Source organism: Cydia splendana, chromosome Z (genome assembly GCF_910591565.1).
Source record: "Cydia splendana chromosome Z, ilCydSple1.2, whole genome shotgun sequence".
Taxonomy (NCBI): Eukaryota; Metazoa; Arthropoda; class Insecta; order Lepidoptera; family Tortricidae; genus Cydia; species Cydia splendana.
In genome coordinates, this window is record NC_085987.1 from 662 (window position 1) to 144,840 (window position 144,179).

The 144,179-nt window shown below is 41.9% G+C and overlaps 5 protein-coding genes across 7 annotated transcripts; 3 read left to right on the top strand and 2 right to left on the bottom strand.

The window, feature by feature from the left end:
* Positions 1–3,887: 3,887 nt before the first annotated feature.
* Positions 3,888–5,183, bottom strand: LOC134805177 (melanoma-associated antigen E1-like; the record flags this gene model as incomplete). Its single annotated transcript, XM_063778485.1, has 1 exon — positions 3,888–5,183. A coding segment is annotated over exon 1 (1,296 nt), but the record flags the coding sequence as incomplete, so codon positions are not given.
* A 649-nt stretch (positions 5,184–5,832) lies between these two features.
* Positions 5,833–8,483, top strand: LOC134805178 (melanoma-associated antigen E1-like). Its single transcript, XM_063778486.1, has 3 exons — positions 5,833–6,894; positions 7,894–8,058; positions 8,379–8,483. The coding sequence occupies exons 1-3, from the start codon at positions 5,833–5,835 to the stop codon at positions 8,481–8,483; spliced, it is 1,332 nt and encodes a 443-aa protein (XP_063634556.1).
* Positions 8,484–8,766: 283 nt separating this feature from the next.
* On the top strand, positions 8,767–28,545 carry LOC134804247 (tropomyosin alpha-3 chain-like). Of its 3 annotated transcripts, none has more exons than XM_063777217.1 (13): positions 8,767–8,850; positions 11,265–11,334; positions 11,430–11,462; positions 12,503–12,559; positions 14,165–14,245; positions 14,439–14,606; positions 14,713–14,826; positions 15,169–15,279; positions 16,419–16,571; positions 17,860–18,011; positions 18,514–18,658; positions 19,354–19,458; positions 28,238–28,545. In XM_063777217.1, the coding sequence occupies exons 2-13, from the start codon at positions 11,284–11,286 to the stop codon at positions 28,415–28,417; spliced, it is 1,350 nt and encodes a 449-aa protein (XP_063633287.1). In that variant the 5' UTR covers positions 8,767–8,850; positions 11,265–11,283; the 3' UTR covers positions 28,418–28,545. The 3 variants fall into 3 exon arrangements, with proteins under 3 accessions (XP_063633287.1, XP_063633289.1, XP_063633288.1); XM_063777219.1 differs by having other exon boundaries at positions 12,506–12,559; XM_063777218.1 differs by having other exon boundaries at positions 8,774–8,859.
* Positions 28,546–41,672: 13,127 nt separating this feature from the next.
* Positions 41,673–64,836, top strand: LOC134804522 (chymotrypsin-1-like). The gene is made up of 6 exons (XM_063777611.1): positions 41,673–42,334; positions 43,294–43,496; positions 44,824–45,028; positions 55,427–55,603; positions 56,470–56,702; positions 64,183–64,836. The coding sequence occupies exons 1-6, from the start codon at positions 42,215–42,217 to the stop codon at positions 64,190–64,192; spliced, it is 948 nt and encodes a 315-aa protein (XP_063633681.1). The 5' UTR covers positions 41,673–42,214; the 3' UTR covers positions 64,193–64,836.
* Positions 64,837–69,994: 5,158 nt separating this feature from the next.
* Positions 69,995–76,929, bottom strand: LOC134805179 (uncharacterized). Its single transcript, XM_063778488.1, has 10 exons — positions 76,813–76,929; positions 76,260–76,462; positions 75,659–75,848; positions 74,836–75,018; positions 73,914–74,085; positions 73,080–73,318; positions 71,730–72,077; positions 71,116–71,307; positions 70,776–70,913; positions 69,995–70,532 (listed from the first exon to the last, which is right to left on the bottom strand). The coding sequence occupies exons 1-10, from the start codon at positions 76,927–76,929 to the stop codon at positions 70,116–70,118; spliced, it is 2,199 nt and encodes a 732-aa protein (XP_063634558.1). The 3' UTR covers positions 69,995–70,115.
* Positions 76,930–144,179: the final 67,250 nt, after the last annotated feature.

Consider the following 144,179-nt stretch of genomic DNA (forward strand, 5'->3'; position numbering starts at 1 on the left):
CATAACAATAACAGTATTTGCTCCATACATTTACGAAAAGGTACCTTATGGAAATAAATCTAATAATACATCACTACAAAATATCAATCATATTACAGTTTATCTTTTATGAATAGAAAATATTAATTTACATTAAACTGCCCCAAATTCAATTAGTTCTTCGTCATACTAATCTTAAAAAGACCAATAATTTGTATGTAATGAAAAGGTACCTTGTGATTAAGTTACATGATGAGGCATGATGATGATGGAACAGTTAGGATAAACTAATAATATTTTGGGGGTTAAGATGGTATAAAATCGTCTATTTCTTATCAATAATATATTTCGGTTGCTATTGAAGATAAGCGGCATTGAGGTTCAATGACCTCGATATTCCATAAGGTAATGCGTCGGGTATTGGCATTTTTCAGCAAACCAATGGCTGATTTACTGCATGCGACCAAACCAAATGAAGATTATTCTAGTTAAGAAAGACTTGATGAGAGTAACTTTGGTATAATAGCAGGCTACTTGGATTTGTGATGTCGGTCTATGTACGGTTATAATATTTGCGAGACGCCCCAACCAGAACTGAAATTATCAAATTAGTTTTGCAGAATGCTAATACAGTTCTCTACCAAACTTCTTTTCCCGTATTGACTAGTTTTTTTGGGAATTTTCAATCTTTTTTTCATAAGGTACCTTTTCTACTAAACTCTGAGACGACATTACTAGGCTTATAACTAACTTATAACAAAAATAAAAACAGGTAAACAAACGTTACGCATTAAGATTTCAGATCACACAATAAAAAAAAATTGAGCATTTTTTCACCTCTTTACAAAACATTTCATATCTCCGAAACTAGAAACCCTCATAAGGTACCTTTTCCCGTGGAACGTCACATATGAACCTAGAAAGTATGAAGTATATACATACTTCTGAAATCAATCACACAAATCTGCGTATTTATTACCCGACTACGGCAACGCAAAAAGAGAGTTATGATTTTGATCGGTATGTTTGTGGGTATGTATGTATGTATGTATGTATGTATGTATGTATGTATGTTCATCTGTTCCCTCATAACTTCTAAAGTACTCATTGAAATTTGACAAACGACGTGTCATTCAAATCGTCTTAATCGTCCGCTGGTTATAGGCTATATGACGTCACAAAAAAATGAACACGGCGCCCTCTAGAGGTCATAAAGTCACGAACCAAAAAAATAAAAATAAGTAATAATGACGTGTTGTATATCATTTGAAAGAGCTCAATTAGCACATTTCAAATATATACATATTGTTAGCTTTTGCACCCGGCTTTGCTTGCATGCACCCGATAAAACATTAATTTATCTGGTAGGTAATTCGAACTACGAATCCACAATCGCTCTGGATTCTATCTATCTGCGTGTTACGCGACTACGGCGATACAAGAAGGATTTTTCAAAAGAAATTTGTTTGGCCGCTATATACATGTTTTTTAATGATCTGCAATATTTTGTAACGTGAATAGGTATAGAAGTCCAGATCAGCAAATTTTTTTACGAGATCGGGTTTGGTCCCATGGTAAAAGTTGCTTAGTAATCTTAGTATATTCACCTCGTTAAAATTCGCAGTGGTCAGGCAAAGCATACTGAAACGTACCTATGTGACGCACCGGACTCGGTCCAAAAGGAGACACTGAAAGGGTCAGGCGTAGCCCGATGTACGTGGCGCGCTGTACGCGGTCCAAAGCCGGGCGCCTTCGGCACCCTCATACTAAAAGAGTCGGGCGTAGCCCAACGTACGAGGCCTGATGTACGCGTTCCAAAGTCGGGCGCCTTCGGCGCCCTCATACTAAACGAGTCGGGCGTAGCCCGACGTACGAGGCTCGCTGTACGCGTTCCAAAGCCGGGCGCCCCCGGCGCCCTCATACTAAAAGAGTCGGGCGTAGCCCGACGTACGAAGCACGATGTCAGCGTTTCAAAGCCGGGCGCCTTCGGCGCCCTCATACTAAAAGAGTCGGGCGTAGCCCGACGTACGAGGCACGATGTACGCGTTTCAAAGCCAGGCGCCTTCGGCGCCCTCATACTAAAAGAGTCGGCCGTAGCCCGACGTACGAAGCACGATGTACGCGTTCCAAAGCCGGGCGCCTTTGGCGCCCTCATACTAAAAGAGTCGGGCGTAGCCCGACGTACGAAGCACGATGTACGCGTTCCAAAGCCGGGCGCCTTCGGCGCCTTCATACTAAAAGAGTCGGGCGTAGCCCGACGTACGAGGCACGATATACGCGTTCCAAAGCCGGGCGCCTTCGGCGCCCTCACACTAAAAGGGTCAGGCGTAGCCCGATGTACGTGGCGCGCTGTATGCGGTACAAAGCCGGGCGCCTTCGGCGCCCTCATACTAAAAGAGTCGGGCGTAGCCCGAGGTACGAAGCACGATGTACGCGTTCCAAATCCGGGCACCTTCGGCGCCCTTATACTAAAAGAGTCGGGCGTAGCCCGACGTACGAAGCACGATGTACGCGTTCAAAAGCCGGGCGCCTTCGGCGCCCTCATACTAAAAGAGTCGGGCGTAGCCCGACGTACGAAGCACGATGTACGCGTTCCAAAGCCGGGCGCCTACGGCGCCCTCATACTAAAAGAGTCGGGCGTAGCCCGACGTACTAGGCTCGCTGTACGCGTTCCAAAGCCGGGCGCCTTCGGCGCCCTCATACTATAAGAGTCGGGCGTAGCCCGACGTACGAGGCACGATGTAAGCCTTCCAAAGCCGGGCGCCGAAGGCGCCCTCATACTAAAAGAGTCGGGCGTAGCCCGACGTACGAGGCTCGCTGTACGCGTTCCAAAGCCAGGCGCCGAAGGCGCCTTCATGCCAAAGGTTGTCGGGCGTAGCCCGATATAAGCGGCGCTCTGCGTGCATTTCTGTACTGAGGACACCCTCGCAAAAGTAATATAAAGTGACTTCAAATATTATTAATAAGTAACGAAATCCTGACCCCAAACTTAATTAAATAAAAAATAAGTTCAAAAACTAAAACCCGACTACTGCAAATCGCGCTCTAAAAAGTATGAAACAAGATAGAATTCTTATCTGAAATTAACATATAGGAAAATTATAAGAGTTTTCATTTTTTTATATATTTACAGAGATTCAGAGGATAGCCGTGGTCGTATGCCACGATTATAAACTTTAAGGTAAAGAGAATTCTATCTTGTTTCATATTTTTTAGAGCGCGATTTGCAGTAGTCGGGTTTTAGTTTTTGAACTTATTTTTTATATATTTACAGTCTGTTATTTTTGGAGCCGGTGCCAGCCTCAAACAAACTTGAGCACCTTAGTGAAGCACCGGCACCGACTCCAAAAATAACAGATTGTAAATATACAAATACGCAGATTTGTGTGATTGATTTCAGAAGTATATAGTTCATACTTTCTAGGTTCATACTTTTTAGATTATAATTGTAATTGTAGGGTAGGTATTCACTTGCGTTATTGAAGACAAAATAATTATTTTTTTCTTTTCAGTATGTCGAATAACGATGGTCTCAAAGGCGGTGGGCGCGTGGGGGTAGTACGATCATGTATTACTTCACAGCTAAACCAGTATGCTACCATTGCTACCAGTGCATGAAATAAACATTAGGACTCGTTAACCATACTAGTGCCTATGTCGTAGCCATACGTACGTGGCTTGCTGCACGCGGTCCAAAGCCGGGCGCCTTACGGCGCCCTCATACTAAAACCGTCGGGCGTAGCCCGACGTACGTTGCTTGCTGCACGCGGTCCAAAGCCGGGCGCCTTCGGCGCCCTCATACTAAAATCGTTGGTCGTAGTCCGACGTACGTGGCTTGCTGCACGCGGTCCAAAGCCGGGCGTCCTCGGCGCCCTCATACTAAAACCGTCGGGCGTAGCCCAACGTACGTTGCTTGCTGCACGCGGTCCAAAGCCGGGTGCCTTCGGCGCCCTCATACTAAAATCGTCGGTCGTAGGCATACGTACGTGGCTTGCTGCACGCGGTCCAAAGCCGGGCGCCTTCGGCGCTCTCATACTAAAACCGTCGGGCGCAGCCCGACGTACGTTGCTTGCTGCACGCGGTCCAAAGCCGGGCGTCCTCGGCGCTCTCATACTAAAACCGTCGGGCGCAGCCGTACGTACGTTGCTTGCTGCACGCGGTCCAAAGCCGGGTGCCATCGGCGCCCTCATACTAAAATCGTCGGTCGTAGCCATACGTACGTGGCTTGCTGCACGCGGTCCAAAGCCGGGCGCCTTCGGCGCCCTCATACTAAAACCGTCGGGCGTAGCCTGACGTACGTGGCTTGCTGCACGCGGTCCAAAGCCGGGCACCTTCGGCGCCCTCATACTAAAACCGTCGGGCGCAGCCCGACGTACGTTGCTTGCTGCACGCGGTCCAAAGCCGGGTGCCTTCGGCGCCCTCATACTAAAATCGTCGGTCGTAGCCATACGTAGGTGGCTTGCTGCATGCGGTCCAAAGCCGGGCGCCTTCGGCGCCCTCATACTAAAACCGTCGGGCGTAGCCCGACGTACGTGGCTTCCTGCACGCGGTCCAAAGCCGGGTGCCTTCGGCGCCCTCATACTAAAATCGTCGGTCGTAGCCATACGTACGTGGCTTGCTGCACGCGGTCCAAAGCCGGGCGCCTTCGGCGCCCTCATACTAAAATCGTCGGTCGTAGCCATACGTAGGTGGCTTGCTGCATGCGGTCCAAAGCCGGGCGCCTTCGGCGCCCTCATACTAAAACCGTCGGGCGTAGCCCGACGTACGTGGCTTCCTGCACGCGGTCCAAAGCCGGGTGCCTTCGGCGCCCTCATACTAAAATCGTCGGTCGTAGCCATACGTACGTGGCTTGCTGCACGCGGTCCAAAGCCGGGCGCCTTCGGCGCCCTCATACTAAAACCGTCGGGCGTAGCCCGATGTACATTGTTTGCTGCACGCGGTCCAAAGCCGGGTGCCTTCGGCGCCCTCATACTAAAATCGTCGGTCATAGCCATACGTACGTGGCTTGCTGCACGCGATCCAAAGCCGGGCGCCTTCGGCGCCTTCATACTAAAACCGTCGGGCGCAGCCCGACGTACGTTGCTTGCTGCACGCGGTCCAAAGCCGGGTGCCTTCGGCGCCCTCATACTAAAATCGTCGGTCGTAGCCATACGTGCGTGGCTTGCTGCACGCAGTCCAAAGCCGGGCGCCTTCGGCGCCCTCATACTAAAACCGTCGGGCGTAGCCCGACGTACGTGGCTTCCTGCACGCGGTCCATAGCCTTCGGCAAGTCCCTCTCTTAAAGCCCTCGTAAAAGTTATAGTGACTTCAAATAGTTATGAGTAATAACGAAATCATGACCCCAAAAGTAATTAAATAAATAACAATTTGTATATTTACAGTCTGTTATTTTTGGAGCCGGTGCCAGCCTCAAACAAACTTGAGCACCTTAGTGAAGCACCGGCACCGACTCCAAAAATAACAGATTGTAAATATACAAATACGCAGATTTGTGTGATTGATTTCAGAAGTATATAGTTCATACTTTCTAGGTTCATACTTTTTAGATTATAATTGTAATTGTAGGGTAGGTATTCACTTGCGTTATTGAAGACAAAATAATTATTTTTTTCTTTTCAGTGCGCTATTGTTTTTGTGTTAGTGCCGGTCTTTTTATTGCCTTTTAGTTTTTTTTTCGGCTGTTAAATTTTTTTGTTATTTATTTAATTACTTTTGGGGTCATGATTTCGTTATTACTCGTAACTATTTGAAGTCACTATAACTTTTACGAGGGCTTTAAGAGAGGGACTTGCCGAAGGCTATGGACCGCGTGCAGGAAGCCACGTACGTCGGGCTACGCCCGACGGTTTTAGTATGAGGGCGCCGAAGGCGCCCGGCTTTGGACTGCGTGCAGCAAGCCACGCACGTATGGCTACGACCGACGATTTTAGTATGAGGGCGCCGAAGGCACCCGGCTTTGGACCGCGTGCAGCAAGCAACGTACGTCGGGCTGCGCCCGACGGTTTTAGTATGAAGGCGCCGAAGGCGCCCGGCTTTGGATCGCGTGCAGCAAGCCACGTACGTATGGCTATGACCGACGATTTTAGTATGAGGGCGCCGAAGGCACCCGGCTTTGGACCGCGTGCAGCAAACAATGTACATCGGGCTGCGCCCGACGGTTTTAGTATGAGGGCGCCGAAGGCGCCCGGCTTTGGACCGCGTGCAGCAAGCCACGTACGTATGGCTACGACCGACGATTTTAGTATGAGGGCGCCGAAGGCACCCGGCTTTGGACCGCGTGCAGGAAGCCACGTACGTCGGGCTACGCCCGACGGTTTTAGTATGAGGGCGCCGAAGGCGCCCGGCTTTGGACCGCATGCAGCAAGCCACCTACGTATGGCTACGACCGACGATTTTAGTATGAGGGCGCCGAAGGCGCCCGGCTTTGGACCGCGTGCAGCAAGCCACGTACGTCTGGCTACGACCGACGATTTTAGTATGAGGGCGCCGAAGGCACCCGGCTTTGGACCGCGTGCAGGAAGCCACGTACGTCGGGCTACGCCCGACGGTTTTAGTATGAGGGCGCCGAAGGCGCCCGGCTTTGGACCGCATGCAGCAAGCCACCTACGTATGGCTACGACCGACGATTTTAGTATGAGGGCGCCGAAGGCACCCGGCTTTGGACCGCGTGCAGCAAGCAACGTACGTCGGGCTGCGCCCGACGGTTTTAGTATGAGAGCGCCGAGGACGCCCGGCTTTGGACCGCGTGCAGCAAGCAACGTACGTCGGGCTGCGCCCGACGGTTTTAGTATGAGAGCGCCGAAGGCGCCCGGCTTTGGACCGCGTGCAGCAAGCCACGTACGTATGCCTACGACCGACGATTTTAGTATGAGGGCGCCGAAGGCACCCGGCTTTGGACCGCGTGCAGCAAGCAACGTACGTTGGGCTACGCCCGACGGTTTTAGTATGAGGGCGCCGAGGACGCCCGGCTTTGGACCGCGTGCAGCAAGCCACGTACGTCGGACTACGACCAACGATTTTAGTATGAGGGCGCCGAAGGCGCCCGGCTTTGGACCGCGTGCAGCAAGCAACGTACGTCGGGCTACGCCCGACGGTTTTAGTATGAGGGCGCCGTAAGGCGCCCGGCTTTGGACCGCGTGCAGCAAGCCACGTACGTATGGCTACGACATAGGCACTAGTATGGTTAACGAGTCCTAATGTTTATTTCATGCACTGGTAGCAATGGTAGCATACTGGTTTAGCTGTGAAGTAATACATGATCGTACTACCCCCACGCGCCCACCGCCTTTGAGACCATCGTTATTCGACATATATATTAGAAATGTGCTAATTAAGCCCTTTAAAATGATATACAATACGTCATCATTACTTTTTTTTTTGGATCGTGACTTTAGGACCTCTAGAGAGCGCTGTGTTCATTTTTTTGTGACGTCATATAGGTCATATAGCCTATAACCAGCGGACGATTAAGACGATTCGAATGACATGTCGTTTGTCAAATTATAATGAGTACTTTAGAAGTTATGAGGGAACAAATGAACATATATACCCACATACATACCGGTCAAAATCATAACCCTCCTTTTGCGTTGCCGAAGTCGGGTAAAAATATGATATTGATGCATCAAGGCGGTTTGTTAACAAGGGCCTACCGGTAAACGCGAAAATCGAAATTTAGTTATCTGCCTCTTTATCGCTCGAATATGCAAGAGTGATAGAGATATTAGATAACGAAATTTCGATTTTCTTGTTTCGCGGTAGGCCATGTGATTGACGTGACGAGTGATGTGTCAATGTGGTTTGTTTACTGTATGTGTCACAAAGGTGCCACCTACGCAGAGCTTTGCCTAATATTCCCTATTTGTGTAAAAATGTCCCTTTAATATTTATTTTTTATTTATTTATCTTTGAAAGTTGTACGAGCTCGGGCGCTCGGGGTGGAAGGAAGGTCTCGGCGTCGTAGGATTAGAGCGGTACGTTACCGAGGCAGTTCCTTGTGGAGTAGCCGACGGGCATGACTGCGCGTGCGCGGGGTGCCGCAGCGGCGCCTGCGCCTGCGCCCCATTGAAAGCCCACCCTGTGAGCCTTGTTCTGGGGATTATTATGCTGCTTTCAAATATAAAGACGATGTTCTTCTTGACAGGTTTATAATTAATATTCGTTTTACAAAGCAAGTTTCTCATTAAGCCACCATACTTCACAAGTTGACAGGCAAAAGCTAAGAGTCACAGATAACATATATCAGCCCTACGCACTGTCATTAGAACTAATATTACAATCATCGTACGTTGGTACACTGTATTAGCCATATTGTTTTATTAAGCCGTTACGTTGTTAAGCTTGGAATAATACTATATAATATAAACTAGTACATAATATAAAATGCTAATACCATGCAGTACGCCGCGCTGCGTTGCGTGTTCAGGAGCACCGCTACGCCCCGCCCCGCCGGCAGCAAGAACCAGAAATCAAACAAAAAGTTGACTTGGAAACCGCCCAACTAGACCTAAGGATGAAAGTTCACAATACGGATGCATATGTAGGTAAATGTGCACGCACACATACATACCTAGTTAGTTTCGGATCCAAATTAAAGATAGCGCTTTGAAATGAGTTCCAATAAAATGCTTCAAGAGGGCTCTCTTTACCTAATATACTCTTTGCTCCGAACTCCACGGTGGAATAGTCGATCCACCATAGTCAGACTATTTGGTAGATCATTTCAAATAGAGAATGTTTCAGGTTTCACCGTCCATGGCCTTCCCGACTCGACAGACCATAGCCACTGACCACTCAATGACAGGTGACATTGGCTGACACACGACCGCTCGGGTGTGGAAATGCAAAACTATTTATAACAACTATTCGGAGGTAAGTAAGGTAAGTATTTAACGCAATATGAAATTATTCAGAATCATATTCATAAGCGTGTGTAATTATCCAACCTCGACATTGGCAGAATCATCAACACCTTGATGGAGCCATTACACGCAAAATTAAATTGAATTCATATATTTATTTAGGAACAACACGGCATAAATCAATCAATAATGTTATTACTAAGGTAACCTAAAATATGATCGTACTAATACAAATACGCAAAACGTGATTAATATAGGTACGTAGGTATATATTTTTATTAGTACGATCATATTTTAGGCTACCTTAGCAATAGCATTATGGATTGATTTCTCTCATCTCCGCCTCAGTGGAAAGGAACCCTTAGACTCACTTACTTTATGCATTTTGGAAATAATCGTTAAGGCTTATTAAGGATTCATGTATTTCTATTATTTGAGCAGCTGAATAACAGAGAAGTCATTTATTAAATCAGGTGTTACTTCCTACTCTACTCGTAGAGAGGCGAAACAATTACCGAGCGTCGAGGGGCTGAACCTAAGTTAATATATATAATAATAATAATAACAAGTCCAGCAAGTACCTAGACTTAGCTCACGAGATAACGCCATGTGGGATGTTGACTCGACGATCATTGTTCCTATAGTCGTGTCAGCGAACGGTCTCATAGCGAAGAGTCTCGACCAACACCTAGAGATACTCTCGCTGGGTGGTTGGATCAAGGGTCAGATGCAGAAGGCGGTAATACTGGACACGGCGCGACGCGCGTATAGTACGTCGGTTCCTCACTCGATCACCGGCAGCTTGGACCCTGCCCCGCTGCCGGCGGCACCCTAGGTTAGGTTTTTAACTGACTTCAATTTCATAGAAGGAGGAGGTTCTGTATTCGGTTGTGGCTATTTTTTTTTCTATGTACGTGCACCGATTACTCCGACATCCTTAGTCCGATTTGAGTAATTCTTTTTTTGTTTGGAAGGAGTTACCTCCAAGGTGTTTCCGTATTATTTTTGGTTCTGGTCTGATGATGGAATCCATGAGGAATTGAGGGAACTCCTCAATTTTTAAAGGCACGTGTAAAGTGATTCCGGTATTTTCTAAAGTAACTCGAGCATTTGCTTCCGAAAACCACCAATTTGATGTAGTGCAACTGTAGCCTTACCACGAGTTTGACATTGATATATTCGCTAGCGTGTGTGTAACTTACTTTCTTTGCATCTCGCTCGGACTCGCATATTAGTGCCACCACCACGAGTTTGACATTGACATATTCGATAACGTCTTCGTAACTTATTTTTATGCATCTCGCTCGCACTAATATGCGAGTCCGAGCGAGATGCAAAGAAAGTAAGTTACACACACGCTAGCGAATATATCAATGTCAAACTCGTGGTAAGCTGGTAAGGCTACTGATCGGGGGTTAGGAGTTAAGAACTTCAAAAAGGATGAAATAAAATATTATCCTTTTTTAAGTCTATGCGTTACCAACTGATATGTTTGAAGTCGGTGCCAAGCCAAGTAGTAACAACACCAGTCAAAAATATTCAGCTTTATGACTATAAATCCCATTAGAACTATACTAATAACTATTATATATATGCCTATGTATATGTCTCATAAATGTGTAAGTAATTCTGTCTGCCTCTTTGTCGCCTTTTCATGGCTAAACAACTGACCGCTTTAGGTGAAATTTGGCAAGAAAGTAAATTCCTTGAATTGTTTTATATTTTGAAATGTATGTATGTTACGGTTTTATATTTTGAAATGTATGTATGTATCATATGTATGTTTGAGTTATTTCCCGTCCGGACGGGAAATAAGTGAAATAACTCAGTCCCAATCCCACACTTGCGAGCTATAGACTGTTCGAGCATTAGTAAGAAATGCTCTTTAAAAAATATGCCGGCAAAAAAATGCATTGGATTTACACTAATGTGTCGACAAACATGGTACGGAATGGGCCAAGAAGGTTTGATCGTGTGTTCTGAGGTGTGTTCTTAGGTACAGTCGACGTCAAAGATATGTTTACACTTTTGCACCTTACTCCTTTTTAATAAGGCGAAAAGTGTAAACATATTTTTAACGTTGACTGTACCTACAGAAAGTACGTTCATTGTCGTCGTGTAAGGCAATCCAACGTACATCCTTATCGAATCGCACCAAAATCATGGTATGCTTCAAAATTTGGCTTGGCACCGACTTCAAACATATCAGTTGGTAACGCATAGACTTAAAAAAGGTTAATATTTTATTTCATCCTTTTTGAAGTCGGTTTTCTTTTTTTTGTAAAATGTTTTTATTTATAATGTGTTTGTATACTTTTTGTAATGTTTTGTAAGTGTTTTTATATTTTACTTTTATACTCACATTGTAAAATCCTAACCTAAGACCCTAATTGAATAAGGGAATTAATAATATTTTATTGGCAGTTTGAATACATAATTCACGATGCAGGCGAAGAAAGATGATCACGCTTGCAGACACGCGTGCACGCGCCAGGTATGCAAGCCAATCCATCCAATATTTATATACCTATTCGATATCGTTGATGTCATTACTAAAATACTTATTCAGGTTATTGCTTGATGTTTCAGCCGGTGGCAGCTATACCAGCAGCTAAAAAGAAGGTAATTGCTACTGGCGTATATTTGTTCGAAAATCACCTAAAAGCGTTTTTATCTCTATGGGTAGAAAGACTTGTAAGTATTTATGACTAAATCACTAATCTATCTGATAGGGACCGACCCGACGGTGCTGACGGGTTTCGGAACCCCGTTACCGTCTTGAGCGCACAACGATTCACGTGTTCTACTGCCACCTACGGCCGCGTTCCCACTACGTCGTAATGACAGTAATCGTACCGTCGTCGTGCGTAATACGTATACTTGAACACCTCCATTTATATAAACAGGCTACGACTATCTGGCGTGGCTACACACGACTATCTGTCTTTACGTACGACAAAGTGGGATCGCGGCCGTCAAACTAGTCTTAATTATGAAGACCGAATCTGACTTAAGTGATAAAACAACGCGACCTCATTAAATTTAATAGGCTTGTTATGTCAGTATCGTCTCAATAAGTGGCCAATCCTGTTGAAAGAAAACTAGTACCTACAGTCAAGTGTAAAAATATGGGTGTAGATAACTTATTCAAAAATATGTCCCATAGTTCCTAATTCGCTGACATAAGAGCTATGGGACATATTTTTGAGATTATTTGTGCAACCATATTTTTACACTTGACTGTACCTAACCTATTTATATGATATCGTAATAATGATTTAGCAGCCGTGCGACGTGTGTCCCCCATGCCAGGCGCCGTGCAACCCCGCCGCGCCGCCGGTGAGTCAAACAATATTAGCAGCCGTGCGACGTGTGTCCGCCATGCCAGGCGCCGTGCAACCCCGCCGCGCCGCCGGTGAGTCAAACAATATTAGCAGCCGTGCGACGTGTGTCCGCCATGCCAGGCGCCGTGCAACCCCGCCGCGCCGCCGGTGAGTCAAACAATATTAGCAGCCGTGCGACGTGTGTCCGCCATGCCAGGCGCCGTGCAACCCCGCCGCGCCGCCGGTGAGTCAAACAATATTAGCAGCCGTGCGACGTGTGTCCGCCATGCCAGGCGCCGTGCAACCCCGCCGCGCCGCCGGTGAGTCAAACAATATTAGCAGCCGTGCGACGTGTGTCCGCCATGCCAGGCGCCGTGCAACCCCGCCGCGCCGCCGGTGAGTCAAACAATATGTAAGTTAATTATAAGTTAGATTAAGGTACTAGTAATAACGTTTGGCAAACCTAGGTGATATAAGCTTGAAAAATATCACCCTTAGCGCCACTTGCACCATCCCAGTAACCCGGGGTTAGCCGGTTAAACAATTAATCCAATGTCAAATTGTACTGGTAACCATGGTAACTCCAGGTTTAACTGGTTAACCTCGGGTTAGTGAATGGTGCAAGTGGCCCTAAGTGTGACTGTGTGCACGTTTCCCCAGCAAAAAATGGCAGAATGGTTTGTACGGTAAGATATCGCTTGGGCTGCCGACATGTCGGAAGCCGGCGCGGCGTGGCTCGAAGGACCCATTGCGTTAAAGTAGGTAGTACAAGTCAAAACAAGTGCGAGTGAGACTCGCCCACCGAGGGTTCCGTACTTTTTAGTATTTGTTGTTATAGCGGCAAGCAGAAATACATCATCTGTGAAAATTTCTACTGCCTAGCTATCACAGTTCATGAGATACAGCCTGGTGACAGACGGACGGACGGACGGACGGACGGACGGACGGACGGACGGACGGACGGACGGACGGACGGACGGACGGACGGACGGACAGCGGAGTCTTAGTAATAGGGTCCCGTTTTTACCCTTGGGTACGGAACCCTAAAAATAGTCAGTCTCGCTAGCAATCGTACTCTACGCGCAAAATGCCCCTTACTTAACGAGGTGTGCGCGTGCAATACAGATAGCAACAGGCGGGTCAATCTTATCTTATATCTATCTATCTATCTATCTATCTATCTATCTATCTATCTATCTATCTATCTATCTTCTATATATATATATAAATACAAGAAAACTAATTTTAGCGTTTTTGAAAATTCATCCCCTAAGGTGGTGAAAAAGGGGTTGAAAGTTTGTATGCCAATCAAACATATTTTCGAACGCGGGACTTGACTTGAATCTTTGTATTTTGGGATATTATTTAACGACAGGAAAAGTAATTTCAGCGTTTTGTAAAATTTATCCTTTAACAGGGTTAAAAAGGGGTTGAAAGTTTGAATCCATTACAAATGCTTTGAAACTTGTTAGAAAGGCATAATAGCCGATTACAAAAAAAAGTAATTGCAACGTTTTTGGAAACTCAACCCCTAAGTGGGTTAAAAAGGGGATGAAAGTTCGTCTTGGGGTGCACATTTCTGAGATTTTATTATAAGCTAGGAACTTGAAACTTTGCAAAAAGGTATTAAATTAAAAAAACATGAAAACTAATTTAGTCAGAAAGGGGTTGAAAGTTTGTATGGAGATCAAATATTTTGTGAGTGCGGAACTTGAATCTTTGTATAAGGGCATAATTATTATTAGAAAACAAGAACAGTAATTTTAGCGTTTTTAAAAATTCACTCCTTAAAAGGGTTAAAAGGGGGTTGAAAATTTATAAAAACTTCATACAACTTGCAAAAAAAAGAAAAGTAATTTCAACATTGCTTGGATTTGAAAATTATAGGTACTAAAGATGTAAAATGTTAAAGATAAGGCGGACGAAGTAGCGGGCAACAGTTAGTATACAATAATCTATGTGGAAATCGGCAACTTGTTTGCCAATAAGCCTATGTTTCAGACTCCCGCCGAGCGCGAGGCAGCTTCGCTGGCGGTGCGCCTGCAGCAGACTGAGGAGAGCTTCAAGTCCAAGATCACTGAGGCAAGAACTGGTCACTTTATAATACAGAGACGTAGATTAGAACGAGGTTGTGATTAATTTATTCTTGATTAGACTCATTTGAGTCTATGCCAGATTATGAAACTAATAGATAGGCAATTTATTTGGAAAATTGAAAACAGCAATTTGAGTCTCTTTCAAAAAGCACAGTTGTTTAAAAAATGTGCCGTTCTAGTGTGCGGTGCTGCGGGCCGACGTGGTGAAGCGAAAGGAGGAGACGGAGCGCGAACGGAACCTGCGGAGCGAGGCGACGGCGCGCCTCAAGGAGCTCGAGGAGAAGTTCTCGCTGCTCGGGGCCCGCGCCCTGCACATGCTGGGGGTCAAGGAGCAGGCGCTCGAGCAGGTCTGATCAACATTATTGCCTTTTTATCGTGAAATTTCATGTAGGCAGGCAGTGATCTTTCTTTAAAAAATCTAGCTTTACTAAATATATTAATATTATGTGACAGGAGGTGGCAGTGAGCACGCTAAAGCAGTGCTACCGCGAAGCGCGAGAAGAGATCGATGAACTGCGCATGCTGCTGGCTGAACAGAACTTGCAGGTCCAGGACTACCGCGCTAAGGTACACCAACACCACCAACATTACTGACTCACCATCGGTGGACCTTATGTCTTGGCAATAAAGTAAAGTTGTCAGTTGACTGTGGGGATGATGTCACTTCGATTGTCTTAGTCGTTTTACTCTTGATACAGTGGCTAGTGCTGGGTAAGCTTCATATTATGCCGCCATTATTTTTTGATGGTTGCCAATGAACAATCGCTTGTCGAGCCAATTATCGCAGCTTTAACTTGACCAATCTAACTCGTGGAAAATTATTCCTGTAGCTTGAAACAAACAGAAACACTATTAGCTTTCCCAAGTGGCAAGGCAAGCTTATCTATCATTTTGTCTGTATGTGTTCAGTACCAACGCGCGCAGCAGACCGTAGAGGAGCAGAAGAGACAACTGACGCTGCAGGATATGGACAACCAGCGCATCGCCGACCAGATCAACCTCGAAATCCAGCGGATCAAGGTACGATTGTAGCTAGCAGATGTACCTCTTGATAAGAGGGAGATGTTTAACCCTTTGAACGCTTTATAAATGTTGCAGTCAAAAGTGTGAGCTGGTCAAAAGAACTTTTAACCGACAAAAACGGGCAAAACTGCCTTTGACTGAGCATGTTGGTCAAAAGTAATTTTACCTGAAAATCATACCTATTGCTGGCAGCAGTTTCGTTTTTAGGGCGTAGCAAAAAAAAATAACCCTAACCTACCTATCTCTGGGAACAGTTTCGTTTTTAGGGCGTAGCAAAAAAAAACCCTAACCTACCTATTTCTGCGAGTACTTTTGACTGATAGTAACAGTCACAATTACTATTAACCAATGATTTTCAGGTAAAACTACTTTTGACCAACATGCTCAGTCAAAAGCAGTTTTGCCTGTTTTTGTCGGTTAAAAGTTCTTTTGACCAGTTCACACTTTTGACTGCGACATAAGCAACAACGTCACTAACACGCCAAGGCACCGGGCACAAGCGAGCTAATGTAAACCTTACTTGAAAGTGTGAAGCTCTGACAGCGTCATACGTCATAACACCTGTTCTGAGCGTTCAAAAAGTTAAAGTATTTAGTATTATTATTTGTCATATATCAAACTCAAAGTACTGTAGCCTCGGGGTCTAATCATAACATGATTACCGCGGGCCATAACCTTTAAGACATTTATGTTATGATGATTGATGATCTCTGAGACGTGCTTGACTACACTATATGGAAACCATGCGGTAAAAAATTTGATTTTAGACCCCGATACAGGTTGAGCTAGAAAAACAGGTATACAAGTTGCTCCAAACCTTGACGTCCAAAATTTTTTTTAGATTCCTCAGGTCGTGGGCTATCAGAATACATATACCTACCCCATGTATGTTAGCCGATTTTTCGTAGTTTTCGAGTTATGATTATTTAAACTTTTAAGTTTTGTTATGAAATTCCGGGGTTCCCATACAGGGTGGCTAAAAAATAACTGCGTTCCCGTTATTATAGATCACCACACACTCTCATCATCAGGCATTGGAAAAAATACTGGCCTACGAGTAGATATATATCCAGCCAGGTGGTGACGCGCTAAGTCACCGTTTTTATTAATGATTACTTATCGTCTCGTGTTTTCAGCTGAAATTCCAAGAGAAGCTGTCGGAGCTGTCCCCGCTGCCCGAGGTGCTGAAGCACACGCAGCGGCGGCTGATGGAGGCGCAGCAGAGCCAGGCCCTCGCCGAGCACAAGGCCGACAACCTCGCCAAGGAGCTTACCACCGCCAGGGAGAAGGTATCACCGCCAGGGTCTAGTTTACACCTAATACAAGAAAAGAAAACGCCAATATAACGTATCAAGGATCACGTGATCGGGTCTATATTAATTCGCATAACGTAATACTCCTAATTCAAATTGGCATAACATATATATTACGCATAACTTTTAAATCGTCTAACATTATTTCGCATAACTGAGTCCGCATAATGTTAATGCGCATAACATATATATTACATTTATCCTAAGTCATCGTTATGACAATATATTATATTGTAATAATATATTATATTGTCATAACGATGACTTAGGATAAATGTAATAAGCATAACATAACTTTGCATAATTATTAAATGGTATAAATATAAAAGGAAGAAAACAGCTGGCTACGTCACCAAAAAGCGATGCATTTAAATTTAAATGTAGTTTGGATGTTTTTTCCATCCTACCGATTTATAGGTATAGGTTCTATTTACCAGTTATAGAGGTACTGACAAATGTAATTTTGATTGATATATTATTTTATTTATTTAAAAGATCTGAGGAGTGAATCAGGATGTGAATATATAAAACCTAACATCCAAACGCTAAGGCCTTCTGAACCTAACCTAACCGAGTTGGTTAAGTTGGTTTTGCCCTGATCCATCTAATACGCTCGCTTTATAAAATTATGGTAATTCATTTTGTGACAGTTCAATTTATAGTTAATAATGTTATGCTTATTTAAATTATGCGGAGTCATTATTATGCGCAATAAGTGTTAAGCTTTATTACTATTATGCAGAATGCTGAGATGAATGTGTGGAGTGACGAGAAAGGATTGTATTAAGAATGAGTACTTATATAAGAGGAAGTCTGAAAGTAGCTCCAGTAACGGAGAAAATGAGGAGTACTAGGTTAGCGTGGTACGGGCATGTAATGAGGAGGGACGTATGCCATATAGGCAAAAGAATGTTAGGGATGAATGTTGATGGACGGAGAGCGTATGGTAGACCCAAAAAACGATAGATGGATTGTGTGAAAGAGGATATGAGAAAGAAAGGACTGAGTGCTGAGGAGACGAAAGACAGAGGAGAATGGAAGGGAAAAACATGTTGTGCCGACCCCACATAACGTCAGATAAGGGCAGGGGAAAGAAGATGCCTGTTCAATGTTATGAACAATTATTTTATGTCAAATCTGTTATGCGAATTCATATTATGACAATTAATGTTAGGCGTATTAAGGGGCACCCTAGTTTATAATATAAGCGATTGTCATTTTGACTTCGACTTCAGCATGCCCATGACCCTAATAAATGTTATAGTTGCACATGCTTCTGCACACAATCACGAAGCCGCCGCCCGAGAAGGGCCCCGAGAAGAACTACGACGAGAAGATGGTCGCCCAGGCGCAGGCGCGTGCAACCCAGCTGGCCGAACTAAATGCTGCGCTCAAGCAGGAGATCGAGCGGCTCAAGTGAGTGAGATAGACAATAGACAGGAACGGAAGATGGTCGCCCAGGCGCAAGCCAGCGCGTGCAACCCAGCTGGCCGAGACAAATGCTGCGCTCAAGCAGGAGATCGAGCGGCTCAAGTGAGTGAGATAGACAATAGACGGGACGGAATATGGTCGCCCAGGCGCAGGCGCGTGCAACCCAGCTGGCCGAGACAAATGCTGCGCTCAAGCAGGAGATCGAGTGGGACAAGTGAGTGAGATAGACATAGACAGGGATGGAAGATGGTCGCCCAGGCGCACGCGTACGCAACCTGGCTCGCAGAGACAAATGCCATGTTCGAGAAAGAGATCGAACGACTCAAGTAAGTTACGCAAAATTTAGACTACCAAGGGATCGGAGCAGAACTACGAAAGAAATTCAAACCGTGTTCAAACCTATTTTGGAATGGGAAAAATTAGGTAGTTAAATATTTATATATAGTCAATAGTTTCTTAGTCAATGACACATGTATTTAATTTGCAGATTGAACGTGATTCGCATGGAGGAGACCGTGTTGCAGACGGACAAGCGGCTGCAGGAGAAGATGCACGAGTGCGCCTCGCTCGGCGGCGAGCTGGAGCGCGCCCGCGACCACGCCACCAGGGAGATCCTGCTGGCCAACCAGCGGGTGAGACATAACGGTCATAACCTCATCATGGTCATCCCTGGCTCGTGGCGTACAGACCGATCGCCGGAGCCGTGTTCTTGCTACTTCGGCTCATTTCTCCGAACTACGTTGCTTCTTGCCTCCCTAACCCCCCTTGTACTGCTGTCCACCTCTTCAAACTCTCTTAAATTCGCTATCATAACGGTTATAAAAATTGTGTATGGGCTGCTAATAGTGCCACATACATCAATTATGTTATGTTGATCGCTTGACATAATGATAATTCAAAATATTGCCGAAAATAAACACTTTTTAATACGAGTTGCTTTGATGGCCGGGTACTGTGCTGTGATTAATGCGTGGAGGAATTTCCTCTCGCGAACGCTTCGGCCTTGAAATAAAAGTGAGATGTTCGCGAGAAACTACAGGTTCTGCAAGAAAGAAAGGGTCGGCATTGCGAATGGCCTGCATGGCCAGCATTATTAGGTACTGACAAGTGTCTTATATACACGCGAATTCTCTAGAAATGTAAAGTACTATATATATGAATTTCTTTCTATAACTACGATAAAAGAATATGCTTTTAAAATGCTTCGAAAATATTGCCATACATTCACGCAGACTAAAATACATGAAAAGGTATGCGCTTATACGGGCCAGATCTGCGGAATGGTTCTTTTAATTTATCTGAAGTTACTAACACTGTGATCTTCCAGGCGGACACGGCGCGCGCCTGCCTGGAGACCACTGTCACGGAGATGGAGCGCAAGCTGGTTGCCGCCAACAAGGCGCTCGCCACCGCCGAGCTGGACCGCGAGGAGGTACCGTCACCAACACTATCCTCTTGCAGGCGGACACAGCGGCTTCCTAGAAACCACGGTCACGGAGATGGAGCGCAAGCTGGTTGCCGCCAACAAAGCGCTCCCCACCGCCGAGCTGGACCGCGAGGAGGTACCGTCACCAACACTATCCTCTTGCAGGCGGACACAGCGCCTGCCTAGAAACCACGGTCACGGAGATGGAGCGCAAGCTGGTTGCCGCCAACAAGGCGCTCGCCACCGCCGAGCTGGACCGCGAGGAGGTACCGTCACCAACACTATCCTCTTGCAGGCGGACACAGCGGCTTCCTAGAAACCACGGTCACGGAGATGGAGCGCAAGCTGGTTGCCGCCAACAAGGCGCTCCCCACCGCCGAGCTGGACCACGAGGAGGTACCGTCACCAACACTATCCTCTTGCAGGCGGACACAGCGCCTGCCTAGAAACCACGGTCACGGAGATGGAGCGCAAGCTGGTTGCCGCCAACAAGGCGCTCGTCACCGCCGAGCTGGACCGCGAGGAGGTACCGTCACCAACACTATCCTCTTGCAGGTGGACACGGCGCCTGCCTAGAGACCACAGTCACGGAGATGGAGCGCAAGCTGGTTGCCGCCAACAAAGCGCTCGCTACCGCCGAGCTGGACCGCGAGGAGGTACCGTCACCAACACTATCCTTTTGCAGGCGGACACGACGCCTGCCTAGAAACCACGGTCACGGAGATGGAGCGCAAGCTGGTTGCCGCCAACAAAGCGCTCGCTACCGCCGAGCTGGACCGCGAGGAGGTACCGTCACCAACACTATCCTCTTGCAGGCGGACACGGCACCTGCCTAGAGACCACGGTCACGGAGATGGAGCGCAAGCTGGTTGCCGCCAACAAAGCGCTCGCTACCGCCGAGCTGGACCGCGAGGAGGTACCGTCACCAACACTATCCATTTGCAGGCGGACACGGCGCCTGCCTAGAGACCACGGTCACGGAGATGGAGCGCAAGCTGGTTGCTGCCAACAAAGCGCTGGCCACCGCCGAGCTGGACCGCGAGAAGGTACCGTCACCAACACTATCCTTTTGCAGGCGGACACGGCGCCTGCCTAGAAACCACGGTCACGGAGAAGGAGCGCAAGCTGGTTGCCGCCAACAAAGCGCTCGCTACCGCCGAGCTGGACCGCGAGGAGGTACCGTCACCAACACTATCCTTTTGCAGGCGGACACGGCGCCAGCCTCAAGACCACGGTCACGGAGATGGAGCGCAAGCTGGTTGCCGCCAACAAGGCGCTCGCCACTGCCGAGCTGGACCGCGAGGAGGTACCGTCACCAACACTATCCTCTTGCAGGCGGACACGGCGCCTGCCTAGAGACCACGGTCACGGAGATGGAGCGCAAGCTGGTTGCCGCCAACAAGGCGCTCGCCACTGCCGAGCTGGACCGCGAGGAGGTACCGTCACCAACACTATCCTCTTGCAGGCGGACACGGCGCCAGCCTCAAGACCACGGTCACGGATATAGAGCGCAAGCTGGCTTTGCAACTAGATCATTAGATGCACCTAGATCTACTTAGATTTAGATTCTAAACTCTGTGAGGTCCACATATTGCTACACTTTCGAATAGACTGAGTTCTGCAGCTTTTGCAGTAAGCAAAATCCGTCAGTTAACTGATGTGAAAACAGCTCGATTAGTATATTTTAGTTACATCCGCATCCATAGCATTATGTTATATGGTATTTTACTGTGGGGCGGTGCTTCAGAGATAAATACCATTTTTGTTCTGCAGAAGCGGGCTATTCGAGCAATATATAAATTGAACCATAAAGACTCGCTTAGAGATAAATTTAGGGAAATTGCCATAATGACAGTGCACTGTCAATACATTTATTTATGAGAATTTTCTATATGTACATAAAGATTTAGGACAAATTGTGGCATACATAATATTAATACTAGAAATAAACATACGCTCGCAGTGCCCTTCACACGGCTTACCTTATCATCATCATATATATAAAATTGAAAAACCAGAACGGGATAAAAAACGAGGGAAGTAGCGAGATGGCGCCTTACAAATTTCTAAAAAAGTGTTTGACACGTTTCTCGAATACGACGCACATATGATTAGAAAAACCTGTTCAAATCAATTATCTACACATGGGAAGAGAACTAGAGCATAAAAACTATCGCTTCCGATGCGTATTTAATTTACAATAAGGAAATAAATTTTCATAACACTCTCCATTTTACGACATCGGCCATTTCTCGGCAACTCTCGGTTGCTTTCGTTTGGCGGTGCTACAGATTAGACCAAATAATCCGTAAGTTAAAGTAAACAAAATTATGTTTGTCATGTTGGTATACAGGTATTTCTGAGTTTTTTTACACGAAGTAAAATAAAAAGTACTGTCAACCTCAACCTTAGTCTATAGAGCCCATAAGAAAAGCGGCTAAATTCAGTGGTGGCTCGGACACTTAGAGAGAATGGGAGAGGATCGTGCCGTGAAGAGAGCGCAGGTACTTGGGACAACAAAATGGGAGACGCCCGAGTGGACGTCCTAGGTACCTACCGCTGAAACGACGTAGTTGCTCAAGACCTGCTCAACCTCGGCCATGGCGACTGGCGAGAGCTATCGCAAGACCGAGAGGACTAGACTACCTATGTTTGTATGAAAAGGCGATTTAAGGGCGGTGGTCGTCCATATTCGTCTTAAGGCGAAAATTAATCTAATGAACGTTTTTGCAACTAGGCTTATAAGAACAAATAATAATTTTATCTTGAAACAAGTTTTAAATAAATACGTGTAGATGAAAAAAAAAACAATCTTGCCTTTTATCAAATCACATCATTTTTTGACAAAATTGCAAATTGAGTTATCCAAATAACGGCTACAAATAAGAAATCCCTATCACAGTTTTAAACCATGGCAGGGTTGAATACATAATAATGTCGGTATTTAACTAAACATAAGACGAACTCTTTATTTCATTTACGCGAGCGGAGCTGCGGGCCCGTTTAGTATTATAATAAACTTCCAAACCATATTACCAAAGATAATAGAGTGTATAGAGAGTTACTGTCGTTTTAAATTATGTAGCCACAGTACATTTACTGCCATCTTTCGACAGAAGATTAAAACTGTTAGAACGCCATTTGACTTTGATCCTTATTCTTCGACTGATATATGTTCATTTGTTAAATATTGAAATTAACGCCGTCTACTCGACAGTAGGCCAAAGGTAATGGCGCCATCGCTCGAAAAGATTGCACCATACTTTTGGTCTTATTACAAAAAGTAAGGCGCAAAAGTGTAAACATATCTTTTACGTCGACTGTACAACTGATAATTTATAAACAAACACCTAGACCGAAAGTAGATTATTTTAAACGACAACATTTTTAATATGATTGGTCATTCTTATATATTTTGACAATAATTTTGACGCTTAATCCAAATAACATATACAGCAACAACTGCCATATAAATATTTTACTTTATTTTTATTTTATTTTATTTTATTTTATTAGAAGACCAACAGCGTTAACAAACAATGTAAACTTATAACTAGGATACAATCTTATAGCCAATAACAGGTCTCCCTAACAGATACAAAAGAAAATATTACGGATTGTGTGTGTGTGTGTGTGTGTGTGTGTGTGTGTGTGTGTGTGTGTGTGTGTGTGTGTGTGTTATTCATTCATCCACTTGATTGTTATTAATTTTTTTCGCAATCGCATTTTTAAATGATTTTTTATTATTGTGCACAAATGGATCGACATCGCTAAACTGATTGTTGTACGCTTTTGAAATCGAAATATATAAACGTGAAAGACCTGACTGACTGACTGACTTAAATCAACGCACAGCCCAAACCGCTGGGACTAGAAAGTCCAAATTTGGCAACTAGATTCCTTATAAGGTCTAGGGGTCCACTAAGAAAGGATTTTTCAAAATTCATCCCCTAAAGGAGTGAAATGGGGGTCCAAAGTTTGTATGGGGAAACAAGATTAGTTAGACTATTTTATTCCAAATTTCACAGGAGTATTCCTAAAGATAAATGAGTAAACACGTGTTTCAGGTTTTTTGAAAATTGAACCCCTAAGAGGGGGAAAAGTCCCCAATAGGGTTGATATCTCAAAATATCAATATGGGTATCGTTTTCATAGTATTTTGAGACGCTAATAACAAAAATGGCATCAAAATTAAAATTAACGTAGCCGAAGTGAACAATCATCCCCCTGGTGGGGGTGCAATGGGGTTGAAATTTAAAAATATCAATATGGGTATCATTTCCATGGTTTTGTGGGACGCTAATTACAAAAATGGGATCAAAATTAAAATATAACGTAGCCGACGTGAACTATGGCCCGTGGTGGGGAATGCTAATTACGAAGATAGCATAGACGGTTGTATCATACACGCTGATTTACAGCCACACGTGATCCAGACTTTTGAGAATGCAATGCCTTAAAGTAATTTTTTTTAGCTATTAGCTCAGGGAAAATTTCACTAATACCTACAATGGCTGTTGAATTGTTGGATATTGATGGGACCATGTTGGCTCACACCGTAGTACCTATCATTGGAGATGGAGCCTGTCAGGCCGCGTAGCCAAGATGCCAATCGCTTACTCTCCGTAGCGATCGAAACGCAACTGTCACTGTCGCGCTAATATGGAAGAGTGATAGAGAGACATAATGCTTTTCGTTGTCGAAGCGATAGCGATTGTAACCTTGGCTAGGCCGGCTGTTTCGCGCCATCTCCTATCTTCTGTATGATACGCAGGTGATGGCCAGGGAGGTGCGCGAGCAAATCGTTTGTCACGTGGTGGCCAACTGGGAGGAGTTTGTTATTATGTCTCATTAACAGTAACGGTGATAATTACTCCAGCTCCGTTGAATACTGCCTTGAAATGTCGCGCCCGTTTACTTACGGTATATAGTCTCTGCGAGTTGGTAGCGGCAGGACAACTGTTTCCGTGGGTTTTCGAAGTTTACCGCAACAATGAGCTATATATGAGAGTTGGTACTGTGGGTAATCCGGTGGGCCGACTAAGATTTTCAAGTGATTTGTCTAGCGGTCATTTTCACGTATATATTCGCAGTGAATTACTCGTAAGACCCACAATATCAGAGCCCCCTTCTTCACTCCTCTCTGTGGTTGCCAAGAAGATTACCACGAGAAGGAATGAGGAGATTACCACCCCATTTAGAATCAGACTCATCATTATCTCTTACCGCTACCAAAACAGTTACTAAAAAACGCCGTGCCAGGTTCACGAATACTACACGGAACAAACAACTAAAAGCTGCCGCAAATAAATATATGCAAAACAAATCATCAGATCACCAAGCTGCCGTAAGCAATTACAAAAAAATGAACCCTGATGTACACAGAGAAGCAGTAGCTAGGTATCAGCATCAGCAAGCCCACCCCGAGGTAAACCGTGACACCTCCGCTAGGTATCAGCAAACCCACCCCGAGGTAAACCGTGACACCTCCGCTATAGGTATCAGCAAATCACACACACTGATACACCATCCATGTAAAACTCCGCACCATTTTGCAATTCTCTCTCAAGTTGCCGTTTAATGTCGTCCGAAAAACTGTCCTTATATATTTCCCAGAGACTTAACGGGTCAGTAAGTTGACAAAAAACTAACATTATTATGAAAAGTTCACGCAGCTTGAAGGGAGAATCGCACAACGCAGCTTCCTCTAAAGTTGAGTCCCAATGTTTATCGTCCTCTAGCAATCCAAGGGAGAACCACTAATGTAGTGTATAAGAAGGTGCTATAGGTACAAAAGGCTACAACTACATAAATAAAAAATATAAATTAAATGGTGTTAGGTACAAAACGTACATTAGATTATATTAAATAAGTCGAGCTCGATTAATCGATATAATTACAATTGGTGTCTACAAGTCAAGAGTGAATACTGTGAATATGCTTTTACTGAAATAGTGAGCTACACCTTCGTAGGGTTGCAAATAGAAAAAAAAACCAAATGTTTTTTTTTTCAAATTTATGAAAAAAAACATGAAAAAACCTGGCACCATGGTTTTTTTTTCTAAATTAGGTTTTTTTTTCAGATGAACAAAAATATGCCACAATAACGGTTTTTCGTGATTTATTTGTATATGTAACTTAAAACTAAGTAATTTTTGGGGAATCCCTGAATTCCCCGATGCGGCGACGAGAGGCGTTGGTGTTGCCAACAGTAAATTGCGATAACTGCCACTACAGATTTCATTTATGTTGTTATTAATCAAAGTTGTTAAATTAAATTGGTTTAATGGTTAACATAAACTGACATAAAGTTAAAACAAGTAAAACAACCGTATAAAAGTATTAACTGCCTTGCAAATTTTGAGTTTTCATACTTTTGAAAAAAAAAACGTCCTCCAGAAAAAAATCGTTTTTTTTTTCACGGTTTTTTTCATGTTTTTTCTCAAGTCAGAAAAAAAACCGTTTTTTACAACCCTACACCTTCGGCCTTCCAGCAGGTGAGACTAAGGTCAGTCACTGTTCAGTCCGTAAAAAAAAAAAAACAAAATTAAAAAAACTCTCCTGCGCGTGCGAAGCCGCGGGCAAAAGCTAGTTCTATATAATACTGAATTCCTGCCATAATTAGTATGATAGTTAGGTAAACTAAGAAGACGTTGGTGCCTAGTATTTACCTTAGGTGTGAAGTATTTGATCTCAGCTATAAGGTTAGGACAATCCACATCACCTTTGACTATATCAAATAGTAAACCCATACCGAGCAATACCCTCTGTGGAGTGTAGACTGTAGCTTTTCGTGATGTGGGGGTTCGTTGGGAGAAGCGTAGAAATCCGCCGCTGGAACGCGCTGGCCGCTGTGCTGTCTCGAAGTCCGCTATACCTCCATTTACCGGTATATGTGTTGTGTGAAATGAAAACACATATATTTGATTTATTTACTTGGAGAGTGTTCAGGCTGGTATGAGTGAAGCTCTCTTGATGTCTCTGATATCTCTGAATAAGCCACGAAACGGCTCTGCCTTATATAGTAAAACACAAGGCCGTTTGGTACCTTCTTCAACTAGTGGGTGTATCATGCAGAGTCAGTAATGTATATTTTTGCCAATCTCGTTAATAAGCACGTATGAAAGGAGCACGAATCCTAGACTTATAAATAGGTACAATATTAAGCACGTATGAAAGGAGCATGAATCCTAGACTTATAACTAGATATAAAACATTCCACGCAATTCATTTGACATAATATACGAGCACAAAGTAAAACATGATATACAAAAGTAAAAATAGTAACCTAAACGTAGAGACTAATTAAACACATACATGAACCCTAATAGCTATTTACGACACCCTCCTATCCTCTAGGCTCATTATATTGTACCGCTTGCAACTAATCTTATAACTTATGGATGGCTGTTTAGTACGGTAATTCAGGTATCGTAAGAACCTCTGTTGCAGTCTTTCAATTCTTGATTTGTAGGTAATGTAATTAGGAGACCATACATTGGATGCGTACTCCAGAACACTACGTACATAGGTAAAATAAACCATTTTTATACAGTCAGGGTCGTTAAATGCCTTACAGACTCTCATCACGAAACCCAGGTTCTTGTAAGCTTTGTTTATTATATTATCAATGTGATCTGACATCAACATTTTATTAAATATTCCAATAGCATTAAATAACACTGTCGTAATAGGGACTGATCTAATCTATGATTGAATTAGAAATTAGTTAGTGTTTGCGATGGCGGTATTAACAAGTCGATACGTCTAGTAAGCAAAAGTTATGGCCCGCAAGTATCAAGGGACGATCTCCTCAGTCAGTGGAGCCAGTTAACAAGAATTTATAACTTCAGTAACTTCGGTAAAAATGGTCGTCGAGGGACAACAGTTCGTTCCGTCAACTTTCCGAATAGCTAACTGTGTCATAACATAAGTTTTTCCCTCGCCGCCGCAGAGGCATGACAGTTGTTATGCGGATAAAATAAATTCAAATAACTTGGTAAACATACTTGAAATGGTGATACCTACTAATATTGATTAAACTTATTTAAAACTAGTGTCGTGTGGAGGAGGCATAAAATCAATTACCATTTTTTGTACAATAAACATTTCTTCCGCTGCGCCCTCTAGGTTACTGTAACATTCTGAATCTACTGACATAGAGTCAGTCCATGAAAAGTCTGCAGCGGATTTGATAGCCCACGCAGTGCACGTGTTATTTTAAACGTCAAACTTCTATGAGATTATGACGCATAAATGACACTTGCACTGCTGCGTGGGCTATCAAATCCGCTGCAGACTTTTCTTGGTCCGACTCTACTCGTATTTAACAATGACTGTAAGTACATACATACGTACTGGTCAATGAATATGATCAAATAATCCTGAACTGTCCTCTTTGCTGAGTTACCGAGGGATTCACTCGATTAAATATTATTATTGACTTGTTAAGAATGCCAACCATTTCTTTATAAAAGCAAAGGTTTTTCTTCGCCTGTTCTTTTTGGAAATCGGTTAAAAACAATAATTAGCTTGTCTTCTGTAGCTACAAAAATACATAATAATATTCGACAGGGTATATTTATAACTACGGTGAAACACACCCAACATAGGCAACATAACGTGGCAGTGACAATGTCGCCATACTTGACATTATACTCGGCATAAAAACTTAACATGGTTCGACACAAGCTATTTAGACAGCTAAATTTGACTTGTTGCCTTTAATTTACATAACAATTTACTCAGATGTGCGTGTATTTGAAACCGGTAATACTGTTCGCAGACCCAGAAGCGCATGCAGTGCCAGCTGGGTCGGTTGGAGGAGAGCCTAGAGCAAGCGGAGCTGCGCGTGCTGGCGCTCGCGGCGCAGGCGGCGACGCTGCGGCGGCGCGCAGTCGGCGACGGCGACGAGGACGACGACCAGCCGCACTGCGAGTGCAAGAACTTCTTCGAAGATGCGTGATACTACAGTTGGGGGTCAGGGAGTGTCGGCGGCGCTGCGGTGCGTGGCCGGTGCGGCGACGACCAGCCGCACTGCGAGTGCGAGAGCTTCTTCCAAGATGCGTGATACTACAGTTGGGGGTCAGGGAGTGTCGGCGGCGCTGCGGTGCGTGGCCGGTGCGGCGACGAGCAGCCGCACTGCGAGTGCGAGAGCTTCTTCCAAGATGCGTGATACTACAGTTGGGGGTCAGGGAGTGTCGGCGGCGCTGCGGCGCGTGGCCGGTGCGGTGACGACCAGCCGCACTGCGAGTGCGAGAGCTTCTTCCAAGATGCGTGATACTACAGTTGGGGGTCAGGGAGTGTCGGCGGCGCTGCGGCGCGTGGCCGGTGCGGCGACGACCAGCCGCACTGCGAGTGCGAGAGCTTCTTCCAAGATGCGTGATACTACAGTTGGGGGTCAGGGAGTGTCGGCGGCGCTGCGGCGCGTGGCCGGTGCGGTGACGACCAGCCGCACTGCGAGTGCGAGAGCTTCTTCCAAGATGCGTGATACTACAGTTGGGGGTCAGGGAGTGTCGGCGGCGCTGCGGTGCGTGGCCGGTGCGGCGACGACCAGCCGCACTGCGAGTGCGAGAGCTTCTTCCAAGATGCGTGATACTACAGTGGGGGGTCAGGGAGTGTCGGCGGCGCTGCGGCGCGTGGCCGGTGCGGCGACGACCAGCCGCACTGCGAGTGCGAGAGCTTCTTCCAAGATGCGTGATACTACAGTTGGGGGTCAGGGAGTGTCGGCGGCGCTGCGGCGCGTGGCCCGTGCGGTGACGACCAGCCGCACTGCGAGTGCGAGAGCTTCTTCCAAGATGCGTGATACTACAGTTGGGGGTCAGGGAGTGTCGGCGGCGCTGCGGCGCGTGGCCGGTGCGGTGACGACCAGCCGCACTGCGAGTGCGAGAGCTTCTTCCAAGATGCGTGATACTACAGTTGGGGGTCAGGGAGTGTCGGCGGCGCTGCGGTGCGTGGCCGGTGCGGCGACGACCAGCCGCTCTGCGAGTGCGAGTGCTTCTTCCAAGATGCGTGATACTACAGTTGGGGGTCAGGGAGTGTCGGCGGCGCTGCGGTGCGTGGCCGGTGCGGCGACGACCAGCCGCACTGCGAGTGCGAGAGCTTCTTCCAAGATGCGTGATACTACAGTTGGGGGTCAGGGAGTGTCGGCGGCGCTGCGGCGCGTGGCCGGTGCGGTGACGACCAGCCGCACTGCGAGTGCGAGAGCTTCTTCCAAGATGCGTGATACTACAGTTGGGGGTCAGGGAGTGTCGGCGGCGCTGCGGTGCGTGGCCAGTGCGGCGACGACCAGCCGCACTGCGAGTGCGAGAGCTTCTTCCAAGATGCGTGATACTACAGTTGGGGGTCAGGGAGTGTCGGCGGCGCTGCGGTGCGTGGCCGGTGCGGCGACGACCAGCCGCACTGCGAGTGCGAGAGCTTCTTCCAAGATGCGTGATACTACAGTTGGGGGTCAGGGAGTGTCGGCGGCGCTGCGGTGCGTGGCCGGTGCGGCGACGACCAGCCGCACTGCGAGTGCGAGAGCTTCTTCCAAGATGCGTGATACTACAGTTGGGGGTCAGGGAGTATCGGCGGCGCTGCGGTGCGTGGCCGGTGCGGCGACGACCAGCCGCACTGCGAGTGCGAGAGCTTCTTCCAAGATGCGTGATACTACAGTTGGGGGTCAGGGAGTGTCGGCGGCGCTGCGGCGCGTGGCCGGTGCGGTGACGACCAGCCGCACTGCGAGTGCGAGAGCTTCTTCCAAGATGCGTGATACTACAGTTGGGGGTCAGGGAGTGTCGGCGGCGCTGCGGCGCGTGGCCGGTGCGGCGACGACCAGCCGCACTGCGAGTGCGAGAGCTTCTTCCAAGATGCGTGATACTACAGTTGGGGGTCAGGGAGTGTCGGCGGCACTGCGGCGCGTGGCCGGTGCGGTGACGACCAGCCGCACTGCGAGTGCGAGAGCTTCTTCCAAGATGCGTGATACTACAGTTGGGGGTCAGGGAGTGTCGGCGGCGCTGCGGTGCGTGGCCGGTGCGGCGACGACCAGCCGCACTGCGAGTGCGAGAGCTTCTTCCAAGATGCGTGATACTACAGTTGGGGGTCAGGGAGTGTCGGCGGCGCTGCGGCGCGTGGCCGGTGCGGCGACGACCAGCCGCACTGCGAGTGCGAGAGCTTCTTCCAAGATGCGTGATACTACAGTTGGGGGTCAGGGAGTGTCGGCGGCGCTGCGGCGCGTGGCCGGTGCGGTGACGACCAGCCGCACTGCGAGTGCGAGAGCTTCTTCCAAGATGCGTGATACTACAGTTGGGGGTCAGGGAGTGTCGGCGGCGCTGCGGCGCGTGGCCGGTGCGGTGACGACCAGCCGCACTGCGAGTGCGAGAGCTTCTTCCAAGATGCGTGATACTACAGTTGGGGGTCAGGGAGTGTCGGCGGCGCTGCGGCGCGTGGCCGGTGCGGCGACGACCAGCCGCACTGCGAGTGCGAGAGCTTCTTCCAAGATGCGTGATACTACAGTTGGGGGTCAGGGAGTGTCGGCGGCGCTGCGGTGCGTGGCCGGTGCGGCGACGACCAGCCGCACTGCGAGTGCGAGAGCTTCTTCCAAGATGCGTGATACTACAGTTGGGGGTCAGGGAGTGTCGGCGGCGCTGCGGCGCGTGGCCGGTGCGGCGACGACCAGCCGCACTGCGAGTGCGAGAGCTTCTTCCAAGATGCGTGATACTACAGTTGGGGGTCAGGGAGTGTCGGCGGCGCTGCGGTGCGTGGCCGGTGCGGCGACGACCAGCCGCACTGCGAGTGCGAGAGCTTCTTCCAAGATGCGTGATACTACAGTTGGGGGTCAGGGAGTGTCGGCGGCGCTGCGGTGCGTGGCCGGTGCGGCGACGACCAGCCGCACTGCGAGTGCGAGAGCTTCTTCCAAGATGCGTGATACTACAGTTGGGGGTCAGGGAGTGTCGGCGGCGCTGCGGCGCGTGGCCGGCGACGGCGACGACCAACCTCATTGCGACTGCTAGAGCTTCTTCTAGGACCCGTGATACTTGTTCACCCGACATTTTAAGACAGAGCTTTTTTCAAAACCATTTAGCCCAATTGATTCACGAAAAGTTAGTTGTTGTAAATACTTTTGCATTTGTTATAAAATAAATGGATAAAAACTGGTATCTCTCATGTTTTTATTTCTTTCTATTGATCAGAAGTGCCAAGAATGATTAAATATGTAGTAGCTGGGGAGCCGACGATGCTAAATGTGTAGTTACTCGAGCGTCGTACAGACCTATTGGAATCGAAATATTAGATGATAAGAAGAAAAAAAAGTTACATAAAGTTTTTTTTCCGGCGAGCAGGAAAGCGTCTACAATTTTTTTTAAATTTCGGGAGGTTGGTGTAGGGTTAAAAAATCGTTAAGCAGTTTGTGGATTTGTCGAAGTTAATGCTATATTTTTTCTGTAACTTAATATAACACTTTTGTAGGCATTTTCTTAATCTGACGAACACAAGTTTGACGCCTATGTTGCTGTGACGTCATAAAGTCGGCATTACAAACATTTTTTTTGACATACCATGACTGTGGGGTACCAAATGAAAGGGGTTTGTGATTAGATCACAGATATATAACATATTTACTGTAACATTTTCACTTGGTCTAACAAATTATTAGAAATCGTTCAAAAATTTCACAAACCACAGTTGACTTTGAACTGCTCTAAATTAGTGGTAGGCATGCAGCCACTGGCCGGATTCCCGTTCTGCAGCAGCGAGCAGCTGCGCACGTGTATTAGGACCATCAGAGCTGGAAAGTAGTACCTCAAAGTTAATTTTGCACAAAGTGTCGTCTCAGCAACGTTGAATATGTAATTTTGAAGGTAAATCTTGACCCGGACAAGCCGTCAGCCAGGCGTCTCTAGCTTCCGTCAAGCACGCTGTCTCGTAGTAAATTTTGCGCGTACCCAGCCCACCGAATCTGATGAGCAGGCACGCCTGGTTCCAAGAATGCTCGCTAAGCTGTATATTTAGAATGGTTGGTTAACCCTTTGACCATTATTTTTTTATAGCAATGAATCGAAAACTTTAACGATACGAACAGCATGAATTATTTATTTTATGATTTATGAGAAAGAGAAATATATACATATATTATTTCGGGGTTTCTGAATTATAAGACGGCAATATGTTTGCCGCTATCAGCCAAGGGCAGTAAGTGACAAGACCGTCATGTCAGTTTGCCGGGGGAACTACGGGTGGCATGATTGGCATGAAGTATCTAAAATGAATAAATCAAAAACCAATAGAATGATAAGAAATAATTAAAAACTTTATTTAACTTAAAAAGATTTGTTTATTCTATTTATAATATTCTTAATATATACTATTATATGTAGGTATTGTATATTATTTCCAAGTAGGTATTGTAATCCCAGCAAAACTGTGGATAGGTTGCTAGCATGTAATAATTTGAAGTATTGAATTAAGCTTGTGCTCCATATATAAATCAATAACAATAGTAGCCTAACCTACCCTTTCCTTTAATAAACACCTGACATTTAACGGATAGTGACAAATATATTGCCGTCTCCATTTTTTTTAATTATCAAATAACAGATTTTTTTCTTTAAACTTTATATCGCCAAACTTGTCTCTGAAAAGTCTGAAACTAGAGAATTGTGACTATCGGATAAATCCAGCAAAGAAAATTTTATTTACAAACATTTTTGTTCAAATGTAGCCAATAGTTAAAAATCTAAGTTCAGGCCTAAGAATCATCATTTAACAAGGGATGGAATAACGTTTATCAGCTCTCCTTTTTTTCGTAGATTGGTACGAGTATATTCTCTTATGCGAACCAAAATTTATATTAACTAACAATACGTTCAGTGAGAAAAAAAAATATCTGAGCGGTATGACGGCAAATATCTTGCCCTTACCCACTAAAGGGTTAAGTTAAGTTGGTTTGGTTCCTCTTGGCCTGGTCTACCTGTCACTGTGACGTGTCACTTATGGGACACCCTGTGTATCTGTGATCTACTCACAAAGCCCTTTCATTTGGTACCCCGGCACATGGTATGTTTAAAAAAAAGTTTGTACTGCCGACTTTATGACGTCACAGCAACTAATATCCCCTACCACTTTTGCGCTTGTCATCTCATATATTTGTGTTCAGGGCATCATATGATGTAACTGAATGCACTGATACTGCAATGATGTGGATTACTTACGGAGCGTTACACTATCATTACTATCAAGTTATCAACCTTCATATTATTTCTGGCACTTAACATTCTAAATTCCTTTTTTAAAATTTAAATCCTTCTTGGAATCCCTTCGCAGACTCAGTTTTCTCACCTCAATCCAAAACTTCTATCGACTAACATCTTTTTATTCTAACATACTGCATCTACTTCCTAGTTCCTACATAGTTTTGTAAGTTTTATTTTATTGTAATTATGATCGAAATATTTAGTTAATGCAATATGAAAAGTGCAGTGAATAGTGTGCAACTGTGCACGATTACCTAATACCCAAGCGCAACTCCTGATTTATACAAACAAACAAACAATTTATTTATTTGCAAAAAAGGGTAATTACAGGTCTTATTGTTATACAGTATTATGTTTCACCTTTTCAGCTGTGTACAAACAGCATGCAAATCCATAAAGGCATCTTAAAAAATATGTAGTTACATTTGAAAACTAACTATAAAACTTTAACATTTTATTAAAATTATCAAATATTTTATAATTACCTACAGCCATTTATATAGTTAGTGGTTTTAACCATAACCAAATCGATTACAGATAACATTTATTTACAAATTTACACAGATCGTTACTTACTCTACGTTATTTAAAACATCTTGTATACTATAGAAACACCGATCAAGAAGCCAATTTCTTAAAGTTTGCTTAAACTCATTGCCTTCGAGAGCTTTTATTTGAACAGGCAACTTGTTAAAGATCACAATACTCATATTAAAAGCATTTTTTTTATAAATGCTGGTCATACATCGTTGAGGAGATTTTTATATTGTGATCGTGGATTAGCACAAAACAAGTCTGAACGCTTTACGAAATAATTTGGAAATTGCTTAACAAAAGTACAAATTTTTAATATATATATGCAAGCCAAAGGCAAGACGTTGAACTGTTTAAACAAAGGTCGACAACTGCTGTCTACAGGAGCATTTGCAATTACACGTATACATCTCTTTTGAAGCTTGAATGCCCTTTCAACATCCACAGAGTTACCCCATAGGATGAGGCCGTAGTTGAGAATGGATGCTACATGACCATGGTAAGCTACAAGTGCAGCTTCACGAGATACAGAATCGCGTAACTTTCTTAAGGCAAATACAAAACGATCGAGCCTTGAACATATTGATGTTATATGTTCTTTCCAATGTAGATAGGAGTCGATATATAAACCCAAAAATTTAATTGTGTCAGTTTTCTGAAGAGCAGCACCGTCAAGGTTGATATTAAGATGAGGAGGGGTTGCCCCATATGAATGAAATTGCATGTATTGAGTTTTGGATAAATTTATGATAAGGTTGTTACTAGTTATCCAATTATTAATGTCAGTCAAGGCTTTATTAACATCTGCCTCATATGAACACGGATCTTGACTCCTTACTATAATAGTTGTATCGTCCGCAAAAAGTATGGATTTGGGCTGTGTGGCTGTGTGGCTGTGTACCTACATCATAGGCACATCAATTGTGCCTTTTTATTCCATCAATAAATACCTATCGTCGTTCTGGTTCCCGCCTTTTAATTTCATCATCCGAAGTGAGGCTCCATCCATCTGTCCCCTTACTCTTACAGATACCAAATATATCCGAGACGACATATCGCATGAGCGAACATCGATTTCTAGAAGACTGCGTGAACAGGCCGGGCCTCTGTATGTTGTGTCCCTCACGGGTGCACGCGTTATGCTCACTATAATATAATATCAGGGAGACCGAGCTTTGCTCGGAAAACATATAAAAACTCAAAAGTGCGCGTTTTCTCAGAGATAAGACCTAGGTAGATCAGTTTGTCGCCCCCGAAAACCACTATATACCAAATTTTAACGAAATCGTTAGAGTCATTTCCGAGATCCCCGCATACCGGATGATTCATGAGACGTGAGCAGGACTAATCCTGCACACTCAGTAACTGGTAATTGATCGATCACCGTCGTATTTAGGAGAAACAACCACACTTTTTCCTATTTTTTAACTTTTTGGTGAGGGCAAATTTAATTCTCAACAATCATGGTCATCCTACAGGACCTAATTAATAAACATAAAACCTCTTTGACCGTAATGGCATTTTGATAACGAAGAAAATAAACTGTCAAACTTGAGTGAGATACGAGTTTTCAAAAGTAACCAGACCGTGATGACAGTGATGACATTCAATTTGACACAGAATATCGGTAGTTTAGTATTCTAATTTTAGGGTGACCATGCATGTCGTAAAAAAATTAATTACTTTCGAATGATCCACGGAACATGGCGGATCGTGTTCCAGACATTTTTATTTATTATTTGCATTCTGCTGTTTAAAGTATAATTTTGATAGGGTATTATGCAGTGAATGGCAAGCGCAATGGGTGCAGTTAATGAAGAATTCTTCTGGAAATGCGAATAACTAATTCTTTGGACATCATTCGGCGGTTTGTGGTCTCGGCCGCCATTATGCTTTGTACTGCTGCTCCAGCTATCCTCCAGTGCATCGTGAAGGCCTCGACGGATGACTGAATATCGACGACTGTTATATAATCTCTAATATATGTACTTGACATTGGCAAAATGCCCTGGTAGGGTGCGCCAAAGTTCATATAAAATTGCAAACTCGATTATTGAAACTCCGAAAATGTATCTCATACAATTTTACATCCTAATTATCATTATACGTTTTAATTTTAAACAATACTCATTGGAACTTCGAATTTATTATATTCATAATGTCATCCTACATAAATATCTCTATTACTAAAATGTATGCATATATTATTACTCGACATATCGATTTCTACATATTTGATTTTATTTATAGCAAGCAGCATGCACCTGCAATAGTAAATTCTAAATAAGAAAAAAAAGACAAAAATAAACAGAAAAGTAGGTCAAGTCAGGTTAAAATCCTGCCAGAAAGGTGGGTTAGGTTAGGTTAGAACTGCGACCCTCACAGAACCGAAATGCCTGCGATCCTCACAGAACCGAAATGCTGCCAGAAAGGTGGGTTAGGTTAGGTTAGAACTGCGACCCTCACAGAACCGAAATGCTGCCAGAAAGGTGGGTTAGGTTAGGTTAGAACTGCGACCCTCACAGAACCGAAATGCTGCCAGAAAGGTGGGTTAGGTTAGGTTAGAACTGCGGCCCTCACAGAACCGAAATGCTGCCAGAAAGGTGGGTTAGGTTAGGTTAGAACTGTGACCCTCACAGAACCGAAATGCTGCCAGACAGGTGGGTTAAGTTAGGTTAGAACTGTGACCCTCACAGAACCGAAATGCTGCCAGACAGGTGGGTTAGGTTAGGTTAGAACTGCGACCCTCACAGAACCGAAATGCTGCCAGAATGGTGGGTTAGGTTAGGTTAAAACTGCGACCCTCACAGAACCGAAATGCTGCCAGAAAGGTGGGTTAGGTTAGGTTAGAACTGCGACCCTCACAGGTGAAAAAGTATTGGTAATTTACGTTTCGCTCTGTAAAAATGATTGTATGAAATAAGTTTATGAATAAAGAAATTCTTACAAATAACATTATGGGCACAGATACATTCTCAGTGACAACATATGAGTAAAAAAAAACGGAATATGTATCGTTATGAGTAATGTAGGTCGTAGCACAAAAATCTATTAAAAAAATATATGAGAAACAATTTTCGGAGAAATGATGATTATGACTACAAAGCGGTATTATTAGAAATATTCGAACAATAAATTGTATATGAGCCAATATGGACCCGCCCTGGGTGAGAGTCAGGATGGCGGGAGTACCTAGATAAAAATAAACAAAAAGCATACCATATTTTAGTACCTAATTTGTACTATTTGGTACCTCCTTTAAAAAAATTAGTACCTCACGGTATTAAAAGTTATCACCAAAAAACATTACACCCGCCATTCTGACAGTCAGAATGGCGGGTGTATTTTATTACGCAATGATCCCGCGATTATTGATAAATTCTATAAAAGCCAAATTTTAGTACCTTTTTAGTACTTTCATATTCATTTATAAATTGAGCCACATTATTTGTGGTTTCCGAGTTTTACTCATTTTACACTTTACATTGCTATTACAATTTTACAGGCGCTTCGATTTTTCACCCTATCGATTTCGTTTTTAAGAAAAAACGCTACGCTACAACTATTGTTATTACGCCAGGATTTAGTACCTCTTACGTTTAATTTGTTACCTTTTCACGTTTAATCTGTTAAGTTCAATTAACTATGAAAATTACCTCTTACAAATGGCCAGGCGCGATGTCAAAGAATTCTTCCTATGAAAAAATTCCGCGTACCGTGTACCTATACCTACTCTTAAGTAAGTATATCGTGATTACTGATTAATCAAATAAAACCCGCAAATGATGTCTGTTTGTCGGTATATTAGTGTGATGAATATACGTCTTTGTGGGATCCCGTTGATTTTGCTAAGAAGACATACGATTGAAATACATACCTTTTAGAAATACAAGCAATTATTTCATTTAACTATTACATGATGTTTTTCTATCGTCTTGGTACAGTTTTTCTTCTGACAAGGTCGCTGTGTCTGAGTATGAATATGGCACGGAAAGCGACCCCACAATATTACGCAAAACTCTGCGTAGAGGGCGTCACTAGCACCAACACAGGGCCTACCGCGAAACACGAAAATCAAAAGTTCGGTTTCTGCCTCTCTATCACTCTTGCATATTCGATCGATAGAGAGGCAGATAACGAAGTTTCGATTTTTGCGTTTCGCGGTTAAGCCACTTGTACACAAACCGCCTTGAGTATCAATGTCTAGCCTAGTTCGGAGTTCGGACTACGTAGTCGAGTGGCGAGTTGCGAGTATTACGTGTCTGAACACCAACAATTTAGTCGAGTAGATTAGTCAGTAAATTAGTCGAATGGATCCATTTTGTTCTAATTTTTCTGGCGAGTGAGCCTCCCCGTGGCCTCACTCCACCACTCTTACTAGTCTTCTCGACTAAATTTTTGGTGTTCAGACACGTTTAGTAACTAAAATACTCACTGTATGTATGTTGGTTTTTCGGGGATACTTAGGGGGGGGGGGGGGGGGGGATTTAAGGTCAATGAGGGCATTTCCGTCATAGTTTAAGTTCACTTTGGCCGGTCATAACTATGATGATATTAACTTTTTAATAAACCTTATCACTGTAATAGATTAAGCATTTATTTAACCTATGAGATATAGACGACCAGTCTGGCCTAGTGGGTAGTGACCCTGCCTGCGAAGCCGATGGTCCTGGGTTCGAATCCCAGTAAGGGCATTTATTTGTGTGATGAACACTAATATTTGTTCCTGAGTCATGGGTGTTTTCTATGTATATAAGTATGTATTTATCTATATAAGTATGTATATCGTCGCCTAGCACCCATAGTACAAGCTTTGCTTAGTTTGGGGCTAGGTTGATCTGTGTAAGATGTCCCCAATATTAATTATTTATATATTTTATTTATTTATATAAAGGTACTCATATTAAACTCCTAGTACTGCTGGTTATTTAAATATGATTTTTTTTAAAGACATGTCAGTTGACGGATTTTCCCTAGGGTTTGGGGCATTTCTGTCAACCAACGATTTTTCTTGTATCGTGACGTATTACAAACATGTCGGTACTTACGTCAAGTGAACATAAATACCACTATACCCTTAATCGAAACTAAACCTTAGTGAACACAATTTAAGGTTAAATTTAGATTTTATTCCCAAATATATTCTTGGGGCAAATCCGTCCTATTTTTAAATTAAACCTTTAAAAAAAGTTTAAAAATAAAATCTACTTTTTAATTTTAAATAATACAGCACAGATATCTTAGATTGATGTACGAAAGCTACCACGAATTTATATGAGAAATTTGACAATTCAGTAAAAATCTCGCATCACTGCATGAGTATGATATGAGTTATAGGTACTTACCTAAGTGAGTCAAATCAAAAAAGGTTGGCAATATATGAAATAGGGAAATTCCGGCACATGACGATTTTTCCCGTTTCGTAATTGACGGATTTGTCCGCTCGATAGTTTTGTAAACACAAATTTTAACCACCCATGGTTTCTCACCAAGAGATTATAATGTAAAATGGATAAAAAGACCGATAAACATGCATATCGAACAATAATAAACATACTAAGGGCTGATTTAGACTGCGCGCGAACTCGCATGCATTTAAGTTACATTGCGGACTGTTGGTTACGTCCAATTCAACCGACCGATCAAAAACCGCAGTGTAATGAAACTCGCATGCGCATGAGTTCTCGCATCGTCTAAAATTCTAAATAAGCCATTATTAAGGCCTAACTTACATCGTCTCATCCCAACTTCACAAAACAGAGCAGCACACTTAGCTCGATATCAAGTTCGGAGCGCACCTGAACTTTAATAGCGTTATTTTTTTTCATTTACTGGCGACTGAGCGCTGTTTCTGACTACTGTTGTGATCTGTTTTTGACTACTGGTATTAAATATGCTCTCTGCTTTAGCGATCGAGTCAGCAAGTGTATACTGTTGTTAGAATAGTCGCAAATGTTGTTGGACGGATTTACTCCTCTGACGGATTTGGCCACATTGACCTTAATAGTTTTGTTTTTCACATTTTTCCTTCAAATATAAATTTATTTTTCAGTGTGAAAAAGAAATGTTTTGTAATGTTCAATTCGAGCGCTTTCAAATGATATCCTACTCGACCTAGTAACTATAGACTTGTAAATTTTGCCCCCTCTTTATATTGGGCATTTTCCATAATTATTAAAAATTCATAAACAAATAATCATTCCAAATTTTAAATCGATAGCTTCCGTAGTTCTCGATATATTTAGCGATGTGACATACGGACGGACAGACGGACAGAGTCGCACCATGAGGGTTCCTTTTGTACTTTTTTGGTACGGAACCCTAAAAAGGACATCAACGGGACGAGAAGTCATATACCGACAAACAGACATAATTTGCGGGTTTTATTTCATTAATCACCATATACTTAAAAGTAGGTATTAGGTACACAATTACAAGCACAATGAAGAGCAGAATTTTTTCATATGAAGAATTCTATGACATGGCGCCTGGCCATTTGTAAGACGTAATTTTCATAGTTAATTGAACTTAACAGATTAATCGTGAAAAGGTAACAAATTAAACGTAAAAGGTACTAAATCCTGGCGTAATAACAATAGTTGTAGCGTAGCGTTTTTTCTTAAAAACGAAATCGATACGGTGGAAAATTACAGCGCCTGCAAAATTGTAATAGCAATGTAAAGTGTAAAATGAGTAAAACTCGGAAACCACAAATAAAATGGCTCAATTTATAATTGAATATGAAAGTACTAAAAAGGTACTAAAATTTGGCTTTTATAGAATTTATCAATAATCGCGGGATCATTGCGTAATAAAATACACCCGCCATTCTGACTGTCAGAATGGCGGGTGTAATGTTTTTTGGTAATAACTTTTAATACCGTGAGGTACTAATTTTTTTAAAGGAGGTACCAAATAGTACAAATTAGGTACTAAAATATGGTATGCTTTTTGTTTATTTTTATTTAGGTACACCCGCGATCCTGACTCTCACCGCCCTGGTAGCAGAGAAGCCATTATTACGAATAAAAAAAAAACCAGACCGTGATGACGGTAATGACATTCAATTTGACACAGAATATCGGTAGTTTAGTATTCTAATTTTAGGGTGACCATGCATGTCGTAAAAAAAATAATAACTTTTTTTTTCAACACGACTAGAAAATTAACGTTAACCTCACTAATACTGATACGAAATACTGATAGTGTTAGTCCTGCTCACGTCTCCTGAATCACCCTGTATATAGGTATGTTATGGACCAATTGATTAATGAGGGCATTAGGTATAATGCCCGGGTATTATGAATAATGAGAAGCTATATCAGGACAAGTGGTTAATTAATAGGGATATTAGACAAAGCTCTGCGTAGGTGGCACCTTTGTGGCACATACAGTAAACTATCATACAGTAAACAAACCACATTGACACATCACACGTCACGTCAATCACATGGCCTACCGCGAAACAAGAAAATCAAAATTTCGTTAGGTATCTAATCTCTCTATCACTCTTGCAGATTCGAGCAATAAAGAGGCAGATAACTAAATTTCTATTTTCGCGTTTACCGGTAGGCCCTTGTTAACAAACCGCCTTGATGCATCATGCAATGTCATATTTTATTGTCTGTGAAAACTTGTCAAAAAACAGTTTAAGGAACAGTATGTATAAGTTAGTCTATGAATTTACTGAGTCGGTAGTGCTGCACTCTGGCGGCAGAACATTGCAGTAATATCCCCTATTTTTTTCATAATGCCCGAATATGTGATGTAATGTAAATACTCTTAAATAATTCAAATACTCTTTGCCCCTGAACCACAGCAGAGCTCAGAACAACTATAAAACTTCACAACTGTCACAAGTTGTCATTTAGGTACACGTCCAGTCTTCTATCGTAAATTTACCGTAAATGTTCGATGTAATCTATTATGTGTATCTAAATGGTCGATCTGGATCGATCCGTTTCATGCATCAATCCATCTAAAGTGTAATATAAGCCATGCCGAGGGCGTTGGTGCTGGTTGTGTTGTGTGCGTTGTGTGAAGTGCACGCGCGATATGCATTCTTCCGCTCGTTAGGACGCGACGCCTCTGCACGGCGCATCTTTGGCGGCATGGAGGTATTACCTATCATATTACTATTATTAGAGGCATATTACATTTTTGGTTCGTTGGGAAGACCATTATAGGGCAGTAACTCTCGTATTTGTAGGTATACGTACTTTGCTCAGACACAGTCAGAAACGAAGAGCTATACGCTCATTCCGACCTTTTGTAACTGGAGTATGTCTACAAACACAAGAGCAACGAAAGATCTTGTAGACGTTCTTACTTGATACAGATGTAAAATTAAATATACCTTGTTTTTTTAGCATTCAGAAATGGTAAACAATCTTGACATGTCTTCTTATTGAAATACGCTCTAAAAAATTGTAACTGTTACTTACTTCACTACATCTGTATTAGACGGTCTTCCCCGCAATGACCTTAAGGGCCGACACAGACGGACTGCAACCCGACTGCAACATGTATTATTTTTATTTAGGTACATATTAAAATTTGCCAACATGTGTTAAACATAATTGAAACTTATTAAAAACGTGACAATAAAAACAAATTGCTCGAGTATTCACCCCATAACAGACAAACCCAACATGCATACGAAAGTCATTGATTGCATTGTATGGGAACTGCACGCCGACGTTGCAGTTCCCATACAAATTGCAGTCGGGTTGCAGTCCGTCTGTATCGGCCCTAACTCAGCAACATAACTGTAGGCTGCCATAAGGTCAGGAAAGCTAGCGCTATGGATAATGGTCGCGCTGCGCATTTGCGCCAACGTTGTGTCGAGCTGCAGCTCATAGTGTTGACTAAACGCCGACGCTCGAGAGTCGCTAGTATGGTGGGGTCTCTCTGTGTGATGATTACTCGTATAACGTTGTATTGTGCAGCCCCCCCCCCCCCCCTCTCTCCGCCGGGCCCAGGCCGCTCACTGTACCCCTGTAACGTTGTGTGTATTGTATACAGGCCCCCCCGGGCGCTCACTGTACCCCTGTAACGTTGTGTGTGTTGTGTGCAGGCCCCGGCGGGCGCGTACCCGGGCGCCTGCGCGCTGCTGGACTCGTCGCTGGCGCCGCGCTGCTCCTGCGCCGTGCTGGCGGCGCGCTGGGCACTCACGGCGGCGCACTGCGCGAAGCCTGAGGTCGCCTACGTGCAGTTTAATGGACGGGATCGCTCCGACTCCAATCTGGCGGCTGTAAAGCTCATCTACGCACATCCCGGGTAAGTCGACATCATCCTTTTTTTAAAGCTTTTACTTATTTGACTCAAATGCATACCTACATTGTAAGTGTACAATAATCTAACATACTAATAGGGCAAATTAAGGCCCCGTAGGTTCGTGTACTTCTGTTACTCTCACTGAGCGTAAGCGTGAGAGAGACGGATGTGCGTGCTTGGGATCGCGGATATCATGTTCTTGAATTTTAATTTATTGTTATTTTTAAAAAAGAAAAAGAAATCGCTGAGGTCCCTCAAAACTAAATTTGCGCTTTTTTAGAAACAATTTTCATATTTTTAGACTATATGCATTTTTTTTTTTAATTTGAGGTCTAAATCGCGACCTATGTTCGTCGAGCGAAAGTCAACAAATCAGGATTCGAATCACTGAATTTTCTGGAGAAAATCCTCAAGTTTTCTAATTATTTTTTTGGCAAACGCATTGTTAATTAAAAAAAACGTAATAATTTTTCAAAAACTCCGCTCTCTGAACCTACGGCACCCGGCACCTTAAGTAAAAGTTTGTAAAAAGAAAAATTTGAAAATATGAAATATGTAATTACATAATTCAAATGAAACTAGCCAGAACTTATGACGGAATCCTGAAGACATCAAGGGAACTGCTAACTACAAGCACACCTGGCCCCAATTTCACATCGGTGACAGGTGCGACGAATTGTAAAATCACTGTTGCTGACGTCACAGGCATCCATGGGCTACGATTACCACTTACCATCGGGCGGGCCGTACTCCTGTTTGCCACCATCATTGTATTATTTAAAAAAACTTTATTATATCGGATAAAAACAGATATTTCTCCTGCGAAGTTTCTGACAATTGTCAAAGATTTAGAAGAATTGTAGGTAATTCTTGACAGGTAATGAGTTATATGTCGGAATTTCGTGACAATTGTAGTGTTTCTTGTGACAATTGTCATAAACTTAGCAAGAGAAATATCTGTTTTTTTCCGATATCATAAAGTTTTTTTTAATAATACAATGATGGTGGCAAACAGGAATACGGCCCGCCCGATGGTAAGCGGTAACCGTAGCCCATGGATGCCTGTGACGTCAGCAACAGTGATTTTACAATTCGTCGCACCTGTCACGTTGGTGAAACAGGGGCCTGCTGTGATTTGGTATTTAAGTTGGTATTGTGAAACAGGTTCTTTAAGATTATTGACTTATAGTAGGTACCTATCTACCGCAGAGCATCACGTGGTGAAGTGGAACTGCTCATGGAAACCATAAAGTAATAGCGGACTGTCTTTGTTGTGAATTAGGTTCCTTTTATGGTAAAGGTTATTTTGACTGGACTTTTATCTGTTTAGGTTCGAGGCCGTGGTGAGAGACATGGGCGAGGGCCCGGACGTGGTGACGCTGGAGCACGACCTGGGCCTGGTGCGCACGCGCGGCGACATGTTGCTCTCCTCATACTCGTACTTCCCCGTCCCCCGCGCCCCGCGCGCCAATGGAGACATCGTGGGCGGCATGATGGTGTACCAAGTCGAGGATCTGCTAGATAAGGATATTGATGTGAGATGTGTGTTTAAGTAGGTGTAAGTGGTTGGTGCAATGAACCTTTATCAGACACACGGTTATTGTAGCAGGTTCAGCGGAAGAATTTGCCCGCAATAATTACTCCAATTACCCACGCCACTCCAATTACTCCCGGTTACAGGGAACGTATGATTTAGTGCCCGTCGCAGCCGAAACCGCCGGACCGTTATGCAGCGAGGCATGCCAATTGTTCAGATAACTGGAATCTGAGGCCAACATTGATGTAAACGGCCGCCATCTTGAATTTCTGCATTTCTGCTCTGATCGAGATGAAAATCGATATCTGAGGATCCAAGAGGCCCTTTATTATGAATCTGGGGCCACCATTGGAATAAATGGCATTAAAATTATCTGCTTCTATTAGTCTTGCATTGAGATTTTTGTGTTTCGCGGTAGACCCTCTGTATTTTACATCTTATAAATAGTGAAGTGCCACAACCGGTCCGGAAACATCAAACATTTATTGAGCAAACAATATACCTACAATTTTACATATATCTTGGAAACTTTGCGTCTTAGCAACATGACTACTTAGACAAGCCGAAAGCTGATTAAATTTCCTACAGTAATTTAGTCAAGTTTTTCGATATGCCGTGTTTATTATCGTCTTCGTATAAATCAGGGGTGCTTATTGCGGCCAGTACGAGAGTTAACCCAATTTCCTGCTAGATGGCGCTGCTCGGCACACATCGCGCGTCACGAGGTTCCTGCAACCTATATAAAACAGCGGCCTGTCAAGCTTTTCATTTTTGCAATATTCTTTACTGAATGAACATGTATACTTGTTAACCTATCTATATATATAAAACAAAGTCGTGTTTGTTCCAGCATCCATAACTCGAGAACGGCTGGACCGATTTTCATGGTTTTTGTTTTGTTGGATTAGTCTCGGCTTAGAATAGCAGAATAACCATTAAAAACATTGAAAAAATTTACGAAAACAAAATAATGAAAGAATGATCATTCCCATACAAAATGTTCCTAGGTATCTTACCTGTCAAACATTTGATCTTCATCCCGTCGATAAGGTAAACTCTCACCTCAAATGAAAGAACGTATTTTAAAAAGGGTTTCGAATCGACAAGATATATCCACAATATTAGGATTACCCCGTATTTGAGATTTTGAAATTGTAAAATAGTGACGCAGCCATGCGGTAGAATGAGATAGCAATATCACTTGCTCCCTCTAACGCATAAATGCGTCCCTTGGAGTGGCCGGCGATGGCCCATTGTGTACTGGGGCCTTTACTCTTTGGTACTACCGTAAGTACATAATGGACACTTCCTACAAAACCGAAGTTTGACAGCGATTCAGGGATGAATCTTGCTATCCCTTTTTAATGTATGGTACTATCCCTTTCGGCTATTTAGGGTGGTCGTGCATGCAAAAGGACGTCAAATGGTAGCAACCCTAATAACTGCTCGCAGCAATGCTGAGCCGAACGGAGCCGAGTTTGCCCGAAGCACAGAATAAATAATAGTACTACCGTACAGAAAGGAAACTTCCTACAAAACCGAAGTCAGGGTCGAATCATGCTATCCCTTTCTAATATATGGCACTATCCCTTTCGGCTATTTAGGGTTGTCAAAATTCAAGTGATTATCTTATCTGTGTTCGTGCACGCCAAAGGAAGTCAAGTGGTGCCAACCCTAATAATTGCTCGGAGCAATGCTGAGCCGCGCGGAGCCGAGTTTGGCCGAAGTCAGGAGTTTCGCACCCCTGCCCGAAGTCAGGAGTGTCTCGCCACTGTCTGAGGTGCCAACAGGATTAAAAAAACCGGCCAAGTGCGAGTCGGACTCGCGCACGAAGGGTTCCGTTCCATTACGCAAAAATCATCAAAAAATCACGTTTGTTGTATAGGACCTTACTTACATATTTATGTTGTTCTGTTTGTTGTCATAGCGGCAACAGAAAAACATCATCTGTGAAAATTTCAGCTGTCTAGCTATCACGGTTCATGAGATACAGCCAGGTGACAGACAGACAGACGGACAGCGAAGTCTTAGTAATAGGGTCCCGTTTTTACCCTTCGGGTACGGAGTCCTAAAAAACAGCGTTAAATTTACGTGTCCTGGATGACTGACTGACTGACTCATCATCATCACGCAGAACCGAAACTACAATTAATGTTAGAAAGTTAACATCTGCACACCATTAGAGGTTACATTTGTAATGTGTACAAGAAATAAGAACAGATTTTGAAGTTAGCACCTCTATTTTATCGGTCATAATCTTAAGGCCCCAGTACACAATGGGCCATCGCCGGCCACTCCATGGGACGCATTTATGCGTTAGAGGGAGCAAGTGATATTGCTATCTCATTCTACCGCATGGCTGCGTCCCTTGGAGTGGCCGGCGATGGCCCATTGTGTACTGGGGCCTTTACAATCGAATAAAAGGGAATCGGCAAGCAAAATGGAGTTTGTAACCACACCACACCACCTGATTTGATCAAACAATTTAATCTGATTGGAGCAAGACTGTTCCCGTCTGGACTGGCATTAAGTTAAGCGGTTTAGTTTTAAGTACCCTGATCCAATCTATGGTAAATAATAAGCGAATTCATTTAAATTTAATCATTTATTAATATACGTAATCTAGCTACCGAATGTAACACACAACAAGACCTACGTTTCAACACTTTCAATAAGTAGATAAGTGTGTTCTGGACACATAAATCTGATTCTTATGAATACTCTTGAGATTATTTAGTCTGCCAAGAATAAATTCATTGGTTTCACAGAATTGAACACCTCAATTATCTTTTGGCGAAGTTCATCGAGGGTATTTAATTCCCGTGCGAAGATCGGGATTCGAGGCGGCTATGCGACTGGGCCGTTGCGTCCAATCCATCTGCCAGGGAACTCTTGGTCTAAATGATATCGCACACTAATTAGAGTTAACTGTGCTGGCGCACAATCTTGCTGGAAATGGAGGTTCTCCAAATTTTGCTCCTGCACCTTTTGTAGCAAACACGTTTCTCAGGTATTGTTTTATTTAAAAATTTATTGTAAAATCAAAATTTGCGGAAAATCTAATTTTCAATTGACAAGTGACAATTACTAATCAAAACACATTTACTTCATAAATACTCTGACAGGTGATTGATAACCAAAAAGGAAAGTGTTCATTTGAAATTATTTAACCTTCTTTGTTAATTATTATGTTAGGATAATGTGAAGCCTAAAAAAAATGGATGAATAAAAAAATAGTAGTTTGTGTTACAAGGGATCAAAATGATATATTTCCGTCAAGGGCGTACATTGAATCCTGAATGAAGCGATGGATTCTAAAGTAGAATTCTGAGAGTAATGAGGGATTCAAGTGGTAACGCCTAAGACGAAATAATTTTGATACCGTGTGACACATACTGCTTTTCACATCAACTATGAGGAAAATAAAAAAATCTTAGTATTGACACAATCTGATGCTTAAACAGATTATTTAAGCTAAAAAAATAATGTGCAAAAAAATTTAAAAATAGTGTGCTAGAACAGAGAAGTGTTACTTTGATCCCTCCTAGCAGGGAAGAAAAAAGCCACTTTGATCCCTCCTAGCAGGGAAGAAAAAGCTCTTTTCCGAATAGGTGGTGTGAAAAAATACTTTTAATTATTTTAAAAGCATGAGACTTAATTGAGGGGCTTAATGAAGGGAAGATATATGTAAAACATTCATTTTGTATTACCAATTTAAAGTCACCCTATATAGTAGAGGGACTAATCGATAACAATTTTTTTCAGGCCTGGCTGCAGGCGTTCGGAATGTTCATTATGTTTCCGTACGGAATGACAGGTGGGATCGGGACGTCGCTCTACAAATGCATGGTGCTGTCTCGCTTACACATCATGTCAATCAGTACCTACATAAAATTCTGAGCGTGTGCGGCCAGGCTAATCCGTGACGTGCCAAAAGGAGACATAATATAGATAGGTGATACGAAGTTCACCGGGTCAGCTAGTAACATTATATAATTTTATTGCAAATGGGCGTCTCAGTTCTTATCTTACATAATATGAGTTACTAGTCCAAACAAAGTGGCCCATTAGAACCGGATATATTGAATTAGTGGTGAAAAACGAACACTCGCAGTGAAATAAGAACATTTTTTGAAGGATATAGACGTCAAGCATCGAACATTTGAGAACAAAATAAAAGAAGAACGGACAAAAGTGATCAAACAAAAAACGAACTATGGTGAAAAAATAAGTGGTGAATGAACAATATTTACGAGGTTTCAGTGCATAAATACAATAAATAAACGTATCGAGTACCGCGAGAACAATAATTTACCTAGTGATTTTCGTAAAAAATAACCGGCGCTTCGGTGTAAACATCGGTGTAAGAATGGACTCAAAACAGTGAAAATACATAGCGATTCGTAATAATTCAGAAGAAAACGTGTAAAAACGAGCATATCTACGAACATTTAATGTTTTTCAAGCAAGTGAAGATTCAAAATATTTCGTCGTAAGATTTTACTACATAACCTACAAAGTGGATGTACATACGTGTCGGAGCATGAAACTACTTACTATTTAATAAGAAAGATCGGAATAAACTTCAAGAAGCAAGGAAAAACACGCATTACGAAAGGCTACGTACAAGCGAGAATTGATACATTGAACGAATATTGGCAGCAATTCCAAACAAATCATTTCCAAATCTTGACCTATGCTACGACGGCGCAGAAGAAGGAGCATAACTACTTCACAACCGACTTGTATTCCGTGGGAGAAGAAGAGTATTTTGTGATTAAAGGAAACTTATCGGATACTATCGAGCTTTTCAACAAATCCGAAACTATGAAAGAGCAACCGCAACCGCACCCGCAAAACAACTCAACGTCAGAAGTAAACAAGCATTCTACGCAAGATGTGAAAGCTTCCTAAAGTGACCCTGCCCCAATTCTCGGGAGATTATCAAGAATGGACCTGGGAATGGATCATTTAGAGGCCTGTTCATATCACTCGTTCATAATAAAACATCGCTGAGCAAGGTACAAAAACTTCATTACCTGAAAACAAGTGTCACCGGTGAAGCCGAACAATTATTGAATCATCTACAAATAACCGAGAAAAACTACGATGTCGCATGGGAAACTTTAGACAATAGGTACAACAACAAACGCATGATAGTGAATACAATCTTGAATAGATTCATGAATCAGAAGAAAATGTACAACGGCACATCTAGATCTATCAGAGAACTACTCGATACAATTCAAGAATGCCTGAACAGCCTTAAAAATAACGACGTGAATATTACCGTGAATATACTATCGTGATTCACATTATACTCAACAAATTGGACGACGAGACGCGCAAACAGTGGGAAGAGGAGATACGAGCGCTACCTGTACAAGAGTTTCCGAAACTAGAGAAGTTCAACCTTCTTAGAGACACGTTTCAGAGTGTTAGAAATGGTTCCATCTACAACCTATTCGAAGGACAAAGAGAGAGCTATCGTGAGACAAAGATCCTTTCTAACAAGCCCCGCTACAACTACAGTACAGTGTTCCTACTGCAAACAAAACCATTTGACTTATCTATGCAAATAATTTGCAAACCTAGATGTCAACAACCGAGTTCAACACGTCCAAAGAGAAAGACTTTGTTTCAACTGCATGTCACCGAAACATAATGTGAAAAATTGCAAATCAAAAGTATCTTGTCATCATTACCAAAGAAGGCATCACTCACTACTACAGTATGAAAACCAGCCAACTGAGAAGACAGATGATCCAGTACAATCTACTTCGAGAGAAACCGCTTCAAATTCAAGAAAGAAAGAGAGAAAAGAGTCTACCGCTAAACCTTCAGATACACCTAAAATGAGAAATTACCTTGTCACTCAGAGTCATACTGCACTCATGGCTACCGCACTAGTAAACATTAAGACTGGCCATGGTATTTAAGTTCTACGAGCACTCATCGATCGCTGTTCCCAAGAATTATTTATAAGTGAGGCAACTGTCAAAAAACTACAACTGCGAAGAAAACCAGCTGATGGATTAGTTACCGGAGTGGGTCATATGTCAACAAGAATCAAGTTCGCTACAGATATAGAAGTTTTCTCAAGATTCAACAACAACTTCAAAGTCGAGCCGATATTATGCCTGAAGTTCCAATCAATCCACAGCAATGGAGTCATCTGCAATACCTATCACTGGCAGATCCAACTTACCATACACCGAGCAACATTGATCTACTACTAGGAGTTCACATCTACACAGACATTTTGATGAGCGGAGTGATTAAAGGAGAACCAGGTACTCCCATAGCACAACAAACTCGCTTGGGATACATCCTGTCAGGAGGTCAGTTAAGCAACAACCGTACGAGAGAGTTCAAGAGCATGCATCTGAACATAACTTTAGAGAAGATGGTAGAAATATTTTGGGAGACAGAGAGATTAGAGTCAGAGGAAAACGACACTCCACAAGAACTTCGAGCTGAGAAAGTTTATCAAGAGACAGTAGCAAGAGATACAAATGGAAGATACATCGTGGCACTTCCATTCAAGTGTGACAAACCTACTTTACCAGAGGGTTCAAGAGAAATCGCATTGAGAAGATTCAGGAGCACTGAGAGAAGATTAGAAGCAAACGCAAAATTGAGAGAAACCTACAACGAAGTCATGAGAGAGTACATAACATTACAACACACATTACAACACATTACAACATTATTAGATGTGTCCCGCCGAGTTTGTTGCCGGTCCCATATTGGGATACCCTCCTCCAATTGAGGGGGGATTTAAATCTTCTCGGGGCAGAGGTGTACGGTTGGAGCCGGTAAAGGTTTATGACGTTCATAAGCGCATTGTAATATGCCTACTTGAATAAACTATTTTTTATCTTTTATCTTATCTTATCAACATATGCAACTAGTCGAACGAGATGAACCTGTTAGAGAGCCAGACAGAAGAGTATACCTGTCACATCATCCTGTGATCCCTGAAGACAGAGAAACTACAAAGGTCCGGATAGTCTATGACGCTTCATGCAGAGGAGCCAACGGAGTAAGCCTCAACTCAGAACTGCTAATTGGTCCGTCGCTTCTGGGAGATCGTCGAGATATTCTTATGAGATGGAGAACCCATGAAGTCTGCTTTGTCGCCGATGTCATTAAAATGTACCGTCAGATCCTTGTAAGAAGAGAAGACACAGACTTTCAGAGAATACTTTGGAGATTCAGCCCTAAGGAAGACATAAGAGAATATCGAATGCTAACTGTAACCATCGGAAGAGCATATGCACCATTCTTAGCAATTAAAACTCTGAGACAAATAGCCATAGATGAGGCAAACACAGAAGAGTACGCACAAGCACAAGAGATCATCAACCATTCTTTCTACATGGATGATGTACTGTCAGGGGGAGATACAGAACAAACTGCAGTAGAAGCTAAACGTCAACTGACAGAAGTACTAAGAAGAGGAGGCTTCGAGTTACAAAAGTGGTCTTCAAACAGCAAAGAATTCATGAACACAGTAGAACCAGAGAAGAGAGCGAAGAATTCTGAGATAGATATATCAACAAAAAAGAGACAATCAAAACATTAGGAGTCACTTGGAACTCAAACGAAGATACCCTCTTAGTAACAAACAAAATCAACACTTTATCTGAGCAACCAGTAACGAAGAGAAACGTCTTAACAGTCATCGCTTCCCTGTTCAATCCAATAGGTTGGCTAGCACCATCTGTAGTCATGGCGAAGATATTCCTACAGAAGACCTGGTCATGAGGATTATCATGGGACACCGAGTTACCAGAAGACTTGAAGACAGAGTGGAAGACTTTCTGCAGAGGTATAGAGCACCTATCAGACGTCAAACTTGAGAGATGGATCGGAACGACCAACAACAGCGAGTTAGTTGAACTGCATGGCTTTGCTGGTGCATTAATGTCAGCCTACGCAGCAGTAGTCTACAGCAGAGTAATCCAACCAGACGGAGAAGTCAAAGTATCACTTTTCATGGCAAAGACGAAAATCTCACCGATGAAGAAACAACTCACTTTGCCCTGACTTGAACTGAGCGCAGCACTGCTACTGAGCCAACTACTGAAACACGTCGCTACAGCTATGAGAATCGAGCACAAACATACATAGTATAAGCTTATTCAGATTTAGATTCCAAGGTAACCTTAGCCTGGATTCTCGGAGACCCGCTGAAGTGGACAACATTTGTGAAGAACCGAGTTCTTGCAATCAACAACAACATAGATACTACCTGGTCATACGTGAACACTAAAGAAAACCCCGCAGATCCAGCATCGAGAGGAGTCACACCTGAGAAATTAAAAGAACATACACTATGGTTTCAAGGCCCATTTTTACATCAACGAGAATGGAGAAGAGGGTCCTGTGAAGTAGAAGATACAGATCTGGACACGAGAAAATTTATCAAATGCGCAACTACTACAGTATCAGAGAAAACAGAAGATTTCATACATACAATTTCAAAGAAATATTCGTCATTGAGAAAACTCATCTCAGTCATAGCGTACTGTAGAAGATGGCTCATCTTAAAAAAACAAAGATGTAAAAGAAAACTTACCTCAATATGTATCTCATGAGCGAGAAGAAGCACTTACAACATGTATCAAGCTTTCACAACAACTAGAATTTCCAGAAGAAATCGAAGCTCTAAGAAATCACACATCGTTAAAAAAAAAGTCGTTTACTGTCACTTACTCCCTTTTTAGATGACAAAACGTACTGAGAGTTGGAGGAAGATTGAAATATGCAGATGTAGAGTTCCTGAGCAAACATCCAATCATCCTGTCCAAGAACAACGTACTGGTACCACTTTTACTTAACGACGCACACAAGAAGACGTTGCATGGAGGCCCTCAACTGATGACTACATACCTTAGAGGAAGATACTGGCTGATCGACGCAGGAAACACTATCAAAACATACGTGAGAAATTGCTTTCCTTGCGCTAAACAAAAAGCGAAGACAGTAACTCAACTGATGACCGACCTACCTGAGATACGAGTGAAGCCATCAAGAGCATTCCTGACAACTGTGGGCGCAGCACGGTTCCATTTTTATCGTCTATCACTATGCGCGTCCCTTTCGCACTTCCGTACTTGTTAGAACGTGACAGGCATGGTGACAAGGGCTAAAAACGCGACCGTGCTAAGCCGCCTGGTGTAGATTTCGCAGGTCCAGTAAACGTGCGCATGAACCCTGGACGAGGAACCAAGACCTTCAAAGCATATATAAGCATTTTCATCAGCATGGTAACTAAAGCTATACATACATATAGAATGCGTGAGCAACATGACTATGGAAGCATTCATGGCAGCATTTAGAAGATTTACATCACGAAGAGGATTCGTCAAGGAGATGTGGAGTGACCACGGGACTAACTTCATTTCCTCGAGCAAAGAGATACTAGAGACTTGGAGACTTGCCAAGTTGCCAACAATCCCTGTTGAACTAGCAGCCCTACTAGACACAGAAGGCACCAAGTAGAAGTTCATCCCTCCTGGATCACTGAACCATGGCGGATTGTGGGAGGCCGGAGTCAAGAGTATCAAGTTTCATCTGAAGAGAACTCTCGGAGAAGCTACACCTACCTTTGAAGAATTTACAACTCTTTTAAACCAGATCGAGGCTTGTCTGAACTCAAGACCCTTATCACCGCTGAGCGATCATCCTGATGACCTAGAGCCGCTGACACCAGCACATTTTCTTATCGGAGAACCCTTAGTTACTATCCCGGAGAGAGATTTGACACAACATAAGACACATTCATTATCAAGATGGCAAAACATTCAAAAAATGCTAACAACCTAACAAGATTACAAGAGAGACCGCAATGGAAAATCAGAAAACAAGAGTTTGTCGGAGATCTAGTACTAATTAAGGATCACAGATTACCTCCTAGTAGATGGCTACTAGGTAGAGTTTTACAGAAGCACCCTGGGCAAGACAACGTGACCAGAGTATACGACGTCCGCACAGCCACCGGAACGCTGACACAATCGTATTCGAAGCTCTGCCCACTACCTGTTACGCGCGGTTATTGATTCCCTATACATTTTTCACACCCTCAAAAGATGATTTTGGTTATAAAAACTATGCTAAAAATGAATATATGAGGAGTATATATTTTTTTTAAATCTTGTTTTTAGTTCGGAATGGCGTCAATGTGATACTATAAATTAATTCAGCACCCCCGATTATACGAACACGATACCAAACACGGCCTAGTACTAGTATCTTCGCTGTGAACAAATTTATGTGTAATTTGATGCAATAATTAAACATTTATTGAACAAATAATTTGCACAATTTGAGGTCTAAATCAAAAAATTCTGATACCGGCCCCTTAAGTGTTTACCGCTTAACTTTCTAGATTCTGGGCTATGGTATGACGGAGGCGAAACCGGCGGGCGAGCGACTGCGGGAGGTGCGGCTGAAGCTGGCCATGTGCGGGCGCGAGGGCTGGCGGCATTGCGCCTGCGCGGTCGGCGCGGTCAGCGGCGTGTGCTCCGGCGACTCGGGCGGGCCCGTGCTCTACAACGGCACGCAGGTACGTGCTGCTGCCCGCGCGCCGGCTGGCGGCATTGCGTCTGCGAGGTCGGCGCGGTCAGCGGCGTGTACTCCGGCGACTCGGGCGGGCCCGTGCTCTACGAGGCACGCAGGTACGTGCTGCTGCCCGCGCGCCAGCTGGCGGCATTGCGCCTGCGAGGTCGGCGCGGTCAGCGGCGTGTACTCCGGCGACTCGGGCGGGCCCGTGCTCTACAACGGCACGCAGGTACGTGCTGCTGCCCACGCACCGGCTGGCGGCATTGCACCTGCGAGGTCGGCGCGGTCAGTGGCGTGTGCTCCGGCGACTCGGGCGGGCTCGTGCTCTACGACGGCACGCAGGTACGTGCTGCAGCCCGCGTGGCGGCCCCGTCGAGCCGCGTGCGGGTGCGAGGGCTGGCGCCACAGCGCTTGCTCTGTCGTACACGATGTGAAATTTATTCTTCACTTCACATCAATCCCGGAAACAGCTGTTGTGCATAATGAAAAGGGTCAAAGATTCATGGGGGCCCACAATAAACAACAAACGAAAAGAAAAAATGTATCGGGATGACAGATGTTAAGAAAAGTCACGTGACTACTTCCATACATTATGTCGTGCTGCTATCGGGCTATACTTTACTACACTTCGTTTTTATTTGCATTAAGCGAGGTTTATACTAGCAAGAACTTGCATATTTCATTATATCGCGGTATCTGATCAGAAATCAGAAATATTTATTGTCATCAAACATTTGAATGTAGTTCTTGCTTGTCTACGCCTCGCTTATGAATAAGGGTAAACAATCTTAACGAGTCTTTTTATTGAATAACCATATTGAAAATAAGCCACAGCAAATATGTAACAATTTGTATATGTCTGTGTTGTAGATCGGCGTGATGTCGATGGGCCCGGTGGAGTGCGGCGCGCCGTCGCCGCTCGGCGGGAAGGCCTCGGCGGCGGCCGTCTCCGTGTTCACGATGCTCCGGCCGTACGCCGAGCTCATCAACTCCACCATCTACGACGTGGACACAGCGCTGCGCATGCGCGAAGTGGCGCGCTCGGCGGCCATGAGACGCAGGGCCGTGGAAGTGGTGTATGCGGCGTCGCTGCTACTCTGCAGGTACCTGCGACGCTGGTGTCCCTGTTGACGCCCCGCCCTCATCGACTCCACCATCTACGACTTCCACTCTGCTCTGCACTACTACTCGAGTATCGTGCTAACTACATATATGTATACCTACTTGATGCTGCCTCTACGTATCACATAACACATAACCCAACCGTCCGGGTATAACTTATTGTGCCTGTAGATGCCATTATTTTTGGGTTTATAACAAAGAAGCATCTAGATATTTTATGAATGAGTAGTATCAACTGATTTTTTCATCGAACGGAGGTACATAATTTTTAGAAGTCAAGTCATAATATACTTGACTACCCTACATATTATGTGATAAGTGGCAAACACGTTTCGTTGATTGTTTATTTACTTAAATGAGTTAAATGACGTCCATGCATTCTTGTTCCTAGGCTATGATTCCCGTTATGATTATAATTTCTCGGGTCAAACTGTTCGAATTCATCAACACATCAAATCTTCGAGTAATACCGGGAAGGGAGAAGGCAGGCGTACTATTTCCCCTCTGCTGTACCTATGGCGGTGCGTGTTGTGACTCGCCCGTACACAGAAAAGAGATCGACGTGTGCAAGATTGTGGGAGTGAGTGAGAAGTGCGACTGTGTGCACGTTTCCCCCGCAATAAATGGCAGATGATTTGTACGGGAAGATATCGCTTAGGCTCCTCCCTTCCGACATGTCGGAAGCCGGCGTTTCTCGAAGCATCAAATCAAAATGAGAAGCGGACTCTAATAGTTATTTGTTTTACAAGGGGGCAAAGTTGTTGTTTAACCGCTCGTGCTAATATTGATACCCGAGCAAGCGAAAGATTCCAAAACTGAAACACGAGCGTAGCGAGTCGTTCGGCAAATGGAATCTTGAGCGTTGCGTGGGTTTCAAAGCACGAGGGTTAAACAAAACTTGCCCCCGAGTTAAACACAAAATTTTTCACCACACCAACCCGAAACAACAGTTGTCGTTGACCTGCCACCGAGACCGGTCGTTATCTCCCAAGTAACACACAAGCAGGATAATAGAGTAAAATTATCATCTTATTCAAATTAAGATTGCATAAATTTTGTGTATAAGCGGTGGAAATTACTAAATTCGGAATAAGAAAATATGTGGGCCTAGTGGGGCCTATATACCAATAAATGCTGAATAAATTTTGCATAGTATCGGTTTTGCATATTAAAGCTGAATAATACTTATTTCTTACACAGTTAGTCAGACATTATTCAGCTTAAAGCATTTGTGGTTACTAAAAGCTGCATAATAGCAGCATTAGCAGCAATTAGCTGTATATATTTTGTGTCGTGAGATATTAAGCAGACAATATTAAGAAAAATGTGATAGTGGCTACTAAATGCTGAAAAGAAGCGTCGGTGAAGACTTTCAACTGTATAAAAGCGGTTGCAGTTTCTGTTTTAATGCTAGTTTTTACACACATCTTATTTTTTTATACACATCTTCGTACTCACTTCGTACATCTTTGCGTATACCTTTACCTACTACATATTTGTCGGAACTGATAACGGAAAAAATAACTGTGTAGTCTGCCGTGCCCCCAGATTTATCATATAACTTAAATATTATATCGCGTTTATAATATTAGTAGGAAGTAGGATTGAATATTGCCCGTGTTACATACCTATAATGTTTCTCATCAAACTAGTGAGGATCTATGTGGTTTTTACCATTTGTGTATAGAACCCTAATATGCTTTAAGATTGCGAAAACAATTACTATTATACTGATGTTATTCAAAACTTGTTGTTCTAAAACCTTCGAGCAACACCGGCTTCCGACACATCGGAAGGGAGGGGCCCAAGCGATATCTCACCGTACAAATCATTCTGCCATTTTTCGCGGGGGGAAAGGTGCACACAGTCGCACTTCTCACACACTTACATACAAAATCCAATCTGTAATGACGACACAAATACATAGAAATTGACACACGTCAAAGACAAATCTTGCAAACCTCGATCTCTTTTTGTGTACGGACGAGTGACAAGTGTCACAACACGCACACTAACACATTTTCGTTGAAGCATGTTATTGTATTCTGAGAGATGAGAAGTCGGATTTGTCGCTCGACTGATCAGCAATTTGTACTGAGCGAGCAAAATCGATAAATCCAACAATTACATAAGACTAAAATATAATAATTGTGTTTGAATATAATTAAACGTATGATATGTAAAAAAAAATATTACATGTGAAATGTAACACTTTCTTTTTGTAAATTTGATGTCCCCGACCTCTTTTTATAACAAAAAACCGAGCAAACAGGCATTTTTGTGCAGCAGTGTTCACGCGCGGGTCTGGACTCGGTCTAGTGAAAAATCCAAGTGCAACTAGTTTTATTACCCGCGCTAGATTAGATTGACACGCTAATCTTGTACCTCGGCAGAGGGGAAATAGTGCGAATGCCGCCTCCCTTCCGTGTTGCTCGAAGTCTAAAACCATTATTATCTAACATGTAGCTTAGTAACGCGAATAATGTGAATGCCTATTCAGAAATTTAGTACATAATAGCTGTGGCAGCAGCTTATATTCAGCACAGTCGGACGCCATTACGGTTGCTCATATTCTAACCTCTAAAATTAAATAGGAATTTAAAATGAACTGAAAAACCCATTTATATTCATTTATAAAACTAGTATATCTAGCAACGAAAACACTGATGAGGATTTCGACAACTTGTCCCAGTCCAGCTCAGACGAAGTATACAAATCCAAGAGTGGAAAGAAACTCAAGAAAACACCTCACAGTGATCTGGAATCAATTAATTGGGACCACTTGGAGAACTTCATAACCAATTTCTGTAAAACGTACCCACTATCTGGAAAACAAGTTAAACAATATCTCACAGACACATATGGAGTTAAGGACATCTCAGAAATCACTTCCAGTTACACAGAAGATATCGATGCCCTGAATGAAATGTATACTGACTTGATACCTAACATCTCACGTCGTAGTGTTAAGAACAGACTCACACGTATTGTAAGTAAACTAAAGCTCTTATCTCGCAAGGGAAATCCCGCAACAAATAAGTAAGTTACTTTCAAGTGCCAATTATTCTTTATTTTTTTTAATTTAATTGAATTTTATTTTTTTATTACTTAATGCACTTAAGTACACGTTTCAAGCTTAATATTATTCAATGGAACTGTCAAAGTCTAATACCAAAATTAAGTGAATTGGATTCATATCTAAATAACGAAAAAGTACACATATGCATTCTCTCTGAAACTTGGCTGGATTGTGATAGCCAAATTAAATTAACACGTTACTCTGTCTTTAGAAAGGATCGACCAGATGGATATGGAGGTCTAGCTATCATGGTCCACCAATCTATAAACTGCATTCTCAAAACTCTTCCAAGAAATTATGATAATATTGACCTTTTGTGCCTTGAAGTCCTTAATAGCAATAAACTTCAACATATCATAGGTGTCTATTCTCCCTCAAATGTCACAGTGGGCGTTGGGGATTACCAGGAGCTATTCAGCCACTTCTCCGAGAAAACTCTAATAGTCGGTGACTTAAATGCTCATCACACGGCTTGGTCATACACAACTGACACACGGGGTAGGCTTTTATCAGACACTAGCTTAGAACAGAACTACGTATTTCTTAACAATGGAGACTTTACCCGTTGCGCCAAGCTTAATGATAGTATAGTATGCACATCACCTGATATCTCTTTTTGTAGTGCTGATCTCTCACTCGACTTTGATTGGAACGTCACTAACGAATCGTTTGGGAGTGATCACCTTATTATCTCTACCTATTAAAACGTTAGACAGTACTCAAATTAGCCGCGAATTGAAAAGAAACATCAAAAAGGCCAACTGGGTAGAATATACACAACACATCAAATCTGCATGTGAGGGATTAGATTTCGGAGACAATGTACAAAGTAATTACGATAAACTCATAGACATAATTGAAGAAAGTGCCAACAAAAACATTTGAAAATTACTTAATTTACAAAGAAAAGGTAATTATTGCTCGAAAACTGATTAAGCTTGCAAAAAGGAACTCCTGGCAAGAGTTTTGTGATAGCATAGACTGCAATACGCCTAGCAGTGTGGTTTGGAGGAAACTCAGATGGCTTAAAGGTCATCGAAGTCCTAAAGACTACTTACCAGAGAGTACCGCAGTTTCGTTTGTAACAGATCTCACTCCTGATGGTGTTTCCTTTCAGCCCCTAGGTTCCAATCCACTTTTATTACATTTTCAGATCTAGATTTGATTCTTAAAAGAGTAGATACTTCGGCTGGTTTAGATCCCATTACTTATTCTATGATTAGTCATTTACCGGATAATGCGAAAGAATATCTTCTACACATTATAAAAATCGGGCAAGTGCGAGTCGGACTCGCGCACGAAGGGTTCCGTACCATATATAAAAAAAACAATAAAAAAGCAAAAAAAAAAAACGGTCACCCATCCAAGTACTGACCACTCCCGACGTTGCTTAACTTTGGTCAAAAATCACGTTTGTTGTATGGGAGCCCCATTTAAATCTTTATTTTATTCTGTTTTTAGTATTTGTTGTTATAGCGGCAACAGAAATACATCATCTTTGAAAATTTCAACTGTCTAGCTATCACGGTTCGTGAGATACAGCCTGGTGACAGACGGACGGACGGACGGACGGACGGACGGACAGCGAAGTCTTAGTAATAGGGTCCCGTTTTACCCTTTGGGTACGGAACCCTAAAAAACGTGAGATACCAGATCAGTGGCGTAGGGTCAAACTTATAGCCATACCAAAGAGAAATACTGATACTACTAAGTATCGTCCTATCTCACTTATTAACTGCCTTTGTAAGACCTTTAATTTAATGATAACTCGTCGCCTTGAATATCATTTCGAAAGCAACAAATTATTTAATGATAGTACTTTGGGTTTCCGTCGTGGACTTTCATGTTAAGACAATCTTAGTAGGTTTATTGTAGATACAGAAACTGCGTTTATAAACAAAAATTACGTTTTATGCGCGTACGGAGACATAAGTAACGCTTATAATAATGTGGCAATTGAACCTCTTATAACCGCTTTAGTTGAATTTGATGTGGATCCGCTCCTGTGGAGATATATTAGAGAATTTTTAAACGAAAGATTTTTGATATATAGGCTACGGGATGGTAGGGAAATAACACGAATAAGCAGACAGGGTTTAGCTCAAGGTGACCTTATGTCACCTATTTTATTTAATATAGTCACAATTAAGTTATGCAACACACTCGTTAAGACAGTTAAGGTATCACAATATGCCGACGATTTCGCTCTGTATTGTATTAATCAAAACATTGATCTTTGTGCTAGTACCATTCAATCAAGTCTTAACATCTTTACATAAATGTTAGAGAAAATTGGATTAGAATTATCTATCACAAAGACTAAACTCTGCATTTTTACTAGAAAATACAAAGTACCTGCTATTAGTATACGTATAAATAACACTGAAATTGAGGTTATTAATTGTACAAAGTTTTTGGGTGTTTGGGTAGACAGTCGCCTTAATTGGACTCGACATGTTTTAGAAACTGCACAAAAGTGTACTGCGTACGTTAACATTCTTAGTTCCATAAGTAACTCAAAGTGGGGTGTACACCCAACTCACTTAAGAAGACTGTATTTAGCACTGGTGCGATCTCGAATTGATTACGGATGTATAATTTACGGTAACGCCAGCTCTAAACTTCTCCAGAGATTGGACGTAATCCAAAACCAATGTCTTCGCCTTTGTGGAAGCTTTATTCGGGACACCCCAATTTTTGCAATGGAAAGCGAACTTTGTATTCCACCCATAAATTTCAGAAGAACTTATTTAAGTGACAAATACTTCCTGAAACTCTCTTCTAGAACATACGACTATTTGAGAATACAATTAGAAATATTAAACAACACATTAGATTCGGGCGTAAGATATTGGCGCAAAAACCAACTTCCACTGTTGATTGAGAGTTTCAGAAAGTACTCCAACCTACCCATGTCAAAATTTGAAGTTTTGCCCCATTTTTTTCTTTCCTATGATCTTAAAACACTCCCTTGGGATAAAATCGTAATGCATAAAGTGAACACTATTAATGAACCTAAAGCTCAAGTACTCATTCACGATCTTAAGCAACGTACCGAAGATATGATAGACGTACAGTTCTCAGATCACATTCAAATTTACACTGATGGGTCCAAAACTAGATACGGTTCTAGTTGCGCGTTTTACGATGAAGCTGCGAATTTTGGGGCCAAATTTCTTATTGAAAATCCAAGTATACCCATAATGGGAGTCGAACTGACAGCAATTAATGAAGCAGTACATTACATAGAGTCGACAACATACCGTAATATTGTAATCTTTACAGACTCGAAGAGCGGTCTACAACATTTGTTGGGAAGTGCTAAGGGCGGCAGTGTCGGTAGATACGAAGCTTACCTCATTATTAAATGTATCCATAGATTGATACGTAACGGGGTTGAAGTTCGTTTGCAATGGATTCCTTCACACGTGGGCATTAGGGGTAACGAGGTAGCAGACTCACTTGCATCCGAGGCTCTACAGAACGGAATACCTCTCGATACGGTACCGCACTATACTGATCATCTTCCAAAAGTTAAAACCGACAATTACATTAAATTTAAATCCTATTTCAATGAGTGCTCAAAAAACAAAGGTATCTGGTATAGGACCATTGTAGACGAACCACCACGCATACCTTGGTTTGCCTCTCGAAACCTCAACAGAAAAGAAATAGTTATCTGTTTTCGAACCCGAACTTACCACGTCCCACTCAACAAATTTAACTTCATAATGAAAAAAAGAGACGATCCAAACTGTACACTATGCGAGAGAGAGGAGGACCTCCTTCACTTAGTTCTCGAGTGTAAAATCAACGAACAATCTAGGTTGGATCTTTTAAAAGAAACTCGGTGCTCTGCGGGGGATGTCCTCTTCTTCTTCCATCAAATCTTAAGCTCAGGGTCTACTACCGAATATAGTGGTAGATTTTTAAGTTTCATTATACAGTCATTGGGCCTTAGATCTGAATATTATAAAAATACTCCTTAAGTAGTAACCCCAATTGTTTTAAGTAACACCTAAAGTTTAAGTTACAATGTTATTATTTTTAAGCCGACTTAATCATAAGATGTATGGCTTATAAAATAAATAAGATTAAAATAAAAACAAAAAAAACCCGAAAAACTATTAAATGTAAAATATCAAACAAAATCAAACAAATCTAATCCAAATGAATGTTATTAAATATTTAACATCCAATATCATCATTTAACAGTCAATTCTAGCAGCAAACATAAGAAAACAACTCAAAATTTGCATTTGATTACTTTGCCTCACATGTGAATAAAATGCAATTTTCCTATCAGTTTTTGAAGTGCAAAGTAAACCTTTCCGAGCTGGTGTAGTGAAAATATAATTATTACCTACTTTACTTACCCACAGGAGCTTATAACCGCCAGCCCCGACTCTCCGCGCACTCACGCAGTCTCCAGTCATCCTGTCCTGTCCTGTCCTGATGTCTCCTGTCCTAAGTCTACTTTTGTTTCCTCAAGTCTTATTGCTTCCAACAGTGCTGGTTGCTGTTTCTCAGCGCCGCGCCGCGCCGCGCCGCGCCCGTATATAATAGCGGTTTGCTTGTCTTTGTGACATTCGTTCCCAAAGTACCTACCAGATACCCAGTAATTTAATTACTGGCAGGACGATTCATATCTAAAGCCAAATGTAAAATTTGATGAACATTTATAATGGCTCTCCGATGTAGTATTTTAACTGGATATCTATATTTAATAAAAGGACGCTTGGTACGAGGAATTTCGTACACTGACCCGCCGCCTGTTCCTATCTCTATCGCACTCGCGTAATTATATTGCCGGCCCGCCCATGATAGCCCACCGGCTGTCGATGTCAATGTGCAAGCAGGACAGCAATATCATTATGCGCATGCAATAAAGATAGCAAAACGCGGGTCAATGTACGATATTCCTTGTCGTTAGCGTCTTTTCTTTAGATTTTGGAACGAGTGACTAGTTTTGTCGTGTCTTTACTGTTTGTGTCTGTACTAAAGTGAATCGGTTGTATTAAACCAGTGCATTGCTATTATTGCTAAGCATTGTGTTTTATTTATGATGGTGTTCACAAGAAAATCTATGTAAATACCTTAACCTATCATACTTGTATGCGTGCATGTGCATGGTGGTCAAAAATCGTGATTCAAACCTTGGTTGTGCTGTATGTAATGTAATTCATATATACATACATAATATACATACTATGTATATTGAACAAAAAACCATTCTAAAAAAATGTAAAACGATTACTAAAATTCGGTCAAGGTTCATCTTATCAAGTTATCATACATAGACAAGAGGTTAGCACACAAAAATACTCGTAATTGGCCAAACACGAGTCAAGACGAAGACATGTTCAGAGCTCCGTACCTACCACCACCTACCACGCATCCCTAATAGGTGGTCTTAACTTTGGATACCTACTCATACTATTATTAAAGGCCTCTAGGCTATTATAGGTAATGTAGAAGTTATAAAGCTTCTACCTTATATATACGGAGATCCGACCGCGACGGATTTTATTTGCCACCTAGTCAGTTGATTGATTTATATGTATATCCATACCAAATTACAGTTTTCTAGCACTAACGATCACCCTCATTATCAGTAACAGTCCCACTTTGGCCAACCGAAGAACGTTTATAGGAGTATATAGGTCTACCTCGCATCTAAAACGTTTGGTAAACGCACGGTACATTTCTAGTAGAAACAAATTATTCTGAATTTCTCTGTAAGTATACTTAATTGTAAGTTGTACCAAAGAGAATAGATTGTATAAAGGGGTCCTACTGCTATAGTAATTTTTGTAGTCACAGTAAATTTACTGCCATCTATCGACACACGATTAAAACTCAAAATGAAAATGTATACAGCTATCAAAAAAATTGATAAATGATTTCATTATTTTTATATCATTTCGACCCATGTTCTTTCACTGATACCTATCTGTTACAATTGTTAAATATGAAATGGTGTCCTCAACGCCATCTAGCCGAGCATAGGCCAAAAGGTGTGTGCGCCATCTATCCGAGAATGACTTTTTCTTGATTTCCGAGGCACGTTTTTTCCTTAGACTTTATTCATCTTATAGTTACGGAGTTACATAATTATGTCTTTGGTTGCACAAACCATATTGTAAAATGTAATTCCGCTAAACTGTTGTTTTTACAGTATGATATGATGATAGCAAGAGATCATCCATAACATACTGATTCAATAACATGAAGAAATTATTGAATAACAGAGTGCTAAGATATTTATGGCGTTACAGTAGTTATGATATAATTGGTATTTGCAGTGTCCATAATTTATTGAAATGTAGTCCTGCTCGCTGCCTGCCTGCAATTAACACCTTGGCCGCTTGGCTACGATATATCTGATGGCGACTGTACTACATCATTATCACTATATACCTTATAAAAAAAAGTCCCCCGCCGCGTCTGTCTGTTTGTGTGTAGGTATGTATCAGGGATGTTACGGAGCTCCGGTTCCGTTTCCGTTAAGGCGGAACTTCCGTTTGGTATTACACATCCGTTTCTGTTCTGGTTCCGTTATGTTTGAAACGGAAGTTATAACGGATGTCAATGCTTCGCGCGGCGGCGGCGTACATCAAAAACAAACAGGTTCATACCAGTCATTCGCTCATCGCCCCGCTTGCCACGTGCTACGCTAATTTGTTGTTTGTTTTATTCGTGTTATTAAAATTAAAATCGTGTGTGTGCTGTTGTGTACTGACTACTGACTGTGTGTAGTGTATAGGGCTTGCAATCCGGATATCCGGATATTCGTTTTATCCGGATATCCGTCTAATTTATTATCCGGATTTAGATGAGGTTAAAACGAATAATTCGAATACCGTACGTAAACTATGTCGATTGATTTATTTATTTATTTGGATACAATTTTACGGTATAAAAACTGTTTATTTAAGTATTTCTCCTTGATTGTCGACTACTCTTTAAATATTTGGGAACAATCTTATGCAGATCGACCTAGCTCCGTAAAACGTACAAAGAAACTTTGAATGTACTTGTACCGTGTTCCTGTCAAACGCGCTGCGCTGCATTATTGTTAGCGTCTGAAATATGCATTATTAATTATTAATAACGTGCGAACAGAACTAAAATGGGTCCAACGGAGGAGAACTTTGGTTGATATTGAACTGCCGAACGAGATGCAGTAGCTGTTTAGCAGATATGATAACAAAGTTTTAGCATTCTGCATTTGAATAAATCTGTAATGGAAATAGGGTTGCCAGATCGAGAGGCGCTATTTTCGGGAAAAAATATAAATTTTTCGGGATTTTGGGGCTTAAGTCGGGAAAAAAAAACATTCAAATTAAAGTAATTGTATTAAAAACAACGATATTTTACATTATTGGCTCTACGTCAGCTGCTCAGTACGGTTACCATCAGTTTGTCACTGACATAAACGCCGTCGAGAACGTAATTTACTTTCTATACATCCCGTTTGCACTAATATGCGAGTGCGAGCGAGATGTATAGAAAGTAAATTACGTTCTCGACGGCGTTTATGTCAGTGACAAACTGATGGTAACCGTACAGGTCTCTCGCCACGCGCGCGCTCGTGCTCGACGCGAGTCGCTCGCTCGCTCGACGACAGTTCGGAACTTGAAATTATTGCTTTATAACGAGAAGCTGTTTTTCGGGACACTTAACACTTTGTCGGGAATCGGGAACACTTGCTAAAAATCGGGAGAATCCCGCCAAATCCCGACCATCTGGCAACCCTAAATGGAAACCTTGATTGACCTTCAATTCAATGTAATATCTCAGCAAGAAGAGACTGTCTCAACAGTGAGAATAGAAGACGTATTTGATTTTCTAACTATCATCAAAACCAGTGCCAGTACCATATGTCAATAAGACGCCAATTTCGTAACTGAAGAAGAGTTTGACTAGAATTATAATTCATGGTTGTAAAATTTACATGAAATAACGCCAAATATCTTGGGATCATCTTGAAGTCACTTAAGAAATGAATTTCGCAGCGCAGGCTGCCAATATTAAGCGGAGGGTTGAAGTATCTCCATAAACTATAAATTGTTACAAACATAGTTTGAGTCAGGTGTTTGCGTTTGCATAATTGAAGCAAATAATACCGTTCTCATTAATAAAATTTGCCAAAGGTAGTTTGTCACAGTAAAAAGCTTCAGCGAAAAATTTCTCCAAGTGAAATTCGGACATTAAATTTCGGCGAAAAGGTAAAACTAGGGCATGCAGTACCGGTCCCGGTACCAAGAATTTCATTTCCCGGTTCTGGGTATGGCCGGAACCGGGATTCCCGGTTCTTCCCGGTTCTCAAGGCATCTTATGATATTTTTTAAGAAATTGTTTGTGTTAGCGTACAATCTTTATGAATGATTTATTTTCATATACATAGATAGATATAGATAATTGCATAAGTATTAATAAATGACTTATTTTATTTTAAAAAAAGCACTTTTTTGGCGTTCCAACCTATTTTACGAAATTAATCGGCACACTTTGCCTCCGCCTGGGCCGAGTGACACGGCCGTAGCGTAGTCGATGCACTCAACACTATGACGGCACGGCATACAGAAGTTAAAAATTCGACCCGAGAACGGTTTTTTTTCATATAAATAAAACCAACTTCCTAGAAGAAGAATATTCGAATATAATATCCTACTTAAGATTTAAAGGTTGTTTAAAGATATAGCTTAAGGCGTTACTTTAATTTCCGGCCAATTCATATTCATTTTTCCTAATGCATTTTTGCATGCAACCCGGGTGGGTTAAAATGATAGACACCTAATCATCTAAATAGGTGTAGTTACTAATTTAGTAGCTTTAATGCTCCATAGGGACAATACGACACAAACATACATAGATTGCTAATAACAGTCCTTTATGTAACCGGCATAAAAGTAAGTAGGTACTGAGCGATGTTTCAGATAAAAACAAAATTGAAATATAAAACTGGGTGATTTTTTACAATTTACCATTATCCACCATAATATCGACTGGAAATATTGGAATACCTACTTTACTAGGTTAGTTTGTCAGGTTATTTGGGTCCCCCGTTTCATAGCACCATTATTAAATGTTATTTAGTGTCCCGAGCTAAAGTACTAACACATTACTACTATTGAAATGGGAATAAATAGTCATGTGATGAGAACCGGGAAGTCCCGGTACCGGGTCTTCAGTACCGGTTCTTTTGACAATATAAAATTCCCGAGAATTCCCGGGAATTGGAGAACCGGGAATTCCCGGGAGCATGCCCTAGGTAAAACTCCTAAAAATACTTTAACACTTACTGTTACGCAACCTTTTATACGTAAAATTTCACTTTTATACGTAAAATTACACTTTTTATAAAGTTCATGTGAGTTTTGTTAAATAAAAAGCAAGTATTCGAATTATCCGTTTTATTCGGATATCCGGATGGTAAAACAATAAATATTCGAAATATCCGGATACAAAAATGGGCGGATATTGCAAGCCCTAGTAGTGTATGTGGTGAATGTTAGTGTGTAAAAAAACGCACAATGAAGCCGAAATCAAGTTCGATTTGGAAGTATTTAGATAAAGTGTAAACTTTGTCTGAAGGTTTATTCTAGAAAGGGGAAAACGACTACATCGTTAAAAAGTCAGGCTCCGATTCTGGTTCCGGTTCTGTTTTCGGTTCCGTTTCCGTTTTCGGTTCCGTTTCCGTTTTCGGTTCCGTTAAACTAAATTGAAAACATCAGGTTTTCGAGTTTATCGCGAACATACATACCAGGGATGTAACGGATGTGGTTTTATCGGAACTGAAAACGGACAGTTCCGATAAAACCACATCCGTTACATCCCTGGTATGTATGTTCGCGATAAACTCGAAAACCTATGAGCGGATTTTAGCGCGTAGTCGCTACGAACAGTGTACCCGACTGTCGGGTTCTTGGTCCTGAATGTGTTAAGGTTTTGTGTAACCCGTGCGAAGCTGGGGCGGGTCGCTAGTGCAACAAAAATCTTGACTCTAAAGAAAAAATTAGCACGATAATTCGTATATACCGGATTCAAATTGGAGGGGACTTGTCGGAACCAGATATTCAGTCGGTATTGCATGTCACCTGCGGGTGAACTACCTATCAAATTAAAACATTTTATGACAAAGAACTCTGTAGTATTTAGATGGGATGGGAATTAAATGATACATACAAATACATCGATGAACCTTTATTTAACCGAGACACTCTCGTTCTAAAACGCGTACAGCGAATCACAGATAACATTACTAAAGAGTCCCAGCGTCAAAGCGCCGTCTCTAACACTTGAGCACAGTCTAGAAGTGGTCGCGCGCGTGACCGTTATGCGGCAAGTCGTTGGGGAGGGTCGTTATCGAGGAGGAGGGCGTAGCCGGGTAGTACACGGTCGGGGCCGGCTCCAAGCGCCGCGGGCGCTGTCGGCGCGGCATGGACCGTCGCAGGGTCGTGTCCCTGGCCAGAGACACCCGGAGACTTAGCCTCTCGGGGCCTGACGCGCAGGAATCGTCTCTAGTGTGCTCGGGCGACTCCTCGCGCCGCCGAATGCACGGCAGCCAGGCCAACGCTGGCCGACAGAACGTGGCGAGGAACACGCGCTTGAACTTGTCGCCGAAGAGCACGTAGATGAGGAAGTTGGCCGAGGAGTTGATGGTCACGAGCAGGTTCGAGGTCTTCACCAGCGCGTCCAGCCGCTCCAGTTCCGAGCCCAGGAACACCTGCATGATAAGCGACGTGTATCAGTTTATATCTTTAATGTAAGCAAAATTAAAGGAGAGAGATCATTAATTGAGGAGCTTTGCACCAGATTAGAAATCTCCTTAATAAATGAGTTCTCCCATGGGCCATATATGTGTGTTGCCTTTCATCCAAATGGTTCTTTGCGATTTTACCATAGAGCAGTGGTTTATTGTGAGAGAAGCACAGGTAGGTCTGCTACAGACTAGTGCGATGGTACTTGCCTCGAAAGAGTTGGTGACGAGCGGCAGCAGGTTGCAGAGGAAGAAGACCAGCACGACGACCAGCAGCATGGTGGCGAGCGACAGCTCGCGCCGCTGCGAGCGGGACAGCCGCGCTCGCTCCGCTTGCGCGCGACGCACCTGCGGAAAGGAAGCGTTTATTATTTCAACCATTTCAACACTTTGCTTTGTAAATCTTTGTAATGTATAAAAGCGTCCGCTAGCTGGCGCGGGTGCACGGAGCGGGCGCACGCGCGTGGGTGGAATTGTAGATAAAATCCGCCGCACGCGGCGCAGAGTCAGTCGCGGTAGGTGTGACGTAGTGTCTCTAGTGTTCATGCACCTGCCGCACGATGGCCGCGTTGAGCACGGCGAGCGCGGTGAAGGGCACGGCGTACATGACGAGCAGGTACAGCCAGTGCACGTAGACCGCCACGTAGAGCTCGCTGCGGAACTCGGCCGCGGCCACGCAGTAGATGGCGTCCTCCTCGTTGTCCGCGCCCTCGCCCAGCGCCGGGATACGGACTACTTCCACCTGCCGAACGTAGAGTTGACGAATGTGTAAACTGACGAATATTTTTGTTTATGTGAAGATTGACGAATTTACCATAATAATCACTTACCTAATACATCTCATGAATATGAGAGAAATTTAGTTAATATATAGAACAAGTTTTAAAAAAAGTAGAAAATTGACTGACTGAAAATTGACGTCACTGATTTGAGACATTCAGTAATATTTCACATTTACATAAACTGTAAAGTGACGCTGTTACGCATGTTACAGCATTATCACGGACACCGCGTTGATCATCGCCACTCTAGCGTACACTCAGTTTTCATTCAGAATAGCTCTCACCTCAAGAAACTTTTAGTAAAAATCTTGTGGAGGCGCGTGTATTTTAAGAATGATTCACTCTTAAAAATAAGTAGTAACTGCAGTACAACAGAACTAACCTCAAGAAACTTGGGCGCGTTATACGCAAACGCGAATATAGCGACACCGACGACAGCGAAGCGGGCGCGACGCGGCGTGCACAGCGCGCGCGCGCGCAGCGGCCGGCACACCGCCACCCAGCGCTCCGCTGTCACCACCAGCGTCAGGTACACCGACATGGTCTGCGCCACGAGCGCCAGCGGGTACGCCAGCGGCGCCAGGCGCGGGCAGATATGGTAGTAGTAGTAGCGCAGGCGGCCCGTGTACGGGAACACGGCCGACAGCCCGAACAGCAGCACGCTGGCCACCAAGAGCGCTGCGTCGGCGGCCGCGAGCCCGGCCAGCAGGCAGTTTATCGATGAGCGCATCTGGAAAGTTCAATAGAAATTAGAAGGATATATTATATATGACGAAGCAGAATTACATTAAATCCGTTTAATCCAGCTCTTCACTTACTTTGAAAGAAAGTGTGACAATGTCATATTCATAAAATACATTTATTTTCGCAATTCCACATTTCAACTAAAGTCTGTACTGAGTTAAAATTGTAATTAGAGATGCACCGGATATTCGGTTACCATCCGGTATCCTGCCTATCCGGCCATTATTTTAACATCCGGCCGGATACCGGATAGTGGCCTACTATCCGGCGGGATACTGGATAGTAACATTGCTTGATTTCGGAGTAAACAAAATTGGCATAAGAAACAGTCACGGTCATAATCGTACTCGTTTATTATTTTATAACAATTTAAACACTCCACTCACTTGCACGCGCACTCATTTCGAACCTAAAAATGAGTCCGCGCGAACGTTCACTATGAAACAGGTCAAAACTGCACAATGCGCACCTGAAAAACCGAAATGTATATAGGTATGGTTCCGCCGGCCGAATATTCGGCGGCCGGATAACTGATAATCGGCCGATGGTCAGGCCGAATATCCGGTATCCGGTATCCGGCCAAACAACTATCCGTTGCATCTCTAATTGTAATTATAAAAAAAAACTTCGAGGGAGGAATTTAATCTGGAGTGAAGCGAAATGAAATGACAGACGGAGGATTCTAGCATGAAATTTTGGGAACCGTATGCAGCCGGCTTCAGCTGGTCAAGTTGGTAATGTGTGAAACGTCGAATGTGACTGTAAACAAATGAGTAAGGGCTTACCTGCGTTTGGCTGATCACGACCACGCACAGAGTGTTCCCCAGCAGTTCGCAACACCCCTCACACGCAGAAGCAGCAGCAGCAGCAGACTATTTACGACAAATCGGAACAAATTGTCCGACTCGGACACTCCACATCCGAGTTATTAGTAGCATTCGAGAGTGCCTATAGCCGCTATAGCGTAACAAATAGCTACATATCTCACCTGCGGCCGGCTGAGCACGGCCACGCACAGCGCATTGCCCAGCAGCCCCCCACAGCCCACCACATTCAGCAGCACGCCGTGCACGACGAATCGGAACAGTTTGTCGGACTCGGACACGTCGGCGTCCGAGTCGCACTCGAGCGTGCCGTTGGTGCCGTTGCGGCCGTCGCCGCTCATCGCGGCATGGCACGCTCCCGCTCCCGCTGCCGCGCCCGCTCCCGCCGCGCTACAAGAGCGCTCTGCGAACAAATACAAAGATACTGTTAAGCTCGGCGTGTAAGTGTAGGTAAGGAAGGAAAATCTGCGGGACGCAGTTAGATATATAGCCGTATAACTGCGTGGCGTTGAATCAGGGGCGTAGCGAGAAGAAATGGCGCCAGGTGCCCCTGGCAGCATCAAATTTAGATAAATTAAACAATATAGGTCAGTATGAAATTGTGTACTTTATTAATAATATTTTCATATATTAAACATAGTATAAAAATATAATATTAATTACTTACATTACAAATAATATAAATATAAGAAAGGTACAAACGAGGATTTCAAAATATCACGTTTTCTAGTATTAAACTATAGGTTGTTTTCTATTACAAACCGCCGCCGGCATTTTCTCAGAGCTTAAGCTATTTCTAATTCAGCTATTTCTTAGAGCCAAACTAATCACTAATGCACAGGAGCACCTCACCGAGCACTGCAAAGGCCTAACTAGTACCTAAGTAGAAGCCTAATATACCCTCTGTCTACTCTACTGGTATTAGTCAAATAACTACTCATTGAAGTTCACATACGAAGCAACCCTTGCACACAATAGCACCACGCTGAGGCCCACACGCCTGGCCTCTGACCGCAACACTTCGCGCATGCGCAGCACGCCCGGCGTGGCTTCTAGCGTGGCGTTGATGACGTCAATGTATGGTTGGAGGACGGTGAACACGGAGCGGAACTGTGGGTGGTTGGCCGTGAGGCCGCCGCAGGATGTGGGGCCGAGGGAGGTCACGCCGATCTGTTGGGGAGACGGAAATTAGAAGAGGATAGTGGTGATCGTTCAAATTTGATTGATTTCTTCCCTTTTCCTAATATGCAACAATTAACAAACTAATACAATGGAATGTGTGTGCAGTTGAAGCAACTACGACTACTCCAAAATACAAGTACAGTACCGCAATTATTTCTTTCTTTTATCAGAGCGATTACGGTCTTTAAGCACGCATTAGGTATCCCTAACTACATTTGGCAATAAAAAAACTCGCTGTTGAGTCGGCTGGTCCTTGGTGTTCCGAGGCGAAGGTTTTTGTGAGGGATCTGGGAAAACGCTTGCGGGATAGGGGTTGCGATCCTAGGTCTGGTTCGTACCTGGTCCAGCGTATATCGTTGGCTATTCAGCGCGGGAACGCCGCTGGTATTTTGGGGACGTTTGTGCCGGGTACTTACCGGATTAGGATATAGGTTTATGGCTTGTTATTGTGTTGTGTACTAATTTTCTTTTAAATTTGACGATGCGTGTTGCGGATGACATATGTGAAAGTATACATTTTATTTTGACGAAACCTGAGGTGGATGAGCTATCTGTATGGTGACGAAGCCTGCGCTGTGGATCTGAAGGTACTGTTATTATTATGTTTTTTTTTGTGGGGGAAATAAAATGGATTCATTGCATAAAAAAACTGTAGATCATTTAATAGGCGCTCGGCAGTTGTTTTGCTCTCAAATGTCTGTCCAAACTTATTATAATGGTTAGGTTAGTGGTCTGAACCTGCGTGCCGTTATACAGCACGGGCCCGCCGGAATCCCCAGCGCACACGCCGCGCTCCGCGCCGGTCACGCACGCGCAGTACAGCCAGCCCTCGCGGTTGCAGTCTTGCAGCACCAGCTGCGCCCGTTGCAGGTGCCGCGCTATCGGCTTCTCGTCCGTCGTGCCCAATCCGAATCCGAGCACCTGAATTACAATCACTGGTTGATGAGGCATTTTATAAAAGTGGACCGGTGATTTGGCATTGAAAATGTTGGATTATTATGAAGCGTACATTATACCACCAATAGCTGTAGAAATACTTGATATTTTTAGATAAGTTTGGTACGCCGGGACATGTACGACGAACATTTAGGGCTTTGTGCCGGTCGCAGAACTATAGTTAAATCAGGGGGGTGTCACTACGCAGTTTAGGTACATTTGCCCGGCGGGCCTCCCGGGCAGGGCAGGCGTATGGCAGTGGGCTGCCGCTCCACCGCACGATAGTCGTGTCACGTGGCGCTCGCGCAAAGAAGATTCACCGTTCGTGCGGGGTTATAAGTTTCAATTTTGTTGCAGGCGGCGAGTATAGGTATAATTTTATACCTAAATCTGACTTTTGTGAAGGAGTGAATTTTCTGTACGGTAGTACTATTAGTTATTCTGTGGTTAAATACATCTGTGTCTTTTGTAACCTATCCATCTCTCTATGCTACTTTTTCTACACTTTATAAACTGGAACTATTAGTGTAACCCTACTGTGATGCAAAATGGGTTAACACGTTATCAGAAATCTTTATGCAGTTTATTTTTTATATCACAGATGACAAGTAAATGGTCTTCTCACTTCAACTTCCCGTCCTTTGAGCTCACCGACGTCATATCGGGCGATGGCGGCGAAGGGAGTGGGCGCGGATCGCAGCCAGTACTCGCCGACGCGCAGGCGCATGTCGATGCTGGTCCGCGCCAGGCCCACGTCGTGTCGGAGCATGACCACGTCCATGGCGTCATCGATGGGCTTCATCACCACCTGGTACCTGTAGGTTTTATTATCTGTGAAACATCATTCACACTGTAAAGTTGTAAACCTTATGGCGAAGGTAGAAGGTCCACCGATCGATGGTCAGTTAAGAATGTTCCTATTAGTTTTCCGTAGTCTTTTAGAAACGGGTTTCCTACGAGATTCCTGTGATATGCAGCGGTCAGGCTTATAGTGTAGCATGATTGACGGCAGTCAAATGAATGTTTACTGTAAGCATGCCACTACTGCTGACGCTCCTTAGTCTGTAGCCAAAAAACCACCGCAGCCCCTGCCCCCCATGACAGCCTCAGGTAGTGGCATGATCAGGTAGGCGCTTAGTCGATATCCTTACTCAATGTGGCAAAGAAAACGACGAATACGAGTTACTTATAGGAATTTAATAGACGAAGTAGTTAATATCGCTCACTCTGGGTGCTGGTACAGCATGTCAACTCTCGCCAAATCGGACTCGGATAACTCCAAGCCGTTGTACTGCACGTAGACAATAAAAGGGCGCGCGCAGTGTGCGGCAGTGATCGCCCAGCGCGGCGTCAGCACTGCGCAGGAGCAGCGCGACCACTGTGCATAGTCCAGCAGCGCGCATGCACGGGGCCAGGCGCCTGAGCGGACCTACACGCAACACACACGTTTTAGCCCACGCAGTGCGCCGCCGTGAGCGCTTAGCCCGCCGCCAAATCAGCGCAGAAGCACCGCGATGCCTGCGCATAGTCAGCCAGCATTGGGTAGTGGCCTAGTGGCCAGGCGCATGACCGCACCTATGCACATACACATGTTTACCGCTGAGCAGACAACGCGCACGTTTCTCTCAATAGCTAGTCACAAGATAGCAACAGGTGAGCTGAAGTCACGCACGAACTGGTTACAGCCCTCAGTACCAGTTGGGTACATAAGATTAATACAACAACTGTCATACACTGCCACTCATGTACTTAGGTATTAGAATAGTGCTGGGTATTTACCTCAGTGCCGCCGACCATCCGTCGAGTTGCCGCGGTCTTCATGGAACGGAAGAACATGTAGCCCCCGTTCGCAACGCACACGCATACCACGCATAACATCAACACTATCCTCAGCATTCGGGTTTGTTGTGGGTCTCTTCTCTTTTCTAGTCTTTAATGTGTTTGGTTTATGTCAGTTTTGGCCAAATAGTGAGCCAAAATCATCGAGAGAAAGAAATTATTTAAATATTTAGATTTGTACGACCGAAGAAGGATGCTGACATTTGTGACAGTGTTTCATCTTGAAATTACGGCTTTCTTCCTTCATTATGGAAGGTAGAGGTACCTCCAAAGAGTATAGTATCTACCCTCCATATTCCTTCATATTAACACATTCACTGCCCCCGACGCACATGACTTTGACTTTGACCACCGTCATAAATACAAGTTTGTTCCTAGGACACGCCCCCTGGCAGTGAATGCGTTAATATGAATATGAGGAAAACACTATAGGAGATTTCTTTGGTTAGTTTTACCATCGACCTTTTTACGAGTTGTGTGTCAGCCTGATTCTCATGTTGCAGTGAACGGAATCATCTGTCAATAAGATTTTCTTTGGTTAGTAGGTATTTGGTTGAATATCGCGCCGCGTCCATAGTTCAAAAATAGGACAGATTTATATTTTTATTAATGTTTTCATGGTGTGGTGGTCTAGATGGTGATATTTAATTTCTAAGTGCCTTTTATTTATTTAGCATACATTACATTCTATAACGATGCAATACCTATTATAAAAATAGTCTATAAGTAAATAAACTTAAAATTAATAATAATTATAAGCTTAAAATAAAAGTTTATAAATAGGATATGTATGGGATATGTCCTCCAAATCGCTGCCGAGTGTGCCGAAAAGGCTGACCGCATTGCCACGTTGAATGGCAATGTTTAATACGCTGAAAACAATAAAAAAAAAATGTTAATATAAATAAACATAGTGTACTGTACGGTCCGGCTTCTAAACCACGGTGACATCAAATAAACAAGAATACGGTAAGTGGTAATTGTAGCCTACATGTAGACATACGCTTGAAACTATTAAGGATTCATCAGGATTGGTTCAAGTCACTATCATCGCAGGTTATAGTAATTAACCTCATCTATCATCAATGTCACTACTGCCCTTAGACAAGCCGAAGACAGGGTGAAATGGAAGCAGCTCGTCGAGGCCTCGGTGAAGGCATTTCAAGACAGGCACGACCTTCAGTAATGAAGAATACGAAGAAGAAGAAGATCATCAATGTCATCGAATTATGATCCTCAACAGCTCCCATGACCTCTCGACTCTTACCACCAGGAAAACGGTTGTAGGGTATAAACACGAGGTCCTTGTTTCTTACCTGAAAGAAATCATAATTATAACTGGTGGTGGTGGTAACTGAGGTTACCGTAGTAACTGGTGGTAAGACTTACCTTTGTAAGGCAACTGTCTCACTACTGACAGGAAGCAACGTTTATCGCAAACCACACGACACTGACAAACCTTGAAGAAACTGGAATTATAATAATCAATATAATCAATATATATAATAAAAGAAAGTGTACAATGTGCGTGCCGCTAAAACTCAGAAATGAGGCCCGATACGATCAAGGAAGCTACATGGGGTGGTAGCACTCTATCTGCCGTCCATGAAGAAGTTTTCCGTTTTTACCTGAAGGGTGTGCTTTTGAAGATATAAGGGCTGAAAGTTTCGCCCTCTGAGACCAAGAAGCAGTTGTTTTTGTTTTTGAATTTTGAACCTTAACTTAATGAAAGAAAGTTCAGAATAGATCGTGAAATATATATACCTACAAAAATATGTACCTGGTGAGGTGTCTCGGGTCTCGGAGGCTAGATATTTCTAGAACAGTCCAGAACATTCGAGAGTATTCGAGAGCATTCCACAGCATATCAGAACATTCTGGAATGTTGGCGAATATTCAAGAACATTCTAGATTATTGTGAACATTCCAGAACGCTTTCGAATGTTGTGGAATATTCTGGAACATTCGATGCCGTCTCGGAGGCTAGACATTTCTGGAATAGTCCAGACCATTTGAGAGTATTCGAGAGCATTTCACAGCATATCAGAATATTCTGGAATGTTGGCGAATATTCGAGAACATTCTAGAGCAATGTTAACATTCCAGAACACTTTCGAATGTTGTGGAATATTCTGGAACATTCGAAGCCGCCTCGGAGGCTAGACATTTCTGGAACAGTCCAGACCACTTGAGAGTATTCGAGAGTATTACTCAGCATTTCAGAACATTCTGAAATGTTGTCGAATATTCGATGACATTCTAGATCATCGTGGAACATTCCAGAACACTTTCGATTGTTGTGAAATATTCTGGAATATTCGAAGCCGTCTCGGGTCTCGGAGGCTAGACATTTCTAAAACAGTCCAGACTATTCGAGAGTATTCCACAGTCTTTCAGAACATTTTGGAAAGTTGTCGAATATTCGAGAACATCCTGATCATTGTGGAATATTCCAGAACACTTTGGAATGTTGTGGAATATCTGAACCATATGAAGGTTTTTTGTAGGATCATAGCTACCTATATTTTGGTAACGTCGTGAAGTTCGAATGTTCAAGAACATTCCGGAATGATGTCGAATATTCAGAAATAGCCTAGAATCCAGGATACCAGATCATTGTGGAACGTTCCAGAACACACTCAAATGTTGTGGAATGTTCTAGAACATTGTGGACTTTTTGAAGCCTTTTTTGTCTTTCTATACAGAAGATTACCGTTTTTACCTGAGGGGCGTCCTTTTGATGATAATTACACCCTCTAGACATTTCTAGAACAGTCAAGAGCATTTGAGAGGATTCGAAATCATTCTACAACATATAAGAACTTTCTGGAATGTTGTCGAATGTTTGAGAACATCTCAGGTCATTGTAGAATATTCCAGAACACTCTCGAATGTTGTGGAATATTCTGGAACATTGTGGCCCATTCAAAGCCTTTTTTGTATGGGTGGAGCTACCGAACATTCTGGAATGTGGTCGAATATTCGAGAACATTCTAGATCATTGTGGAACATTCCGGAACACTTTCAAATGTTTTGGAGTATTCTAGAACATTGCGGACTATTCGAAGCCTTCATACTCTCAAGAGATTTTCGACAAACACTTCCAGTTATCCCTATTCCCTATGCTTTTCTCACGGTCAACTATACGAGTCGTAGGTTGTTCTCGAGTTGGAAGTAGAAGAAGAAGTAGGTACAGGTATTGTAGTTAAAAAAAACCTAAATATATTTTAAAGTTGTTCCTTTTATTACAACCACCACACAATTCTCATGTCAGCTCCCTGAGCGAAGCCGGGTACCTCAGCTAGTTATATAATAAAAGAAAGTGTACAATGTGCGTGCCGCTAAAACTTAGAAATGAGTCCCGATATGATCAAGGAAGCTATAAGGGATGGTAGCCCTCTATCTCCCGTCCATGAAGAAGTTTTCCGTTTTTACCTGAAGGGTGTGCTTTTAAAGATATAAGGGCTGAAAGTTTCGCCCTCTGAGACCCAGAAGCAGTAGTTTTTGTTCTTGAATTTTGAACCATAACTTAATAACGGAAAGTTCAGAATAGATCGTGAAATATATACCTATTCTGAAATGTTGTCGAAAATTCGAGAACATTCCAGATCATTGTAGAATATTCCAGAACACTTTCGAATGTTGTGGAAAATTCTGGACCATTCGAAGGTTTTTTGTGGGATCATAGCTGCCTATTGTGGTGACGTCGTGAGGTTCGAATATTCAAGAACATTCCGGAATATTCTGGAATGATGTCGGATATTCGGAAAGAGCCTAGAATCCAGGATACCAGAATATTGTGGAACGTTCCAGAACACAATCAAATGTTGTGGAATGTTCTAGAACATTGTGGACTATTTGAAGCCTTTTTTGTCTTTCCATGAAGAAGATTCCCGTTTTTACCTGAAGTGCGTACTTTTGAAAATAATTTCACCCTCTAGACATTTCTAGAACAGTCCAGAGCATTCGAGAGTATTCGAAATCATTCCACAACATTTAAGAACTTTCTGGAATGTTGTCGAATGTTCGAGAACATCCCAGACCATTGTGGAATATTCCAGAACACTCTCGAATGTTGTGGAATATTCTGGAACATTGTGGCCCATTCGTAGCCTTTTTTGTATGGGAGGAGCTACAGAACATTCTGGAATGTTGTCAAATATTCGAGAACATTCTAGATAATTGTGGAACATTCCGGAACACTTTCAAATGTGGAATATTCTGGACACTTCGAAGCCTTTTTATAGGGTTGGAGCTACCTATTGGTAGGGGTATATATTTAGGGGTATTATTTTTATTGGTAGGGGTATTTTATTTATTTATATATTTAAGCAAGACAGTTGTGAGGTTCGAATGTTCGAGAACATTCCGGAATATTCTGGAATGTTATCAAATATTTGTAATTAGCCTAGAATCCAGGATCCTAGATCATTGAGGAGTGTTCCAGAACACACTCAAATGTTGTGGAATATTCTAGAACATTGTGGACTATTCGAAGCCTTCATACTCTCAGGAGATTTTCGACAAACACTTCCAGTTATCCCTATTCCCTAAGCTTTTCTCACAGTCAACTATACGTAGGTTGCTCTCGAGTTGGAAATAAAAAAAAATACATAGAAGTAGGTATAGGTATTAGAAAAATAATATTGGAATATATTTTAAAGTTTATACTTTTATTACAACCACCACACAATTCTCATGTCAGCTCCCTGAGCGAAGCCGGGTACCTCAGCTAGTATATCAATAAAATTATATTATTCGAACATTTTCATCAGTGTTCTAGTTGCATATGTAACTCTATAAGGATCTTTTATGCATTACCTATGCACCTTGAACATGTAGAGTTGCCATATAAAAACTTTGAATATTTTACAAGTCCGGACTTTCTCTAAAAATTCTTGACATTTCCTGGACGGGCACTTCTCCCAAAAATATGTCATGGGCCACTAGCCCTTTAACTCGCCACCATAATATATGCTGTACTACAGAATAACCTTCCCTTTCCTTTCCCCATACTTCACTATCTTCTAATGGTTAGTTGAGGTTTCTAAACAATCTTGACACTCGCCATGTCCCCCCCCCCCCCGCAATCTTTAAAACCCTGGTGCGATCCTGACGTATGGCAACTCTATGTGCATGCAGTGCCATTAAATGTTTAAATTGAAGCCTTTTAACGTAGCGCATCCTGGAATCTTAGGAGTATGGTGTTGGAGTGTGGCGTGATGGAGCGAGTCGGGTCGGAGAGAAGTCGGCCAGCTTCAACCCGATGCCGTCTCGGTTCCACTCGACAGGTAAGCGGACTCTACGAGTAGATTTAGGTAGGCAAATTACAAATTGAGCCTCGCAATGCACATAATTATATTAAAATTATGTGTGGGGTAGGTATCAACGTAACGTCATAATCGTTTTAATAAAAAGGAAATAAAATGCATCTAGTTTAAGAGGTTCCAAAGGCCTTACAGCTCCTAGCTCTCGCTGCTCCATAGTGATAGCGGTACAGCCTGAAATTCGGGAATTAGCTGCAATTGCTGTTAAAGGTATGAAAATCAGCACGATTAATTTTTAGGCCATTTGAATCAATTTGACCCGTAGCACCAAAGAATAAAAAAAACGGAAAGGAGTTATGACGTCATCTTTTTTTTTTGTATGGAAAAAAAAATTTTTTTATCAGAAACTAACCGTGTGTGGTATTAAATGAAAAGGCATTCAGAGCCGGCTCTAAAAATATATCACATTATTACATATCAGTCACTTGTATTTATTCAATTAAAATTAAAATAATTTTCAAAACATACCAACTTTGGGCTCCTCCAGATACGATATCGTTGAATTCTTTTTTGTAAAATATTCCTCAAATAATACCCAATATCCTCATATCTAACCCAAAGAAATCAATTTGGAAAATATTTAGTTTTAGTATTTTTGTTTATTTTTTTTATTCAATTAGGGTCTTAGGTTAGGATTTTACAATGTGAGTATAAAAGTAAAATATAAAAACACTTACAAAACATAACAAAAATATATAAACACATTATAAAAAACCTAACCTAGGGTGCCGCCGGCAGCGGGGCTTGGCCCAAGCTGCCGGTGGTCAGGGCCGCAGAGTGAGGAACCGACGTACTATACGCGCCGTGTCCAAAATTACCGCCTTCTGCATCTGACCCTTGATCCAACCACCCAGCGAGAGTCTCTCTAGGTGTTGGTCGAGACTCTTCGCTATGAGACCGTTCGCCGACACAACTATCGGAACAATGATCGTCGAGTCAACATCCCACATGGCGGTAATCTCGTGAGCTAAGTCTAGGTACTTGCTGGACTTGTCCTTCTCGGCCTTCACGAGATTCTCATCATGGGGGATGGTGACGTCGGCGAGCACGGCCCGGCGCTGCGATCGGTCTATCAGCACGATGTCAGGCTTATTGGCGACAATAGTCCTGTCAGTGATGATAGATCGATCCCAATAGAGCGTGGCACGACCATTCTCGAGAACAGGCGCAGGTAAGTACTTGTAGTACGGTACTTCGCGGTCCACAAGGCCGTATAGAAGAGCAAGTTGTTGGTGAATAATCCTGGCTACGAGATTATGTCTGTGCAAGTACTCACCGTTAGCAAGATGAGAACAACCGGAAATTATATGCCTGAGTGACTCTCCGGGACGGCGGCATGCCCGACAGATGTCGACCGTACCGTCCTTCAGGATATATTTCCGATAGTTGTTCGTCATCATCACTTCGTCCGCAATTGCACAGGCAAAACCCTCGGTTTCTCCGAAGAGGTCCCCGAATCGTAACCAATTCACCGACGCGAGCAGGTCCACATCGGGTCCCGTGAGGGCCTTGTAGAACCGCCCATGTAGCACCTTACTCTCCCATGCCGCCTTGCGATCCGCAGTACTTAGTACCACAGGTTTGCGCCAGTTCTCGTTTGCCAAGGAGAGCGGCGTGAGGTTCCTGTCTACTGCCACCACATCACGATGCATCCCACACTCGTTGTTAAGGAAATAATTCCTGAGATTGTACACCTCGCGGTTGTGGAGATCCTTGGCGTTTAGAAAGCCTCGACCTCCACACTTCCGTGGGATGTACAATCTCATAACTGACGAGCGTGGGTGTAGCATGCGATGTGTGGTGAGCAGTGATCGGACCCTCCGATCCAGGGCGTCCAGCTCAGTCTGAGTCCACCTTAGTATGCCAAAGGAGTATGTGAGGAGGGGCATTACCCAGGCGTTGAAGGCGCGCACTTTGTTGCCTCCTGACAAAAGACTGTTAAGGACTTTTGTGAGCCGACTGAAAAAGCGCTCCTTCACTGACCGTCTAATACCCTCGTCCTCAATACCCAACGACTGTGACATACCAAGGTATTTATAGGTTTCTGATTCAGAGATAGATCTGAAAGACATTGTCTCAGAAAGTTGTAAATTTGTTGAATTTACAACCCTCCCCCGCTGTACATGCATAACCGCACATTTATCGACACCAAACTCCATGTTGATGGCACTACTGAAGTCTTCGGTGGTTTTCAGTAGCTCCAACAAGCCTTGGGTATTTGGTGCAAATAATTTGAGGTCATCCATGTACAGAAGGTGAGAAATAACTTCACCCTCTCTCCGAAGCCGGCAACCTAGTCCCAAATCCTTCAGCAGGGTGCTGAGGGGATTCAGAGCTAGGCAGAACCATAGCGGACTCAGACTGTCGCCCTGAAAGATTCCTCGCTCAATCCTTATAAAATCCTGTGGGCCAGGTCGGTCATCCCCGTCTCCTGGTTGACGAAGGACTGTGGTCCACTGCCCCATACACGCGCTTAGGAAGGCTCTCAAAGCTGCATCAACTTTGTACAGCTCTAAGACCCTCCCCAACCATGAATGAGGCACCGAATCATAGGCCTTCTTGTAGTCAATCCAAGCGGCTGAGAGGGCCCCCTTGGTCCGCCGGATTTGTTGGCAGATGGTCATGTCTATGAGGAGGAGCTCTTTAGTACCACGGGACCCAACCCTACATCCATTTTGAGCAGAGGCCAAAATATTGTTTGCGACAATGTGCGCGTTGATTTTTGCTCTCAAAATGGATGTAAGGAGCTTGTAGAGTGTAGGCAAGCATGTGATGGGTCTGTAGTTCTTCGCTTCCGTGGTACTACCGGACTTATAGAGCAGGAAGGTGACACCAGTTGTTAAGGAAGGTGGGAGAGAACCAAGCTCGAGGGCTTGTTGAAATTGTGCTGCCAAGCAGGAGTGCGAGCATCGGAACCATTTTAGCCAGAAGTTGTGCAATCCATCCGGCCCAGGACTTTTCCAGTTCTGGGCCGTGCGGATGGCACAACTTACGTCATCGGGGCTGATGGTGACTGCTCCCATAGGTTCAATGGACTCGCACTCACGCTCCACAACACTCATCCAACTCCCCTCGGTGTGCCCGACAGGCACCGACCAGATGCTACGCCAGAAGTCATTCATGACAGTAGCATCCGGTGGCTGCGAGTCGGACGCACGAAGGTTGGTTTCCTCCCACTTTCGGTACATCTTCCTTTGGTCACTCTGGAAAAGACGGTTCTGCTGGAATCGGTCCACACGCTCTCTGTAGCGGCGAATACGGTTTGCCCATGCATAGACTTTCTGCTTTAGAAAGTCGATGCGCTCCGTAACGTTGGCCATGTAGTCGCGGGGCCTGGTATCCGTCCCCGCGAATGCCTGGTTTACGAAGCGCATTACTCGGGGGCGATTGTTGCCCCCCCTGAAGCAGATCAGCTTAGCGATAAGAGTCCTAAAAGAGCTGATACGTCGCTCGATCCGTACTTGCCATGCGGGGGCACCTCCGGCGGTCCTAGGTGCACGTTCAGAGTCCGGAAACTTGACTCGTGCAACACGGCACGCCGCGGTGGCTCCGCAATACATGATCGCGTGCGTATCATCTAAATCTTTACTAGTCCGCAAATATGGCTCTAGTAAAGCGTTTAGGGCTCCCATTAGCGCTAGATTGTGTCTATTCATAGGCAAACGTGGTAATCGTGGCCTAGTATTGGGTGTGGAGCGGTACTGCGTAATCGCCTCGTCCAGAGTCCTCCTCAGTTGCTCATTGGCTGTACTACTCACACTCTGCGCGAACTCCTCCTCGTCGGCACTGAGATCTACCCGCGGTGCCCCCGGTGCCTGGTCGGGTGCCGGCACCGGATCCGGCGACGTGGCGGGCGGGTCCCGCGCCGAGGTAGAAGCTGCGCGAGCAGAGAGAGCCTCCATGCGAAGCCGATCAAGTGTCGAGTCATCCAACCGCTTTTGCCGCTGGATGACTCGCACCTGATCCGATAGTCGTTGCGCAGTCACGTCGATGGTCGGTTCGAGGGCCTGAAACAGTGGAAGCATTCGGACACGGTACGCGCATAAGTTGGTTCCCCCCTCTGTAGCCCCATAGTAGGAGCGCATGACGTTCTCATTCATGGTTTGAGACCATTGCATGCGACGCACTACTATTTATTAGTATTTTTGTTTATTTTTTATTATTACAAATTGTGATCTATCAATCTATAAATGAAACGGCCGATAGTGACCCTGCCTATGAAGCAGGAGGTCCCAGGTTCGAATTCTGTAAAGGGCATTTATTTGTGTATATTATACATATCGTCGTCTAGTACCCACAACACAAGCCTTATTGAGCTGTAGGACTAGGCCGATCTGTGAAAACTTGTACTTTAATATTTATTATTTTATAATTTCTACCTCCATTTTGGATTTCACGGGCCTTTAAATCCCGGTCTTTTGATAGGCTTGCGTGGGGATATAGAACCAACAGGTAGAGGCCCTTTGGAGAGCTTTAATTTATTATCAATTAGTATCAGTTTAAATATTAGGATTAATAAAATTTTCAACACACACACTCGTTGAGAGACCCCGAGACAGGCCGAGAACGAGTGTGTAAATACATGCAGTCTCTTGCACCGAGACTCTCGGCGAGAGGCTCTCGACGAGTGTGTACAGCTGACATTAAATTTGCCGCTTTTTTCTACAGGCGGAAATCGCTTGACAGACTATATTTCTTTGAGCAGCATAGACAGCCTCATTGACCGTCGTAGTCCACACCAAAGAGTCTGAATGAGTCGGGGGTGTCCCATCCGCTATCGCACTATATCGCGACGACCTCGCGACGACAGATTGCAGACCATATTTTTATTTTTTATTTTCATATTTAAAAAAAAATATTGGACCACACAAGAAACGTACTGGAAAGTGTGTACAGAGTTGACGCGATGTGGTTGTGGATGTGGAATAGACTGCCAAAGGAGATCGTGCATATGCAGACGGAATAAACTCCCTTGTGCGTCCATCTGCAAAAAATGCAAGGGCAACTGCTCTAATAAAAAGTCGTAACATTTCCTCATCCTTTTTCATAGCGTCTTACCAAAGAAACGTGTAAACCAAATTTCAATACTCCGGGAATTATTTTACTCGAATGACATTATACTCGTATTGAGTAATTCGACATCACACTTTGTAATAATGAAAAGTAAAAAAAAAAACTAAATCTAAATATTTTCGAAATTGATTTCTTTGGGTTAGATATGAGGATATTGGGTATTATTTACGGTATATTTTACAAAAAATAATTCAAAGGTATCGTATCTGGAGGAGCCCAAACTTGGTATGTTTTGAAAATTATTTCAATTTTAATTGAATGCAAGTGACTGATATGTAATAATGTGATATATTTTTAAGAACCGACTCCTAATGCCCTTTCATTTAAAATCACACACGATTGGTTTCTGAACAAAAGATATATTTTTTCCATACAAAAAAAGATGACGTCATAACTCCTTTCCGTTTTTTTTTATTTTTTGGTGCTACGGGTCAAATTGATTCAAATGGCCTAAAGATTAATCGTGCCGATTTTCATACCTTTAACATAATTTCCAGCTGATTTAGGCCAACCGGGCCGCTAGTACAAAATACGGCAATAACGTAACCCACACGTTGAAGAACGATACAAATTACTTACATTTTGTTTAGGAGTCCCCGAGGACGGGGCCGATGTCACAGGGCGGCAAGCAATCCATTATTCATCTTTGAGAGTGCGTCACTTTATAAGCATTTTATATACTTAGGCCCACTTGCACCATTCCACTAACCCGGGGATAATCGGTTAAACCTGGAGTTGCCATGGTTACCAGTACAATTTGACACTAGGTTAATGGTTTAACCGCTTAACCCCGGGTTAGTGGGATGGTGTAAGTGGGCCTTAGGGGTTACAAATGTCGCCTCTATCGATATCGCATCAGTTTTACGGGTACAGCTATTAAAATACGTCAATATTTGGGTTGCAGTGTTCACGCCTACGGATATCACATATAAATATAATTATATATATAAATTTAATTATAAAGAACGGCCGAGGTGCTCAAAAATATCCGAGTACGCACTCTAACGCGTTGACAATACAGGCGTGGCCAGATAGTTGTGAGCGCCTTGGCCTCTCCGATATACCTATCTTATAGCGACTGTACATATACTTAACTTTTTCGCCGCCAATGACTTGATATAAAGTCAGTATATTTCGCGCCCCACATGCCACGACTTAATATGTTATACCTACGGGTTATCTTTAAAAATAAGTAGTTAGAGTTAGACCAAGAAAGCGCTGGTGGCCTAACGGCAAGAGCGTGCGACTTTCAATCCGGAAGTTGCGGGTTCAAACTCTGGCTCGTACTAATGAGTTTTTCGGAACTTATATACGAAATATCATTTGATATTTACCAGTCGCTTTTCGGTGAAGGAAAACATCGTGAGAAAGCTGGACTAATCCTAATAAGGCCTAGTTTCCCCTCTGGGTTGGAAGGTCAGATCGCAGTCACTTTCGTAAAAACTAGTGCCTACGTCAATTCTTGGGATTACTTGTCATGCGGACCCCACAAGCTCCCATGAGCTGTGGCAAAATGCCGGGATAACGCGAAGATGATGATGAGAGTTAGACCAAGAAAAGTCTGCAACGATTTTGATAGCATACGCAGTGCAAGTGTTATTCAGACTTACGTCATAATTTTTATAAAAGTTTGACATTTAAAACGACACATGCAATGCGTAATTGCGTATGCTACAATCCTCCTAATGCATAACCAAAGAGACAAATATCACACAACACGGAGAAGTTTTGTCAAAAGATCAGCCAGCCGACTGTTCGGTTCAGAGCCGAGGCGAGGCGAGGTACCTACAGTCCTACAGTTGTAATACACTAATGGATGAGATGCCACTTCGGTGATTAAAGACACATTACCAACTTCTTTGTAGTTGTACTCCTTTTTGTACAATTTGATAAGCCAAATCACATGCAGTTTTTCCTTTTGCAAAAATTAGTCAAAAAAACAGAATCTATACTATTAGGCTGCTTAAATGTAAGCATACGAGTAGGTACATACCTAAAGTACATACTTTGAAGATGTAGAAGTAAACAGTTTATCTCAAAGGCCGTTACGGTCGGTAAAGCGCCATCTCCATCACCATCCAGTCGGGGGTGTCCCATCCGCTATCGCACGATATCGCGACGACAGATTGCAGACCATATTTTAGGGAAACAGTTATACTTATAGGAGTTGCGAAGGGGAAAATATCACGCATATTGTACCTACCCAAATGTCGAATTTCATGCAAATTTAGCAAGCCCGCTTCAGGGCGAGTTCAGGGACATCCGCAAAGAGGTTCAGATTAATATGGTACCTACTTATATTAGGTTTGTTTTTAACTTGGCTTACCTACCTAATTGTAAGTTTAAGGTAATTTCCAATATACTTACATACTGGAATCAACAGTTTAGGTTCGCTAAAGCTCGGTCGATTAATTCGAATTCAGTGACTACTGTGATGCATACGAGAGTTTGATCATTTGCCATTTTTAAAGGCAGTCTTTACCTGAAGGTTTACTTTGTTAAATATCTTTATAAGTAAAATGAATTCAGTTAGCTCTTTCATTTATTAGGTTTATCAGATTAATACAGTAGTAAATACACAGACAAGACATCCCATCCTCCAGACATATAGCATTGCCTATACCTAGTCGCGCTACCCCCTCTGCCACAAATACGGTAGTTTTACTCCGTTTGTCTTTGAATGGACCAATCACGGCACGGGACTCGATGCCCCCGTCCCCCGCTCCCCTATATTTTTGGCAGCATCGGTTTCATGAAAAAATTGCTTTAGATATACTACTTCTTTTGAAACTAGGTATTCTGTGAGTAAATAACATAAGAATTAAAGAAGTTCGCAGAGCCGTTGCCGAGGAATAAAACAGAATCAGTAATTATTTTAGATATTCAAAAGTTACAAAATTCACAGAGAACAGCTAAAATGTAATTCGCAAATGCAAGGCGATGGTTGTAATAAGTTTTGAAGTTAGTAAATCTTAATTAAACTTGGCCAAAGATGTAAAACGAAATAAAGGGTGCAGCGAGAAAACCCCGCGACAGTGCATGACAGCTAGTCCTCCGGCCGCGGAGGATTATTCTGATTGCAATAACAGGTTGATTCATTTGATCTGGATTTATTGTGGACATGATCTGTCATTGTCAAAAGTAACGTTAGGAATGGTAAAGTTGTAGAACTGTCACTTTAGAAACTGGCACAACAAATGCAGAATAATTCTTAAAACCTGTTATCATAAAGCCTCTAGTCTAGTGCATACAGAGCCATACCTATGGCAGTTATAATATTCAACAAATATATTTGTATGACATGCAAAAAAGGGCCTCCTATAAGCCTCCAAAAGTCTAGAGCATTCTAGATGAATTACCAAACAGTTGTTGAATTTAATTATATTGTGATACTTCGCATAGCCAGGGGGCCTATTTGACTTGTCAGAGTGACAGATAGTCACGTGGCTATCATATTGTCTATCATCATCATATATATAAAATTGAAAAACCAGAACGGGATAAAAACGAGGGAAGAAGCGAGATGGCGCCTTACAAATTTCTAAAAAAAGTTTTTGACACGTTTCTCGAATACCACGCACGTATGATAAGAAAAACCTGTTCAAATCAATTATCTACATATGGGAATAGAACTAGAGCATAAAAACTATCGCTTCCGATGCGTATTTAATTTACAATAAGGAAAAGAAATTTTCATAACAATCTTCATTTTACGACATCGGCCATTTCTCGGCAACTCTCGGTTGCTTTCGTTTGGCGGTGCTACAGATTAGACCAAATAATCCGTAAGTTAAAGTAAACTAAATTATGTTTGTCATGTTGGTATACAGGTATTTCTGAGTTTTTTTTACACGAAGTAAAATAAAAAGTGCTGTCAACCTCAACCTTAGTCTATAGAGCCCATACGAGTGATTTATGTAACGGTGCGTGTAACGAAGCGTTACACTATCAACCTTCATACTATTTCTGGCACCATACAAATTCTAAATTCCCTTTTGAAATTCAAATCCTATTCCAAATTCCATTCAATGATTTTTATTTTCAGTTCGATCACATACTCTGATCGATAAACATCATTTAATCTAACAGACTGTACTTCCCAAGTTCCTAAACACGACCGTTTAAGTGTGATTTTTATTAGTTAAACGTAAACGTAATAATTCATAAGTGCGTGTAGTTCAGTATAGTGCTCGTTTTGTGGCCCTGCACACCTTCCAGATATATATCTACATCATCACGAAGGCACATATTGTAAGTTATTTGATTTCTAACCTTCTGAATTACGAAAGTGTTTTTATACATACCTATCTGTTAACACGTAACCTGTATTGTTACAGGTGCCTTTTTATTTAAATAATAAATACCCCTCATCGCTCTGGATCCTGCCTTTTCATTCCCATCATCCCCGTGAGGCTCCTCTACCTGCCCCCTCACAATTTATGTCATATATGACTTATCATTCTTATCAATCAAAGTAAATCAAAGTAATTATGGTAATTACTATATTATTATTATCAATTTGTATTTTGTTGTTTTAAATTTAGTTTTGAGTTATATTATTCAGATTGACTTTCACGGCTTCGGCAAACATTGCTATTCGTCCGGGGAACGGGCTAAGAATGCTGAGATGGGCCAAAAATACAAAGTTGATAGTAAGTTATGTAGGTAGATTAAAGTGCATGTTCAGATATTATTGAGCGACCTGATAAAAATAAGCAAATGTACAGTCAGCAGTCAGCCAAATATCGTAATATAATTTTGTTGCCATAGAAATAAGGATGTGGTCCGATATAGTGGCGAAATATTGAGAGACAAAAGCGGCTAAATTCAGTGGTGGCTCGGACACTTAGAGAGAATGGGAGAGGATCGTGCCGTGAAGAGAGCGCAGGTACTTGGGACAACAAAATGGGAGACGCCCGAGTGGACGTCCTAGGTACCTACCGCTGAAACGACGTAGTTGCTCAAGACCTGCTCAACCTCGGCCATGGCGACTGGCGAGAGCTATCGCAAGACCGAGAGGACTAGACTACCTATGTTTGTATGAAAAGGCGATTTAAGGGCGGTGGTCGTCCATATTCGTCTTAAGGCGATGAATGATGAATTAATCTAATGAACGTTTTTGCAACTAGGCTTATAAGAACAAATAATAATTTTATCTTGAAACACGTTTTAAATAAATACGTGTAGATGAAAAAATACAATCTTGCCTTTTATCAAATCACATCATTTTGTGACAAATTTGCGAATTGAGTTATCCAAACAACGGCTACAAATAAGAAATCCCTATCACAGTTTTAAACCATGGCAGGGTTGAATACATAATAATGTCGGTATTTAACTAAATATAAGACGAACTCTTTATTTCATTTACGCGAGCGGAGCTGCGGGCCCGTCTAGTATGCTTATAAAACTCAAAACGGGCCACCCGTGTTAACCTTTAGCCCCTGAAAATAAATCAGCTTCCTGAAAGCAATCAGTAAAAATCATCAAGAGCCCCTTCCGGTCAGTATATTTCAATAGAGATGATAATACCGCCGCCGCTCATTTCCCGAGAGGGATGTTTATCTGACCCCAACACTGTTTCACCGGATTAAAACTCCTTTACTATTTCTCAGTTAAGTTTGGAGGTGGTTAGTTTGATCACTTTGGTAACATTAACTATTAACTGGAAGAGATCCCTTTAAGTTGTGTTAGTATACCTATTATGCACATATGTAGGGGGTAAACACATAGCTGGTTTGTTACTGCACGCCGTTGTATGGGGACCTTGCACTTTGAGACTATGCGTTGAAACTTGGCACAGTTGATTGTTAGCTGGTCTTGAGCAGATACAGACCGGGAGCCGTCGTAAGCCACCTCTCATTTAGTGGGGGGGAGGGGTGAAGTTCGACGCTGCGGCGCTTCACTTGGAGCAACATTTCTCTAAAACTATACCTATTAGGGCATGTAATATAACATTTTCGGATAAATTAAGGATGAGTAATCTATTTTTAGAACAAAAACAATGCACTTTCTAACAAAAAAAAAAAAAAAAGTAGAAAAGACTTAAAAACGTATTTTTGATTATTTTTATTATCACCATTTTTTTAAAGGTTTAGCAGGAATCTAAAAACAAAAAGCGATCCTAGCGAAAAAGTTTAAATAACCTTTTTTGTAGGAAATTGTATGTAGATTATTCATGTAATAAAATATTTTGTGATATAGGCCATCGTTTATGAGTTATTTACGAATGACTAAAAAGGGGACCTTAGAATTTATTTTCTCCCTTCAATATCTTTTTTTAATATTGATCCTAGTGAAAAAAAGTACCACTTATTTTATAAGAAATCTGCAACAGATTATTTACCTAAAACAGATTTTTTTGCTATGGGCTACCGAAAAACTAAAAAAAATAAACGATTGTAGAACAAATTCTAAGTAACTTTCCCACCTTAATATGAGATCACTCTGACCCGCGCTTAATATTATTTTTTATCTCCCATTGTTCGCAAGAAAATGGAATAGAACCTCCGCAGAGACTGGCAGCTTATAATTTTACCTATAAAAAAGTTAGCGTATGTCTTTTGTTTTTTTGCTTGTCAAATTTTATACTCATTTTTCCACAATAGAAGATTAAACATCTTATTTTATAAACTGGAGTTTTTCACTACTATAAACCCGTTAGACCCGTAAACATGGTCCACACGAACCGGGTGTAAATAAAGGAACCAAAATCTATTGAAGGACCGAAGGGAAATCCCTATAAATTACCAATTTGTCACTGAGGATGTTATGACTGCCGAGGCTGTGATGAAGAAATTCACTGGGACATCGGAATCCGCCAGTGTTGAGTGTGTTAGGATTTATTATTAGGACCAGCACTCGTTATTAAGGTAGTGTAAATAGGTAGGATTTATAGTGTACTTCAGGTTAGTGAATATTTTATTATAAAGTGTACCTATTTGGTAGTTATATGAGTCAGATTCATTTGTAATTTAGTTCGTTGTAATTATTTAAAATGTGATATTGTCAACGCAACTTCTGACCGTTAATTTGCCGTTATTCGTGTACTCCTAATCTATTCACTTGAGACTATTGTCATTTATATTTAATTTCATGTGTATTGTGGACTAATTTTATCTGTATTATTTTTAAACAGGAATTATTTTACTAGGGATTATTTTTTATTAATTGCATTATAAATTGTTTACATTCAAGGTGTACGTACACCAGCTTCCCAAAAATGGTTGACGAAAAGGATTTAGTTCGCAAAAGAGGCAGTTATAAAGGTCAACTCACCTTATTTACTACATATCTAGGCAAAGTGAAGGAGTCGTCATTAACTCAAGCTGAAGCTAGTCAATTGCAGTTGCGTATAGGTAAGATTGAGGCATTGTATGCACTTTATGATGATGTACAGACACAGTTAGAGTGCAACAGTGAAAGTTTAGATGCACATATGACAGAGCGAGATGAGTTCCAAAATAACTACTTCTCTGTACTCTCGCGGGCCCAGGATATGCTCAACAATTTTAATAAAAAACGTGACGAGTTTGAGTCATGTAGTAATCGTGGGTCGCGAAGTGGTGCGAATCGTAAACTGGTTAAGCTGCCAACTATTCAGTTACCGAAATTTCAAGGTTCATACGAGAATTGGCTAGGCTTCAGAGATACTTTCACAAGTCTGATCCATTCTAACGATGATATCGATAACATTAATAAATTCCATTATTTAAGAGCATCGTTGGATGGATCTGCGGCGTTGGTTATTAATTCTATTGAGTTTTCTGGGAGCAATTATGAGGTGGCGTGGACACTCTTGTGTGAGCGGTACGATAACAAGAGGTTGTTATTACAAAACCATGTATCTGCTTTATTTAACATCGAGCCGATCATCAAGGAGTCGTCCGTGCATTTAAAACGTATTATTGACCACGTAAACAAAAATCTGAGATGCTTAGAATCCCTAGGTGAGCCTGTCAAACATTGGGACACGCTCCTTATTCACATTATTAGCAACAAATTAGACGCTACGACATTTCGTGAGTGGGAGGAACATAAAGGAAGCTTTGATAAGACTGTGCCTATTTCATTTGATAATTTTAACACTTTTATGCGTAATCGTGCAGACTTGATTGAAACCTTAGAGTTATCGAGCGCATCAGGCGCCGGTCAATCTAGTCAGCCGGCTAAAATCGCATCTAAACATAGGGTTTTGCTTTCTACTCAACCCACTGAACACTGTGTCACTTCTCAGTCTCAGTTATGTCCGAAATGTAATGGTGAGCATAGCTTAAATAACTGCTCTCAGTTTCTCGCGTTAAGCAATATCGAGCGGCTTAACTTGCTGCCGAATTATAAAGTTTGTTTTAATTGCTTCCGACGAGATCACTATGCAAACCATTGCAAGAAGGCAGGTTGTGGAATATGCAAGCGCAAGCATAATTCACTCGTTCATGTCACAGAGCATACGCAAACAACGGAATCAAGCTCGTGCGAGCGGCCTGCGTCGCCGGCATCAACGGCGTCGGCGCCGGCTGCCGCCTCCGTTCCTGCATTATCGGCTCGCATGCGAGTCACAACTCCACATTCGAATGCATCTGAACCAGACGTCGGACTACTAACAACTGCATTGATTAAAGTATATGGGCATGACAATCGCGAGATCATAGCCAGAGCAGTTTTAGATAATGGTAGTGCGTCTTGTTTTGTGACTGAGAAGATGAGTCGGCAGTTAAATTTACATACTAATCGTGTAAATAAATCGGTTACAGGCATAAACAAATTAAAGTCTCACGTAGGTAAAATGTGCCAGGTGCCAATTAAATCGTTGGATGACACCTACTCGACTTATTTAAATTGTTCTGTTTTGCCATCAATATCTGACGAAATGCCTTATCAAAAGATGGAGATATCACGAATGAATATTCCGTCTAGCATCCGTTTAGCTGACCCTAACTTTTATAAGCCATCCGAGGTTGATATCTTGATTGGGGCTGACCATTTTTGGAACTTGTTAGGGTCGCATAAAATTGAATTAAGCGATGGACAGACGATACTATTTGAGACTAAATTAGGGTATATAGTCGCAGGCCCAACAAACAGCGGTCAAGTATCGGCTCCTTCGCGAATTAATTGCTATTTTACGAATGTCACCTCATGCGCTAGTAATAGATTGCTTGACGATGAGACTCGAACCCAACTCACGCGGTTCCAGCAGCCTGCCAAGGCCTGCACCAAACAATCTCATCATTCCTCGAACAGGAAATTAGTTAGAAAGCATTTAACTACTAGGATTTTCACTAGACAAGAAGACTAAATATTCTCTTAAATGTAAATTTAAAGTTAAAGAAAAACCCTAGTGTTCTGAGATTTTACTTATTACAATAGCAACTAATTAGCACAACTATTATTACTTACGTTTTTAAATATGTAAACTCGTTTGTGTACCTACTTTGGCTCTTAGTAGACTAAGACTTAAAAAAGTGCTATATAGGCATTTTTCGTATGTGTTCGTACTATGTATATAGGTACTATCTACTGCTAGCAGGTGACTTAACCAGTATTATTTAGTATTTACTTGCTAGCATTAATTACTCATTATTTAAGTTATATACTGTACATCATTTATGGATGGATGCACTGAGTCTTAAACTTATTTATCAAAGCGCAGCTGTGATTCGCAAGCTAATGCTGCAGCAATGATGACATTATTATTTTCTAATGTTAGTTCTGCGTGTCCTCCTTTACATTGGAGTTTCATGGGGAGCTGGGGTAAAGTCAACCACATTTTATTTAAGGAGTGCTGGGTATTGTAACATAATGTTTATCGTCGATGACCTCAACACTGGTTTGGTTGCCACTTCCCACTGATTTGAATTTCGTCCCACCCAGAAGAATTGCTGCCATTTATTTCAAGAATGCTGCAAGGCTGCTGCTACCACTCCATCGGTGACCGCCCTCTTTCGTCAGTGTCGGTTCATGACCTCGAGGAGTACGCTACATTGGCCAGTCTATTAGCGTTGAACAATTGTGACAGCAGTCAAATCAAGCAGGAAGCATTGGAATCTTCCACCAGAGCCTGAGTGATACACACTCAAGCGTTGCAACTTGACGCCGTTATGCTCTTAGAAGAGAAGATACCTCTTCAGTAACTCGGCGATCTGCTGTTATGATGTACTTGCATCCTGGGTTGAGCAGTTTGGGTTGAAAGGCAAGCTTTCAACGCCCGGGGGCATGTTCGCAAGAAAATGGAATAGAACCTCCGCAGAGACTGGCAGCTTATAATTTTACCTATAAAAAAGTTAGAGTATGTCTTTTGTTTTTTTGCTTGTCAAATTTTATACTCATTTTTCCACAATAGAAGATTAAACATCTTATTTTATAAACTGGAGTTTTTCACTACTATAAACCCGTTAGACCCGTAAACACCCATTTATCAACAGATTTGTATAATAAACTATATATTTTTGTAAACGTAATAAGTGTAGCATTACGACTATATTTTTTGATTTCAGATTCCTGCTACACTTTAAAAAAAAATAGTTATTATAAAAAAACAAAAATACGACGTTTTAGTCTTTTCTACTTTATTCTTTTTTTTTTGTAACAAAGTGCATTGTTTTTGTTCTAAAAATAGATTCCTCGTTTTTAATTTATCCGAAAATGATATATCACATACCCCAATAGGTATAGTTTTAGAGAAATGTAGCTGAAGTGAAGCTCCCCCTCCTCCCACTAAATGAGAGGTGGCTCTCAACGGCTCCCGGTCTGTATCTGCTCATGACCAGCTAAGAATCAACTGTGCCAAGTTTCAGCGCATAGTCTCAAAATGCAAGGTGTCGTGCACTAACAAACCAGCTAACAATACAATAGGTACAATCAAACTTAATTGGGATTAGATAAAAGCTAGTTGAGCAGGAGTATTAGCAGGTGATTAATTCATGTTATGATGTTGACCTGGTTTTGATACGAGCGTGACGATCGTGTTGGTGGTAGCGCGCGCGCAGCTCACGCACGCACGAAACTAACGTCACATCAAATAAGATCAAAACCGTTGGTAACATATTGTTCAATCTGACTTGGGTGCCTGTTATTATAGTAGTTTGATAGTCTAAGTATTATTATGACATTTTTGTCCGTGTCAAACCTGCTTAGGTAACAATACCTATAACAAAACATGAACACGTGAAAAGTAAAATGAAGTTGTGTACGTATGTACGAGTATCTCGAGAAAGTTCCAACTGCCTTCGCCCCGTGAACTATAGTACCGTTATACAAAGAATGAATTATTTCTGCCATTCAATGGTAGAATCCTGTTTTACTATGACCAAATAAGCTATTTCAAGTTGTTAAGGATTCTTTCTTAACAGTGTCAGTTTAATAGTCTGTTAGAAGTGAATCATTTAATAATCCATGACACGAAAAGAGAAAAAGTGTGGCTATTAACTACTCTACTCACTATGTGTGCATATTTTTGTTTGTATTAATGAAAAATTTGTATTGCTATTGAGAAATAAATAAATCTGAATCTGAATATGAATCTGATAGGTATTTCTATGTACTTACTTCATTTTGTTCTATGGGCACCAAGCGGAATTCCATTGCAGAACTGAGATATTGGTATTTTAGCCAAAATGTCGTCATCCTTATTACGTAGGCAATAGAGTCCAAGTAAGTAAATTCATTGCTGCAGGGTAGATGTTCGCGCACTGTCGGGCGAGCACACCGAATGATTTGCCGCGCTCGCCCGGCGGTGGACTCTATTGCCTAGGTAATAAGGGTGACGACATTTTGACTAAAATATCAATATCTAAGTTCAGCAATGGAATTCCGCTTGGTGCCCATAAAACGAAATGAAGTAAGTACAGAGAAATACCTATCTAATGACCTAACTCTCAACTCTGTTAGTTTTGGGGCCATTTTGACGCATAGTCATAGGTAATTAAGGAAACTTTCATTTTGGAATCGGAAAATTTCGATCCCCATGCTAAAATATGAGATGACTCCGAAATTTTGCTATTTTGGAAACTTTCTGACGTCGGACGTCTTTCAGTCGTTCGCAAAAATATGTGACACGCTCATATGACTCTACAAATACATAAGATCGTGTCAGATATTTTTGCGGCCTTCGATGTGTAACATATTATTGCAGGTGAGTGTACATAATAATGTGACATCACTAGTGCGCGTCCCGCGAGTATAATGTCCGAAGTTGCCGTAAGTTGTTGTCGACTGCCGAGTGCCGGGCACAGCTGGGGGGGGGGGGGGTCTGATACATATATATTATGTTGTTGTGTATCCGTGTGTTGACTATACAGGGTGTCGCATTCAGTATGCCTATAATGGCTATAATAGGTACCTACCTTAAAGATTTGGCCCCCATGTATATTCAGCGATAATTAATGGTTTCGGCGAAATCATTAATTTTCGCTTCATGTATTATAAATCCCCAATGCTCCCGAATAATGTTGTGATGGTTGTCGCGCAGGGCGAACCATACATATCCTTGTTAGTGAAGGTTTCCATACTAACTCAGGGTATGGAGGATAGGGTGATAGAAAACACAAGTTTACTTTAAGTACTCTGGGTCTTTTATGCCCTTTATTTATAGATCAAGAATCTTACACCTAATTAAGCTAGTTCTGATATGCTCCTGAAGGGAGCGAGCGATACACGTAAACGGAGTCAAACCGGTGTCACGCGCTAATCCGGCAACGAGCCCTGGATATATCGGGATGACGGAGTGTTCCCCCGGGAACAGGGTTCAGGACTAAACCTCCGGCTGTCTACGCGGGTACACGCGCGGCCTATACAGGTTTAGAGGGTTTAGGTGCACTGGGGATAACCTGCCGGCTAACTACGCGGGAACACGCGCGGCCAGGCAAGGTTATACTACGGGGGGAGAGGGAAGGAAGAGTCCTGCGGCTATCTACGCGGGAACACGCGCGGCCTATTCAGGACTCGGCCCTACGGGAAGCCCGGGGCGAACGCGAGGACGCACGCCGCCACGCCGGGCTGAGCAGCTCGGGCTCGAAACATCGACTGCCTCTCGCTCGTCGTGGGTTTCCTTCGACACCCTTTTGAGGGGGTGTGAGCGGCCTCTTCCGCCTTCCGGCTGCGGAGGCTGTATCCAGTCGCGCCCCACCTTGTGGGGCGGTCGATCGCACGTCGTTTTGTGGACGGCTGTGTGTCTATTGCGGGCCAGCTTTTTCGCCACCGGCCGTTACCTATACAGGTGCGCGGCGTCGGTGTCCGCGGGGTGGGGATGCGGCCTCTGCTCTGCCCATCGCGTATCATGCTTCACCGCTCCGGTCGCCGTTGCGTTGTGACGTAGCCGTGACGTCACAATGTTAGGGGAAACGGGGCGATTGGTTTTGGTTTAGAACAAGAGCATAACTTCGATTGTATGGGAGCGTTTTTTGGCAGCGGGTTCGTGTGACTTAAGAAGTTTACATACATCTGAGCATCTTGACTGCGATATATCTGATGGCGACTGTGACTGTACATAATCATGATAATGACAACCTGTAGGTACCTATCTGTTCCATGCGTTGCTGAAAATATTACTTTCAGACCGTAGGTCTCAAGGCTCAAATTAAATGACGAGCGTCATGACCGAACTCTCCTCTCTATTAATTATACCAAGTGTCTTATTATTCTATGAGCTGATTCATCACTGCAATGCTTATATCACAACCTTAGCACGAAGTGATAAGATTCGTTTTTGTCCAGCGAACGTTGGCTGATGTTTGGGAGTACACTTGACTTTTCGGTTAAAGTAAAGGAATTGGCGCCAATGTTGATTAATTAATTATTATTTTTTAGGAATCGAACTTTATTAAAACCGTAACATAAGTGGAAATATTGTCATTACGTTCGTTATAATAGGCTGCGAAATACCGTGTTGCTCGCGCTAAAGCGCGTCACAACCAAATCAACTTTCTGCAGTTATTTAATCTTTGGCCACAATAACTCCAATTTTATTGCACTTGGGCTCAGCACAAACATGCAGAATACAAGGAAGGCACGGAGCGACGAGCGACACAGCCTCCTCGTCTCAAAGCTAGCACACGACTGCCGGCCACGCCTTTTTCGAGCTACATACGCACGAAATGTTGAAAAATATTTGATTTCTTAAAAAAAATTGATTGATTAACATTATTCTACGTTGCATTTGTAGTGTCGGTTAAAACATTTATTTTAGTTTAAAAATAACTTTAATCGAATAAACCGTTTAGTAGAAATAGGCAAAGTTAGTCGCAAAACGGCCTATCGTAACGTTCCTTTATTGGAAAAATTATAAGTCACAGGAAAAAAATCAAACGTTACAAATGCTGTACATAAAACGTAGATTCATATATTTTTTTTTCATAATTTTTTGTTGAACCGTTAAGAAGATATATACTCTAGAAAGTAGGAGAATACGGCCAAAAACAGCGCGTAGCGCCTTAAGCTATCGTAGTCAGAAAAAACTTTTAGCAGAGGGAATAAAGTATGTCCCAAAAAGCGCTAGCCGCCTAGCGGTAAGAGCGTGCGAATTTCAATCCGAAGGTCGCGGGTTTAAACCCCGGCTCGTATCAATGAGTTCTTCGGAACTTATGTGAAGGAAATATAATTCGATACATATATTTACCATTCGCTTTTCGGTGAAGGAAAACATCGCGATTAAACCAGACTAATCCCGATAAGACCTAGTTTACCCTGTGGGTTCGAAGACTTGGAATGTCAGATGGCAATCGCTTTCTTAAAATCTAGTGCCTACGCCAATTCTTGGAATTAGTTGCCAAGCGGACCCCAGGCTCCCATGAGCCGTGGCTAAAATGCCGGGATAACGCGAAGAAAATGTGTGTGAATACAGTATGTATGTCCCAACCTTTTTTGAGGTTCCACAGTTTATAACAAAAATCTTTTAGTTTTGCTATGTCAGTTATTACAGTCACATAATAAGCATAATAAGCATTTCATACAAAATTATCACAATCCACCGCGCCACGAATGTAATTATATACCCTCATCTCGCAACTTGTATCCCACAAAAAATGTGAATACGTATGTACTCATGTATTTCCGTAAATAACAGCTTTTTCCTGTATCGCGTTGTCATGGTTACGCTTGTATATTTTGAACAGGTTGCCCTAAGGTATATACACATACGAATACACTGATGCGAATGACATTTATATATGCACACATCAGTGGCGTGCACTTCATAAAGGCAAAAAGGCACTGCCTACCCTACTATAATTCCAATGTCTATCCTCTTAATCTACTTAATTTATTTTATACTTGATCGTACTATCAGTAATCGATATAACTTAAAACATTCTAAAAATTAATAAGCGCTCCATCTACCGGTTAAGCTTTGTCATCAAGTCATCATCTATAATAATTCTACGCGACGAAGTTTACACCACGCGGCACTAGCGCCGCTTCGTGCCTTGCACGGCAAAGACAGAAAACATTTCCGTCTAAATCTTTCTATGTGTGCCTCTCCGTGAGTCGTCGTTACACGGTTACAGTGTAGTGGGCCTTCCTATAAGTACGAGCACACAATTATACAAGTAACGCACACATTTAGACGCAATAGGCAGTGTCTTTCGTACCAAACCTAAACGAATGACGCCCGAAAGTTTCCGAATAGTTCCGATGTTTACGTGACTATTTTAAAAAGTAGCATTTGCTATGGTAATTTAGTGCAAATACGAGACTATTTTTTTATTCGTTTACAGTATTTGGTTAAGTTTATTTACATTTTTTATTCGGTCGCCATTGTTTGTTTGTTTTGGTGAGTTTATGAGATAACAGTTAACAGTTGCCGGAAAAAGTGCGATTAGTGAAAAAATGGATAATTTTAACTGTGAAAGTTGTGGTGGGTGTGTGTGTGTGCAAACTATTAAAAATGATGTGTTTTCGAAGCTTTCGTTTAGCCAAAAAAAGAAGTAATTGAAAAGACTTGACAACAAAATGAAAACCATCACGCAATTTTTTTGGTGAGTTAGTAGCTCTCATTTTTTAAGGTTCCGTACCCAAAGGGTAAAACGGGACTCTATTACTAAGACTCTGCTGTCCTTCCGTCCGTCCGTCTGTCATCAGGCTGTATCTCACGAACCGTTGAAATTTTCACAGATGTATTTCTGTTGCCGCTATAACAACAAACACTAAAAACAGAATAAAATAAAGATTTAATTGGGGCTCCCATAGGGCGGGGTCAGTACTTGGATGGGTGACCGTTTTTTTTTTGCCTTTTTTTGCATTATGGTACGGAACCCTTCGTGCGCGAGTCCGACTCGCACTTGCCCGGTTTTCTGATATAATTTTGCCTACCCAGTCCCAAATCTCTGTGCACGCCACTGGCACACATAATAAGACTCTAAAACAAATTCAGTAGTATGGCGTGTCCGCCCTGTGCCTGTGACGATAATTAATATGTATGTACATAAACTACGGAACACTACTCTGAACAAGGTCCTACTGTACAGACCTACATGACCTTACATAGCTATAGTTTACCCAAGTTTCAATATTATTATACTCCGTCTTGTCGTACCCCTTGGCCCGACGGACTAGATGCCCTTCCATCATTCTGTCTCTTCAGAAATGGCTTTATACTTGCATACGAGCCCCAATTTATCAGTTTCACTGTGAGACCCTGTAATATACAGAGTGGGCCCTGTAAGACGGGGACTGTTTTAAAACTATAGGACAAAAAACAAAAGTGAACCATATTCTCGAGTCGACTTCGCCATTTTGAAGTTCAACCGGAAATCCAAGTGAAGGTCGAAAATGTATGCATGCTTGCATGATGTACGAACCAGATGAAATGAAGACATCACTTGTGAGTTGGAATCGTTCTGGTGGGTGTAGAAAAGAGCCGAGGTAGCTTTGTGGATACTCGAAGGGACGATGCTGCGGACATGCAGTCCAAAGGATGCCGCAATATATCCGGCTACAGATAGTGCATAATATTTACAAACGTGTCTTGATAATTAAGTTAGTCTCGGTACAAAAAATACTGAGGCTGACTGAAGCAGCATGACAAATAAAATACGAACGTTTCGAGAAAATACGATAGAAAACAGTTCCCAACAAACAATTTGGTCGTATATTAAGTAGCTATACGACTTGAAGTATTATATAAGTAGCATAACAGTCGTCATTTTGACTAATGGTGCATTATGCAACTAAATAGTCGGATAAACTTATTGTCGTGTAGCAAGATCGAATAAACGTTTATTCTACCATTTTATACAACTAAATAGTCGGTAAACTTATTGTCGTATAGCAAGATCGAATAAACGTTTATTCTACCATTTTATACGACTAAATAGTCGGTAAACTTATTGTCGTATAGCAAGGTCGAATAAACGTTTATTCTACCATTTTATACGACAGTCGTATAATAGGTATCACGACGACTCCTATAGAACATTCTTCCACGACAGTTGGTCGCATAGAGGTCCTCATTATTATGGTCGTAATAATGTCGTAGTCACGACAACTTTGTGGTATCCATTATGCGACTTTTAAACTACTAATAGTTGCTTACACGTCCCTTATAGAACAGTCGACTAACTGTTACTATGGCGACCGCTATTCGTATTTAAGTAGCAAAAGTGCTATTATACTACCGCTATTTAACCAACAGTCGAATAGATGTGATAAAATAAACTTTTATACAACTTTTGAAAAGGTATGGCGACCATTCCAAATCAAACGTATAAATTATACAACCTCAAGTTGTATAACTGTCCCATAAGGCATCTGCTTAACAATTTTGTTAATCAAAATAATTAAATTAGTAAGAATTTTAAAAGCGCATCAACAATTAGTTATAAACTTATATAGCAAACATCAGTAAATTTAACTGCGCAGTAGTTTACAGATATAATACACACTTTTGTCTCCTATATCATAAACCACCAACTTAAAAAAAATTACTACTTATACCTTCTTTCAAAGATACAATTTCACACCACTTGCTGTTAATGTTGATGTCATTTTTGACACAAGCCTACGCGGAACTTGCGTTGAAGAAATAAGCTATTCATATGACCTTTAAGCGGCGATAACTCAACTTAAAGTCGTATAGATATCATATTTCTCACCACTACTCTTCCTTAAGTCGAATAAGCGTCGTAGTAGTTACTAATTTATACAACGAAGTGTCGAAGCGGCGACGCATATACGGTGATTTTGCAACTAAATAGGTATTAAAACAACCATTACTCAACTTTTTTACGACTTTAAGTTCAATAAGCTGCGCCCAAATCGCGTCGTATAAACGTATATACGACGTTTATACGACCATAAAATTTGGTCGTATAAAACTAAATTTTGCCTCAAATTGTTAGTTGGGTTATGCAGTACATCTGTACAGCGTGATCTGTTTATGGGCGATATAATTACGTAACAAGCCAAAACTCGTTTATTTCGAAGGGACGTAATTACAGTACATTAGAAGGACACAAAAGATAAGTATGGCGGGCTACGCGAAACATGCGACGGCAGATTTGGCCGTAGCGCGGGTTTTGACCTTTTATCTCAATTACCTACTCTGATAATACTTCTGTTTAAAATATTGCTCATCGACTAAGTATATAGGTACTTACCTACTTATATCATTAGATATATTTCATACTAACATTATACTGCTATGGTACCTATGCAGGGTTACAACATACAACGGAAAATAAATGAAGAACATGTTTTCGTGTTTTTTTTTATAAAGCCTACTTTAACATTTTAAGCTAATATTATTGAGACGGTAAGTAACTAATACTTTAGATATTTTATTTAATAACTATTTTTACGCCGCTCTGATTATTTTTACTTCAATGGATAACTATTTATGGGTAAAATGATTATTTTGATATTTTACTTGTGCTAAATTGGGCACCAACGCTATAATAGCGTAGCCAACGCTATAATATACGCTACGGTAGCATTTCAAACATTCGTCCGCCAATTTGAATTTGTTTGGCAGTGTAGGCATCGAAGGCACAGACCCATCGACATTCAGCCACAATTGAAAATTGTGTACACATAATTTTAACGGCTATTAAATTAATCAAATTAAATATTTTTAAGCATAAACAAAAATATATTTAAAAAATTGTAGGTATTTTAAAAGTCATCATCATCATATCAGCCGTAAGACGTCCACTGCTGAACATAGGCCTCGCCCTTGGACCTCCATACGTGCCGGTTGGAAGCGGTCTTCCGGCGAGCTTAACAAGGTCGTCTGTCCATCTTGTGGGTGGACGTCCTACGCTGCGCTTGCTAGTCCGTGGTCTCCACTCGAGCACTTTTCGACCCCATCGGCCATCTTCTCTGCGTGCAATGTGGCCTGCCCATTGCCACTTCAGCATGCTAATCCGGTGGGCTATGTCGGTGACTTTAGTTCGTCTACGGATCTCCTCATTTCTGATTCGATCACGTAGAGAAACTCCGAGCATAGCCCTCTCCATAGCTCGCTGAGCGACTTTGAGTTTTAAGATGAGGCCGATAGTGAAATACCACGTTTCGGAGCCGTAAGTCATCACTGGTAACACACATTGATTAAAGACTTTCGTCTTGAGGCACTGAGGTATGTCGGACGAAAAGACATTACGTAGTTTCCCGAACGCTGCCCAACCGAGTTGGATTCGGCGGTTGACCACTTTCTCGAAGTTGGACCTATCTAATTGGACTACTTGTCCTAGGTAGATGTACGAGTCAACAACTTCGAGTACCGAGTTCCCAACAGAGACTGGGATGGGCACAACATTGGCATTTGACATAAGTTTCGTCTTGTCCATGTTCATTTTCAAGCCCACCCGTTGTGAAACTCGGTTGAGGTCATCGAGCATCATGCTGAGTTCCTCCATCGACTTTGCCATGACTTCGATATCGTCGGCAAACCGAAGGTGATTGATGTATTCGCCGTTGATGATGATGCCAAGTCCTTCCCATTCCAGGAGCTTCAAGGCGTCTTCCATTACGACAGTAAACAGTTTCGGAGAGATAACGTCTCCCTGCCTTACGCCTCTTTGCAATGGAATCGCCTTCGTGCTCTGCTCTTGTACTCGGACCGACATGGTGGCGTTACTATACAAACACTTCAACACTTCGATGTACGATGACTATCGAGTCAATATGGCATCGCTGAAGAGACTCAAGCACCGCCCATGTTTCCACCGAATCGAAGACTTTCTCATAGTCCACAAACACTAAGCATAATGGCAAGTTATACTCTTCGGTCTTCTGTATAACTTGCCGCAGCGTATGGATGTGGTCTATGGTACTATAGCCTTTTCGGAAACCGGCTTGTTCGGGAGGCTGGAAGTCATCAAGTCTGTGTTCGAGACGGTTCATGATGACCCTTGAAAACAGCTTATAGACATGGCTCAGAAGCGTGATGGGTCTGTAGTTCTTCAATAGGTTGTTATCACCTTTTTTGAAGAACAGCACCACCTCGCCTCTAATCCATGTTTCAGGCGTTATGCCCTCGGACAAGACGGAATTAAAGAGCTTCTGGAGGACTTTAAAAGTACTGGTGTTCCACCCGCTCTCAGAAGCTCTGAAGTGATTCCCTCTTTGCCCGGCGCCTTGTTGTTCTTAAGCTGCTTCAGGGCCATCCTAATCTCGTACAGACTGATGTCCGGGATATCTTCGGTATAATGTCGGGACAGCTCGGCTCTTGGATCTCCTACCAAGCTGTCAACGGGCTTTGCGATCAAAGTGTATAACTGTCCATAGAACCTCTCGATCTCGACTAAAACCTCCGCTTTGCTCGACGCTATGCTGCCATCTTCCCGTTTCAGCTTTGTCGGCTGGCTTTGCCCAATAGACTTGTCCTTTGCGAACACTTTGGAGCCTTGGTTTCGCTCAATAGTCTCTTTAATACGGTTAGTATTAAAGAGACGCAGATAATGTCGCAAGGACTTAGATATACGTCTATTGAGCTGCCTATATGACTCCGCGTCATCGGGAGACTGCAACTGTAGCGAGCGTCGTTCAGCCATGAGGTTTAAGGTTTGCTCGGTTAATTTCTGAGGTCTATCTTTACGGCGGGGTCTAAAAAATTTAGACCCTACTGTGTGGACAGTCTCCACTAGCCCGTCGTTGATTTCGTCCACTGAAGCCAAGTTCTCTAGGCAAGCAAAGCGGTTAGAGAGCTCGAGCTGAAAGCTTTCGGGGTTTTGAACATGGGCTCGAGTAGGTCGGAGCGTAGACTTCATCAGGCTGGACCTTTCAAGTTTAATATTGGTATTCAGTGTGCCTCTTACGATTCGGTGATCGCTACCGGTCTTTACCCTGTTGATCACAGAGACATCACTGAATATCCGTCAAAGGAGGGGAGGGAGGGAGGGCGTTGGGAGGGTATTCACTGAAATTTTAAAAGTAAAACTCCTTTATATCTTGACTTTAAACAAAGTATTTTACTTATAACCAACATGGTTCGTATGAAATAGTGATATAAAAAAAGCTATAACTCCCTAGGGAGTTATAGCTAATCCATAACTCCCGCGGGAAGAATATAGGTTGTCCTTTGTCATCCAATACATCTGCATGAAATAAAGTATTTTTCAAGCAAGTGTCACAGAATAACTAATAGTACTACCGTACAGAAAATTCACTCCTTCACAAAAGTAAGATTTAGGTATAAAATTATACCTATACTCGCCGCCTGCAACAAAATTGAAACTTATAACCGCACACGAACCGTGAATCTTCTTTGCGCGAGCGCCACGTGACACGACTATCGTGCGGTCGAGCGGCAGCCCACTGCCATACCCCGGGAGGCCCGGGAGGTCCGCCGGCCAAATGTACCTAAACTGCGTAATGACTAGTGACACCCCCTGCAAGTGTGATGAAAAAGGAGTTTGTTGGTGTGGTACCGTCGCCGTCGCAATGCTCATGCTCAAACTAATCTCAATTACTTTACTTACGCACTTCTAGCGCCTTGACAATAACTAGAGGCGTGTTCAGATATTTGTTCAAGCACTTTGGCCGCTCTAGACTGTCTGTCTATCACGGTTCATGACATACACCCTGGTGACAGACAGACGGACAGACGGACAGTGGAGTCTTAGTAATAGGGTCCCGTTTTTACCCTTTGGGTACGGAACCCTAAAAATGATAGAGCGACCTACATACTACATAATGCACTGTACTGGCACATCTGTACTGGCACATGTACTGGTGACCTCGTGTGTCCGTGTCGGCACAGGAGCGGTCCCTGCGGATATCATGTACCCGGCGTTGGGAGCATATATTCCGTTACTTGATCTGCACAGTGGCTGAAATAATAGAAAGCCTTCTACGCAATATAAAAATTATATGTAATTAAATTATTTTCATAATCCGGTTTTTCGGGGGAAAAACGTACCAGAGCCAGTGATTAACTGCCTTATTCGAACTTTAAGATGATATGAATTAGATATGTCAGTGTCAAAAGTGACGATTTTGTTTGAAGAAACTTCACATTTGACACTGACATATCTAATCCATATCTTTTCTAGATCTATTAACTGGTATCGACTCAAAAGATATCGATAACAAGCAATCTCTAAATCATTCCTAAATAGAGAAAATATAGATATTGCTCACTTCGCTACGAAAAAAATTGCAATAAAATAATAGGGAATTTGATTTCGAATATTTTTTTTTTAATTTCAAATAAACATCTATAATTAAAAAATATCTTAAATCATATACAGGGTGGAAAGATAAGTCGGGCCCTGGAGGGAAACTACCTTAAATCCTTAAGTTGGCTCATTTTACTTAAAGGAGACATTCCTTTATTTTTAAAAAGAAACAAATAGCATTCAAAGTATTTTTCTTTTTTTCTTCAATTTGGCTTGTCTAAAAAAATCATGTGTACTAAATATTAGATTTTTTGGATATTTTGTACGACAGACGAGTGTAAGACCTAATGTTTCTTGGAGAAATGTTATCATTAACATTAACTGTATCGACTAGTAGAATAAAATGGCTGCTATTTAACTGATCACCAGATTTAATAAAATTTAATACCAAAAAAATCTACTTTACCACCCTAAAATAATAAACGATCACCAAAATTATAACACCATTTTAATGTGAAATGATTACCAATTTTATTACATTTTACTATCCTATTAAAGGAAATGACACCAAACTAATCATTATTAACCCAAAAATTGGAAATGATTACCAAATTTCAAACCCCATTTTAATGTGAAATGATAACCAAATTTTTACATCTTGCTATCTTATTAAATAAAATGACACCAAAATAATCATTGTAAACCCAAAAATAGTAAATGACCACCAAAATTAGAACTCCATTTTAATGTAAAATTCTAACCAAATTTTTAAATCTTGCTATCCTATTAAAGCAAATGACTCCAAAATAATCATTGTAAACCCAAAAATAGTAAATGACCACCAAAATTGTAACCACATTTTAATTAAAAATGTGCAAATATTTAATATATCGTTATCCTATTAAAGTAATTAATCCACTTCGTCATCTTTTTCTAACCTAACCCACTTTTCTAGTAGCATTTCGTTTCTGTATGGGTTGCAGTTCAAACCTAACCTAACCCACTTTTCTAGTAGCATTTCGTTTCTGTAAGGGTCGCAGTTCAAACCTAACCTAACCCACTTTTCTAGAAGCATTTCGTTTCTGTATGGGTCGCAGTTCAAACCTAACCTAACCCACTTTTCTAGTAGAATTTCGTTTCTGTATGGGTCGCAGTTCAAACCTAACCTAACCCACTTTTCTAGTAGCATTTCGTTTCTGTAAGGGTCGCAGTTTAAACCTGACCTAACCCACTTTTCTAGTAGCATTTCTTTTCTGTAAGGGTCGCAGTTCAAACCTAACCTAACCCACTTTTCTAGTAGTATTTCTTTTCTGCAAGGGTCGCAGTTCAAACCTAACCTAACCCACTTTTCTAGTAGCATTTCTATTCTGTAAGGGTCGCAGTTCAAACCTAACCTAACCCACTATTCTAGTAGCATTTCAGTATGCTACTAGAAGAGTAGGTTAGGTTAGGTAGCTATGCGGTGCGAGTACGGGGGGTTGAGCGGGAGGGGCTAGTAATTTTGGCATCATTTTACTTTATTTGGTAATATGTATACATTTTTTGGTAATCATAGTGGTTTATTTAGGTGAAAATATCGCATTCATTTGGTCTTCAAGATTTGGTGATCATTAATGATTTTTGGTGATCATTCAATATATTTGGTATTCGAATACAATTTGAAGTGCAGTCGTAATTAAAACGGTGGTACTTTTGTAATTTTAGGCCTTATTTTTTTGGTGTTCAGTAATTTTTTTTGGTAAGCATGATTTTTTTATTTAGGGTACCAAAGTATTTTTTGGTGGTCATTATATTTGTAGCCGAATAAAATAGCGAGTTTTTATTTTTTGGAAATTTTTTAGTCGGTTCAAGTCCCGGGCGAGGCAAGCGAGTTTTAGAAAATCTTTGAATGCAGTTTTGTTTCTTTTAAAAAATAAAGGAATGTCTCCTTGAAGTAAAATGAGTAGTATCCGACCGAAACATGTTTTTTTGTCGAAACCGAAACCGAAACCGAATGTTCGGCTTTGGCTCTAGTTTCGGCCGAAACCGAAACCGAAACCGAACCTTTTGTAGACTTGTTAAAATCGTTGAAAAAATGTTATAAAACCGCTTTTACAGACATATTATGGGGCTGTCAATACCCAATGTCCTTGAAATTGATGTTACTTAAGCAGTTTTTTAAGAAAGTTACTAGAGTTAGACCAAGATAATTCTGCAACGATTTGATAACACACGCAGTGCATGTGTTATTTTAAACGTCAAAACTTCTATGAAATTATGACGTATAAATAACATGTGCACTAGTTGCACTGCGTATGCTATCAAAATAATAGCAGTAATTTCTTGGTCTAACTCTATTCATTCACTAGTCAAGCCAACACGTAGATACAGGGTCAACCAAAAACGCGAGCGCAGCGAGCGCGAATTTTATTGTTGACAATATCGCAAGGCCGGGTACCGATTTTCACGTGGGCCTAAACGTCCGAAGTGCCCCAGTGAGGCGAACTTTCATGCGAAGTCAAAGCCGTGCTTCAGGCTTCAGGATAAGTAGTTGAGCACAGAGACTCCAACCAATGTCCATTGTATTAAAAAGCGAGATATTTCCTTGAGCGCTGGTGGCCTAGCGGTAAGAGCGTGCGACTTTCAATCCGTAGGTCGCAAGGTACAAACCCCGGCTCGTAGGAATGACTTTTTCGGAATTTACTTATATACGAAATATCATTTGATATTTACTATTTGCTTTTCGGTGAAGGAAAAACATAGTGAGGAAGCCGGACTAGTCCCGATAAGGCCTAGTTTACTCTCTGGCTTCGAAGGTCAGTCTGATGGCAGTCGCTTTCGTAAAAACTAGTACCTACGCCAATTCATGGGATTAGTTGTCAATTGGACCCCAGGCTCCCATGAGCCGTGGCAAATATTCCGGGAGTACGCGAGGAAGATGATGAGTTTTCTTATTTCTTTGCCCAGGCCTAGTACCATATATGCGACAGTGCTATCTCATTTACTCCGATACAATTAGACAGTGTGCGCGTTATAGGTATTAACAGCCTCTTAAGACTGCGTCGACCGTCTAGTAGCGCCCTCATTAGTGGAATTGTGTTTTATAATAAACCAATTAATTTCTGTACCTATACATTAATCAGTATAATTATGTATAGAGGTACATATTAATATTGTTGTCCTACTTATTCCCCAACTTTTGGTCTTTGTCTCATAGTTTAGTTTCATAGTACGAAGTACCATTTCGTAAGTTTCGGCCCGGCCGAAAGGTTCGGCCGTTTTTTGGCCGAAACCGAAACTACAGCCGAAACATGATTTTTTGGCCGAAACTGGCCGAAACCGAAACCGAAACCGAACCTTCGGTCGGACACTAAAAATGAGCCAGCTTAAGGATTTAAGGTAGTTTCCCTCCAGGGCCCGACTTATCTTTCCACACCTAGTTTGTATACCTAAAATTCAATCGCTCGGAACTTCCGCGGCTGCCACAAATAGTTTACAGAAATAAAAATAGGTATGCATAGCGTTTATTGCTCCTACCTATGCTTTCAAATATAAAAAAATTTAAAAAAGGCTGTACCTATGTCTTAATTTTAGAGAAAAAAAATTGGAGATATTTCTCTATACTTACAGTCTAGTTTTCATTAGTGTTTACAGCTTATACGCATTTTTTTAAAGTTGCGAAGAATAATATTTTTTAATTAAAATCCAATTGAATACCATTGTTTTGTTACTATTTTTGATACAGTTTTCGATTAGCGAATCACAATACTAATACATAATTGTCATTATTCTGCCGCAGCTTGTTTACAAAAATAAAACTACGACTTGGTGCAAGCTGGAGCAAGCTACGCCGTAGGCCGTAGCACCTGCGTACTTGCGTAGCACCTGCGTACTTGCGTAGCACCTGCGCACTTGCGTAGCACCCATCGCGTCGTAGAGGCTTGAACTTGTCACAGTTTAGACGAAACCTGTAACTGATACTACACTCGCTATATAGAAGCGTGCAAAATATTGCATTGATTTGATATTCCCTAGAGTTTGTAGTAATAACCTACATGACATATACATTGTATATTCGTTGTTCGTATAATAATGGTTTGTAAGTGTTAGCGCGTAGTGCAGTAAGCATCAGAAGGCAGCTAAGCGGCCCGGCCGAGGTATTCAAAACGATCTACTAACGATTTTTCTCTTAAACGATAAAGGCGTGTTTTGAACACCTTTCCCGCTTTCAAACTTTTATTGACTACCGTAATGTTCTCCGTAGCTCAGAATAGTCCGAATAGATTAATAGTACCTACAGGCCTATTCGGATTTCGAGATAATCACAAAATCTTGAGACGATTTAGAGATCAACTAGATCTACATTAGATATCGACTAGATGTGACTTGGATATCTAAGTCATAACTTGTCGAAATCGTTCAAGAGGACCTCCAGAATCGCGGAAACGTCAAATTTGACATATGTATCTTACAAATATCTTTAAATTATCCGTATCGTAACTTGTTGAAGTCTAGTAGAAATCTAATTCATTTTCGGAATCGAGCCGCTATAATATTTATAATACGATTAAACGACAAAGAGAGTAGCTGTAGGTTTAATTTACTCACTCGCACAAACTTCCGACTAGTTGTGAAACGTTTGAAGTGAAGTCGCTTCATTCATCATTGCTGGGAGACCGCCCGCGCCCGCCGTCTCAGCACCTGTAACAACAACACATGTTTAACTTACTACTTATAATAATTTAAATTAGGTACGCTAAGGATAAGGCAAGGGCATAGAAAAATACTATTAGTAAACTTCCAGGCCAATTCGACAGACAAAATAGATAACTGATGTCATTCAGTTATCGTGCATTTCGCTCGCACGTGTCCTTAAATGTATTAGCGCGGGCGAGACGCACGATCACTAAATGTATTGGCGCAGGCGAGACGCACGATCACTAAATGTATTGACGCGGGCGAGACGCATGATCACTAAATGTATTGGCGCGGGCGAGACGCACGATCACTAAATGTATTGACGCGGGCGAGACGCATGATCACTAAATGTATTGGCGCGGGCGAGACGCACGATCACTAAATGTATTGGCGCGGGCGAGACGCACGATCACTAAACCCCCCCCTGTAACTTCTAAAATAAGAGAATGATAAAACTAAAAACTTATATGATGTACATTATCATGCAAACTTCCACTGAAAATTGGATTGAACGAGATCTAGTAAGTAGTTTTTTTAAGGCTGCTATTTAACTGATCACCAGATTTAGTAAAATTTAATACCAAAAAAATCTATTTTACCACCCTAAAATCATGAATGATCACCAAAATTATAACACCATTTTAATGTGAAATGATTACCAATTTTATTACATTTTACTATCCTTTTAAAGGAAATGACACCAAACTAATCATTATTAACCCAAAAATAGTCAATGATTACCAAATTTCAAACCCCATTTTAATGTGAAATGATAACCAAATTTTTACATCTTGCTATCCTATTAAAGAAAATGACAACAAAATAATCATTGTAAACCCAAAAATAGTAACTGACCACCAAAAATAGAACTCCATTTTAATGTAAAATGATAACCAAATTTTTAAATCTTGCTATCCTACTAAAGCAAATGACTCCAAAATAATCATTGTAAACGCAAAAATAGTAAATGATCACAAAAATTGTAACCACATTTTAATTAAAAATGTGCAAATATGTAATATATCGTTATCCTATTAAATTAATTAATCCACTTCGTCACCTTTTTCTAGTAGCATTTTATTTCTGTAACAGTCGCAGTTCTAACCTAACCTAACCCACTTTTCTAGTAGCATTTTGTTTCTGTAAGGGTCGCAGTTCAAACCTAACCTAACCCACTTTTCTAGTAGCATTTCTTTTCTGCACACCGAAAAAAATAATTTTCTACAATACTACCAGAACGTATAGTAATTAAAAATATAGTTATACCTACTAAAATCCGGTAGTAATAACAAAAAATGTTGTATCGTGTAAAACTTGTTTTTTAAACATCACTGTTTAATTCTAGTTAAATGCAATTTAGTACTGCTTACAATTTCGTTGTATATGTAAAGATGCAAGTGTTGTAAATATTAAACGTTTGTCTCGTTTAATATATGCATCGTAACACTAACTATTGATATGTAAAAATAAAGATACGAGTGTACACGTTACAAGTTATTATGTTGTGGTTACTATAATGCATTGTAGTCTGAACGAATCAAACAGTTGTGCCAACACCACGGTGTATGCGCGGGTGGCGGGGGGCGGAGAAAGGAATTGCGCAATTCACAGAACGGCAGCCATTACGCCAGCGTCTTACGTTCCGGCCGGTCGATGTTTTATTTACGTATATCCTGTCCATAATTTTATTGTAAACTAGTACAAGTGTATAGTATAAGTACGTGTTGTTTGCGTGTTACTGACACAGTGAAATGTGCGGGCTCCGATTAAGGAAAAGTCCTCCCGCACCGATGTGGATAAGGAGGGATTCAAACTGGTGGAAAGGAAACGCAAGGCGCGCAGGGCGCCTCGTAAAACTCTGTGTGGCACTGCGGAGCCGGTTAATTCTGGCCTACGAGTTGCGACAAATGGCGCTCTATGTGTCTCGCCTGCATTACTCCGCCGGGGCCGACGAGGTGGTGGAGTACGTCCGCCGGAAGACTGGCTACACGCTGAGGGTGCACCAGCTACAGTCGCGTCACTATGTGCACTTCAGTTCATTTGTAGTGCGCGTGCCGCGGCCTCTGCAGGACACCATCGCAAGCGCGGACTTCTGGCCGAAGAGTGTGGTGTTTCGGCGGTTCCGGGGCAACCTGCCGAATCCTACGCCGAGTCAGACGACGCTACGGAGCCACGCTGTTACGTCGTCGCCCAAATGCAATGTTTAATTTGTATGTCATTTTTGTGTCTATTGTTTTCTTTGTGGAGACAAAATGTTTTTTTCTTTTGTAGTGTCACAGTGCCTTGGTTTTACTGTAATGCTGTGTTACTTATGTTATTATTTGATTATTTGATCAATAAAATAAAAAAAAATAAGTGTGTAAAACTTGTCTGTATTTACTAGAAGAACAGTGTACTCATGTACTGGTTATATATTGTTCACGTAACCAGAACCCACTGTGCTGAAGGGACTTCTAAACGGGCCATATGTTCACTGCAATATGTGGCCGGCAACTATTAGTGTCCCTCTCTAACATGTGAGTAAGAGGACACCAATAGTTGCCGGCCACATATTGCAGTGAACATATGGCTCGCTTAGAAGCCCCATTAGCACAGTGCGTTCTGGTAACGTGAACAATATAAAACCAGTACACCGCACAAATCGTTCAGTTACATATACTGAATACCTTGTTATAACAACAGGACAGGAACGTATATGTTACTGTATTATTTAGTAACCATTAACAGACCGGCTAGTTGGGTTTACTAAAAGTCTTATACCCACTACTATACACTTCATAGAATTAACAAATTTAATTTAACAAGAATGGTCTGGTTATGTTTACAAAGTGTCCTGTCGTCACATATACAACAAGACAATATAGTACAGCTAACCAGATTCTGGTTACCAGTACCAGGTTTTTTTTTCAGTGCAAGGGTCGCAGTTTAAACCTAACCTAACCCACTTTACTAGTAGCATTTCGTTTCTGTATGGGTCGCAGTTCAAACCTAACCTAACCCACTTTTCTAGTAGCATTTCTTTTCTGTAAGGGTCGCAGTTCAAACCTAACCTAACCCACTTTTCTAGTAGCGTTTCGTATCTGTATGGGTAGCAGTTGAAACTTAATCTAACCTACTTTTCTAGTACCATTTCGTTTCTGTAAGGGTCGCAGTGCTAACCTAACCCACTTAACTGATAGCAGTTTAACTTACTTTTCTAGTAGTATAACGAAATGATACTAGAAAAGTAGATTAGGTTAGGTAGATATGCGATGCGGGCAAACGGGGGGTTGAGCGGGAGGGGCTAGTAATTTTGGCATCAGTTTACTTTATTTGGTAATATGTATAAATTTTTTGGTAATCATAGTGGTTTATTTAGGTGAAAATATCGCATTAATTTGGTCTTCAAGATTTGGTGATCATTAATGATTTTTGGTGATCATTCAATATATTTGGTATTTGAATACAATTTGAAGTGCAGTCGTAATTAAAATGGTGGTACTTTTGTATTTTTAGGCCTTAGTTTTTTGGTGTTCAGTAATTTTTTTTGGTAAACATGATTTTTTTATTTAGGGTACCAAAGTATTTTTTGGTGGTCATTATATTTGTAGCCTTTTTTTAATGCGTCATTAATCGTAAACCGCAATTTTTAAGTGAAAACTCTTTAGCGGCGCTGAGCACTTTTTGAGGTGGGGAAAAAATGATAAACTCGATTCAGACGCGTAACGTAACGGTGACGTCATGTGTCACAGACAATGTTATTCACCAAAGAACTTTAGTCATAACGTATCATAATCAGGTCAATTATTTAAAACTGGACTTTTATATTAAGCAATAAAGCTCAATGTTCTAATCTTGTACGGGCTGAAATATTACAAGGATCTCACAGTTACATAACTTTATATCACTCCAATATAATTCAATAAAGCTACATCTTGATGAAATCGCTAATAAAAGTGAACTCTAGTACTGGTGAATAAAACTCAAAATATCATGACCAAATATATTTAGATGCGAGGTCTGCAAGGTAACTTTACAATTTCTATTCGAATTTTAAACAATTAACGCTACAATTTTAAGCTCACTGGCCAGCAATTTCGGAACTAAAGTTTTTCAATAGAAAGGAGGATGGGTCAATTATACATAGTGCTGCAGTCATTTTGGACTAGTCATTGAGTTTTCACTTCTGTCGGCACTCCCGGAGTGCAACCCTTTGTTTTTTTTATGTTACTTGCTGCTACGGAACCCTTCATGGGCGAGTCCGACTCGCAATTGGCCGCTTTTTTTTAAAGTGACAATCATGTGTTTATTTGTTTTCGTAAATTTAACTTGAAATTTCAAATACCCATTCTACCTTCACATGTCTCTGAAGTAACTACCTTACCTACCTTAAATATATAAAAAAGTGTCAAAATGTATTATTTTCCGTGATTTGAACTTGAAATTTCCACGCCTAATTTTACCTTTATGTGCCTCTGAAAATAATAATAATATTCTTTATTGTGCACAATGAAAACATGATTAAATACAGCAAATTAACATAAATAAAAACTAAGCAACAACAGGCGGTCTTATCGCTAAAGAGCGATCTCTTCCAGACAACCTTCGGGTAGTAGAAATTATCGAAGGGAAGAAATAAGTATAAGGGTAGCAAAAATAAATGAAGTGCAAGAACAGGAAAAAAAAACAGCACAACTAAATATATAACAATATGAATACATACCACACTTGGATTAAAGAGATATATAAATAAATAAATAAATACATATATACATACATATATCACAGAACACAGAATCAGACAGACAGACAGAATCTAATTATTAACGAGTTTGAGGAAGTGACAGATAGTGAATTTTGAGTTGAGCCTTAAAAATGGGAAGCGATTTAGCATGTCTTACCTCAGACGGCAGAGCATTCCACAACCGAATCGCTTGGAAGGTAAAAGAACCGTTATAGAATTTAGAAGAAGAAGAAATTTGGGCAAGCAGATAGTTCTGGGAGCATCTTAAAGAAGAGAGGTATTTGAAACGCTCCTTCAGGTAGATAGGGGTAGAGGGGTTGAAGAGAATACCGTACAGGTGAGCAAGAATGTGAGAATTGCGTCGCAAACGTATGGGGAGCCACTTGAGCTCCGAACGGTAATACGAGACGTGGTCATATTTTCGCAAGCCATAAATGAACCGGATGCATAGATTTTGAAGACGTTCGTGTTTATTTAGTTGCTCTACAGAAAGATCGGGATGGCTGATATCCGCATAATCTAAAATGGGGAGAAGCAGAGCATGAGCAGGCGCAATTTTGGTAGCGAGCGGTAGAAAGTTACGAAGCCGCCGTAGGGATCCTACAGCAGCAAACATTTTCCTACTAACCTCATTGATCTGGAGAATCCAAGATAGAGTACGGTCCATAATTATGCCTAAATTTTTAACTTGAAACGAATAAGGAATCTGTGTGCCGTTAAATAAAATCGTAGGTAAATTAGAAAAATCTATTCGGGAGATTAATTTTGAACTACCTATAATTATTGCTTGCGTTTTAGATGGATTGACAATGAGACCATAGCGATGACTCCAGTCTAAAATGTTTTCTAAATCAATATTTGTAGTATTAATAACGGATGGAAGATCGTCAAGCACACCCTGAGAATAAATTTGTAAATCATCAGCATACAAGTGATAAGAAGAGACGATGTTACTGGTGATGGAATTAATAAATATCGAGAAGAGTAGTGGGGATAGAACGCCACCCTGCGGAACGCCGGCCAGAGTGTTGGACCAAGAGGAATGAGAACCTTCTACTTTAATTCTCTGCCGACGACCGACAAGATAACTTCTAAACCATTGAATAACTGGAGGTGATATATTAAGGGAACGTAATACTGAAATGAGAATGTCAAAATCGACGGTATTAAACGCGTTACTAAAATCCAACAACGTTAATACCGTCACCATCCTTTTATCCATTCCCTCTCTAATGTCATCAGTGATTTTAATAAGCGATGTGACCGTGCTATGACCGGAACGGAAACCGGATTGGAAAGGGTTCATGAGGCTATATCTATTTAAATAAGAAGTTAGTTGTTGATGGACTAAGCGCTCAAGAACCTTGGAAAGAAAAGGAAGAATGGATATGGGACGGTAGTCAGAAAAGGAAGAAGGTTTAGACTTTTTAGGTAAAGGGATTATGTGAGCTTCTTTCCAAAGCGTTGGGAAAATACTAGAAGAAATAGAACTATTAAGGATGTGGGTAATGATAGGAACAAGGAGATCAAGGAGTGGGAGGATCATATTACGGCTCACATTGTCTACTCCAACAGCATTGGAGGATACTGATAGTATGTTCTTCTTAACATCACATTCGGAAAATTTTGAGAAAGTAAATTGAGAGGAGACAGAAGTTGTGAAATTAGACAGATCGTTGAGAGTCTTAGTCTTGACCGGTCCACTGAAAGTAGCAGAAGCGGAGAAATGCTGGTTGAGCAAATCAAGATCTACATCCTTATTCACAGGGGATTGCTGAGATTTACCTACTCCTAATGTTTTAAGGAATTTCCAGGTCTTAGTAGGATCGCCATTTTCAATGGAACCGTGGATGTGACGTCTCTGGGCATCACGGCAGACAGTGCTGCATCTGTTACGCAACGTATGGTACTTTTCCTTATTTCTGTCAGATGGATTTATCCTGTATTTTGCTTTAGCTACGTTTTTCTTAGCAATCAAAGATCGTATGTTATCGGACAGCCATGGAGCCGGAAGATGCTTAATTTTAACGGGACGGATTGGGGCATGGGTATCATAAAGCTGTGATAGAAGAGAGTTAAATAAGAGAAGTTTGTCATTGACATCACTAGCCTTAGAAATCACGCTCCAATCAATCTGAAGAGCATCATCGCACAAGTGCTCAACGCTCATTCTACCAAAACTACGCTGTAATAGGATTCTGGGTTTAGATTTAGGCGGTCGAATTTTATAAGATAAGAGAAGCAAATCGTGGTAAGAGAATTCTACTGCCGGGTATTGCTCGTATTTAGCAACATGACTTGAAGAGGAAACAAGAGTCAGATCCAGTAAAGATGGAGAACAATTGGGAAAGTGGTGAGTAGGACCAGAAGGGAGTATGGCTAAGTCGCAAGCGCTAGCTAAGGAATTTAATGATTTGGATCGGAAATCATTTTTTAATAAACATGTATTGAAATCACCCATAATAATATGATGATTGAATGAAGGCTTAAGGTCTTCGAGAATCTTAATATAGACGATTCCTTTTGGAAGCGGTTTGATTTGACTCGCTTGAACACTCATTGAATTGCAGAGGCGGCCCGTTCTTTGTTCTGTGTATGACACCCGCCGATGGAACCACACGAGTGACGTTGCTGCAGCGCAACGAACGCGGGAGCGGCGCGGCGCGGCGGCTAGTGTATGTAGAGAGGCCTTTGTGCCAAAGCAAGTATATGAGTGCGCTGGTGAGGGCCAGACCACTATGCGACGATATTATACACACGTTTTAACATTTCTGACAATATACCAAAACAACCTACGTCATTTAGTTAGTAGGCCCATTATTGTCTGCCAAGCTTTGTTGGGCTTTGTTACTCCTACTGAAAGTCCTTAAGACCATCTCGTTCGGGGATCTGTTCTTTGATTTGTCCATAGAGAAGAAGAGGACATTTATGGACTTTCGTACATTCTTTTAACACCCAAATGGAAAATATTGTAACGAACCTCGAGGTGTTGACACGAGGTGTTGGTTCGATCTAGTAAGTATATTTCACCGGCGCTCCAGCAATGTGAACACTCGGCTTGTCCTGAACAAACATACCTACTTACCGCACGTGGGACGCAACTCGGCCACACAAATCCCCCACGAGGACTCATTGCAAACATATCATTGCTGGTTTCATTGTGGCAAACAAGCGTACGAGCTGTGGTAATGGGTCACAGTAGCTTAGAACCAAAGATTGTGCAAAATTGTGTAAAATACGATTACTGTTCTGGGATACAGTTTGGCTAAATAAAATGAAGATAATATTTTGCAATTTTTATTTGTAGTGGATACATAGTCCTATAAGACAGTTCTTCAAACTACGTTCTGTCAATTTGACCCGCGAAAAGATCAAAATTCCATAAAGGAAAAAAGTGTTGACGACTCTTCTTTAATAGCATCTTAGTCTGATTTTTATGATTTAATTATGAATTCGATAAGTGACTTTTCTTGTTGAAGAAATGTCACTTGAACATATCAAATTTGTAACCTGTTATTATATTTAGAATACGCCTCCTGTTCGTTATAGTTAACACTAATGTTAACACTACCCTTTACACCAATAAAACGGTTGCAGTTTTCAAAACTCTACTAACAGGCCTCGCGATTCCAAAGAACAATTTGATCCAATTTAGTTTATAATTTTCTCTCATTGATTTCTCTCTCTTCTCATTAATTGAGATGCACCATCCTGTATGATGTATGTCGCTAGCACACAACTACTTTGTAAAAGACAGTTGTTATCCTACGCCACGTCGGAACCACAAGTTTGCGACAGTTCCGTACCTACTATCTCATTTGTTGCGAAACATATAACTCCCCACCACACAAGCCGTAAACAGTTATAATAATGATTATACATATATACACGGAGATATATCTATGTACAGCAAAGACTGTTTGCTATACTATTACTAGTAGTTCGCCCCGAACTGAGAACTCGCGGTTTGCTAAAAATTATATAGAGCGATTTTGTTGCACCTACTTACTCGTATAGTGCGACATAAAATAGTAGAAAATGATTTTTAAGAAAAACAAACTGGCTTCTAAGGAGGTAAAACCACCCACTTTTCTAGTAGGTAGCATTTCGTTTCTGTAAGGGTCGCAGTTTTAGCCTAACAAACCCACATCTGTGATAGCAGTCGGTTCGGTGAGGATTGCAGTTCGAACCTAACCAAACCCACTTTTCTAGTAGTATTTCGTTTCTGTAAGGCTCGCAGTTCTACCCTAACCTAACCCACTTTTGTTCGGTTCAGTGAGGATCGCAGTTCAAACCTAACCTAACCTACTTAACGGCGCGTGCGGTGCGGTGTACGGGGGTTTTGAGCGGGAGGGGCTAGTAAGTTTGGGATCATTATACTTTATAAGTACCTACATTTTATGGTAGGTAATCATAGTGGTTTATTTAGTTTAGGTATCAGTGGTTTTCCGGGTCAAGGTCCGAGTCCGGGTCCGAGTCCGGGTCCGGGTCCAGTTCCGGGTCCAGGGCCAGGTCCGGTTCGAGGTCCAGGTCTATGCTTGGTCCAGGTCCAAGTCCAGGTCCAGGTCCGGTTTCAGGTCCAGATAAGAGCCCGGATCCAGGTCCAGGTCTGGGTCCAGGGCCAGCTCCGTCAATATCGCCAAACGTGTACTAAGCGTCGCTGAAGAGTTCCGTTCTGATCATCATCAGCAGTTCCACTTCAACAAATGGGACAGTTTTTAAAGAAAATGTTTGATTTTCTGATGAAAATACAAAAATATCTATACGCATGCCTTTAAGATTTGAGGAGTTTCCTCGATTCCTCAGGGATCCCATCATCAGAACTCGAGCTTGACAAGATTGAGGCTTAAAAACTTAACTTGCTTAACAAACATAACGAAGAGGACAAATCGCCAAACGTGAACTATGCGTCGTTGAAAGGTTCCGTTCTGATCATCATCAGCAGTTCCACTTCATCAGATGTCACTTTTTTGAATGTATGTGCTTGATTTGTTGATAAAAACACATAAATCACTATATGTATGCCTTTAAGATTTGAGGAGTTCCCTCGATTCCTCATCCATCATCAGAACTGGGTTTTGACAAAAACGGAACCAATCTGTATGTACATACATACAATCAAAAAAAGAAATTTCAAAATCGGTCCAGTAATGACGGAGATATGGAGTAACAAACATTAAAAAAAAACCGTTCAAGTGCGAGTCGGACTCGCGTTCCAAGGGTTCCGTACATTACCCAATTTTTAACAATTAATTTTTTATATGTGAAACGCGAGTGAATTGCCTTTAAAAAACCCGTAGGGGTCAGATCAAAAACTAAGTAATTAGTCCGACTCACGCTTGACTGCACATTTCTAATAGGTTTTCCTGTCATCTATAGGTAAAGTAAAAGGTTCGTAGCAATGAGCGCCAGACTGTATAATAAAATCAACAAACGGCTAGACTTCTATAGATTAAACCGTTACGATTGCAAATCTAAGTTATTAACCTGGCTCCAAACACAAACTTACCAGGAGACTGAACACTTTTAAGCTGCCTAAAATAATTGTACCTTAGACACCCCTATACACACATGTAACGTCTCAATATAAATTGTATTAAAGTTAATTAAAACAAAGTAGATTGAACTTCTCTTATTGTTACATATTACAACTGAAATATTGTATTCTTTTTTTTTTTTCTTATAAATATTGTAGATTGTATCGTGCAACTTTTGTTGAAATAGCTTTTATTTTTGCTACCACTACTATGTAACCTTTAGCGGAGGAATCGCTGACTCCCGAGTCACAGGCTCTGACCTAGTTCGGGAGACAGAGGCTCGACCTTGGTGAAACTGTCACAAACCTAATTATAAGCTTTCTGTATCTAGCATAATATTGATACTCTGTACTATGTTAGGTTTTAAGTGAATAAAGATTATTATTATTATTATTATTCTCTTTATTCATTTCTCATCTCAAGTTAGGCTATTTATAATATGAATATAAAAGTAAAATATAAAAACACTTACAAAACAATAAAAATGAATATAAACACATTATAAAAAACCTAACCTAGGGTGCCGCCAGCAGCGGGGCAAGGCCCAAGCTACCGGTGGTCAGGGCTGCAGAGAGAGGAACCGGCGGACTATCCGCGCCGTGTCCAAGATCACCGCCTTCTGCATCTGACCCTTGATCCAACCACCTAGCGAGAGTCTCTCAAGATGTTGGTCGAGACTCTTCGCTATTAGACCGTTCACTGAAACGACTATCGGGACAATGATCGTCGAATCAACATCCCACATGGCGGTTATCTCGTGAGCCAAGTCTAGGTACTTACTGGACTTGTCCTTCTCGGCCTTCACGAGATTCTCATCATGGGGGATGGTGATGTCAACGAGCACGGCCCGACGTTGCGATCGATCTATTATCACAATGTCAGGCTTATTGGCTACCATAGTCCTGTCTGTGATGATAGATCGATCCCAATAGAGCGTGGCATGACCATTCTCGAGAACAGGCGCAGGTAAGTACTTGTAGTACGGTACTTCGCGGTCCACAAGGCCATATAGAAGAGCAAGTTGCTGGTGAATAATTCTGGCTACGAGATTATGTCTGTGCAAGTACTCGCCGTTAGCAAGATGAGAACAACCGGAAATGATATGCCTGAGTGACTCTCCGGGACGGCGGCATGCCCGACAAATGTCGACCGTACCGTCCTTCAGGATATATTTCCGATAGTTGTTCGTCATCATCACTTCGTCCGCAATTGCACAGGCAAAACCCTCGGTTTCTCCGAAGAGGTCCCCGAATCGTAACCAGTTCACCGACGCGAGCAGGTCCACATCGGGTCCCGTGAGGGCCTTGTAGAACCGCCCGTGTAGCACCTTACTCTCCCATGCCGCCTTGCGATCCGCAGTACTTAGTACCACAGGTTTGCGCCAGTTCTCGTTTGCCAAGGAGAGCGGCGTGAGGTTCCTGTCTACTGCCACCACATCACGATGCATCCCACACTCGTTGTTAAGGAAATAATTCCTGAGATTGTACACCTCGCGGTTGTGGAGATCCTTGGCGTTTAGGAAGCCTCGGCCTCCACACTTCCGTGGGATGTACAATCTCATAACTGACGAGCGTGGGTGTAGCATGCGATGTGTGGTGAGCAGTGACCGGACCCTCCGATCCAGGGCGTCCAGCTCGGTCTGAGTCCACCTTAGTATGCCAAAGGAGTATGTGAGTAGGGGCATTACCCAGGCGTTGAAGGCGCGCACTTTGTTGCCTCCTGACAAAAGACTGTTAAGGACTTTTGTGAGCCGACTGAAAAAGCGCTCCTTCACCGACCGTCTAATACCCTCGTCCTCAATACCCAACGACTGTGACATGCCAAGGTATTTATAGGTTTCTGATTCAGAGATAGATCTGAAAGACATTGTCTCAGAGAGTTGTAAATTTGTTGAATTTACAACCCTCCCCCGCTGTACATGCATAACCGCACATTTATCGACACCAAACTCCATGTTGATGGCACTACTGAAACCTTCGGTGGTTTTCAGTAGCTCCGACAAGTCTTGGCTATTTGGTGCAAATAATTTGAGGTCATCCATGTACAGAAGGTGAGAAATGATTTCACCCTCTCTCCGAAGCCGGCAACCTAGTCCCAAATCCTTCAGCAGGGTACTGAGGGGATTGAGAGCTAGGCAGAACCATAGGGGACTCAGACTGTCACCCTGAAATATTCCTCGCTCAATCCTTATAAAATCCTGCGGGTCAGGGGGGTCATCCCCGCCTCCTGGTTGACGAAGGACTGTGGTCCACTGCCTCATACACGCGCTTAGGAAGGTTCTCAAAGCTGCATCAACTTTATACAACTCTAAGACCCTCCCCAACCATGAATGAGGCACCGAATCATAGGCCTTCTTGTAGTCAATCCAAGCGGCTGAGAGGGCCCCCCTGTTCCGCCGGATTTGTTGGCAGATGGTCATGTCTATGAGGAGGAGCTCTTTAGTACCACGGGACCCAACCCTACATCCATTTTGAGCGGAAGCCAGAATATTGTTTGCGATAATGTGCGCGTTGATTTTTGCTCTCAAAATGGATGTAAGGAGCTTGTAGAGTGTAGGCAAGCATGTGATGGGTCTGTAGTTTTTCGCTTCCGTGGTACAACCGGACTTATAGAGCAGGTAGGTGACACCAGTTGTTAAGGAAGGTGGGAGAGAACCAAGCTCGAGGGCTTGTTGGAATTGTGCTGCCAAGCGCGAGTGCGAGCATCGGAACCACTTTAGCCAGAAGTTGTGCAATCCATCCGGTCCAGGACTTTTCCAATTCTGGGCCGTGCGGATGGCACAACTGACGTCATCCGGGCTGATGGTGACTGCCCCCATAGGTTCGATGAACTCGCACTCACGCTCGACAACACTCATCCAACCCCCCTCGGTATGTCCAACAGGCATCGACCAGATGCTACGCCAGAAGTCAGTCATGGCAGTAGCATCCGGCGGCTGCGTGTCGGGCGTACGAAGGTTGGTTTCCTCCCACTTTCGGTACACCTTCCTTTGGTCACTTTGAAAAAGGCGATTCTGCTGGAATCGATCCACACGCTCTCTGTAACGGCGAATACGGTTTGCCCATGCATAGACTTTCTGCTTTAGAAAGTCGATGCGCTCTGTGACATTGGCCATGTAGTCGCGGGGCCTGATATCCGTCCCCGCGAACGCCTGGTTCACAAAGCGCATTACTCGGGGGCGATTGTTGCCCCCCCTGAAGCAGATTAGCTTTGCGATGAGAGTCCTAAACGAGCTGATACGTCGCTCGATCCGCGCTTGCCATGCAGGGACACCTCCGACGGTCCTAGGTGCACGTTCAGCGTCCGGGAACTTGACGCGAGCAACACGGCACGCCGCGATGGCTCCGCAGTACAAGATCGAGTGCGTATCATCTAAATCTTTACTAGTCCGTAAATGTGGCTCTAGTAAAGCGTTTAGGGCTCCCATTAGCGCTAGATTGCGTCTATTCATAGGCAGACGTGGTAATCGTGGCCTAGAGTTAGTTGTGGCGCGATATTGCGTAATCACCTCTTCCAAAGTCCTCCTCAGTTGCTCATTAGCAGTTGTACTCACATTCTGACTCACGAAGTCCCCCTCGTCGGTACAGAAACCAACCCGTGGCGCCCCCGGTGCCAGGTCGGGTGCGGGCACCGGATCCGGCGGCGTGGCGGGCAGATCCCGCACCGAGATGGAGTCCGCGCGAGCAGAGAGAGCCTCCTGGCGAAGCCGATCAAGTGTCGCGTCATCCAAGCGCTTTAGCCGCTGAATAACGCGCACCTGATCCGATAATCGCTGCTCCGACACGGTGATGGTGGGTTCAAGAGTCTGAAACAGAGGCAGTATTCTCGAACGGTAGGCGGACAGCTGTGTTCCCCCCTCTGTAGCCCCATAATAGGCGCGCATGACATTCTCGTTCATGTCTCGAGTCCATCTCATGCGTCGCACTATACCACCGGTAGCGGGAGCCGTGGGCGGGGCAGGATGTCCCGCAGGCCCCAAGCGTGCCGGCAGCGGTGGCCGCCCTCGTCGCGCAGGTGGTCGTGGCGGCGGCGGCGGCGGCCCGCTCTCGTCACTGGACCCGTCTGTGTCAGGCGCCGTTGCGAACTCGTCGCCTGACGACGATGTGGACGAGGAAGTGGACGAGGCGGGCGGGGGTGGTGGGCGTGCGCTTGTCGTTACCGCTTTAGCTCGACTCCTTGTAATCATTTCTAATTTCGTTCGTGGTTTTGCCGGTGGTGTATGACAAATGTCAACATGGTATTAATGCGACTGCAACCCATGGTCGCGGTATTTATAGTCAATTATATCAATTGTCCGCATGATTCACTACTAACTGGGTTCGCACATGATTAAATTATCAGTCTTTTAGGGCAAAAACCACATGTAAAAATATATTATATGAAAAGAAATGTAAAAGGACGTCTGTCAGTGTCAGCGGTTTTTTTTTTTTTTTTTTTTTTTATTATTATTATTATTATAAAGAACTATTTTTACCCGACTACGGCAACGCAAAAGGAGAGTTATGATTTTGACCAGTATGTATGTGGGTATGTATGTATGTATGTTCATCTGTTCCCTCATAACTTCTAAAGTACTTATTGTAATTTGACAAAAGACGTGTCATTCGAATCGTCTTAATCGTCCGCTGGTTATAGGCTATATGATGTCACAAAAAAATAAACACGGCGCCCTCTAGAGGTCATAAAGTCACGAACCAAAAAAATAAAATTAAGTAATGTTGACGTGTTGTATATCATTTGAAAGAGCTCAATTAGTACATTTCAAATATATACATATTGTTAGCTTTTGCACCCAGCTTTGCTTGCATGCACACGATAAAACATTAATTTATCTGGTAGGTAATTCGAACTACGAATCTACAATCGCTCTGGATTCTATCTATCTGCGTGTTACACGACTACGGCGATACAAGAAGGATTTTTCAAAAGAAATTTGTTTGGCCGCTATATACATGGTGTTTTTTAATGACCTGCAATATTTTATAACGTGAATAGGTATAGAAGTCCAGATCAGCAATTTTTTTTACGAGATCAGGTTTGGTCCCATGGTAAAAGTTGCTTAGTATATTCACCTCGTAAAATTCGGCGCCCTCATACTAAAATAGTCGGGCGTAGCCCGACGTACGAGGCACGATGTACGTGTTCCAAAGCCGGGCGACTTCGGCGCCCTCATACTAAAATAGTCGGGCGTAGCCCGACGTACGAGGCTCGCTGTACGCTTTCCAAAGCCGGGCGCCTTTGGCGCCCTCATACTAAAAGAGTCGGGCTACGCCCCACGTACGAGGCACCATGTACGCGTTCCAAAGCCGGGCGCCTTCGGCGCCCTCATACTGAAAGAGTCGGGCGTAGCCTGACGTACGAGGCTCGCTGCACGCGTTCCGAAGCCAGGCGCCGAAGGCGCCTCATGCCAAAGGTTGTCGGGCGTAGCCCGATATATGCGGCGCTCTGCGTGCATTTCTGTACTGAGGACGCCCTCGCAAAAGTAATATAAAGTGGCTTCAAATATGATTAGAAAGTAACGAAATCCTGACCCCAAAATTAATTAAATAAAAAATAAGTTCAAAAACTAAAACCCGACTACTGCAAATCGCGCTCTAAAAAGTATGAAACAAGATAGAATTCTTATCTGAAATTAAAATACAGGAAAATTATAAGAGTTATCATTTTTTTATATATTTACAGAGATTCAGAGGATAGCCGTGGTCGTATGCCACTTTAGCTTAAAGTTTGTAATCGTGGCATACGTCCACGGCGATCCTTCAGATAAGAATTCTATCTTGTTTCATACTTTTTAGAGCGAGATTTGCAGTAGTCGGGTTTTAGTTTTTGAACTTATTTTTTATGTATATTTTTTTCAAAATTTTAGACCCAGTAGTTTCGGTGATAAAGGGGGGGGGGGGGGGCTTAATTTTTTGGCTATTGTCGTAAATAACTTCTAAACTATTTATTTTAAATTCCGTCCCCACTGATTAACAGTCCGGCGGACTGTTAATCAGTTAGTAAGTAGTAGTAAGTCAATTGGCTGGATAAAGAGTCAGGTGCAGAAGGCGGTAATCTTGGATACGGCGCGTATAGTAGGTAGGTACATCGGTTCCTGCGCTGCGGCCCCACCTCACCTGATGATGAATTAAGTGTGTATTTCAGTAGAACACTGTACCTACCTTATTACATTTCGTCACGACTCGTAAGTTCGACGAGTCGAATAGGCCGGGGATGCCAGAAGCGAAGTCTACTGCTGGATAAGCATCGAAGGCCGGAGACTTACTAAACACGTTGGACCTAGTCCAACTGTCTGTGAAACGAGGACAAACTTACCATTACCTTAGTCTTAGACAACCCCGACTAACATCACAAAAATACAAATAACCTTAAGAGGAGGCATGATTTCGGGAATTTAGAACGGGACAAAAGATATAGAACACTGCCAGGCGTGGCTCACCCCGCGGTTTCGTCGCGTCGATACAAGTACAAGAAGTTGATAAGTGGTAATGTCTAGCCACGTCTTGCAGTAGTAGTTGCCGCGCACCGCTATGGAACGGATGCCTGCTCGCGCTTGCGCTTCTATCTTTCGTAATAGTCGCATTTTGGTAGAGAGTGAACTTTCTGTACCTAGTCTTATTATTTATTCTGTGACGCTGCGCTAAAAATGCGACTTAAGCCCACTTGCACCATTCCACTAACCTGGGTTAACCGGTTAAACCTGGAGTTACCATGGATATCAGTACAATTTGACACTGGGTTAACGGTGGACCTTATTGAACAACTTAGTTTAAGTAAATAGATTCCGTCTAAGCTAAATATCTGTATCGACTTTTATAGAACTAAGTGAGGGGAGTAATTTTTACATAAATGATGACATTGTCACACTTTGTCATTGCAAATCGCACGCAGAGATGATTTCGTCCTGTTCTAGGTACAGTCAGCAGCAATAGTTGCTAAGCGGGCGAGGTGCTGAAAATGAAACTGACACGATTTTATTGTTAAGAGAAGAGCGCGTCAAGGTAATTTTGAACACCTCGCCCGCTTAGCAACTTCTGCTACAATGTACATTGTACATTGTCTTTGTAACCATAATCAAAAGAATGGTTTACCTTTATTTTGCCGGCAATTTTTCTGCAGATTTTCACACAAAATTTTTACATGCAAAATAATCTTTACATAGAAAATTTACTTCAAATAATTTTAGTTCGGATTAGTTATGATTCACCAAAAATTTAAAACATTAGTTTTGTTTCAAGAACAATTTGTTCTAAAATTTCATTTCACAGAGTCATCCATCTGTAGAAAAGCCTCTTCTTATAAATACGGTTCACCAAAACAGAATAGTCATTTAGCCGAATTTTATTTATTGAGTCATTAATTTAACGCAATCTGCTGCTAAGGAATTCGTTTTTAGGGGTTGTCGTTCTAACCTAACTCACTTTTCTGGCAATAGTTCGTTTTATTGGGGGTCGCAGTTCTAACCTAACCCACTTTTCTGGCAACAGTTCGTTTTCTTAGGGATCGCAGTTCTAACCTAACCTAACCCACTTTTATGGAAAAAGTTCGCTTTATTGGGGGTTGCAGTTCTAACCTAACCAAACCCACTTTTCTGGCAACAGTTCGTTTTCTTGGGGGTCACAGTTCTAACCTAACCTACATTTCTGGCAACAGTTCGTTTTTTTGGAAGTCGCTGTTCTAACCTAACCCACTTTTCCAGCAACGGTTCGTTTTCTTAGGGGCTGCAGTAACCTAAACTCTTCTTTTAGGAATTTGAATAAATACTACTAGTATGTGAAAGGTAATTTAGTAAAATAATAATTGCTGAAATTAATATTCTGTGAATTGTAGTGTCGCACAAATAATATTCAATGAATAATAATTCTACAGTCAGTATTTTATTTTAGTTAAAAATCTTTGAATAAATATTCTGAATTTTAATCAAGTTACAAAATATGTTTCTTTGGAATGAATAATCGAGAAACAGAATTAATTGTAGCAAAAATGTGCGATTCGATTATTATATGAATAATTTTCTGTATAACGAAATTCTGAAAAAAATTTGGCGGTAAAATAAGGGTACACCCAAAAGAATATGTACCTATTATAAAATATAGGTATTGACATTGTCAATTTATCTAAAAAGACATAATGTCCTACTGCTTCAAGTAGTTTAATGAAAGGAGTTGATAAGTGGTAATTGTATGTGTGATTTGACGTCATCGGCACTAAAAGTTCGACCCCTAACAAAAATAAGTATCTTTAGCAATATCGATTTATAATAAATACTTAGATGCTATTTGTCATCTCCATATCATGGGCTGAGGCCTTCAATAATTAAACGGTTCATATATCTTCTTAAAATCGTTAATTAGCTAAAATGTATGTGCAATAAAGCTCAGCGACTCATTCTAAAATATAATTTGTTCACAGGCAATTAAGTTTTATTTCCTTTAACGCAAAAAGTATAATAATAGGTAGAAGTTGTAAGCAAGATGGGAATCGATATGTAGTTAACATAGTCGTCTGAATATGTGCTTTGTACTGAATGTTTAAGGTCAGTTTTGGCGTGGCAGGGAGTACCCCATCTGTGTCCAAAGTATTTACATTTACACCGTTCATTATAATATCATTTTCCCGAAATCTACATAGCTTGTATTGCTGGTTTTTAATCTTCTCGCTATGATGGAGGCGGCGAATGACACGTCAGTAGGCACAGTCGCCTTCAAAGTGTATGTAATATCGTTTGGCCACAAATGTTTGTTGATTTTCAGTTTAAGAAAACATTACAAATTTGTTTTATTTCGAACGGCGATGTGAAGGAAGTGGATTTTAAACGGAAGTTTATGTTTCGAGACAAAGGACTTTGTAACTTAGCGAAACGGCAAAACCTTAAAAAACATTTTAATTTAAACTGATATACCTATATAAATATTGAACTATTATGCTCTTGACTCAAATAACCGGTCACTACCACTACACGAAAAATATTATACCCCTTATAAAACAAAGTCTCCCGCCGCGCCAGTCTATCTGTGTTATTCGCGATAAACTCAAAAACAACTGAATGGGTTTTCATGCGGTTTTTACTTATCAATAGAACGTTTCTTGAGGAAGATTTAGGTATCTAGTTTGTTAAGGTTCTACTCGTGCGAATCCGGGGCGGGTCGCCAGTAATAGTTATTTAAATAAATGTCACTTTTAGTTATGGTCACCTGTAATAATATGTAGCAACACATTATATTATGTTTTAAATATTTTTATTGTTAATATTAGCTGCCTGCGCGCCGCGCTCCCGCGGCCGCACGATGTACTTAAAAGTAACGGTATTATCATGGTATAATAATATACTCCGCCTGGTACTCCATTCCGAGATTCGCGTATGACCTAACTGACACGCGCCTACGTCATCATGCTGTTTACAGCTTCTCAAACTTTGAAATGTGGGAGAATTTTAACCAACGGTGAAAATTATTTTAACGGCATTAATTTTAAGTTATTCATGTAGAAACATAGTAAAATAAAACAAATCTAATGTATTAAATTAAACTTTATTTATCTATACAAGACAAACGTTTAAAAAACTAATTCACAGTTACACATTAATTACCAAGCTTACGACGTGAAAAGTTTGGAAAACACTGCGACTGCTGACACTGAGCGAGAAGGAAATAACAATTAACACGCGTTCGACAAGGATGACGGTCAGGGCATGAAGTTATCTAGATCCGAATTGTCAAATGTGCACAGCGCTATCCTGTGTTGCCAGTAGTATAAACAGAATTACCCGAAAGTCTGAAATTTCTTTCGTGAATCGGAAGATATTGCTAACGAGTAATTAAAAATGACGTGTTTTTGTAAAATTTAAGCTAAAATACATATAAATGAAAATTATAAAATTATAAAGAAATATTTTAACTTATTAACCATAGGTATAATGTACCCATGTAACATGTTATGTTGAAATAAAGTGGCAATGTTATTGTGACGTAGGCCCGTGTCACTCTGGGAATGGAAGACCATGTTTTATTAGACCATGGGTATTATCTTCGGGCGCATTCGTGCGCGCTCGGTTTTCCTAGCCAGCTCAGTCGTATCCGCTATCCGACGCCGGAAGGCTGCGCGCAGGTCGATCGCTCTCGCTTGTAATTTAAATACGATTTATATGTTCTTTTCTGTATTTCTTCTTCTACGGTGTTCTGTGCTATTTTCTTTCTTCCGTACTGTACTGACTATCTTCTGTGGACTGTGTTTAACCTATAATAAACTTTATAAATGTTAAAGTGTGTATGTGCAGTGCAGTGTTATAGCGTCCGTGTGAACTTTTATCGCTATAATAAAGTGTGGAATAAATAATCATGGTAGAAACGACAGCTCCAAGTGCTACTACACCTACTCCACCGGCTGTTAGTGTGCCGACTGCCGAGGACAGTGGATTCGACCGTTAGTGTAGTTGGCGTTAAAGTTCCGCCATTTTGGCCCGAGGAACCGGCTTTATGGTTTGCCCGGTTGGAGGGGCAGTTTAGTTTGGCCAATATTGTGGCCGACTCGACTAAGTTTTACCATGTCGTGAGCAATCTCGAGCATAAATATGCAGCGGAGGTTAAGGACATAATTACAAAGCCGCCGGCGACGGAAAAATACGACAAACTAAAAACTGAGCTAGTTTACCGATTGTCCGTGTCTAAGGACAAGCGAGTGGAGGAGTTGGTGTCTCAAGCCGAGCTGGGTAATCGTAAGCCCTCGCAGTTTTTACGCCATCTTCGCGATCTGGCCGGTACCGACTTGTCGGACGACTTTCTGCGCAGCATATGGGCTAAACGTTTACCGCCTCATGTGCAGACCGTTGTTGCCACGATGTCAGATGCCACTTTGGACAAGGTTGCTGCGTTGGCCGACCGGGTGAATGATATTGTGGTACACACACCTCACGTTGCGGAAGCTTCTGGGTCAGTTGTTCCTGTTCTCGCGCCGTCATCTGTACCTAGCACAATGGAGGAGCGTCTTAACCGCCCTATAGATGACCTTGTGCGGCAGGTAGCTGCCTTAACGACTGGAAATTCCCGTGGGCGAGCTACAACGCGCTCGCGCTCCCAGGGACGTCACAGCTCTCGCTCAAGGAGTCGTGCGGGGAGCAGCGGACGATGCTGGTACCACGACAGATTCGGCCCCCGTGCAACCAAGTGTCGCGCGCCGTGCAGCTGGACCGAGGGAAATGCCAGCGGCGGTCACTAATGACGACGAGTGATTGCCAAGTTTCCTCGGGTCGTCTTTTTGTCACCGACAAGAACACTAAACTGACATTCCGATGTATGTGTTTTTCCTTTTACTTCTGTAAATCCTCAGAGCTGCACTAAAGATAAATATCTAATGTTTGCTGCTAATGGTACTCCTATACCTACTTATGGCTCCATTAGTCTTACGCTTGATTTTGGCTTACGCCGCGCTTTTCATTGGCGTTTTATCTTAGCCGAAGTAACAAAGCCTATCATTGGCGTAGATTTTTTAGCTTTCTATAATCTGTTAATAGATGTAAGGCATAAACGGCTTATAGATTATTGTACTATGCTTACCGCTCGTGCTTATTCAGCCTCTTCTTGTTCTGTGAGCAGCATTAAGTCGATTGCAGGTGCAACAGCGTATCACGGATTACTGCAGCAGTTTCCTGAAATCACGAGGCCTGCGGGTGACCCGACGGAGCGTGTCGTGAAGCACAATACGGTTCACTACATCCGTACCACCCCTGGCCCGCCGGTGTACTGTCGTCCTAGACGGTTGGATGCAGAGCGGCTCAAAATAGCCAAGCAGGAGTTCGACGATATGGTGCGTACAGGTATAGCACGTCGCTCGGATAGCCCCTGGTCGTCGCCTCTTCACATGGTCCCCAAAAAGAACAACGGCTGGCGACCTTGCGGCGACTATCGCGCGTTGAACGCCCGCACCATACCAGATAGGTATCCTGTTAGGCATCTTGCCGATTTCTCGCACAACTTACATGGCTGTCAGATTTTTAGCACATTGGACCTGGTTCGTGCCTACAACCAGATTCCAGTGTTTAAGGATGACATTGCTAAAACAGCCATCACGACGCCGTTTGGGTTGTTCGAGTTTAGCTTTATGGGGTTCGGGTTGCGCAACGCCGCGCAGACATTCCAGAGATTCATTGACGAAATCCTCGGTGACCTGGAATTCTGTTTCCCGTATTTAGACGACATTCTGGTGGCATCTACTTGCGCGACCGAGCATGAGAAGCACCTTAGACAAGTGTTCGAACGACTGCGTTAGCATGGTGTCCTGATTAACACCGCGAAGTGCGTATTCGGTGAGGCTGAGGTTACATTCCTTGGCCATCGCATCTCCAGCTCGGGTACGTCACCCTTGCCTGAGAAGATGAAGGCCGTCATGGATTTCCCTCGCCCCACCAACATCAAGGCACTCCGTCGTTTCTTGGGCATGCTGAATTTTTATCGGCGTTTCCTGCCACACGCAGCCCAGAAACAGGCACCGCTAAACGGTTTTTTAGTCGGTCATCATTGCAAGAGCTCTGCTAAGATCGAGTGGAATGCAGACCTCAACGCAGCTTTCGAAGCTTGCAAGGCGAGTCTAGGTGAGGCTACACTTCTTGTCCATCCTCGTCCTAATGCTGATTTGGCTCTGGTCAGTGACGCCTCGGATATAGCGATCGGTGGCGTGATACAGCAGTTGGTAGGTAGCACGTGGGAACCACTGGGTTTTTTCTCACGTAAGCTGAACCCAGCCCAGCGCAAGTACAGCCCGTACGACCGCGAGTTACTCGCAATTTACGAATCGGTCAAGTACTCTCGGCATATGCTGGAGCTCAAGCCGTTCAGAATTTACACCGATCACAAACCCATCTTGTATGCCTTTACTAAACCCTTGGATAAATGCTCGCCTCGCCAGTTTCGGTACTTGGATTTCCTTGCGCAGTTTTCCACCGACATCCGCCACATAGCGGGTGAGGAAAACGTGCTCGCCGACGCACTCTCTCGCCCTATCGATGCAATCAGCGGCAAGGCCATTGACTACAACGCGTTAGCTTCTGCTCAGGAACGTGATGCTGAGTTCCAGCAGTTGCTAAAGACCGGATCGTCATTGCAGCTTAAAAGGTTGGTTGTTCCTGGTACGGCCGCAGACGCTGCAGTTTATTGTGACACATCTGGACCAACGGCTCGTCCGTATCTGACCCCCGAGTTCCGTCGACAAGCTTTCGACTCGGTCCATGGACTTAGTCATCCCAGCGCTAAGGCTACGACAAAGCTTGTAACTCAGCGATATGTCTGGCCTGGGGTAAATAGAGACTGTCGCAATTGGGCTAAAGCTTGTCAGCACTGCCAGCGATGTAAAGTGTCAAGGCACGTGCACTTGCCTGTAATGTCATTTGCGACAGACACAGAGCGTTTTGCACACGTACACGTTGATCTGGTCGGTCCGCTGCCGTTTTCACAGGGTTTCCAGTACTGCCTGACGGCATTGGACCGCTTTACCCTATTGGACCCTGAAGTGATGCCAATTTCTGACATTAAAACCGTCACTCAAGCATTTTTCTCCGGGTGGGTGTCGCGATTCGGATGCCCCAAGCGCATAACAACAGATAGGGGGAGGCAGTTTATTTCCGAGACTTTCCGGCGCTTGGCGAAGTCCATCGGAGCTGAGCACTTACAGACGACTGCCTACCACCCGACGGCGAACGGCATGGTGGAGCGTTTTCACAGACAGATGAAGGCTGCCATTAAATGCCATGCGAGCGAGGATTGGGTTGAAGTCCTGCCTCTGGTTCTTTTAGGAATCAGGACGGCATGGAAAGACGACTTGGCCGCTTCCATCGCGGAATACGTGTACGGTCAGCAACTGCGCTTGCCAGGGGATTTCTTTGAATCCTCGGGTCAAGATGCGCCAGCTGACTACACGGACTTCCTCACTCGCTTGCAGCTTATAATGCGCAAGTTACAGCCTTCACCAGTGGCTCGCCATGGTGCGCATAAAGTGTTTGTGCATAAAGACCTGGCTACATCAACGCATGTGTTTCTGCGCAACGATGCCGTGCGGAAGCCCCTGCAACCTACGTATACTGGGCCTTATAAGGTGGTTGAACGGGGAGACAAGTTTTTCAAGATCCTTATTAAAGGTAAGCCAAATAATGTCTCAATCGATAGGCTCAAGCCCGCGTACATGCTTGGCGAACCCGACCTTAGTCCGGCTTGTGATAAGCAGCTCGCAGCGCCACAACGCCCACAACCAGCAAAGGCTGAACGCAGAACTCGCTCAGGACGTGTTGTACGTTTTCCTAGCTACTTGTAATCGACCTAAAGGTCTCCGAAGCAACACATTATATTATGTTTTAAATATTTTTATTGTTAATATTAGCTGCCTGCGCGCCGCGCTCCCGCGGCCGCACGATGTACTTAAAAGTAACGGTATTATCTTCGGGCGCATTCGTGCGCGCTCGGTATTCCTAGCCAGCTCAGTCGTATCCGCTATCCGACGCCGGAAGGCTGCGCGCAGGTCGATCGCTCTCGCTTGTAATTTAAATACGATTTATATGTTCTTGTCTGTATTTCTTCTTCTACTGTGTTCTGTGCTATTTTCTTTCTTCCGTACTGTACTGACTATCTTCTGTGGACTGTGTTTAACCTATAATAAACTTTATAAATGTTAAACTGCGTATGTTATTTAATAGCTCCGTAGCTATAAATATTTTGCTAAACTCTCGCGTTATACGCTCAAATCTGCCGGAAGCTGGCGACGCGACGTAAGGATGTCGCTCGGAGTGGGCCGGTATCCGTCAGCACTTAGGTAACTGATCTTATGCCTTCGTAATAAGACTAATAAGGTTTACGAATGGTTAGCTAATTTTGTCAAAGTTTCAGCTGATAGGAATACATATAACTGGCTATTTGTGAACATAACTGACTCATTGCAGAGATTTATTATAGCCTTACCGTACTATGTAGTTTAAAAACTAGATCATACACCTACAGTGTTCGGTCAAACACAACGTGTTTAAAACAGCGTTTGTCAAATAAAACAACCGCGCACTTAAATATTATGTTGTAAAGGTATGCCTGTAAAAAAATTACTTTTCTGTCTGAATATATTTAAGCCGACCATATTACTTAAGCGCCTATACACTGCATATATGTTTAAAATGATAATGTTTATTAATAACTAACTTAATTAAGTTATTCAGAGCGCCTATAAGCTCATTTCGTAATAGTTTGCTAAGCGCGGAATTATAAGTAAGTACATAAGTAGTTACGTCACAAACCACACGGGGTGGGATTGTGGCATACCCAAGGACCGGAAAACCCCTCTTTACGCTTAATCCTATCAATTCGGTAACCCAATCGATTCGGTTACCGTATCATTCGGTAACCCTATCATACTGTTACCTGATTGTAATGGTAACCTTATTGAAACGGTAACCCTAACCTTTAACCGAGTTAATCTCAAAACCCCATCGCGATAGGGTTTTTGTTAAGGGTTTTTAACCGGTTTTCATTCAGTTATGGTAACCTTTATTATCGGTTGCTTACTGGTTTGCTACATTAAAGTAGTTTTAGTGATGTGCCGTCAGAACTAAAAAAAAATACTAAAAAATTTGTTTATTTTATTTACTTTATTTAAGCATTGCGATACAGCGAGGAAATGCCGCCAGCATCCTTGGTACAATGCCTCAAGGGCCTATTTTAGATTTAAGCTAGTTATTAATTTCGTTTAGTAGTACCACTGTATATATATTGTATGTAAAGACTATATTAAGTAACTTTATTTATATTTTGTTGATTTTATTGATTTTACTTATTAAATTTATTTAATTTAATTTATTTATTTATTTTATTTATTTTATTTGTTTTATTTATTTTATTTATTTTATTTATTTTATTTATTTTATTTATTTTATTTATTTTATTTATTTTATTTATTTTATTTATTTTATTTATTTTATTTATTTTATTTATTTTATTTATTTTATTTATTTTATTTATTTTATTTATTTTATTTATTTTATTTATTTTATTTATTTTATTTATTTTATTTATTTTATTTATTTTATTTATTTTATTTATTTTATTTATTTTATTTATTTTATTTATTTTATTTATTTTATTTATTTTATTTATTTTATTTATTTTATTTATTTTATTTATTTTATTTATTTTATTTATTTTATTTATTTTATTTATTTTATTTATTTTATTTATTTTATTTATTTTATTTATTTTATTTATTTTATTTATTTTATTTATTTTATTTATTTTATTTATTTTATTTATTTTATTTATTTTATTTATTTTATTTATTTTATTTATTTTATTTATTTTATTTATTTTATTTATTTTATTTATTTTATTTATTTTATTTATTTTATTTATTTTATTTATTTTATTTATTTTATTTATTTTATTTATTTTATTTATTTTATTTATTTTATTTATTTTATTTATTTTATTTATTTTATTTATTTTATTTATTTTATTTATTTTATTTATTTTATTTATTTTATTTATTTTATTTATTTTATTTATTTTATTTATTTTATTTATTTTATTTATTTTATTTATTTTATTTATTTTATTTATTTTATTTATTTTATTTATTTTATTTTTTTTATTTATTTTATTTATTTTATTTTTTTATTTATTTTATTTATTTTATTTATTTTATTTATTTTATTTATTTTATTTATTTTATTTATTTTATTTATTTTATTTATTTTATTTATTTTATTTATTTTATTTATTTTATTTATTTTATTTATTTTATTTATTTTATTTATTTTATTTATTTTATTTATTTTATTTATTTTATTTATTTTATTTATTTTATTTATTTTATTTATTTTATTTATTTTATTTATTTTATTTATTTTATTTATTTTATTTATTTTATTTATTTTATTTATTTTATTTATTTTATTTATTTTATTTATTTTATTTATTTTATTTATTTTATTTATTTTATTTATTTTATTTATTTATTTTAATTATTTTAGTTATAATATAATAATATTTATAATAAGAACACACCACACAAGTAGGTATAAAGATAAACAAAGGAAAGGCAAAAAAACTTGTTTGTGCTGGAGGCTTCATAGACCGCCCATGCCAACCTCGGTTATTCAATAATAAGTTGAATTTAAGTGTGCGTAAAGATTACAATCGTTTGAACTGGTCAAAAACCACATAATGAGGTAACTGAATAGACTGGGTTTTTATTTCGGTTACCGGTAACAGAGGTTAACTCGATCTGATACGGTTACCGAATCAAAGTGTTACCTTATTAAGCGGTTACCGTTATGGTAGGGGTTTTTATAAACACCTCTAAAATAACCCTATGAAAAACCCCGGTTAAGGTAACCGGTTCCTGTCCCTGGGCATACCTATCAGCGACATTGTAGCGTTGAATAATATTTATAGATAACTACCATTCATATTTTTCACACGGATTAGCTCTTATTAAATTTAACCGATATATTTTTTTTATATATTTATTTAAAAACAATACAAAGCTTCTTACTATTCATTATTTCATACAAAATAACACAAAAAGGATTTTCCCGACCAGCGTTTAAAGACAAGGCATAGTGTGCAGGACAGCCCAAAAAGGCCGAAGCCTGTGCAAGGGCTAGTTACAAATCTTGTGACATATTCAGAGTGTAAATATGTACTGTATTGTGTGAATATTCCAGTGACGTATTCTGACTTTCCTAATTTTTGCTATGCGCAGAACTTCAAATTTAATCGAGAATTTGACCCAATGAAGACCCCTGATCCAACCCTATATGACAGATGGACAGATTACGAGTATATCTAGGTACCTATAAATACGTTTTTATGAACCTATCGTGAATGTTATACCGGGTGTGGCCTGTAACATGAGCAAAATATTAAACTGTAAATAGGTTGTACTCCTCATACTGACTAACATTTGTTCAGCGACTTTTAAAAATAACTTGTGGTTTGATTTTTAATACACTTTAAAGTTTATTCTAAGACGCAATGTATTGCGAATTTTGTTATGTTTAAGGCGTGACAAGCAACGTCAATCACAATGATATGGCGTGGCGATGGCGTCAATGGAATATAATATTTATTTTGTATGAAAAATAGGGAGTCTAAATACTTCATAATTTTTAAAAGTTGTTGAACAAAAGTGTCACCGTTTGAGGAATACAATCTATGTTTTAATTATTTGCTCGTGTTACAGGCCACACCCGGTCGGGTGTACAATACAATACCAACAAATTATTTAGTTCACACCAAAATTTGCCTATACTCGTACCTTATAAGTATACGTTGTTACTGATAAATTCGTGTAAGAAAAGGTGTTTACAATTTTGATTGACAATTCGCAAAGTCAACTAACTATGTTGGTATACTTATCTACATCCTTTATTATTAAACGAGCTAAATTACAATGGTAAATGTGTTCTCATAAGCGGGTTCTAGACTAAGAAATTCATAATATCTCTTGACTATCCATGGAATAGCAGACATTACTCAGATACTAGGTGTGATTAAGCAATCGTTTATAATTACGAAATAACTTTGAAAGACTTTGCACTTTAAGATAATTTTTCGATTTCAATTACATAAAGGAATAATAATATATCGATAATTTGATAGTATTTTTATTTAATTTATTCCCATTTCTTCTTAATCTCATCAAATAAAATATTGAAATACTTAAAATTTTTACAAAGTAAAATATTAAAACATCATATGATAAATGTAACTTATATCAGAATCCGAAATTCCAAAACTGGGTTTAAATATTAGACACAACGTTGACCAAAAGCAGTTTTCCAGCCTTAAACAATCTGTTATTTAAATATGATTTAGGGTATTAAATCGCAGAAGTACCTATATACAGTAACGTCAAAATGAAATGATACCTATGGGCATCAACTGAAAATGTTCGCAGAGTTTATAATTCCTTTTATGATATTAAAATAATTGGCCAAGAGTATGTCATGGTCAGTGTAGGGTTCCGTAGTTACCCGTCCGTCACATTAGACCTTGAACGGGTGTGTATTAGCAAGTATCATGTACATAACAAGTAATAAGTTTTTGGCAAAAAATTAATTTAAATTGAAAAACAGGCAACTAACACTCATCGAGACAATTCTAAAAACCCACTATTCAAATAAAAATTAGGCAACCCAGCTAGCGGAGCCACCCATATAACCATTCCAGTCGCAGAATCACAAAGTGGTAACTAAATGTCAGATGTGTCGTAACAGAGTCCGCACAATGTGTCTAGAATTGTTTCGAAACAAAGTGTCGTCGCCGTGTCTACACTTTTCCGTAACAAGGTGTCGACACATTTGTGTGCACTTTGCGTGCGGTTTGCGACTAAATCTGACAGCAAATTTGTGACAGCAAATGTCAATATAAAATACCTCTTGAAAACCAAGGTT

Coding starts and splice junctions, on each gene's coding strand:
- LOC134805179 (XM_063778488.1), bottom strand. CDS start 76,929: ATGCTGAGGATAGTGTTGATGTTATGCGTGGTATGCGTGTGCGTTGCG. Junction 76,463..76,812: donor GGATGGTCGGCGGCACTGAG/GTAAATACCCAG, acceptor TGTTGCGTGTAG/GTCCGCTCAGGCGCCTGGCC. Junction 75,019..75,658: donor TCAAAGGACGGGAAGTTGAA/GTGAGAAGACCA, acceptor ATTGTAATTCAG/GTGCTCGGATTCGGATTGGG.
- LOC134804522 (XM_063777611.1), top strand. CDS start 42,215: ATGCCGAGGGCGTTGGTGCTGGTTGTGTTGTGTGCGTTGTGTGAAGTG. Junction 43,497..44,823: donor CTCATCTACGCACATCCCGG/GTAAGTCGACAT, acceptor TTATCTGTTTAG/GTTCGAGGCCGTGGTGAGAG. Junction 45,029..55,426: donor TGCTAGATAAGGATATTGAT/GTGAGATGTGTG, acceptor TTAACTTTCTAG/ATTCTGGGCTATGGTATGAC.
- LOC134804247 (XM_063777217.1), top strand. CDS start 11,284: ATGCAGGCGAAGAAAGATGATCACGCTTGCAGACACGCGTGCACGCGC. Junction 11,463..12,502: donor TACCAGCAGCTAAAAAGAAG/GTAATTGCTACT, acceptor AAACAATATTAG/CAGCCGTGCGACGTGTGTCC. Junction 18,659..19,353: donor TCCTGCTGGCCAACCAGCGG/GTGAGACATAAC, acceptor GTGATCTTCCAG/GCGGACACGGCGCGCGCCTG.
- LOC134805178 (XM_063778486.1), top strand. CDS start 5,833: ATGAGGGCGCCGAAGGCGCCCGGCTTTGGACTGCGTGCAGCAAGCCAC. Junction 6,895..7,893: donor GACCGCGTGCAGCAAGCAAC/GTACGTTGGGCT, acceptor TATCTTTGAAAG/TTGTACGAGCTCGGGCGCTC. Junction 8,059..8,378: donor CCCCATTGAAAGCCCACCCT/GTGAGCCTTGTT, acceptor AATACCATGCAG/TACGCCGCGCTGCGTTGCGT.